The sequence below is a fragment of the Saimiri boliviensis genome, chromosome 13, assembly GCF_048565385.1.
Source record: "Saimiri boliviensis isolate mSaiBol1 chromosome 13, mSaiBol1.pri, whole genome shotgun sequence".
Taxonomy (NCBI): domain Eukaryota; kingdom Metazoa; phylum Chordata; class Mammalia; order Primates; family Cebidae; genus Saimiri; species Saimiri boliviensis.
Window position 1 is genome coordinate 76,550,839 of NC_133461.1, and position 126,766 is coordinate 76,677,604.

The 126,766-nt window shown below is 36.0% G+C and overlaps 2 protein-coding genes and 1 pseudogene across 5 annotated transcripts in view; 2 read left to right on the forward strand and 1 right to left on the reverse strand.

Annotated features, from left to right (window-relative positions):
* Window positions 1–6,211, reverse strand: part of IDO1 (indoleamine 2,3-dioxygenase 1) — a 16,530-nt gene extending 10,319 nt beyond the window's left edge. Inside the window, exons 1-3 of the mRNA XM_039463372.2 lie at window positions 6,056–6,211; window positions 1,123–1,218; window positions 886–1,005 (exon numbers count right to left, since the gene is read on the reverse strand). Coding sequence (XP_039319306.1) covers window positions 886–1,005; window positions 1,123–1,218; window positions 6,056–6,142 — 303 coding nt within the window. The 5' untranslated portion in view covers window positions 6,143–6,211. The remainder of the gene's footprint in view (window positions 1–885; window positions 1,006–1,122; window positions 1,219–6,055) is intronic.
* A 38,852-nt stretch (window positions 6,212–45,063) lies between these two features.
* Window positions 45,064–121,114, forward strand: ADAM2 (ADAM metallopeptidase domain 2). Of its 4 annotated transcripts, XM_039463385.2 has the most exons (20): window positions 45,064–45,118; window positions 45,748–45,824; window positions 48,687–48,742; window positions 63,301–63,379; window positions 71,079–71,155; window positions 71,850–72,018; window positions 79,501–79,557; window positions 90,027–90,098; window positions 90,517–90,683; window positions 91,836–91,917; window positions 97,793–97,929; window positions 102,219–102,402; window positions 104,802–104,900; window positions 105,009–105,204; window positions 106,876–106,981; window positions 112,257–112,440; window positions 115,168–115,245; window positions 115,485–115,617; window positions 118,630–118,789; window positions 121,005–121,114. In XM_039463385.2, exons 1-20 carry the CDS (start codon window positions 45,064–45,066, stop codon window positions 121,036–121,038), a joined length of 2,202 nt encoding a protein of 733 aa, XP_039319319.1. In that variant the 3' UTR covers window positions 121,039–121,114. The 4 variants fall into 4 exon arrangements, with proteins under 4 accessions (XP_039319319.1, XP_074240369.1, XP_074240368.1 ...); XM_074384268.1 differs by lacking the exon at window positions 112,257–112,440 and having other exon boundaries at window positions 106,876–106,976; XM_074384267.1 differs by lacking the exon at window positions 79,501–79,557.
* LOC104649987 (serum response factor-binding protein 1 pseudogene) lies at window positions 66,762–68,687 on the forward strand (annotated as a pseudogene).
* Window positions 121,115–126,766: the final 5,652 nt, after the last annotated feature.

Here is a 126,766-nt window from a genome sequence, read left to right on the forward strand (position 1 = left end):
CTTTATATTTCCATGTGGAGATACATCAGTTGGGATGACACTTGTCAGTGATCTCACTCACCCTTCCTAGGGGACTTATAGAAGCTGATCTGTTTGTTGAGTTTGGTAGAGAAACTACAGCTCTGCCCCTTTTTCTCCTCAGCTCTTCTTTCCCTGACCTGAGCCTGTGACTTGTAGCATTCCACTCTGTTTAGACACACAGTGGAAGGCTCCTACATAAAACACCAACTACTTTTGATTAAAAAAAAAAAAAAAGCTTTCATTAAATGGTAGAAGCTGCCTCTGGAATCTATTTTATCCGTGTGTGTGTGTGTGTGTGTGTGTGTGTGTGTGTGTGTGTGTGGTGTTTAATGGATACAGAGTCTTGCTCTGTTGCCCAGGCTGGAGTGCAGTGGCATGATTCGAGCCCAGCTCACTGTAACCTCTGCCTCCCAGGTTTAAGTCTCCCAAGGAGCTGGGATTACAGGCACACGCTGGCATATCTGGCTAATTTTTGTATTTTTAGTAGAGATAGGGCTTCACCATGTTGGCCAGACTGGTCTTGAACTCCTGCCTCGGTCTCCCAAAGTGTAGGGATTACAGGGGAGAGCCACTGCGCCTGGCCCATTTGTGTTTTAAAGGTTAGATATTGTAGTCCGTATTAGTTTTATGTAATTAGGGTTGACAGTTAAAATACAGGATGAAAAATAAAGTAAAAGACTAAAAATATAATAATAATAACAGTTGACATGTCAAACCAGGGTATATTTTCTTTTTCATTTTGTTGTGTCATCTAAACTTTGCACAATGCAGTTCCAAATGCTTTTAGAAAATTTTTGTAAAGTTAAAGGTAAATTAGATGAAAATCTGTCACACAGCATAAGAAATCTGAGAAAATCTCCATACCTTCCGGACATCTCCACAACCTCGATCCCACACATATGCCATGGTGATGCATCCCAGAACTAGATGTGCAAGGCGCTGTGACTTGTGGTCTCTGAGATGATCAATGCTAAGCATGTCCAACTGAGAAAAAATAAAGCAAATCGCTCAAATCAATCTCAGTAATGTTTCATGCTTCAAAACCAAGTTAACGATGTTAAGACGCTGTATAAGAAGACAAATGTGATACATATTTCAAACCTTCTCAACTCTTTCTCGAAGTTCGCCAGACTCAATGAGATCAGGCAGGTGTTTAGCAATGGACATCCAGTCATTATAAACATCAGGTAGGTTTTCCTTTAAAAAAAGAAAAAAAAATCTTTATTTACGAGTAGCAGTTACTGTAGCTTCGGCTTCCCACTGATGGTCTGCCTTGCCTCCACATCCATTTTGTGCCATGTTGCCCTGGCACATGGCTTACCTGTCTGGAAATACCAGCCTCCGTCTTGTTACCAGCACATGCAAGGCTGAAGACCTTCTCGGGGTTCTACCTCTTCCTCTCTCTTCAAACACTACCATTTGCAGCTTTTCAAAGTTCACCTCAAAGGTTCCATTAAAATCCTCCTAACGAATCTATCTGACACTAATCTCCTCCATTATAAGTTCTACAGATTATGCCTTTTCATGTTGCTAAACAATTATGATCTAATACTTTGATTTATCTTTCTTTCTTTCTTTTTCTTTTTCTTTTCTTTTTTTTTTTTTTTTTTGAGATGCAGTCTTACTCTGCTGCCCAGAGTGGAGTGCAGAAGTGCAGTGGCATGTTCTTGGCTCACTACAACCTCTGCCTCCTGGATTCAAGCAATTCTCCTGCTTCAGCCTCCTGAGTAGCTGGAATTACAGGCATGTGCCACCACGTCCAGCTAATTTTTTATTTTTAGTAAAGATGGGATTTTGCCATGTTGGCCAAGCTGGTCTCGAACTCCTGACCTCAGGTGATTTGCCTGCCTTGGCGTCCCAAAGTGCTGGGATTTGTAATTTGCCTGCCTCGGCATCCCAAAGGGCTGGGATGTGAGCCACCGTGCCTTGCCTACTTTGGTTTTTCTTGGCTAGATTTTAAGTTTTTTGAATGGAAGAAAAATTAGATGGGTTAAATGTCAATAGTGGATTCTGTGCAATAATTTCATATATATATATAATATATATATATATATTTAATTCTTGTAATGACCCAAGAAGGTATCTCTGTATCATAAATAAGGAAAACTAGACTTAGACAGTTTACATAATAAGTTTTGTATATTAAGTTTATTGTCAAGTTTCCAACTTTGAAAATCTATTCCCTTTTTATATTTTACTACATGATGGCAAGGATTGTATTGTACATTTAATTTCTATCTCTTATAAGCCCTGGCGTAGTGCTGGGCATATAGTGGGTGCTGTATGTATACATGTTGATAGCTACTTTGTTTCCACTATAGGCTTGTTTTTGCCCACTAAGTAGAAATCAAACCCAAATAAAAGTTTCTTCCAGGATCTTATCATATTTATAATCTCATCTCAAACGGAAGTATCCAAATAAAAAGACTTAGGAATGTTACTGTAGTATAGATCTCTGTTTCTATGCCTACTCCACCAGCTATTTTCAAGGCACGCCCTTAAGGTAATCAATGCTGAACCATGGGGATTAAGTATAAATGGAAAGATTAACTCAAATCAACATGGGTGAAGTTTTAAGCTTCAAAATAATATTATAAGTAAGCTATAAAGCAAGAAGATAAAGATAATATAAAATCCTAACATGTTCAACATCCGTATGTAATTGTCCAGGCTTAATCAGTTGGGGCAGATTTTTAGCAGTGAAAATCTAGGCAGTGTACTTAACTAGACAGCCGCCTTTCTTCTTCTGAACTTTTCACGCAACTGTGCTGTAGTGATTTCAGAAGTAAATGTAGGCTGGGCGCCATTTCTCAAGTCTGTAATCCTAGCACTTTGGGAGGTGGAGGTAGGTAGATCACCTGAGTTCGGGAGTTCGAGACCAGCCTGACCAACATGGAGAAACCCCTTCTTTACTAAAAATACAAAATTAGCTGGGCGTGGTGTGCACATCTGTAATCCCAGCTACCTGGGAGGCTGAAACAGAAGAATCACTTGAACCCGGGAGGCAGAGGTTGCCATGAGCCAAGATCGTGTCATTGCACTCCAGCCTGGGCAACATGAGCAAAACTCCATCTCAAAAAAAAAAAAAAAAAAAGAAAGGAAAAAAAAGAAGGAAATGTAGTAAATATATTTTTGTTGTTATTATTCTGTGCTTCACTGTGTAGCACATCTTATTTTTTTGGTTACTGTGATTTTCCCCAAATAACAGAAATACTTTTTTGTTCTGTACTATGATTAGCATTGTATTTGATAGCACTTTTGACATGTGTAAAATTTAATCAGTAATATGCTCTGGTTCAGAGAATCTCTAAAAGGTATAATATAAATTAATAAAAATCATACTGAAGTTCATTCAAATTCTGCTACATTAGAGAATGTGCCTTGTATCTACATGGAATCAGAAAACATATGATTTTCCTTTGCAATAAGAAGCAAATAAATTGTGAGAGAGAAAATAGACACTTTTTTGGTTCATAATTTCTAGGAAAGCTCTTCAGTGAAGAAATAAAAGGTACCACTAATTATTTTTTTCATGTTTCAGGGACAGCGAATGCAGCTTCTTCAGCATCTCAGCTAGCCAAATTATTATTATTATATTGAGAAAAGGCTTCACTCTGTCACCCAGGCTGGAGTGCAGTGGCGTGATCTCAGTTCATTGTAACATCTGCATCCTGGGTTCAAACACTTCTCTTACCTTAGCCTCCCGAGTAGTTGGGACTAAAGGTGAATCAACACGCCAGCTAATTTTTGTTGTATTTTTAGTAGAGATGGGGTTTCACCATGTTGGCCAGGCTGGCCTCAAACTCCTGACTTCAAGTGATCCACCCACCTTAGTCTCCCAAAGTGCTGGGATTGCAAGTGTAAGCCACTGTGCCTAGTCAGTATTATTATTTCTGAAACAGAGTCTCACTTCTGTTGCCCAAACTGAAGTGTAGTGGCGTAATCTCAGCTCACTGAAACCTCTGCTTCTTGAGTTCAAGCAATTCTCCTGCCTCAGCATCCTGAGTAGCTAGGATTGCAAGTGTGTGCCACCATACCTGGCTAATTTTTGTATTTTAGTAGAGACAGGGTTTCACCATGTGGGCCAGACTGGTCTCGAACTCCTGACCTCATGATCCCACCTTGACCTCCCAAAACGCTGGGATTACAGGCCTGAGCAACTGCTGCCTGGCCAAGAATCATGTTTTTAAGTAGCCAAAGAAGAGTTTTGTTTATTTTCTTTTGGGGTTTTGCTTTACCCTTTGCAATCTGTTCTACAAGTATTCATAATGATCACAGTTGTTGTATTTTTAAGGAGAACCAAATCTCTGAGAAAAAAACAAACCATGATTAGTAGTTTCTGAAAAAGATGGTTTTATTGTACTATTGGTAAGTACATCCTTGAAACCATCCAGTCCTGGCATTTTTGTGGGCATGCGGACAAGTAGCAAGTTTGAGTATTATTGATTTGTGTGAATAAAGCTAACTTACGCTTTTGGCAATAAAATTAAAGCATATTCTTCATTTTCTTAAATTAACAGTCTGAAGAGGAAAATTAGATTGCAAGGAGGTAGATGCTTTAAATTTGCCAATATCACCAAAGTATTTGCAGTTACTTTATTTATCAGCACGGTTAGGTTGGAATCTCTGACTAAACATTTGCTGCATTTAAAGGTGCTCTCCAGTATATGTGGACTATAACTGTTTGAGCTACAATAAAAAATATACTTGCCTACAGAATTACTATAACACTTCATAGAAATCTTTTCCTGAAATCCCATGTATCTTGTTAAACTGAAGATTGAAAGAAATTAAAAAAAAAAAATCAATGCCTTATTATCTCTTCTTAAGAGAGGCAGTGTGGCATAATGGTTTAAAGATCCTGAACTCCAGAGCCAGACTGCTTAGGCTCATACTGGCCTCTAGTACTTGCTAGCTACATGGTTGGATAATCACTTAAATTCTGCATTCCTTATACTTCTCGTTAGGAGCATGAGAATAATAACACACATACCTGGCTGGGTACAGTGGCTCTCACCTATAATTCCAGCACTTTGGGGGCTGAGGCAGGTGGATCACCTGAGGTCAGGAGTTCGAGACCAGCCTGGACAACATGGTAAAACCCTGCTTCTGCTAAAAATACAAAAAGTAACCAGGTGTGCTGGCAGATGTCTATAATCCCAGCCACTTGTGAGGCTGAGGCAGGAGAATTGCTTGAACCTGGGGGCGGAGATGGCAGTGAGCCGAGATCGTGCCACTGCAATCTAGCCTGGGTGATAGAGTGAGACTCCATCTCAATAAATGAACAAATAAATAAATAACAAACCTTTGGGGATGGCTATGAGAATGGAAAGGGTTAATTTGTAAATTGCTTAGAAAATGCTGTATTTGATGATTAAAATATTGATGATAAATTGATCTGCATAGCATTTATTAGAAGACAGAATAGAAAATGCAGTTTCTAAGGCAAACCTTTTTTCCACATACCTTGCACTTTATAGGTAAAACTTGCCAACAAGAAAAAAGGTAGTTCAGACTCTCACTTGAATCTTATGCTCAGTAAATAACAAGCAATGATAATAGAACGTGGAAAGAATTTGTTGTGCAATCTCATAAACCCCATCAAATTGGAAACACATGTTTTGTAAAATTTAAGGTATATCCCTAAAGAAAGGGATTTCTCTTTGACTCATAGCCAATTTAAAACTTTGGCTATTTCAAAACACTCTTTCAAAATACAACTGTAATAACCTCACATTGGATTTTACTGTGTGATTCTTATGTAAAGCTGATACATTTTCTATAGTTTCCTTATCTCATCACTCTACATACCCATGCTAAATAAGTAGAAAATGCATAGACGACTCCATTTCTAGGGAGAAAATTTAAAACAAATTAAGTGAGATGCAATTATTACAACTCTCTCTCATTTTTACACTGCTTTATGTGTTTGTTTACTAGAAGTTACTGAACCACAGTTGTTTAGTAGAAGTTAACTGGCCAGGTAACTAATGAGAAGAAGGATGCATTTCCCCACGTCAGTGACTTCTCTTACCAATGGATTTGGCAGAGCGAAGCCCACTTCTCCATCAATATGATACTCTTCACTGATAGTGCAGAAATTTTCCATAGCATGTGCCATTCTTCTAGTCTGCTGCTCTGGTGCTCCTTGGAGTCTGAAGAGTTTTCAGGGCATCTGTTTAGTATAGCTGTTGCCATAACCAACAACCACAATTTATAACAGAGGCAGTGAGTAATTACTTCCACTTTTGGAATGCTTTCATTTTCGAGTTTCTTCACTTGGAATATGAGAAACGATCAAACCACAAAAGCATCTTTGTACATCATATGCTGAAACTGAAAGTTCATATTCCATGTCAAAGTTATCATTAAGCATATCATTTTCTTACTGCCATATGAGAAGCCAGAAAGACCTGATGGAAAACAGAACTATGAAAACAGGTGGCTGGAGAAGAACATTTTACTTAACAGAAACTTGTAAATCTTTGAATGAGAAGGCTGCAGTCCTAAACTCTCATTCACTTATTTCTTATTGGCTTTCTTCTAGGTTTCCATGGTTCTTTGAAAATATCATGCCATGTTTCAGCAGCCTGGAAACATAGCCTGTGATACACTGAACTGTTGGTCAGTGGCTCTGAAGTAAGAAAGAAATAGAAGCACATGAAAAATTAGATAGTAGCTCTCCACTTCCCTATTTTTCCTACCTAGACTTTTGTTGGTTTTTCCAATAATAGCTTTTGCTCTTCTCACATTTCTGGTCGGTACCTTTTAGGAAGATTGCCTTGCATCTAACTGTACCCGACTGCCAGGAACTGATAAGGCAACAGTCTGACATATTTGGGTACTTTGTAATATGTCAAAAGTTGGAGAAAAGGATAAAATACCTTGAAAATGTTTCTTTCAAAGTACGAATTAAGACCGCATTTGGTAAAGGTTTACAATTTTCGTGCAAGTATATGGCTACTTTAAAGACATCATCCGATCTTAGTGAGAACACGGAAGCTAAAGCAGAAACACCCGTTCCTCTAGAAGATCATCAAAAGGAGGAAAGAAAAATAGTTCCTGTAGTAAATTAAAAGACAATGCTGTTTCGTCATCAGTTTGTTAGTACTTGAAATAAATTACATTGTGATAGCACATGGCTTTGGTTAAAGTCTAGAAAGCTCTCAGGCTATTCTCTACTACATGACAGCTGTTTCTTTCAACATGTAGCTTTACAGGAAAATGTTCTTTGGATAGGAAATGTGAGGTAAACCAAAACAGAAATTATACAGCAAACGGAACACAGTGACTGTGTTTTTATTAAATACATGACTCATGAGCCTAACAGTTTGAGAATCAGTTCAAGGAAAACCAAAAATAAAAAATCATGCAGACCTATCATATCTACATAGAAGACAAAAATACCAATAAAATACTGAGCATTAGAAAATGTGTGGTTATTCCTAAGACTTTTCATTCTTTGTACTTGAAATTTTTATGGATAAGTCAAAGTGAAGACACAGAACAAAGTTTTAGATGATTCTATCCCAGGATTAAATTTTTAAGAAGCATGGTTTGATAAAGCTTTTTCTAGTTTCTGTATGTCGGATCATATCACTAAATCTAATCCTACCCTTGGGCTGGGTGCGGTGACTCAGGCCTGTAGTTCCAGCACCTTGGGAGGCCGAGGCAGGTGGATCACTTGAGGTCAGGGGCTGAAGAACAGCCTGGGCAACATGGTGAAACCCAGTTTCTACTAAAAATACAAACATTAGCCAGGTGTGGTGACACATGCCTGTAATTCCAGCTACTCAGGAGGCTGAGGCAGGAGAGTTGCTTGAGCCCGGGAGGCGGAGGTTGTAGTGAGCCTAGATCATGCCATTGCACTGCAGCCTGCGCAATAGCAGGGGATTCCACCCTTCCCCCACCAAAAAAAAAAAAATATGCCAAGCGTGGTGGCTCATGCCTGTAATCCCAGGACTTTGAGAGGTTGAGCTGGGTGGATCATGAGATCAGGAGTTCAAGACCAGCCTGGCTAACATAGTAAAACTCTACCAAAAATACAAAACTTAGCCAGGTGTGGTGGCACACACCTGTAATCCTAGCTATTCAGGAGGCTGAGGCAGGAGAATCACTTGAAACAGGGAGGCGGAGTTTGCAGTGAGCCAAGATCGTGCCACCGCACTTCAGCCTGGGTGACAGAGCAAGACTCTGTCTCAAGAAAAAAAAATCTATCCTACCCTCGACTGCAGAACCAATAATACTTTAGTGCCTTAGATTTTTCCCTATCCGCTTAACCTCCTCATAATTTGGCTTCTTTTATATTTCTGAAACTACATTCTCCATTGATCTTATCTTCATTCACCTTGATTTTCTTCAGCCATAACTCACCTCCCTAAAAACCTAATTTCACATATTTTTAGAAGAGCATCTTAATTTTATGATCTCATACTGATTCTTCATCTTTCCTTTTAGCTTTTTACCAGTGATCAGGTCATTATGTTAGAAAAAACTCCTGAAAACCAGAACTCAACCTTTTGCTCTATAACCTCCTACATCTGAGACTTCATGTGACTCTGTCTCCCTTGTATATATCTTTCTTTGATAGCTTACATTATTTCTTTCTCTATAATTATTGTATTGCCTGACTTATCTTCACAGCTATAGACTACATTTCCATCTGCCTGGTGAACATCTCTACCTGAAAATCCTGTTATCCCATGTCATAAGGGACTTCACTGACATGTGGACTATTATGACAGGCTCTGCAGAGGAACTTTTATTCAAGGCCTTGATAAATATAAATTCTTAATAGAGCATCTTTTCTTTTTTTTTAATTTGACTTTAAGTTCTGGGGTACATGTGCAGATCTTGCACGATTGTTACATGGATATATACATGTCATGGTGTTTTGCTGCCTCTGTCCCCACATCACCTACATTAGGTTTCTCCTAATATTATCCCGCCCCAATCTCCCCTAGCCCCCTACCCCCTAACAGACCTCAGTGTGTGATGTTCACCTCCATGTGTCCATGTGTTCTCATTGTTCAACACCCAATTATGAGTGAGAACATGTGGTGTTTGATTTTCTGTTCTTGTGTCAGTTTGCTGAGAGTGATGGTTTCCAGATTCATCCATGTCCCTGCAAAGGACATTAACTCATCCTTTTTTATGGCATAGTATACCATGGTGTATATGTGCCATTTTTTTTTATCCAGTCCATCACTGATGAACATTTGAGTTGGTTCCAAATCTTTGCTATTGTAAACAGTGCCACAATGAACATACATGTGCGTGTGTCTGTGTTATATAACAATTTATAATCCTTTGGGTGTATACCCAGTAATGGGATTGCTGGATCAAATGGTATTTCTATTTCTAGATCTTTGAGGAATCACCACCCTGTCTTCCATAATGGTTAAACTAATTTACACTCCCACCAACAGTGAAAAAGCATTCCTATTTCTCCACATTCCCTCTAGCATCTGTTGCCTCCAGATTTTTTAATGACTGTCATTCTAACTGGCTTGAGATGGTATCTCAATGCGGTTTTCATTTGCAATTCTCCAGTCACCAGTGATGATGAGCATTTTTTCATGTTTGTTGGCAACATAAATGTCTTCTTTTGAAAAGTGTCTGTTTATATCCTTTGCCCACTTTTTGATGGGTTTGCTTTTTTCTTATGTATTTGCTTTAGTTCTTTGTAGAGTCTGCATATTAGCCCTTTGTCAGATGTGTAGATTGCAAAAACTTTTTCCCATTCTGTTGATTGCCAGTTCACTCTAATGATAGTTTCTTTTGCTGTGCAGAAGCTCTTAAGTTTAATTAGATCCCATTTGTCTATTTTGGCTTTTGTTGCCATTGCTTTTGGTGTTTTAGTCATGAAGACCTTAGCCATCCCTGTGTCCTAAATGGTATTACACAGGTTTTCTTCTAGGGTTTTTATAGTCTTAGGTCCTATGTTTAAATCTTTAATCCATCTGGAGTTAATTTTTGTGTAAGGTGTAAGGAAGGGGTCCAGTTTCAGCTTTCTGCACATGGCTAGCCAGTTTTCCCAATACCGTTTATTAAACAGGGGATTCCATCCTCATTGTCAGGTTTGTCAAAGATCAGATGGTTGTAGGTGTGTTGCATTACTTCCAAGGCCTTTGTTCTGTTCCATTGGTGGATATCTGTTTTGGTATAAGTACCGTGCTGCTTTGATTACTGTAGCCTTGTAGTATAGTTTGAACTCAGGTATACTGGCCTCCAGCTTTGTTCTTTTTGCTTAGAATTGTCTTGGCTATGCAGGCTTTTTTTTGGTTCCATAAGGAGTTTAAGGTGGTTTTTCTCCAGTTCTGTGAAGAAGGTCAATGGTAGCTTGATGGGGATAGTATTGAACCCATAAATTACTTTGGGCAGTATGGCCATTTTCATGATATTGATTCTTCCTAACCATGAGCATGGAATGTTTTTCCATCTGTTTGTGTCCTCTCTTATTTTCTTAAGCAGTGGCTTGCAGTTCTCCTTGAAAAGGTCCTTCACATCCCTTGTTAGTTGTATTCCTAGGTATTTTATTCTCTTTGTAGCAATTGTGAATGGGAGTTCACTCATGATTTGGCTCTCTGTTTGTCTGTTATTGATTTATAGAAATGCTTGTTATTTCTGTGCATTGATTTTGTATCCTGAGACTTTGCTGAAGTTGCTTATCAGCTTAAGGAGATTTTGGGCCCGAGATGATGGGGTCTTCTAAATATACAATCATGTTGTCTGCAAATAGAGACAATTTGACTTCCTCTTTTCTTAACTGAATACACTTTATTTCCTTTTCTTGCCTGATTGCTCTGGCTAGAACTTCCAATTGTCTACTGCTAGATTTCAAAGGGAATGCTTCCAGTTTTTGCCCATTCAGTATGATATTGGCTGTAGGCTTGTCATAAACAGCTTTTATTATTTTGAGATACATTCCTTCAATACCTAGTTTATTGAGAGTTTTTACCATAAAGCGCTGTTGAATTTTGTCAAAGGCCTTCTCTGCATCTATTGAGATAATCATGTGGTTTTTGTCTTTGGTTCTGTTTATGTGGTGGATTCCGTTTATAAACTTGCATATGTTGAATCAGCCTTTCATCCTCAGGATGAAGCTTACTTCATCATGATGGATAAGCTTTTTCATGTGCTGTTGCAATGGATTTGCCAGTATTTTATTGAATATTTTTGCATCTATGGTCATCATGAATATTGCCCTGAAGTTTTCTTTTTTTGTTGAGTCTCTGCTGGGTTTTGGTATCAGGATGATGCTGGTCTCATAAAATGATTTGGGAAGGATTCCCTCTTTTTGTATTGTTTGGAATAATTTCAGAAGGAATGGAACCAGCTCCTCCTTGTATGTTTGGTAGAATTAGGCTTTAAACCCGTCTGGGCCTGGACTTTTTTGGGTTGGTAAACTATTAATTGCTGCCTCAACTTCAGCCCTTGTTATTGGTCTGCTCAAGGTTTTAACTTCTTCCTGGTTTAGTCTTGGGAGGGTGCAAGTGTCCAGGAATTTATCCATTTCTTTCAGATTTACTGGTTTATGTGCATAGAGTTGTTTGTAGTAACCTCTGATGGTAGTTTGTATTTCTGTGGAATCAGTGGTGATATCCCCTTTATTATTTTTTATTGCATCTATTCTATTCTTCTCTCTCTTCTTTTTTATTAGTCTGGCTAGCAGTCTATCTATTTAGTTGATCTTATCAAAAAATAAGCTCCTGGATTTATTGATTTTTTGAAGGGTGTGTGTGTATGTGTGTCTATCTCCTTCAGTTCTGCTCTAATCTTAGTTGTTTCTTGTCTTTTGCTAGCTTTTGAGTTTTTTTGGTCTTGCTCCTCTAGCTCTTTCAATTTTGATGATATGGTGTCAATTTTAGTTCTTTCCTAGCTTCTTATGTAGGCATATTTAGTGGTATAAATTTCCCTCTAGACACTGCTTTAAATGTGTCCCAGAGATTCCGGTACATTGTTTTCATTCTCCTTGGTTTCAAAGAACATCTTTATTTCTGTCTTCATTTCATTGTTTATCCAGTTGACATTCAGGAGCCAGTTGTTCAATTTTCATGAAGTTGTGTGGTTTTGAGTTAGTTTTGAATCCTGAGTTCTAATTTGATTGCACTCTGGTTTGAGAGACTGTTCGTTATGATTTCCATTCTTTTGCATTTGCTGAGGAGTGATTTACTTCCAATTATGTGGTCAGTTTTATAGTAGGTGTGATGTGGTCCTGAGAAGAATGTATATTCTGTGGATTTGGGGCAGAGAGTTCTGTAGATGTCTGCTAGGTCCGCTTGGTCCAGATCTGAGTTCAAGTCCTGGATTTCCTTGTTAATTTTCTGTCTCATCCATCTGTCTAATAATGACAGTGGAGTGTTAAAGTCTCCCACTATTATTGTGTGGGAGTCTAAGTCTCCTTGTAGGTCATTAAGAACTTGCTTTATGTATCTGGGTGCTTCTATATTGGTGTGTATATATTTAAGATCGTTAGGTCTTGTTACATTGATCCTTTTACCATTATGTAATGCCCTTCTTTGTCTCTTTTGATCTTTGTTGGTTTAAAGTCCATTTTATTAGAGACTAGGATTGCAACTCCTGCTTTTTTTTTTTTTCCTCTCCATTTGCTTGATAAATCTTCCTCCATCCCTTTATTTTTAGCCTATGTGTGTCCTTGCGTGTGAGATGGGTTTCCTGAATACAGCACACCAATGGGTCTTGACTTTTTATTCAGTTTTCCAGTCTGTGCCTTTTGATTGGAGCATTTAGCCCAGTTACATTGAGGGTTAATATTGTTATGTGTGAATTTGATTCTGCCATTTTGTTGCTAGCTGGATGTTTTGCTCATTAGTTGACACATTTTCTTTGTTGTGTCAATGGTCTTTACCATTTGGTATGTTTTTTTTTTTTTTTTTTTTTTTTTTTTTTTTTTTGAGACGGAGTTTCGCTCTTGTTACCCAGGCTGGAGTGCAATGGCGCGATCTCGGCTCAACGCAACCTCCGTCTCCTGGGTTCAGGCAATTCTCCTGCCTCAGCCTCCTGAGTAGCTGGGATTACAGGCACGAGCCACCATGCCCAGCTAATTTTTTGTATTTTTAGTAGAGACGGGGTTTCACCGTGTTGACCAGGTTGGTCTCGATCTCTCGACCTTGTGATCCACCCGCCTCGGCCTCCCAGAGTGCTGGGATTACAGGCTTGAGCCACCGCGCCCGGCCAGCTGGAACTTTTCATAAGGAATCTCAGATTAGGCTTTTAGAAATCTCTTCAGGTTAGAAGCCAAGCCAAGGACGGGATTTACTCTTAGACTGTGTCACTAATACCTGCACAAATTGGTGAATTTCTCCCTTCTCAAGGTCCCCAAAAGAACTTGAGGTTCCTGGGATGTCAGAAAGTGACATTCTTTACTTACCAAAAGCCCAACATGTGAACCATGTATTTAAGATATTAGAACAGTTTTTTTCAAAAACTTCTATTGGCTTCATAATATCAGCCTCTGTTTCTTAAAGCTGCCTGATCATATCTGAAAATATGGCATTTCCGTCAAAACCTTGGTAAAAAACCACGGTCTCCAATTGTGTTCTGGGGCAAAAGGGAACAGATTCTTATTAAACTTACTCAAATAACTATTTTGCCATAAAATGAAAATACTCACAAATAGTTTCCAAATTCTGGAGAGATCGGGTAGAGAGAAAAACGAATGTTTCAATTTTGTTCAAAAAATATACTTGAAATTTCTGTAAAGCTTAAGAGAACAGTTTCCTTAACTCTGGAAAGCAAAACATAAAAATAATCAGCAATATTTTCTATTTATGTGTTTATTTGAGACAGTTTTGGCCTGTCACCCAAGCTAGAGTGCAGTGGTGCACTCTTGGCTCATTGCAACCTCTGCCTCCCGGGTTCAAGCAATTCTCTTGCCTCAGCCGCTCTAGTAGCTGGGATTACAGGCATCCACCAACCCTCCTGGCTAATTTTTTGTTTCTTCAGTAAAGATGGGGTTTTGCCATGTTGGCCTGGCTGCTCTCGAACTCCTGACCTTGTGATCTACCCGCCTCGGCCTCCTAAAGTGCTGGGATTACAGGTGTGAGCCACCCCATGCCCCACTGTGAATCAGTAGTATTTTAAACTTTTTAAAAAGTTATTAAAATTACATTAGTCCAATATAATTCTTGTTTTGCTTGATGTTGGATTAACAAATTTATGACATTTTTTTATCAGAGTTCTGAAATTGTTTGCTCAGTCCTATAATACAATCTCAAAATTATAAGAAACTTGCATTCAAGAGTATTTTTATGAGATGGAGTTTTGCTCTCATTGTCTAGGCTGAAGTGCAATGGCAGGATCTCGGCTCACAGCAACCTCCACCTCCTGGGTTCAAGTGATACTCCTGCCTCAGCCTCCTGAGTAGCTGAGATTACAAGCACCTGCCACCACGCCCAGCTAATTTTTGTATTTTAATAGAGATAGGGTTTCGCCATGTTGGTCAGGCTGGTCTCAAACTCCTGACCTCAGGTGATCCACCCACCTTGGCCTCCCAAAGTGTTGGGATTACAGGCGTGAGCCACTGCGCCTGGCCAAGAGTACATGTTGCAGTCCTTTCCATGAACTTTCTTGAAGACAACTTTAGGATTCACAAAGAGCTTTCAGAAAAACAGCATCAGCATAAACAAATTAATTGTGAGCAAGACTAAAAATGCCCATGGTTAAAGATGGAAGTAACAAGAAAACTAGGTCATTTTTAATGACCTACAACAATTTAACATACTGCTCATACTTATGACTAATAACATATAACAAGACAAATCCAATTTTTAGGAATATCATATAATTTTGGAGCAAATATTAGTAACACAGAAATACAAATATAATTGTAAAAGTTAAATATTGGCCAGGCGTGGTGGCTCACACCTGTAATCCCAGCACTTTGGGAGGCTGAGGCTGGCAGATCATGAGGTTAGGAGTTTGAGACCAGCTTGGCCAGCATAATGAAACCCTGTCTTTACTAAAAATACAAAAAGTTATCTAGCTATGGTGCTGCACTCCTGTAATCCCAGCCACTCAGGAGGCTGAGGCAGGAGAATAGCTTGAACCCAGGAGGTAGAGGTTGCAGGGAGCCAAGATCACACCACTGCACGTCTTAAAAAAAAAAAAAAAAAAAAAAAAGTTAAATATTATTTCTGATTTGAAAATACTTTTTACATAATTGAACACATCAAATAAGCCTGTTGATTATTTCTTTTGAAAGCTTCAGCAGCTTTTTTCAATATCTCAATGTTAGTTTGTGGTCAAAAATAATTAATTTAGGATTTTAAAATATAATTTTGAGAAGCCTGTCAAATATGTCAAAGGTTTCAAATACTTGATCAAAATAGGAACACAGGTCTACTGAGAAAATAATAGTCATTCATTTATCCAAAGTGATAATTGGAAGATTACAAAAAGCAAAAAACTTTGTTCTTTGATAACTGGAGTCTCCATTTTCCAAATAATCAAAAGACCTTGTGAAGACACTATGACGTGAGGCACGCAAATCTGTTTCTCTCTCTTGCTTCTTTTTTTTTCTGCATTTTACTCAGAACATGTACAAAAATCTTTTATTTTTATTAATCCTATGCAAAATGTTGTTTAAAAGAGAAAATCAACCACTAGCTTTGTCTTTGTGTACTTTAAATACTAAAGCTAATTTTAATGAAAATGTATAAACAAATTTTTCCAATATAGGTCAACTCTGACACAAGCTAAAATGTTCATAAACCTTCTATAACCTATTATAATGTTCTCTTACTTTTCTACTTTTTAAAAACGTTGTGGCCTTGTGCGGTGACTCATGCCTGTAATCCCAGCACTTTGGGAGGCCAAGACGGGCAGATCACAAAGTCAGGAGATCAAGATCATCCTGGCTAACACAGTGAAACCCTATGTCTACTAAAAATACAAAAAATTGGCCGAGCATGGTGGCTCACACCTGTAGTCCCAGCTACTTGGGAGGCTAAGGCAGGAGAATCACTTGAACCTGGGAGGCAGAGGTTGCAGTGAGCTGAGGTCATGCCATTTCACTCCAGCCTGGGCAACACAGCGAAACATTGTCTCAGAAAAAAAAAAAAAATAAAAATAAAAAAAATAAAAAATAAAAACTCTTTATATCAATTTAGTTTTACCTATATCATTTTTTCTCCACTTAGTCTGAAACAACCTTTATTTATTTTTATTTTTTAGAGACAGGGTCTTGTCCCTCAGGCTGGAGTGCAATGGCCTGATCATGGCTCACAGCAGCCTTGTCCTCCCAGGCTTAAGTGATTCTCCCACCTCAGTCCTCATCCTCCACAGCAGCTGAGACCACAGGTGTGCACCACCACACCTAGCTAATTTTTTTAAAAAGAATTTTGTAGAGACAGGGTCTCCCTCTGTTGCCCATGCTGGCCTCAAGAAATTCTCTCTCTTTGGCCTTTTGAAGTGTTAGGATTACAGGTATGAGCCACTGTGCCTGACCTGAAACAATATTTAAGTAACCTCTAAACTACACAAAATTACTTATCCTTTAACAAAATCACATGCTCATATCTTTCTTATAAACTTTCTCACTAAAAACATTTATTGCCTTTTTTTGGTATACACTTTTCATACACAATTGTTTACCTCATTTTTAGTGGTTTTAATTACATTTATTTACTATAATTTTAACTCTTGTATCTTAATTTTTTTTTTCTTTTTTGAGATGGAGTCTCACTCTGTCACCCAGGCTGGAGTGCAGTGGCATGATCTCAGCTCACTGCAACCTTTACCTCCCAAGTTCAAGCGATTCTTCTGCCTCAGCCTTCCGAGTAGCTGGGACTATAGGTGCATGCCACTGTGCCCAGCTTATTTTTGTATTTTTACAAGAGATGGGGTTTCACCATATTGGCCAGGCTGATCTTGAACTCCTCACCTCGTGATCCACCCACGCTGGCCTTTGAAAGCACTGAGATTATAGGCGTGAGCCACCACACCTGGCCAGCATCTTAATTTTTAGTGAAAATGTAGGAAGGAAATCTTTTATATCAGTATTTGTAAATGAAAACTATTTTATAATTCTTAAGAATATTTCCTCAATTTTTCATGTTTATCAAAAGATTCAAATATATTTATCTTTTCTATATCACATGAAAATAAGGTATCAGAGTATTCAAACTTAAACTTAGGCTTAATTACGCTTAATAGTTGATGTGTCAGTATTTTAACTTAGAAATAACACAGATATTTCATGATTAACTATTACTTAATATAACTTGACTTTAAGACTTTAAGAGTATCAATTATTAAAAAGATTTTTGAAACTGTAAGTTTATTTGTAAACATTTACTCCACTTGTATTTACGTAATTTACTCATTTCTAACAATTACGTATGAATTGCTCATGAAAAGCAATAATAGCCATTTAAGCTTTTTGTTTTTTTGGTTGTTTATTTTTTTTACAGCAAAACCAGGCCAATCCTAAATCAGCCAATCTCATCTTAAAGGCCTTTAAGATACTGGGCAGTGGTATCCTCCTCAATACTCTATCCACCAGGTTGTCCTGGATCCAAATACCTATGGGCATCCAGGATAGTCATTAAAAAAAAAAGCGTCCATCTGGGTCCTGGATTTACACACCAAGTGTAAAGCCCAGACAGAGGACAGACTACAAAGATGATGTCTGGAGGATCTGACCTCTCCCAGCATGGCCAAGAGGAAAAGCTGGATCTGGGAGGATAAGGCCCTATTGAGCATGACTCTGCCCTGCAGCTAGTAGCCCAGATGCTGTGGACACACATATATCTTCAGGCTTCATCATGGCAATCTTTGTAGGCCCAAGACCTAGAAACTCAAAACGCAAATCATAGGCTCAAAGTAAGATATGTGCAAGGCTTTGGGGGAACCCATCCTCCAGCTGTAGTAGCTTTAGCTCACAGGCAAATCAAACAAGTATCAAAAATATCATGAAAGAGACAATTTTTTGACCTGACTACATTTGGCAGAGACAGCACAAACCTGCCTGACCAGTAGCCCCAGGCAAAAATGTATAAATTAAATTCTGAAGACATTTTTATTTTATTTTACCAATAATTTTAAAACAGTTTTCTTTAACAAAGATTAAGATCACATGAATTTGAAAAGCATTGAACTTATTTACTTAATTTATATGTGTTTTTATTTTCAAGTCAATTCATTACCATTAGACAATACACAAGCATATGATAGAAATATAAATATATGTAGACATAAAATACAGAACACACAAGTATGTATCCAAAAGCCAGAGATCAGGGGGCTTAACACAGCAGAGAGCAAAACTTTAGACCTGAGAGAAACCTGCCCATACCTCTTGGGGCTCTGTAATGAAGACAGGAAACACACACACACCACCTAGAGGCCAGTGGCACCTTTTTTTATGTGTCTTCAAAGGGTCACAGGGTCCCCTAGGGAGGGCCAAAGTCCCGGTTAGATCCCTTAGTGTAGTATTAAAGGTGGCAAAAGAAAGGTGAAGTCGAAGTAAATGGAAAAGCAACTCATAGAGAAGCCCATTGGGAATATTTTAAACTTTCCCAGAAAGATGAATAAAATTTTACCCTTTTTTTCAGTAAAAATCATTCCAATAAGGAAACAAAATGAAGGACCAAATGTGTAACTTTTTAAAAGAGCTCCAGGTGACAGGAAAAACAGCTAAGAACAAACCCAAAACAAAATAAAACACAACAAAAACCAACCCGGGGTAGAAAGAAGATCCAAAAGGGAAAGGTCTTTGAAAAAAGTAAAACAAAGTACAGCTGGGTAGGGTGGCTCACACTTGTAATACCAGCTTGCCTAGGCGGGTCTTGAACTCCTGACCTCGTGATCCACCCGCCTCGGCCTCCCAAAGTGCTGGAATTACAGGCATGAAGCCACTGTGCCCAGCCTCTTTTGTTTCTTCTTCTTCTTCTTTCTTCTTTCTTTCTTTATTTATTTATTTATTTTTATTTTTTTTTTTATTTATTTATTTTTTAAGTAGAGACAGGGTTTCACCATGTTGGCAGGCTGGTCTCGAACTCCTGACCTCCTGATCTGCCTGCCTCAGGCTCCCAAAGTGCTCGGATTATAGGCATGAGCCACAGTGCCCGGCCTCTCTTTTGTTTCTTATATAAGTACCAATAATATAGCTAATTAAAGCAACAGCCTTCTAAAAAATTTTCATTAAAATATAGCCAGCTTATTTATTGCAAAGTAATTGAAGCCAATCAACTTTTTTCATGGAAAGTCCCAGAGTTAACTTTCCAAGTTTACAATACCATGAATGAAAGAGGCATTTTAAAACTGGGTTCAGACGATGTAGCCCTCATGATTCCTCAAAAATTCACTCTCAGAAATATGCTAAGGTAGCAAAAGACTCTTGTTACCACGGACGGCTCAGGGTGCTACTTCTGTGTGCAGCAGTGCCTCAGTATCCCACAAAGTTGTGGGGTCTGCCAGTCATAGACCCCTAATCTGTTGCACCAACAGGCCCTCCTGGGTTTGGGCTTTTCCAGAAATAACCAGGTAACGTGTGTTGAGACAACATAGACCCCTTATTGGTAGGACAAACTCCACTGAGAATGTGGCATATTCAAACCTAAGAGTGTGTTACCTAATATCTTAGGTGTCTAGGGTTCTAGCCTTTTCTAACTAGCCACGTTATTTCCCGAAAATCATACTCCCCAGATGGTGAAAAACAAGAGTGAGTCCTCCCACTGGTAACAAGTCAAGTTCTCACAAAAACAAAACAAGATGTAAGGGAAACCTCATCCAGCTTTTATTTCAGGGACCCACGGCACGGTTGTACAATTGTACATCAGTCTGATGAAACTGTAAACATCACCAGTGACACACGGACACAGGGAGGGGAACATCACACACCGGGGCCTGTCCGGGGTCGGGGGCTAGGGGAGGGATAGCATTAGGAGAAATATCTAATGTAGATCATGGGGTGACGGATACAGCAAACCCCCATGGCACGTGTATACCTATGTAACAAACCTGCAGGCTCTGCACATGCACCCCAGAACTTAAAGTATCTATTAAAAAACAATCACCAGTTTCTCAGGGGCCAGCTCAGAAGGGGCTTATAGAGACTTTAGACCCATGTTCTATCCTATGACACTCCTCTTTATGACAAAACAACGTGTAAAGACAAAGACATTGCAGAAACAAAATCTATTGCTGGGAGAAAAAAAGGTAAGACGATTATTTTAAGACAATATGAATATTCATACAATAAAATACACCAGAGTTGCTACATCGAAGACCAATCAAAAACTGTTTTCTCCTATTAATATTACATATGGAAAGAGAGACAAACTGATGATTTTACTATCCGTTCACCCAGATTCCAAAGACAGACAGAGACCGAGATTCCGACTGGAAAGAATTTCTTACCCTTCTGCCGGGGGCAGGGTCCCGGGTTCCCTGAGAGCAATTTTCAGAAGAGCAAAGCAGCTTTGGTTGTCCTGCTCACTGTGCCAAAACAGTTGGAGCCAAGGGAAAACTTTCCTTTTGCCCTCTGAAGGTTCACTGAAAATCAAATGACAACAAGCAGATTAATAGAAGAAAAGGCACGCAAATTTTATGTTAATGCGCATAGCATAGGGAAATTGCAGGAGGATTACCCAATGACCGGATGGGGTAGAGGTAAGTATACACTGCTTTTCATAGGGAAGAAGAAATGGGGTAACTGTGACAAGTTGGGGTATAGAAAATGATTTTTTAGGGGGAAATGAATGGACTTGGGAACTTACAAACGCCTGGAACAAGGTCTGTTGAGCCGGCAGAGCAGACAATGACTGCGAAATGCTTTTCTTTGAAATACTGAAATAGAACGCAATGGTCTGTGACAAAAGTCTGTCTAGGTGTGTCTTTCTTCCTTTGATATGAATTAAGGTAATGCGAACACGAGAAAAGGACCAGAAGTCATTGTTTTCTTCTTTGGCAGTTCCAGACTTTAGGCAGATAAAGTAACTCCGGAGGTCTAATAGTGCATGTTGGTTGCCAAGGGCTTTTACATTATTTTAATTTAAAATAATCTTCAGGCCGGGCACGGTGGTTCATGCCTGTAATCCCAGTGCTTTGGGAGGCCAAGATGGGAGGATCACCTGAGGTCAGGGGTTCGAGACCAGCTTGGTCAACATGGTGAAACCCTGTCTCTACTAAAAATACAAAAATTAACTGGGCATGGTGACACATGCCTATAATCCCAACTACTCAGGAGACTGAGGCAGGAGAATTCCTCGAACCTGGGAAGCAGAGGTTGCAGTGAGCCGAGAACGCACCACTGCACTCCAGCCTGAGCAACAAGAGTAAAACTTCATCTCAAATTAAAAAAATAAATAAATAAATAAAATAAAACCATTATCATACCAAGGTGCTATATTTTGTGAAGTTGATTTCTTAGGCCTAACACTTCTGTGAAGATCTTTGTGAGAGACTATTCTAAAATAGAGTAGTTCATATGACTTTTTTTTTGGAGATGGAGTCTTACTCTTGGTTTACTGCAACCTCTGCCTCCCAGGTTCAAGCAATTTTCCTGCATTCGCCTCTTGAGTAGCTAGGATTACAGACACAAATCACCACACCTGGCTAATTTTTTCGTTTTTAGTAGAGATGGGGTTTCACCATGTTGACCAGGCTCATGTTGAACTCCTGATCCGTCCATCTTTGCCTCCCAAAGTGTGATTATAGGTGTGAGCCACCGCACCTGGCCTCGTGTGACTTTTTAAAAGATGGCTTCCACAAGATAGAACAATACATTGTCAATTCTTTGCTTTTCCTTTATTTTTTATTTAATATTTGCATGGTGCAGCAAAGATGGACTGAACTGACTATAGTCTATTTTCCTGTTGATTGCAATTAGACCCTCTGGACAAAATACAAAGTAAACTGCTGGTAAATCTTAAAATAAGCAACATCAGGTGAATTTCAGGACTAAAGTCAAAATTTGACTAGTGATACATAGGGAGTTGAGGTTTGCCTTCTTTTCTGATTATGACCTCAAGCTCGTCTAAATCCTAGAACAGTCTGATAGGTACTAAGTAAAAAGGTCTTCTTTCTAGCTGAAAGACTGGAAAAAGTTATTCTTGCATCTTAGAAATGAGAGGAGATCTCTATCTTCCTTTTTCCTCTCCTCTTCTGGCTCTACTCTGAAGCCACTCATAGCTGTGACACTGCCCTGACACAAAGGTGGTGGCCCAGGTACCTAAGGCGCTGAAAGAATGACTCCTGGCCGGAGGGACTAAGAGACAGAACTAGGACAAATGTTCAAAAAATGTGGGAGGAATGTCCACGATTTCCCTCTGTCTTCTATCAGCACTTCACCCTAAAGCTGACTCCAGTTGTGCATGATCGCACGTCAGTGCAGAAGGCTAAAGCTCTGAATCATCACGTCTTTCTGAACAAATAAACTGGAAGAAAGGCCCCAGGGCATGCAAGCCTGTGGTGGCGTGGGGAAAGCAGAGCACCAAAAAATGGCATCCCCTGATTCTAGTATAAACTAATGTAAGTTTTAGGCTTTGTACTGAACTGTGCATACACAGAATAGATCTATAGAAAAGTAGTTTATATTTCAAGAACTGAACTATGATATAAATGACTGCTTAAGTCTCAGACTAAATCGTTAAGTGCTTCTATGCTATTTGGGCATGACCCAATAGCATAGAAAAAGCATTGAAAGGCTGGGTGCGGTGGCTCTTGCCTGTAATCCTAGCACTGTGGGAGGTCGAGGCTGGTGGATCATGAGGTCAGGAGATCGAGATCATCCTGGCTAACATGGTGAAACCCCATCTTTTCTAAATATACAAAAATTAGCTGGACGTGATGGCACGTGCCTATAACCCCAGCTACTCAGGAAGCTGAGGCAGGAGAATCACTTGAAACAAGGAGGCCAAGGTTTCAGTGAGCTGAGATTGCACCACTGCACTCCAGCCTGGCTACAGAGTGAGACTCCATCTCAAAACTCAAAAAAGAAAAAAAAAAAAAAAAAAAAAAAAAAAAAAAAAAAAAAGGAGAAAGCTTTGAATGAAAGCTGAACTGACTTTGAATTACTGTCCACAGGAGATGAGACAGAACTGTGGTCTGATTGCTTCTCAGGCTATTGGCTAATAACCGTGGTCTGAACTTAAACAGTCTGATTGCCTGCTAAAACAAATTCTAAAAATCAGCATTCACCAGAAAAGTTTAGCAGGACAGTAGTATTAAAAATACTAAAGAGAGGCCAGGCATGGTGACTCGCATATGTAATCCCAGAACTTTTGGAGGCTGAGGAGGGCAGATCACCTGAGGTTGGGAGGTCAAGACCAGCTTGACCAACATGGAGAAACCCCGTCTTTATTGAAAATACAAAATTAGCTGGGTGTGGTGGCACATGTCAGTAATCCTAGCTACTTGGGAGGCTGAAGCATGAGAATCACTTAAACCCGGGAGGCAGAGGTTGAGGTGAGCTGAGATCATGCCATTGCACTCCAGCCTGGGCAACAAAAGCAAAACTCAGTCTCAAAAAAAAAAAAAAATTGCTAAAGATATAATCCAACAGTAACATGGCATTTAGACCATGAAAATCTGACCTAAATTCAAGGAAAAATACAATCAGTAAGCATTAATACTGAAAGTATACACATTATAACCATCTTCAGTTGGGTAAATGTGAATGTCCTTTAAAATTAATTAAAAAGATTATCATCAAAAAACTTAAAAATATAAACCAAATGCAAAATTACAATATAGAGTACAAAAGAAATATAGTACTTGAAATTGAAAATGTACTTTATTGGCTCAGTATCAGAAAGAAGTTGACAGAGGAGAGAGCCAGCATTCTTGAATACAGATCAATAGAAATTATCCAGTCCAACACCAAAGAGAAAAATTAATTTTAAAAGGAAAAAACAAGGCTGGGCATGGTGGCTCATGCCTGTAATCCCAGCACTTTGGGAGGTCAAGGTGGGCAGATCCCTGAGGTCGGAAGTTTGAGACCAGCTTGGCCAACATGCTGACACCCCGTCTGTACTAAAAACACAAAAATTAGTTGGACGTGGCAGTGAGCCCTGTAATCCCAGCTATTCCAGAGGCTGAGGCAAGAGAATCACTTGAACTCGGGAGGTAGAGGTTGCAGTGAGCTGAGATTATGCCACAGCACTCCAGCCTGGGTGACAGAGTGAGACTCTGTCTAAAAACAAAACAAAACAAAATAACAACTACAAAAAAGAAAAACTTCTGCACAACAAAGGAAACAATGAAGTTAAGCAACAACTTACAGAATGGGAGAAAATATTTGCAAACTATACAGCTGACAAGGGGTTAATAACTAGAATGTATTAGAAGCTCACACAAGACAATAGCAAAAAGCAAACAATCATTAAAAATGGGCAAAATATCAGAACAGACACATCTCCAAAGAAGATATACACATGGTCAACAGGAGAAAAAAAAATGTTCAATATTACTAGTCATCAGGAAAATGCAAATCGAAACCACAGTGAGCTATCTCACCCCAGTTAAAATGACTGTTATCAAAAACGCAGAAATTAATACATGCTGGAGAGAACGTGGAGACAGGGGAATGCTCCTGCGCTGTTGGTGGGGATGTAAATTCGTTCAGCAACTGTGGAAAGCAATATGGGGTTCCTCAAAAAACTAAAATTAGAACTACTCCTATATGATCCTGCAATTCCACTACTGGGTATACGTTCAAAAGAAAAGACATCAGCATTGAAGAGGTATGTACACTGTCATATTTACAGCAGTGCTGCTCACAATAGCTAAGATACGGAGTCAGCCTAAGTATCTATCAATAGATGAATGGATAAAGAAAATGTGGTATAAAGAAAAAAAAAAGAAATGTGGTATAGATGCACAATAGACTATTATTCATTCATAAGAAGAATAAAACCTTGTCCTTCGCAACCACATGGATGTAATTGGATGACATTATGTTAAGTGAAATAAGTCAAAAACAAAAAGACAAATGTCATATGTTCTCACTCATATATGCGACTGAGAAAAATTGATATGATGGAGGTAGTGAATAGAATAATGATTCCCAGAGGCTGGGAAGGATAGTGGGGAGCAGGGAGAAAGGGGGATGGTTAATGGGTCCCAAAATGCAATTAGCTATAAGAAACAAGATCTAGAGTTCAAGAACAGCAGGGCCAGTATGGTGAAAACTTGCATCTACTAAAAATACAAAAAAATAGGGGGGCGTGGTGGCGGGCACCTGTAGTCCCAACTACTCGGGAGGCTGAAACAGGAGATGGAGGTTGTAGTGAGCCGAGATTGCACCGCTCTACTCTAGCCTGGATGGCAGAGCGAGACTCCATTTAAAATAATAATAATAATAAGATCTAGTGTTTGATAGCACAGTAGGACAGTTACAGTTAACAATAATTTATTGTATATTTCAAAATAACTGGAAGAGTAGATTTGTGATATTCGAGAAACACAGAAATGATCAATGTTGGAGGTAATGGGTATCCCGATTAACCAGCTGTGATCCTTACACATTGTACACTTGTATCACAGGTGCCCCATAAATATGTACAACTATTATATGTCCATTTTTTTTTAATTAAGAAAGTGTTTACCAGGGTTTCTCCACCAGCAGTGTTTATAAAGTTAAAACTTTTTTTTTTTTTCTGAGACAGAGTTTTGCTCTTGTAGCCCAAGCTGGAGTGTAATGGCATGATCTCAGCTCACTGCAACCTCCACCTCCTGGGTTCAAGTGATTCTTCTGCCTCAGCTTCCTAACCGGGATTACAGGAGCCTGCCACCACGCCCAGCTAATTTTTGGGGGATAATTTTCAGTAGGGTCCCCCACCACACCTGGCTAGTTTTTGTATTCTTAGTAATGATGGCATTTTACCATGTTGGCCAGGCTAATCTTGAACTCCTGACCTCAGGTGATCCACCTGCCTCAGCCTCCCAAAGTGCTGGGATTACAGGCATGAGCCACCTCACCTGGCAAAGTTAAAACTTCTAAATGTTTTTTTTCCCTTATATTTTCCTGGACACCGAGACATTATAATCCTTTTATCTTTACCTGTGAAAGAGGATCTGGTAATAAGGACCTTCTTAAGATAAAACTTAGGTAGGGCCAAATGAGACTGTGTTGCTGGAACAAATAAATCCCATTCTCATCACACAGGTACTGGCAAATTCCCTTCTCTTCTTGACTGTTGCCTTTTTGAAGAACAAGCTGAGCAGGAATCATGGCTGTGGGTTACGATTCCTCAGGACTTTATTCTATATGAGTCTGTACTTGCACTAATTCACATAAATGAGAACAAGTAAATGCCTCCTGGAATGGACCAGTGGCTGGATGGGATGGACATTACTAAACCATCGAAAAGTTGTTTTCTACACAGATGTATGACTAGAACCAAGTTCTGAAACTTTATGGTAATTCTTAATGCTCATGATATTCTGGTACCCATTTAATCAGGACATTTTAATTTTTTGTTTTATTTTATTTTATTTATTTATTGTATATTATTTGAGACAACCTGTAGCCCAGGTTGAAGTGCAGTGGTGCGATCTCGACTCACTGCAATCTCTGCCTCCTGGACTCAAGCTATTCTTCTGCCTCAGCTGGGACTACAGGTGCATGCCACCACACCTGGCTAATTTTTCTATTTCCTGTATAGATGGGGTTTTGCTCTGTTGCTCAGGCTGGTCTCCAACTCCTGGGCTCAAGTGATCTGCCCATTGGCTTCCCCAGGTGCTGAGATTACAGAGGTGAGCCACTGCACCTGGCCACATTTTAATATTCTTTTTCAAATTATGAATAGTTTTAAATTAGCAAAAAGAACAAGATGGAATAGCAAAAATACAATGTCATATGGCTTCAGATATATCTTTAAGACATGAAACATTACATGCTTTCAGAATACTGAAGACCTATTAGAAACAAATCATTACAGCCACAACTGAAGCACCATGCACCTCCCTTGCTCCATAAAAGAAAGCATTATTGTGATTTCAGTGTCTCATTCCTGTGCATAATTTTATTCTCTTGCTACTGCAAATATGAATCTATAAAATCTATATAGTATTGTTTTACAGATTTCAAATATATATTCTCTGGATATATTTTTCATTCAGTATTATGTTTCTCAGAATACTGCAAGTTAATGAATATAACTCCAAAGCATTCATTTTTGTTTTTGAATTTGTTGCATATTATCATTTATATCTATATTCAACCATTTATGTGGTTCTACTTGTTTGTTCTTATTAATAATGCTGCAGTAAATACATACATGTTTACAGCAATGTTTTCCAAACTATGAGTTTTGTTCAAGTAGAGGTGAACCGCCTTTGTAAAATGATGACTAAGGCAGGGAAAGAGATCTAACTTAACCCACTCCATCTGCTTCTAACTTCCAAGCTGTCCTTGTTCATTCCTGGGCATAGGATGAACTAACTTTGGGAGAAACTTAATTTATACTTTATAGCTTAAAACAAAGATGAGGCCGGGTGCAGTTACTCATGCCTGTAATCCCAGCACTTTAGAAGGCTGAAGCGGGTGGATCACTTGAGGTCAGGAGTTCAAGAGCAACCTGGCCAATATGGTAAAACCCCGTCTCTACTAAAAATACAAAGATTAGCCAGGTGTGGTGGCACATGCCTGTAATCCCAGCTACTCAGGAGGCTGAGGCAGGAGAATCACTTGAACCTGGGAGGCAGAGCTTGCAGTGAGCTGAGATTGCACCACTGCACTCCAGCCTGAGCGACAGAGTGAGTCTCAGTCTCAGAAAAAACAAACAAACAAACAAACCATGGCCAGGCGCTGTGGCTCACACCTGTAATCCTAGCACTTTGGGAGGCCAAGGTGGGTGGATCACCTGAGGTCAGGAGTTCAAGACCAGCCTGGCCATCATGGTGAAACCCCATTTTATTAAAAAAAAAAAAAAAAAAGAGAAACAAAAACAAAACAAGGAAACAAAGATGAGAACAGCCCTTTCCCAAAGCAGATCTCCTTCTTGCCTGGAAACTAGATTGCCTTTGTAGGACCAACATTAGCCACAAGATTAGAAATTATGGTTTAGGAGTCAGGTAGCTGGAGGCTACAAGATTCTGACCCTCCCTAAACAGCTCCTAAGATCAGTGCTCGAGATATTTTGCAGACTCTGCACTCGGTGGGTCAGCTGGCACCACCCAGATCATTAGCTCATCTGATCTTGTGGCCCCCCACGCAGGACCTGACTCAGGGCAAGATGACTGCTTCCACTCTTTATGATTTCATCCCTGACTCATTAGCACTTGTGGCTCCTTGGCTTCCCTCCACCTACCAAGTTGTCCTTAAAAACACTGCTCCCGAAATGCTCCAGGAGACTAATTTGAGCAATAACAAAATTCTGGTCTACTGCACAGCCAGCTCTGCGTGAAATACTCTGTGTCTATTGTAATTCCCTTGTCTTGAGAAATTGGCTCTGTGTAGGCAGTGGACAAGGTGAACCCACTGGGCGATTACAGATGGTTGAGACCTGTTAATAAATAATACAATTCCTACAGTATAATGAGACAAGTTGCTTTTTTTTTTTTTTTTTTTTAGAGACGGAGTCTTGCTCTGTCACCCAGGTTGGAGTACAGTGGCACGATTGCAGCTCACTGCAACCTCCACCTCTTGGGTTCAAGCTATTCTCCTGCTTTAGCCTCCTGAGTAGCTGGGATTACAGGTGTGTGCCATCATGCCCAGCTAATTTTTGTGTTTTTAGTAGAGCCGGGATTTCACTATTGGTCAGACTGGTCTCGAACTCCTGATCTTGTGAACCACCCACCTCAACCTCCCAAAGTGCTGGGTTTACAAGTGTGAACCACTGTGTCCAGCTTGACAAACATTTTTTTTTTTTAAAGAACTAAATGAAATAGAATAGAATACAATACAAAATTTCAAAGTATCTCATACATACAAGAGTAAATATAATTTAATAGAGCTTTTGTTTCACTAATGTGTGAATGTAAATGCATGGGCAGGTACTGGGGCCCAAGTAAAAATATTTTTACTTATGGCTGGGGTCGAAATGTATGACTACAACTCCTATGGTTTACTTCTAAAAAAGAAAAAAATCCTGAGTTTTGGTATGACTTCTTAAGCTGTATCAGATGTTGCAGAATCACTTTTCAAAGTGATTATATGCAATTATTCTCCTCCTAGCATTTTAAAAACATTTTCATATCTCCACACTATGTTTTTTCTTAAAGTAAAATATGCATACAGAAAAGTATACCTAGAGTTACGTAGATCTCAATTCGTTTTTATAAACTTAGAGGTGCAAACAGGTACCCGTGCAGATAAGTAACTATGAAAATAATTAGATAATTCCTGTGCAAATAAGTAATTTACCTGTGCAAATAGGTAAGTAAAATTCTCTCTGGGGGCAGATGTTCTGGCTAATGAGAAAGAGGCCTCTAGACCTTAACGACAATTAACAATAGCCACAGTCTTTTGCATACATACGCTTTTCTAAATGAGGGAATAGATGATTGCCAGTATTATCTGGGGAAGAGTCTCCTATTGCTTATCATGTCAAATTATGCAAAATATTTTTATAAATATTAATAACTTTGAGAACTTATGTAAGTTTAACATGCCAGATGGCAAGTAGGGCGTAATAATCATCAGTTTTGCCACATGAGGAATTCAGCACAGTTTTTGAACCATCAGGAAGTCAGAAAGCATGGAAATCTACCCAGTCTCTCATTCCTATTAATTTTAGGAGAGTGAGTTTTAAAGCAAAACTCTATTTATTTTTTGTAGAACGTTTGGTATACCGGTGACATTTGCCACTAACTATTGGAGCACTCAGTAACCTCACCAACATGTCATAATCCCTTACCAGTTATCAATTCAGAGGAGAGAAAAATGAGTTTACCCAGGACTTGTTGGGAAAATAGCTTGATCCTGAGCCTAAAAAATTTTATAAGCCAAAGAAATTTTACATAAGCTTGGACAATCCAAGTCTTGGAAGCTACAGACCAAATAAAACTTGCCCCTTAAATCTTTCCTCTTCAAACACTAAAAATTCTGAGAGCCCAATAAGGCTCCCAAATCCTCTCTGTGGATTTGAGGGAGCATAGAGCATGGAGTGGCTTACAGTCACAAACCTTACCTGGTGAAATGGGTCACAGGAACATAGCTGCCAATGGAAAATGAATCTTATCACACTTGTAAAAGAGCCTTAGTCAGAAGGAAAATTACATGGTTTCAAATTTGAAGTGGATCATATGAATTTATTATTTTATATATAAAGGAGATATATATATATATATATATATATATATATATATATATATATATGTCTATATCCTTGGCCGTATCTATAAATATATGTAAAAATACAGCTTTTAAATTGCAGTTGTGATATCAATTCATAGAAAGCTAATGAAAGACTACAGATTAAAACCAGCAGGGTATTAAAGGATTGAGGTAAAAACATTTAGCTGCTTACAGACTCAAAGTGAGGTCAGACTGTGATATCCTTTATATATGGAAGATAATATTCAACATAATGGTGCCAAGTGAACCTAATAATTAATTAATCCTTCCAGTAATGGTTAATGTAGCCACAATCCTGAATGTTTTTTGAAGATCTAGTGCTACCTGATCACGGTCTCTGACCCCTGAGACCCTGTGAAAGAAACTCATGGCTGCTCCTCTCTTCCTTCCTTGACAAATGTACCACAGAACCACCCTGATCATCCCAGTCTTCCTAATATACAGTGAGTAGTTCTGGTCACTCCGAAGCACGTCTCTAATGGCAAAAATACTTGAAAGCAGTTCTTTGGGTAAGAACTCTGAGAACAGTGAAGGGTCCATTAGGGTTCAGAATGAGCTGATATAAGAGTGGAGGAATAAAAGTACTGATAAGAAGGTGTATCATGAAAGAGTAAGGACTGACGTTAAGCATTTCTGGAATCCCTGATGATGAATATCATGTTTTTTTTTTAAATTTGTTTGCTTTATAAACCTAAATATCCCTCATAAATTTGGTGGAAATCTATCCCAAGATAGATGATGCAAAATATCCAGACTTTTTTTTCTAATTTAATAGAAAGAAATAGAGCTAAATAGTGATGAATTGCTAAAAATGCACGATGCCAGTAGGAAAGATTTTTGGAGGCCTGGTTTCAAGGACACAAGGGCACTAAACCTGTTCTTTAGACTCCTGCGCCATCTTGTGGAGTCTGACTATATTGACGCTAACAAGCTCCTTAGTGGCACCATTTTTTTCTTACAGCAGAATAAAACCCCTTTGTACCTGATGTCTATCTGGATTTGATCCTCACAGGTCATGGGATTTTACCATTCAGAAAAAGATTCAGCAAAGTAGTTTTGTTTGAGGAATACAAGCGTGATATTATTTTATTACAGCCACATCTGATGAGCGTGGAATCAATTTGTAACAGAGCATCAGCGATGAACCCAAATGTTTTCTTGCTTATGCATGAGTATTCTTATTATGAACATTGTATCTGTGTTTATTTTTATTTGTTTTGTTTTGCTTTAAATAAAGATGGAGTCTCACCACATTGAACAGACTGATCTTAAACTCTTGGCCTCAAACTATCCTCCCACCTCGGCCTCCCAAAGTGTTAAGATTATAGTTTACTACACCCTGGCAGGCTGTATTTGTTAATGGTAAGACATTACTTTTGATTTTTTTTTTTGAGACAAAGTTTTGCTCTTGTTGCCCAGGCTGGAGTACAATGGCGTGATCTTGGCTCACTGCAACCTCCTCCTCCTGGGTTCAAGTTATTTTTCTGCCTTAGCCTCCTGAGTATCCAGGATTGCTGGCGCCTGCCCCGCCTACTTTGGATTTAGACACCAAATCTGTGTATCTTTACTATCTCTTAGAGTATGGTAAGAAAAGTGCCCAGTCACTTATACAGTTTAAAAGCATGTTTAAGGCTGGGCACAGTGGCTCATGCCTGTAATCCCAGCATGTTGGGAGGTTGAGGCAGGCAGATCCCTTGAGGTGAGGAGTTTGAGACCAGTCTGGCCAACATGGTGAAACCCCATCTCCACTAAAACTACAAAAATTAACTGGGTGTGATGGAGGGTGCCTATAATCCCACCTACTGGGAAGGCTAAGGCAGGAGAATCACTTGAATTTGTAAGGCGGAGGTTACAGTGAGCCAACAGCATGCCGCTGCACTCCAGCCTGGGCAACCCTGAGACTCTATTTCAAAAAATAAAATAAAATAAAAATAAATAAATGAACAAAACCATGTTTAAGAGCAAACCCTGATAGTGAGAAGTTTACTGAAAAAAAAATGATATATTATGGACAGTGTTTTATTTTCAGCAAATATACAAATGTGAAGGTTTTCCTTATGCAGTCTGTAAGGACTTTTTTTAAGAGATAATGGTCAGTTTTGTTTTGCCATGGAGATTCTGAAACCAAGAAGTATTATACTACGTATGATTTGAATCAACTCAATAATTCAATGAATGTCTCACACTATACTGCCCATATGTTAAAGAGGAAGTTACGGCAAGAATTTTGAAACTATAAATTATTGACAAAATTGATAAAAATTCTTAACTCCTGAAATTCAGGGATTAACATTATTGGTCTGTACTTCAAAATCATATTGAAGAGGGAAAAGAAAAATTAATAAAATAACAATATAAAATTAAAATTAATGCAGGAAAGAGGAGCAGAATTAAATTTTTCTCTATAAGCAAACTTCCCTGAGTCCTTTCCCCTCCAGTGGAATTGTATCCTGTTTGGCAAGTTTTATAAGTTTATAAATTATTGTATTCTTATTCTCTATAGCTGATAACTAAGTTTCTGTAGTACAGAGAAGGTCATAGAAAAATGGCTAAGTAGGCTGCAGTATTCTAGTTGCCATCATGGAGGGCAGCAGAGAAGGCCTGTGTTAGATCCTTGAGCTCTGCAGATAACAAGTGCTGCATAGCAAAAGTCATATGTAAGCCTGAGTTATGTGCTGGCGTTGCTTGATAAACTGTCTTTGCTCTGCATCTGCAAACTTGTTTTTGTGCCATTGTGTACTTCATGTCTAAAATGTGAATCGTGTATTTGTTAGGATCTCAGCCATTTTGGATGCGAATCTGAGCTAGGCTGGTGTACACCTAAAATAAACTCCTTCTGCAACCTTAAGGGTGTCTCCAGTCTCTGAATTCTGCAACATTTCAATGAGTACCTCACAGGTAGATAAATTGAAAATGATTTCAAACTTGTGACCCAGCATGGAAAAGTTGATGTTCACAGACAAAAATGTTTAACATTTGCTTTACCACTGTGGTGATTGTAAACCTTAGTTTAAATACATTATTAAGGTCTTCTATTTTATTCCATTGTACTGATGCTTCAAGCACATCTTTCTGATTTTTGAGTTCTATGGTTGATCTTGAAACATCATTTGATAAATACTGGCTAAATTATGAAATTGCGGAAGAAGCTATTACAAAAAATTTGTTACAAGAAAGTGTTGAAAAGTGCAAATAATGTATTATCGTAAGTTTCAGAGAACATGGTAGTGCTACATCTGTTAGAGCTTCCTGTACAGACTTTACAGCTCTGTTACAGTTTTACAAATCTACAACTGTACAACACTGTTAGAACTTTGTACAGAGTCTCAGACAGAATCTGTGAAAAGCCTCACTGCAACATCGAATAAAAATAACCTTGTTTCTATCAATAGTCTGAACATGAAATTTGCAAAAAGTCCATTGAACAAATCATCCATTTTACATTGCTTTCGGCTGGGTGTGGTTGCTCATGCCTGTAATTCCAGCACTTCAGAAGGCCTAGGTGGGTGGACCACTTGAGTTCAAGAGTTTGAGATCAGCCAGGCTAACATGATGAAACCCTACTAGAAATACAAAAAAATTAGCCAGGCATGGTGGCTGGCACGTGTAATCCCAGCTACTCAATAGGCTGAGGCAGGATAATCGCTGGAATCGGGAGGTGGAGGTTGCAGTGAGCCAAGCACGCCATTGCACTCTGGGTGACAGAGGGAGAGTTCGTTTCAAAAAAAAAAAGTTTTCTCCAAGGCTGTTTATGCTGAAGCCATATATAGTTGTTCTTTGCAGTGGGTGCCTTTTCCCATTCTCACTTTCACGTGGGCCAGAAGTAGTCATACCTTAACCTCGACATCATTTACATTATTTAAAATTCATTAGTCAAAGAGAACAAAAAACATATCATTATTTTCCATTTAGCATACTTTTCTGGCAGGATTTTTGTAGAGTTGGTATTATCTCATCCATAAATGTTGGAATTCATCCATAAAGCCATCTGTTCTGAAGTTTCCTGTCTGGCATTTTGACGGGATTTTAATTTATTTATTTATTAAGTAAGTGGCTATTCAAATCATTTTTTCTTCTGAATTGGCTTTGTTAATTTGCGGCTTTTGGTGTCACAGTTGTCACATTTATTAGCATAACATTTTATAATATTTATTATCTTTTTTTACTATCTGTAAAATGTGAAATAATGTCACTTCTCCATTTTCTGATATTAGCAAGCTGCATCTTCTTGCTTGTTTTTCCCCTAATGAATTTGGCTAAATGTTTATATCAAGTCCATGATGAAGAACCACCTTTTGGTTTCACTAATTTATTTTTCTATTGAGCACATTCTAGCTTACTAATTTTTATTTGCCACTATTTTCTTTCTTCTGCTCACTTCAATTTTTTTTTTTGCTTTTCTTTTTCTATATTTTTAAGATTGCATCTCGATCATTTATTTGCAGTGTTTTTTTCTAACATAAGTATTTAAAACTAAATTTCATTCAATAAGTATTTTACCTACATGCATCAAATTTTGCTATCTTGTGTATTCAGTTTTATTCACTTAAAATATTTGCCAGATTTCCTGGTGATTTCTATTTTGAGCTGTAGTTTATTTAGAATTGTGTAATTTTCTTTAAAAGATTTTGAGGTGTTTTTTTTTCATGTATTACAATCAGAAAACATACTTAGTATGATTTGAATCATTTTAAACATATTGAATCTTTGTTTATGGCTCATAATATGGTCTTTCATAATGTACGTTCAGTTATTCGCTGAGAAAGTTTATTTTTAAATTCATGCAGTGTCTTATTGTTAATTCACTCTATGCTGCTTAGTTTAAGTTGGTTGGTAATGTTTTCCTTTGCCTTTTTTTTTTTTTTTTTTTTTTTTTTTTAGACAGTCTTGCTCTGTCACCCAGGCAGGAGTAGTGAGTGGCGTGATCTTGGCTCACTGTAACCTCCCCCTACCAGGTTCAAGTGATTCTCCTGTCTCAGCCTCCCAAGTAGGACAGGAGCCGGGCCACTATACCTGGCTAATTTTTGCATTTTTAGTAGAGATGGGGTTTCACCATGTTGGCCAGATTGGTCTTGAACTCCTGATTTCAAGTGATTCACCCACTTTCGCTTCCCAAGTGCTGGGCTTACAGGCATTAGCCACTCCACCAGCCAATAATGTTTCTCAAGTGTTCTACATATTTGGTTATTTTTTTTTTCTATTAATTACTGGGAGAGAATGTGGGAATGAATCTCTAAGAATAATTGTGAATTTGTCTATTTCTCTTTTCAGTTCTGTCAGTTTTTATTTCATGTCTGTTGGAGCTTTGTCACTAGTTGCATGCACATCTTGCATTATTATGGCTGCTTGATAAATGTATCCCTTTATTATTATGGAATCACCTCTTGAAATATTCTTGTCATTAAGTCCACTTTGTGTGATGTGAACATAGCCACCTCTGCTTTCTCATTATTCTTTTTTGCATGGTGTATATTTTTTCATCTTTTTACTTGTATTCTTTCTCTGTCTTTATATTTAAAATAGGGTCTTTTTGTGTAGACAACATGCAAGTTTGTTTTGCTTTTCTTAATTCAATTTGATAATATCTGTTTTGTAATTGGAAAATTTGGGAACTGCATCTCACAGACCACATCTTGGTTGCTATTTGTATATTTTTTACCCAGCCAGACACATTTATTCCTGTGTTGTCTGTGGCTTTTTAAATATTATGACAGAGTTGAATAGTTGAAGCAGAGATTATATGGTCCACAGCCTAAAAGTAAATGTTTTAGTGCACTCTTTAAAAAAGATACCTTTGGGCCGGGAGAGATGGCTCACACCTGTAATCCCAGCACTTTGGGAGGCCGAGGCAGGTGGATCATGAGATCAAGAGATCGAGACCATCCTGGCCAACATGGTAAAACCCTGTCTCTACTAAAAATACAAAAATTAGCTGGGCATGGTGGCGCACACCTGTAGTCTCAGCTACTCAAGAAGCTGAGGCAAGAGAATTGCTTGAACCTGAGAGGTGGAGCTTGCAGTGAGCCAAGATCCTGCCACTGCACTCCAGCCTGGTGACAGAGCAAGAATCCAACAAAAAAAAAAAAAAGAAAGAAAGAAAGAAAGAAAGAAAGAAAGAAAGAAAGAAAGAAAGAAAGAAAGAAAGAAAGAAAGAAAGAAAGAAAAAAGAAAAAAAAGAGGAATACCTTTGGCTGCAACATAAAATTTCAGATCAACAGTTATTTTCCTTTTAGTCATTAAGTCTTTATATTGTTGTTTTTTTTTTTTCTCATCTCTGACATTCATGGTTTCTGAACAGAAATTTGCTGTCATTCTTACATTGACAGTTTTGGAAGCAATGTGAATTTTCATTTTCGGCTTATTTTAACATTTTCCTATCACTTGTTTTCAGCAATTGGATCATAATAGGCTGTGGTGAAAACTTTTTTCTATGGTCATTCTTCTTGGAATTCACTGAGGTTCTTGAATATGGAGTTTATTGTTCAAATACAGGGAAATTTTCAGCCAGTATTGCACCAAATATGTTTCCTGCTCCCCCTCCTCTGCCTCAAGGACTCCAATTAAGTTTGATAACTTGATGTTATCCTAACGGTTAATGACTGTAATCCTTTGAACTTGGTCCCTGAAGTTCACATGTTGAAAACTTAGGCAGCAGTGTTGACAGGTAAGACTTAATAGGTGATTAGGTCATGAGGGATCTGCCCTCGTGAACAGATTAATGTCATCGTCTCCTGTGAGTGGGCTTGTTATTGTCAGAGTGATTTTGTAATAAAATTAAGTCTGTCTCTCTCTTGCTCTTTCTCTTGCCCTGAGGTGCATTCCACCATGTTCTGACAGCATGAAGGCCCTAACAAGATGCAGGCCCCACCATCGTGGGCTTCCCAGCTGAAACTGTGAAAAATACTTTTTTTCCTTTATAAATTACCCGGGGCTTGGTGTTCTGTTATAGCACAAAACGGACTAAGACATACATTAGGTCATTCTTTTACTGTTTCTTTTTCTCTCTGTGTTTGTCATTTTGAGTCACTTTTATGGCCATGTCTTCAATTTCCCACATATTTTTTCCTACAGTTTTTAATCTGTCATACTGTTTTACTTCTCTGTGGGACAGATAACATTTCATTGAGTGCTGGATACTGAAAATTTATGTTGTTGACTGCTGGATATGAGTGCCTTCCCTTGAAAAGTGTTAGGCCGTTTTTCTAGCATTAAGCTCCTAACGGTCTACTTTGATCTTTCCTCAAGGTTTACTTTTAAGCTCATTAGGGTGGTTTCAGATTCTGTTATTGCTCTAGTAAGACTCTTCCAAGGACCCTACAGAATACCTCCTAGTTAATGGTATTTAATGATATCTCCCTACTTCAGTAGATGGGAACAAAGACCAGTCTTGTGTGAGTTATAGAAATTGCTTGGTCTTCTCCTAATTCCTTAACTTTGCAGAACTTCACTCCATGCCTGCACAGAGCAGAATTCGGGAAAATACTCAAGAGATCTCCTTTGCCTATTTCTCAAGCTTCATCTCTGTTCAGTTTTCCTGTCTTTGGTATAATTTGTTTATAAATAGCTGCCAACTCACTCTTTCTACATTTTGGTGTTGTCTCCTCAACTCAGTTAGAATTACAGACTATTTTGATTTACCCTTAATACATTGAGAGTTACCTCGTATTATGAAAAGAGAGATACCTCCTACTATTAAGAGAGAGCTACCTCCTGCAATTAAGCTGGGACAATCACAGAGTTCTCTTTGTTTCTTTCTTTCTTTTTTTTTTTTTTTTTAATTTATTTTACTTTTGGTGCATACTGTATCTGGCATTTCTCCCCATGTTATCTCTTCCACCCTCCCCTCCCTCCCCACCCGCTATTGTCTCTCCCCTACCCCCTCAACTGTCCCCTGTGTGTGATGCTCCTCTCCCTGAGTCCACGTGTCCTCTTTGTTAAACACCCACCTATGAGTGAGGCTTGGGTGGAGCCTCCCTGCTGGAGCCTTTTTTCCTTTCCCTTTTCTTTGCTTGGCCACATGGCTCTGGCCTGTAAGGCCTTTTTCGTATCCCTTTATAAACATACAACTGATTGCCTTGCTGATCATCAATTACTGGGCAGGCTAAGAGTTCCTTCTGTAATGCTGCTTGCTTAAGACCTTTGTCCCTTTTCCTTTTCATTGGATACCTCTGTGCATTTCTCCCCATTGGTTCCCAGAGCTTTATGTCTGGTGTGCTCTTTGCTGAGAACCATGGGCTTTGGGAAGAGGCAGTTTGCATTACGTTCTATACTTGTATCTGTTGAGCTGATAACTGCTGTCCCATGATTAATCCATAGCCTGAAACAATTTCTCGGCAAGCATGGCAATCCCCAGTGTGTACCAATGACTTACTGACTACTTGACCTGACTACAAGGTCTCCTTTACTTTCTGGTTCTTGGGAGGTCTGTTATTCCTTCTTCACAGTGATGATCACATTGGTTTGCTCCACTTCCAGGCACCTGCTGTGATGGGTATCATGCTGGGTCTCTTCACACCAGCCCATCATACTGGGGCACCTGCTATGGTTTCGGTCACGTCGGTGTCCCTCATTGGGCGCCAGCTGTGGTGAATGTTACATTGGGGTCACCACTTGAGACATCAGTCACCACCTGCAGAGGTCTGTCCTGCAGAACCAGACTCAATGACAGATGAATGAATACACTCTCTCACCCAGTACAGTGATTTCCAGTGGGCTAGGAATGGTCGTCAGCTGCTTTCAGAGGGTGATTGCAACTAACACCCCTACTCCCTGTCCTTCCTCACATTTATTCAGTATAGATTTAATAAAAGAAGTTCTAAGACAACGTACTTGTGGATAATTACCATGGTTAAAGCAGTGGTTTCAGGAATGATAAAAGCTTTAGGTTCCGGGGCCCAGAGTAAACACCGTTAACAGGTAATTCCCCTCTGACTTACTCCTGAGAGAGTCATCCCACACAAAGATTACATGAGTAAACAGACAAAGGAATGTGGGGTAAACTGACTTAACTGGGGAAGCTTTTATTGTCCCTATTCTTTTACCCTATGACCTACAGCCTTCAGCCCATTCCATTAAAACCTTTTGGCCTTCCAAAAGGTTTGAGAGTATAATCTATAACTTTTCCTAATATTTCCCTAATGTTTTTTCAGCCACCTGAATGAATCCCAATAGCTGACCTTGTGATCTGCCCACCTTGGCCTTCCAAAGTGCTGGATTGCAGCTTGAGCCACTGTGCCTGACCCTGAAGTTTGAGTTTGTACAATGCTATTTCAATACCTTCTAAGGTGATGTTGTTTGTTTTTTAAACCACCTTAAATCTATTAAAGGGTAGACTACCTTCATTCATTTTTTAATAATAAACTGATCTTGCATTCTTGGATTGAATAAAATTTGTTTGTACATTTATATTGAGAATCTTAATTGAGTTTTCTAATACTTTGTTTAGGGTGCTTATATCCATATTCATCCATGACATTTCGCTCCAATTTGTCTTTATTAATGGTGCTCTGATTTTTTGTAAGCTTCCAAAACAGTGGATTTTCCACCTTTCATTTTCTCTTCCTTAGAAGTGTTTTTAGGAGGTTGAAATTATTTGCTTCACAATTTCTTTTTTGTGGGAGTTACCAGAAAAGCCATGGGACTGAAGCTACATTTGGGAAGATTTTGACATAATCATTCAAATAATTTAATTAATATGAAAAAACTCAGTTGTTTCTTTATGTTTGAATCAATTGAGTGAGTTATGTTTTTCTGAGAACTTTTTTGTTTCATCTAAATTTGCCAATTTATTGTCTCATTGTTTATTGTGATCTGTTTTAATCTTTCATTTACGACATGGCTTATTTGTGCCTTTCCATTATTTTATTGATTAATCTTATCAGTATTTGGTTTTGAGATAACAATCCTCGGGTCAAGGATAAAAAGTGTGGTACCAGTCTAAGGTTGGAGAGGCAGATGCTGAGCATATGTCCTCACAGAAGTATTGTGTTGCATAAGATGGATTTTATTCAAGGTTGTGGTTTTTATAGAGTATTTTGTGGTCTTTTTTTGTTTGTTTTGTTTTGTTTTATATGGAGTCTCTGTCACCTAGAAAAAGAAGACTATATGTCTAAAAAGGGAAAGGCAAAAAATACAAGTTCATATTTCTTCACATTGAATTGTGTATGAAACACAACTTTTAATAATGGTGAAAATAATGAACAGCTTTCTTATGTGCTCTGATATATACAGAGTTTAAAAAATAGTTAGTTCTTCATGACTATAGGGCATCATTAGAAATGGCAGTATATTGCACTCCAGCCTGGGTAACAGGAGCGAAACTCTGTCTCAAAAAAAAAAAAAAAGAAAAAAGAAATGGCAGTATATTAATCTTAGAAAATTCTCTTCTCCATAAGCAATAAGCAAATGTCAAAATTTCTCAGGATCAAACTTTTTGTAAGTCAGGAAGTTCAAAGACTTGCAGCTACCCAGAGAACATTTATTCAAGACAAACAGTTAAATTCAGTAAGAATAGTAAACTTTGTGATATTTTAATTTGTCCTAGTCCTATCTATCACACTCCAGATCTACAATGTCCTTGAAAAAGAACAGCCTGCATTTCTAGTGCAGCCTGGTAGGCACTGGAGCAAGCACAACAAACATGGAGCTCTTTGAAAGCCTCACCCTAAAATAACTGACATTATTTAATCTGTCTGGTCATTCTCCAGAAGACCCCACTTGCAAGAATGCTTGTATTAGATTGACTCAGAACTTTTGAAATGGAGTCTTGTTCTATCACCTAGGCTGGAGTGCTGGCGTGATCTCTGCTTACTGCAATCTCTGCCTCCTGGGTTCAAGCAATTCTCCTGCCTTAACCTCCCAAGTAGCTGAGATTACAGGCACCCACCACCACACCAGATTAATTTTTGTGTTTTTAGTAGATGTGGTTTTGCCACGTTGGCCAGGCTGGTCTCAAACTTCTGACCTCAGGGTGATCCACCCACCTTGGCCTCCCATAGTGCTAGAATTACAGGTGTGAGCCACTGCACCTGGCCAGAAACCTTAAATTTCTAAGTGAAAGGAGCCAAAATGAAAAGGCTACATTACTGATGATTCCATTATTACATTCTGGAAGAGGCAACATTATTGGAACAGTAAAAAAATTAGTGGTTGCCAGGGTGTTAGAGAGAAACGAGGGATGCATAAGTGGAGGACAGAGCAAGGAAATGATTTTGATTGGCACTATAATGATAGACGCACATCATTACACCTTTGTCAAAACCCACAGAATGTACAACACAAAGAGCCAACCCTAATGTAAGCTATGGATTTGGTTGTTAGGGATGTGTCCTGTGTACACTGTTCATGGATTGTAACAAATATACCATACTGATGATGCTGTGTTGAGGGGTTTAAGGGTATGTGACAACTCTGTTTTCCACTGGGTATTTTTCTGAATCTAGAACAGCTGTAAAAATGCCTATTAATTATATGTATATGTATATATGTAAAACATGTGACTATAAAAATTAAATTAAATTGAATTATTGCAATATTCTTACTTTGTTTATTATGGGCATGTGGAATACAATACGTTGAAGATATATAATATAATCTCTGAACACTAAAAAAACCCAAAATAACAAATAGCATATTTAAAAATTAAAGAGACTAGGCGAAATTAAATTTAAAGAAGCTTTCATTATCCAAAAGAAGAATGTAAAAATAAAAGACCGGACAACGCTTAGAAAAATAATAGAAAACTACTAACAGGTGAGAGACAGACTTAACATGTCTGTGATTACTGTAAGGAAATGGACCTAATATTTCAATTAAAGTCAAGATTATCAGACTAAATTTCAAAATCAATATGTTATTTATAGACAAACACATGCACACACACACACTTTAGGAACATGGCTTTAAAGTGAAATATTTTTGTAAAATATTCCAGGCAAATTCTAATCATTAAAAAAAATCTAATTTATCTAACACTACGGAAGTGTTAGATAAAATAAATGTAATGGCAAAAAGTTAGTACGAGCAAAGAGTGACATAATGACAGAAGTTCACTTCATCAGGAAGACAAAACATCCCTAAATAAGTTTGTACAAAATAACATATCTTCAAAATGCAATAATTAAAAATTGATAAAACACAAAGGAAAAATAAAAAAGTATTCTTAGTTGGACATAATAAAAGAACAAGCAGACAAAAGAATTAATAAGGATATAAAATATTTGAAAATGTATTATCCAATTTGATCTAGTTGACGTTTAAAGAATAATATTATCCACAACTAAATAGTCTGCATTCTTTTAACATTTGCATTCTTTTAAAGTTTGGAACATTCAATGTAAGGAGCCATCTAATGGCTAATGAATCTTTTCTTAGTGAATTGCAGTGGCTTGAAATCATTCAGAATACAGTCTATGATCACAATGGAATTAAGTTAGACATTAATAAAAAAGTAATTAAGACATGCTCAAATATGTGGAATTTAACACCACTAAACATGTGGGCAAAAAGAAATCATGATGGAAATTAGAAAACATTTAGAATTGAATATTACTGAAAATAAAGTATATCAAAATCAAGCATAAGAATACATTGGTGAAGTTAAAGTAGTGAACAGATAGAAAATTGGAAATAGGTGGAAATTTATCCTTTTAAAAGCAGAGGTTACAAAGAAGAAACACTTAAAGTAAATAATATAAACTTCCAATCCCAGAAACTAGAAAAAGAACATTATGCCCAAAGAACAAAAAAGGAAAAGAACACAAGAATAAGAATCAACAAAGCAGAAAGCATAAAACAGAAAAAAGTAAAGGAATCCAAAACTGAGTTCTGTAAAACTTAATGAAAATCATAAATTCCAAGGACTGTTTACCCCACATAAAGAGAAATGTCACAAATTATCAATAGTGAGAATGAAAGAAGGGATATGTCTGCAGCTGCTATACACCTTAAAAGGTTGATAGAAGAGAGGAAGGTATTATAACTTTTGTCAATAACTTAGTAAGTCTGAAGAAACAGACAGATTCCATAAGAAACATAACTTTCTTAAACCAACACAAAAATAAAAATAATCTGAAAGTTTTAAAGAAATTAGATAAACAAGTAAACAAATCTCACAAAGAAAACTCCAGGTCATAATCACTCCATTTCCAAATGCTAAGAAACATTAAAAGAATAAATATTCACAGCATTACACTATTTCAAAGAGTAAGGAAAGAGGCAACGTTTCTTAATTTCTTTTATGAGAGCAACATGTCTCTGATACAAAAATTGGCAAGTTCATTACATTGAAAGAACATTACAGAGAAATATCTTTACTAATATGAATACAAAAATGCAAAACAAAATACTAGAAAATCAAACCAGCAAAATATACAAGAGTGATACATGATGGCCAAATATGCTATATGCCAGAAATGCAAGTTTGTTTTAACACTGAAAAATCAGTACTTTTATTATATTAACAAAAAATGGAGAAAACTATATGATCACACCATTTATGCAGAAAAATGCATTTGATAAAATTCAACATCTGTGATAAAATACGTACTATTGAAAAACCTCATTACATTTGAAATAAAATAAAATTTCTGAATAAGACATTTGTATCTACAAAAATCTATTAAAAGTGAAAAAACAAGCCCCGGTATACAAGTTATTTGCAATCATTATATCCAACATAAAAATCGTATCTTTAATGAATCAACATACATACAATAAGAAAGAGACAAGGCAACCCAATTAGAAAATGGACCGAAGTCTCAAAAAGGTATTTACCAAAGAAGCTATATGAAATGGCAATAAACAGATAAAATTGTGCTAAAGTTCATTAACCACCATGAAAATGCAAATTGAAACCGAAAAGACTAAAATGAAGGACAGAGAGGGGAGGAAAACAGGTGCAGGCACTGATATGGAGGACGTGGAATTTTCATACACTTCTGGTGGGAAGTGTATAAATCAGTACAGTCTTGGAAAACTTGTTGGAAGCATCTACCAACACGTACACTGTGATCCAGCAACTTCACTCTAGAAATATACCCAGTAAAAATCCTTAGTTATTACACCAAAAGCCATGTAGAAGAACGTTTATAGCTAAATATTATTTTTAATAGCTGGAACAATAAACAAATCAAATATTCACTAATAGTAAAATGGAAAAACAAATTGTGTTATATTTATTGAATTTGTAATATACACCAACGAGGATAAAACAGAACTACTGCTTTGCATGAACCTTGCAATCATCCTACTAAAAGAACCCAAACATGAGAGAGTACATGGTAATTGCTTCTATTTACGAAAAGTTCAAAAACAGATAAAACTAATCTTCGGTTGTTAGAAGTCACGGTCGTGACGTGGGCATCTGGGGATTTGGGTGATTCTTTTTCATTTCTTCGTCGTGGTACTAATTACACTTTTTTTCACTTTAATATTAATTAATCTGCGACCCTATGACTGACTATAAACATGTTTATACGTGTTCGATTAAAATTTTACTCAAGAAATGTTTATGAAGCTTCCTGTTCCTCGGCTGTTGGAAGTGATTTTGTTGTTGTTGCCTTAATTAGGTGTCACGTCCAGTGGCGTCCTTGTCCTGCAGGAGAGGGCCCGGGGCCTCGCAGGTTCCACGGCTCAGCGCGCCCAGCCTTGCCCACCTGGGCTCTCCCAGACGCCTGCTTCTTGCAGGCTGCGTGGCTGGGGCGTCATCTCGCGCTCCCAACTGCCCTGTAACCACCAACTGCCATTATTCCGGCGGGGACCCAGGACTTCCAGCCATGTGGCGAGTCTTGTTGCTGCTCAGCGGGCTCGGCGGGCTGCGGATGGAAGGTAGTAAGCAGAAAAAAAGTCCCTCCTCTGACATGTTGGGACCCTCAGCGGTACTCTCCCTTCGCCTCCGGGTTGCACTGGACATCCTTGGGAGGTTGCTTTCCTGTGGGGTTTCCAACTCTGCAGCTCTGAGCTCACCCCGACATTGCCGCCTTCCCCAACCAAAATTCACATGGGATAAGGGCTTTCTCACATGTCTGGAAACCTAGGAAAGATGGGAGGTGCCAGGCCTTAAGTGAATGCTGCAGAATTGTAGTTTCAGATCATGCTTTGCATTTTTCACGAGAGTAAAGGTTGAGACCCAACTTTTGTACTCTCTAGTCGAAGGATCCAGAGTGAGTTTATTTATCCTGAAGGGTTTGAACCTATTGACCCAAGATTACCAGATCCCACCTACAGGGTAATAATCCTAAAGAAGTATACCTACTTCTTTTTTAAAAAATAAACAATCAAACAAGCATAAACAAAATCTCCTTGTAATTTTAGAAGGAATGGGAACTGAGGTTATTTCAAAAGGTAATAAAAATGAGAGGCAGCATATAAAATAGAGACTAAAGATTTAGATGAAAAGCTCATAAAACAAGCTCTGAGATGATGGGTAGTGCTCTAATAAAACATTTTGCACCCTGCAGATTTTGGTAATCTACCTGTGCAAATTACAGTTCCAGAAAAAATACGGTCAATAAAAAAGGAAGGAATCGAATCACAGGTAATGAATCACTAACATTATTTACTAATTAAAAGTCATGGCCGGACGCCGTGGCTCACACCTGTAACCCAAGCATGTTGGGAGGCTGAGGCAGGCAGATCACGAGATCAGGAGTTCGAGACTAGCCTGGCCAATATAGTGAAATCCCATCTCTACTAAAAATACCGGGCATGGTGGTGCACGCCTGTAATCCCAGCTACTCCAGAGGCTGAGGCAGAAGAATCACTTGAACCCAGGAGGTGGAGGTTGATGTGATCCGAGATCACAATACTGCACTCCAGTCTGGCTGACAGAGGGAGACTCCTTCTCAAAATAATAATAAAAATAATGATGTAAATATTTTGTTTCTAAGAAGTTAATCTGCCATTTTTTATTCATGCACACCCGGTGAATTTTATATTTATGCTCAATTTTCCCTGGATGGAAAAGCCCTTTTGAAAACGAACCAGGAACAACAATATTTCACAGAAATAATGGTGCAGTGATGCTGGATAGAAAAACCCCAAGTTCATTTTCTGAACCTGTCTCCCTCTCCGATGTCTTTGAATAATCGTTGGCTTGATCATCCTAGAGATTCTGTTCTCACTCACCATTCTATCTGTATTTGGAGGAATTTTTTTTGTCATTGGTGTTAAGTAAGCCTTGGGTGGCTTATATGGGATGGGATGATCACTTAGATTAATGATATGTTATATTAATGATTTTTTAGCCCTGATTGCAACTATGTTAATAATTAGGACTGTTCCTTTCAAGCTGTTTTAGATTATTTTAGTTCAGAATTATTATCTTTTTTAAATTCTAATATAAAAGCTTCTTGTCATTTTCACTAAGTTCTAGAATCCATTTCTGAAGTGGAATGTGTTTCTTGAGGCATCAATCTTTTTTTTTTTTTCTTTTTTTTGGTTTAGTGGCAGATGTTCTAGTAATTTAAATGCAAACATTTCCTTAGCAAATCTCCGTTTGTCATCCTAATACAGCCATTATAGTTTTAGAGGTTATATAAATTATTTTTAAAGTAATACCTATCTATTAATAAATCATTTAAATAGAAAGAAAGCAGTGAGGGTATTTATTTATTTATTTATTTATTTATTTATTTATTTATTTATTTTAGACAGAGTTTCACTCTTGTTACCCAGGCTGGAGTGCAATGGCACCATCTCAGCTCACCGCAACCTCCACCTCCTGGGTTCAAGCAATTCTCCTGCCTCAGCCTCCCGAGTAGCTGGGACTACAGGCGCATGCCACCATGCCCAGCTAATTTTTTGTATTTTTAGTGGAGACAAGGTTTCACCAAGTTGACCAGGATGGTCTCGATTTCTTGACCTCAGGATCCACCCACCTCGGCCTCCCAAAGTGCTGGGATTATAGGCGTGAGCCACCGCGCCCAGCCAACAGTGAGGTTTTTAACAATATTTTATGAAAGCTTTTTAATGTAAAAGTATTATGGAGATGTTAATTATATTAGAAAATAAGCAGAGAATCTCTGGAGAGAAATATCTTCAAACAAGAATAACTTGATTGTTACAGTGATTTGCAATAAGTAAAGTAAAAAATAAATGCCCATTTTCAACTGTCAAGTTCATGAGGGAAAAAAATGGTCTGTTTTGTTAATGTCTGTATTATTCTTGCCTGGAATAGTGCCAGTTCCAAAGTAATGCATTAATAGTATTTTTTAACTCAATGAGGCTGCTATGCTTATTAATTCAACAAATACTACAAACATAATATGAAACAACGTACGTTTTAAATTATTACAACTAGTAAAGACTAAAAATCAAAAGAATATTCAACCTAAAAATACTAGATTTTTCAAAATAACTGAATATAATTTCCAAAAGTGGAAAATGTAAAAGTCAGGAATTAAGAGTAGAACAGAGAGAACTGCAGAGACAAAATGCAACATATGAAAGACTAAGAGAAAAGGTAAGAATTAGAAGCTTAAGCATAGAGAAATTGGCATTCCTGAAATTGCGGGATGAGAAGAAGAGGTAATAGTAGAAACATTTTAACAGAGAAATGACTTTAAAAAGTTGAGTCTTCAGAACAGGTGTGCCAAATCCAAAGCAGAGTTTATTTGTTGAAGTTCTAACCCCTGGTACCTCAGAATATAAGTATATTTGGAGGCAGAGTCTATAAAGAGGTAATAAAATTAAAATGAGCTTACTAGAATAGAATGGGTTCTAATACTGATGTCCTTGTAAGAACAAGGAATCTGAGCATAGATGCATGTGGATATGAAAACACCAGGAGATCCCAAAAGATAATTCCATAAAGACTTAACATCCTTTCTTGGTTAAAAACTTTTAACAGTTTAAAAGGAAGGTACCTGAATATAATTAAGGCCAGTTATGAAAAACTCATAGTTAACATCATAGCTAGTGGAAAGGAACTAAAAGCTTTTTCTTTAAGATGTGGTGCAAGACGAGAATTCCCACTCTCAACATAGTACTGATAGTACTAATTATTGAGGGCAGAGAAAAAGATATAAATGGTATCCAAAATCAGTAGGAAATAAAATTATCTTTGTTAGCACATGACATGATCCTATATATAGAAAACCCCAGACTCCACCAAAAAACTGTGAGATCAAAAAGATGAATTAAATGAAGCTGCAGGATGTAAAATCAACATACACATTTCAAAATGAACAAATAAGGAGGTATATAAATTATTTTATTCATTATTTTGATTATGAAATTTAGAGTTATAATGTCAAATGCCATTAAGATAAATCAGCATTCTTTTTTTTTTATTTTATGAATGTGTTTTAGAATGTAATTATCATTACTGCAAAATGATATATATCCTTTCTAACATTTTTCTTATTTTCTTTGCATTTTCAATGTATTCTCCTGCCAGATATTCTACAAAATTGTAATTGAAGGGAAACCATATACTGTGAATTTAATGCAAAAGTAGGTAATCATCATTATTTTATCAATTTTCTTTGTATCCGTTTTAGAATTCATAGCTGCAATATTTTTATACATCATAAATTTCAGAAAATGTTTTCTATTTATAAGATGGATGGTCCTAGTTTGAAGAAATAACATGAAAATAAAACTCAGAATTACTTTTTTCTGAAGAAAAAGAAGTGCTGCCTTCTGGAAGAAGTACATAGAGCAAACTCAGATGATCTCACCAATAGGTGTGACTTTAGAATACCAAGTGGTGAGACTGAGAGCAAATTAGGGATCAGTAGGAAAGCATCCTGTGAAATTACTTTCTGCATCACAGATACAGTATTTATAAATGTTTAATATAGATCAAAATTATGTAAAGTGTAATTAGATATATAAGAATACCTGAATTAAAATATAACTGTAACAGTAGATTTCTCAAACTCTTTTTTCCATTAGAAAAAAAGTATAAAACATACAGTACAATTTATGGTGATGTAATGGATGAATCACATACCATACAAATAATGTGGTTATTTTCTTGCACGCAAGTGATGAAAAGGTACTTAAGGAAAAAAATCACATACTAAAATATCTTTCGAACAGTAACCACATTCTAAGTGACTAGCACAATAAAATTAGAATGTAATTACAAAGCCTTAATCACAGAATCACGATATTTGTAAATTCAGGAGCAATTGCAGAAAAACTCTTGGCTCAAAAACATCCAAAACATTATTGTAAAATATCAACAAAGTAGCAATAAATAGAATGTTACAACTCATTTTAGAAATGAATGACCAAATCTATAACAAAAGTAAAATTCAAAGTTTTCACTGTTTTTACATTTTATCTGCATCAGATGAGAATAAAGGGTATAATATTATGGGATGGGACAACATAAAGCCTTGTTGGGTAGCCCCCCGGTGGAGTACTGTAGCCTTTGGTGACCATTGCTAGCGGTCTCCCTCAAGCCCTGCCAGTTCCTACCCAGGGTATCTTGGTAACTAGTTAGTTTCAGATACGGCCAGCAGTTTATAGATATTCAGGGTGATATGACATTTACTTTCAAAAGACAAGGCGGCCTGGACTGTGTGCAGAGCTAGCTCCAAACTGTACCTTTTCCTGGCAACATGTCCATCTCCAAGAGCTTTCAAATATGCAAAATAAGAACACCAGTAATCAGTTTTGTCACATTGCACACTGTGTTCTTGAGAAACTTGAGGAGAGATCTAGGTTAATAGGATATTTAGAGTAACACCAAGACCGATGAGTACTTCTGGTTTCTTTTAAGGTGCTGTGGTTTGTCTATGACATGTTAGTCATTGATTTCTTTTTCTTTATATCTCAAAGGACTTTGAATTTTCAATTTGAGAGTTAACATCCTTGCTTCGATCCTGGAGACTCTTGTCAATTTTTAAGTTTAACTCTTCTTTTTTCTCACTCTGCTAACTTTTCCTGGAATGCTGTTGGATATACATTGGGGCCCCTTAACATAAATTTTAGTGAATCATTATTTTGTTCTCCAAAGTCAGCAATTTTTGACTCACTTAGCTATCACATATTTCTATGTACTCATTCACATTTCTTGTTATTACTGATTGTGTGCTTTATTCTGGGCAATTTCCACTTCTCTACGTATGTCTGGTCTCTTCAAGAATTTTTTCAATGACTATATTTTTAGGATTTCTACACAAATTGACACATTTATGTTTTGTAAATCTTTTATGGATTTTATCTCTGTTTTTTATCTGTTTTAACATTACAACCTTTATTCTTAAGTTTTGTAGTTTACCTGATTATTGGTATTTTTCTACAGGATTTCTCCAAATTTGCAAGTTTTGGACTTTTCCATATGTTTGAAATCATCATTGATGAACTTTTTTGAATGAACCTTATCTTCCATCATCCTCTAATCGTTTTTGTGTTGTGGAGACATCTCTTTGAGGGTGGTTTTGTGGATGCTTCTGCGTGTTTCCTGCTATGACAATTAACTGGGTCAAAAATTTACATGCTTTATCAGCTCAGGGTTTCAGTAATAACAGGGCTGTTTGGAATCCATTTCACATCTGCCTGAGACACAGTTTAGGATTTTCATTTTTGCATGTGATGCTATTTTTGCCTTGGTCAGTATTGAGTAATATCCTTTTGTCCAGGGTCTGTGTACAGCAGGTGTCTTAGTCTGTTTGGGCTGCTATAACGAAATATTAATACCGTAGACTAGGTAGCTTATAAACAACAAAGATTTATTTCTTACAGTTCTAGAGGCTGGAAAGCCCAAGATCAAGGCACTGGCAGATTCAGTGTTCTGTGAAAGATCATTTCCTGGCTCATAAATGGTTCCTTCAATGCTGTGCCCTCACATGGTGGAAGGAGCAGGTCAACTCTTTGAGGCCTTTTTTTTATAAGGAGAGCAATCCCATTCAGAATGGCTCCAGCCTTGTGACCTGATCATCTCCCTAAAGTTCCACCTCCTAAAACCACCACATTGGTGATTAGGTTTCAAAATATAAATTTTGGGATGAAACAAACACTAAGATGACAGAAACAAGTTTTGATTTTTTATGTGTGTTTGTTAGCAACTTGCAGAGGAAATTTCTAGCTCTATTCCTTTTATTTAAGGCTTGCATCAGTGTATTCTGAGGCTGGGGACTATTGGCTCAAATAATGTGTTTTCATGCTAATGACCAGAGGACATTAAACCATCTATTCTTAAGACATGATTCTGATCCAGATTCTGTCTTGCTTTTCACAGCTTCACCTGCTCACTCTTTCAGCTGTGGTACCAGTCTTTGTTTCTATTGCTTTGATCATTCCCATTAACCCTAGAATATAATGGAATCAGGAAACTTTTTTGGCAAAGAGGAGATAGTAAATATTTTCGACTTTGAGCTCTATATAGTCTCTCGCAATTAATCCACTTTTCTGTTGTAAAAGCGCCATAAACAATATGCAAATGATGGGTGTGGCTATTTTGTAATACCACTTTATTTTCAAAAACAATCTATCAGCTGGATTTAACCTGTGGGCCAGTTTATTATAGTGGAGCCCTGTATTTGAAAATGATTGTTTATTATTATGTCAATATCAAGAGTAGTGATGGAAACAGGAAAATAGGTTCCTCTGTCATAAGAATCACTTTGAATTCTCTTTAATTTTTTAATGTTCATTGTATAATAAAATTGGCATAAATTAAAAACAAAACATGTTTATACAGTTAGATAAGTGTCATGAAGTGAGCATTTATGTAACCTTCTGACTTTAAATATACATTGAATGCACTCAAGATGTTGTATATTTGTTATTTCCTATAACAGCCCCTCAGTCCTTCTTACTGCTTTTCTGGATTGTTGTGATACCCTCTTCCTTGATTTTATTTAGAATTTATTTATCTTTTTTTTCCTTGGCCATTTTAGTTGTTTTATGTATCCTTTTCTTAAAAAAAATTTTTTTCCAATAGTTTTTTGGGAACAGGTGGTGTTTGGTTACATGAATAAGTTCTTTAGCTGTGATTTCCAAGAAAGTAGACCTATCATTTGATCCAGTAATTCCACGCCTGGGTGTGTACCCAGAGGAAAATACGTCATTACAGAATTTATTATCCTAGTTAATGTGGCTTCTTTTTGTCTGTTTTCTAACTCTAAATAAATGAATTATGATTATTTTTCTAGTTTTAGTCACTTAAAATAATGTTTGTGAGATTTTTCAATGTTTTTGCAATTAATTCCAATGTATTCATTTTTATTACTGTATAACATCCAATTTCATGATTATACAACAATTTTTTCATCGTATTTTGAACATTTTGTTTCTGTCTAGTTTGGTAATGTTAAAATATATATTCTTTTGGAAATATGCATAAGATTTTATAGGCGATATGACTAATAGCATACTGATGGATTACATTACATGCATTTTCATAATTACCATACATTTTCTCCAAAGCATTAATTATATATTCTATTAATAGTGGTAGATGTTTTAAGTTTTTTTTTTTTTGTTTGTTTGTTTTGTTTTTTTATTGCATTTTAGGTTTTGGGGTACATGTGATGAACATGCAAGATTGTTGCATAGGTACACACATGGCAGTGTGTTTTGCTGCCTTCCGTCCCCTCACCTGTATCTGTCATTTCTCCCCATGCTATCTCTTCCCACCTCCCCACCCCCCGCCCCTCCCCCATTTCCCCCCAACAGACCCCAGTGTGTAGTGCTCCCCTCCCTGTGTCCATGTGTTCTCATTGTTCAACACCCGCCTATGAGCGAGAATATACGGTGTTTGATTTTCTGCTCTTGTGTCAGTTTGCTGAGAATGATGGTTTCCAGGTTCATCCATGTCCCTATAAAGGATGTGAACTCATCGTTTTTGATGGCTGCATAATATTCCATGGTGTATATGTACCACATTTTCCCTATCCAGTCTATCATCGTTGGGCATTTGGGTTGGTTCCAGGTCTTTGCTATTGTAAACAGTGCTGCAATGAACATTCGTGTGCACATGTCCTTGTAGTAGAATGATTTATAATCCTTTGGATATATACCCAGTAATGGGATTGCTGGGTCAAATGGGATTTCTATTTTTAGGTCCTTGAGGAATCGCCACACTGTCTTCCACAATGGTTGAATTAATTTACATTCCCACCAACAGTGTAAAAGTGTTCCTATTTCTCCACATCCTCTCCAGCATCTGTTGTTTCCCGATTTTTTAATGATCGCCATTCTAACTGGTGTGAGATGGTATCTCAGTGTGGTTTTGATTTGCATTTCTCTGATGACCATTGATGATGAGCATTTTTTCATATGTTTGTTGGCCTCCTGTATGTCTTCTTTTGTAAAGTATCTGTTCATATCCTTTGCCCATTTTTGAATGGGCTTGTTTGTTTTTTTCTTGTAGATCTGCTTTAGTTCTTTGTAAATTCTGGATATCAGCCCCTTGTCAGATGGGTAGACTGCAAAAATTTTTTCCCATTCTGTTGGTTGCCGATTCACTCTACTGACTGTTTCTTTTGCCGTGCAGAAGCTGTGGAGTTTGATTAGGTCCCATTTGTCTATTTTGGCTTTTGTTGCCATTGCTTTTGGCGTTTTGGTCATGAAGTCCTTGCCTACGCCTATGTCCTGAATGGTTTTGCCTAGATTTTCTTCTAAGGTTTTTATGGTATTAGGTCTGATGTTTAAGTCTTTAATCCATCTGGAGTTAATTTTGGTGTAAGGTGTCAGGAAGGGGTCCTGTTTCTGCTTTCTGCACATGGCTAGCCAGTTTTCCCAACACCATTTATTAAACAGGGAGTCCTTTCCCCATTGCTTGTTTTTGTCAGGTTTGTCGAAGATCAGATGGTTGTGGGTATGTTGTATTTCCTGTGAGGCCTCTGTTCTGTTCCATTGGTCTATATCTCTGTTTTGGTACCAGTACCATGCTGTTTTGATTACTGTAGCCTTGTAGTATAGTTTGAAGTCCGGTAGTGTGATGCCTCCCGCTTTGTTCTTTTTGCTTAGAATTGACTTGGCTATGCGGGCTCTCTTTTGGTTCCATATGAAGTTTAAGGTGTTTTTTTCCAGTTCTGTGAAGAAGGTCATTGGTAGCTTGATGGGAATAGCGTTGAATCTGTAAATTACTTTGGGCAGTATGGCCATTTTCACGATGTTGATTCTTCCTAACCATGAACATGGAATGTTTCTCCATCTGTTTGTATCCTCTCTTATTTTGTTGAGCAATGGCTTGTAGTTCTCCTTGAAGAGGTCCTTTACGTTCCTTGTTAGTTGTATTCCTAGGTACTTTATTCTCTTTGTAGCAATTGTGAATGGCAGTTCGTTCTTGATTTGGCTCTCTTGAAGTCTATTACTGGTGTATAGGAATGCTTGTGATTTTTGCACGTTGATTTTGTATCCTGAGACTTTGCTGAAGTTGTTTATCAGTTTCAGGAGATTTTGGGCTGAGATGATGGGGTCTTCCAGATATACAATCATGTCATCTGCAAATAGAGACAATTTGATTTCCTCCTTTCCAATTTGGATACCCTTTATTTCTTTTTCTTGCCTGATTGCTCTGGCTAGAACTTCCAGTACTATATTGAATAGGAGTGGTGAGAGAGGGCATCCTTGTCTAGTGCCAGATTTCAAAGGGAATGCTTCCAGTTTTTGCCCATTCAGTATGATATTGGCTGTTGGTTTGTCGTAAATAGCTTTTATTGTTTTGAGATACGTTCCGTCAATACCTAGTTTATTGAGGGTTTTTAGCATAAAGGGTTGTTGAATTTTGTCAAAAGCCTTCTCTGCATCAATCGAGATAATCATGTGGTTTTTGTCTTTGGTTCTGTTTATGTGGTGAATTACGTTTATGGACTTGCGTATGTTGAACCAGCCTTGCATCCCCGGGATGAATCCTACTTGATCATGGTGGATGAGCTTTTTGATATGCTGTTGCAATCGGTTTGCCAGTATTTTATTGAAGATTTTTGCATCTATGTTCATCATGGATATTGGCCTGAAATTTTCTTTTCTTGTTGAGTCTCTGCCGGGTTTTGGTATCAGGATGATGTTTGTCTCATAAAATGATTTGGGAAGGATTCCCTCTTTTTGGATTGTCTGGAATAGTTTCAGAAGGAATGGTATCAGCTCCTCCTTGTATGTCTGGTAGAATTCAGCTGTGAACCCATCTGGACCTGGGCTTTTTTTGGGTGGTAGGCTCTTTATTGCTGCCTCGACTTCAGACCATGTTATTGGTCTATTCAGGGTTTCGGCTTCTTCCAGGTTTAGGCTTGGGAGGTTGCAGGTGTCCAGGAATTTATCCATTTCTTCCAGGTTTACTAGTTTATGTGCATAGAGTTGTTTGTAATAATCTCTGATGATGGTTTGGATTTCTGTGGAATCTGTGGTGATATCCCCTTTATCGTTTTTTATTGCATCAATTTGGTTATTCTCTCTTTTCTTTTTTATTAATCTGGCTAGTGGTCTGTCTATTTTGTTGATCTTTTCAAAAAACCAGCTCCTGGATTTATTGATTCTTTGAAGAGTTTTTTGTGTCTCTATTTCCTTCAGTTCTGCTCTGATCTTAGTTATTTCCTGTCTTCTGCTAGGTTTTGAGTTTTTTTGATCTTGCTCCTCTAGCTCTTTCAATTTTGATGATAGGGTGTCAATTTTAGATCTCTCCTTTCTTCTCATGTGGGCACTCATTGCTATATATTTTCCTCTAGAGACTGCTTTAAATGTGTCCCAGAGATTCTGGTATGTTGTGTCTTCGTTCTCATTGGTTTCGAAGAACATCTTTATTTCTGCCTTCATTTCATTGTTTATCCAGTCAACATTCAAGAGCAAGTTGTTCAGTTTCCATGAAGCTGTGCGGTTCTGAGTTAGTTTCTGCATTCTGAGTTCTAACTCGATTGCACTGTGGTCTGAGAGACTGTTTGTTATGATTTCTGTTCTTTTGCATTTGCTGAGGAGTGATTTATTGCCAATTATGTGGTCAATTTTAGAGTAGGTGTGATGTGGTGCTGAGAAGAATGTATATTCTGTGGATTTGGGGTGGAGAGTTCTGTAAATGTCTATTAGGTTTGCTCGTTCCAGGTCTGTGTTCAGGTCCTGGATATCCTTGTTGATTTTCTGTCTGGTTGATCTGTCTAATATTGACAATGGGGTGTTAAAGTCTCCCACTATTATTGTGTGGGAGTCTAAGTCTCTTTGTAAGTCATTAAGAACTTGCCTTATGTATCTGGGTGCTCCTGTATTGGGTGCATATATATTTAGGATCGTTAGCTCTTCTTGTTGCAGTGATCCTTTTACCATTATGTAATGTCCTTCTTTGTCTCTTTTGATCTTTGTTGCTTTAAAGTCTATTTTATCAGAGATGAGAATTGCAACTCCTGCCTTTTTTTGCTCTCCATTTGCTTGGTAGATCTTCCTCCATCCCTTTATTTTGAGCCTTTGTGTATCCTTGCATGTAAGATGGGTTTCCTGGATACAGCACACTGATGGGTTTTGGCTTTTTATCCAATTTGCCAGTCTGTGTCTTTTGATTGGGGCATTTAGTCCATTGACATTTAGGGATAGTATTGTTATGTGTGAATTTGATGCTGTCATTTTGATGCTACCTGGCTGTTTTGTTGGTTAGTTGATGCAGATTCTTGATTGTGTTGCTGCTTTTTTACCATTTGGTGTGTTTTTGGAGTGGCTGGTACTGGTTGTTCCTTTATATGTGTAGAGCCTCTTTCAGGAGTTCTTGTAGAGCAGGTTTGGTGGTGATGAAATCTCTGAGTGCTTGCTTGTTCACAAAGGATTTTATTTTTCCTTCACTTATGAAGCTTAGTTTGGCTGGATAGGAGATTCTGGGTTGAAAGTTCTTTTCTTTAAGGATGTTGAATATTGGCCCCCAGTCTCTTCTGGCTTGTAGGGTTTCTGCTGAGAGATCTGCTGTGAGTCTAATGGGCTTCCCTTTGTGGGTAACCCGACCTTTCTCTCTGGCTGCCCTTAGCATTTTCTCTTTCATTTCAACCCTGGTGAATCTGACGATTATGTGCCTTGGAGTTGCTCTTCTTGAGGAATATCTCTGTGGTGTTCTCTGTATTTCCTGGATTTGAATATTGGTCTGCCCTGCTAGGTTGGGGAAGTTTTCCTGGATAATATCCTGAAGAGTATTTTCCAGCTTGGATTCATTCTCTTCATCACATTCAGGTACACCTATCAGACGTAGATTAGGTCTTTTCACATAGTCCCACATTTCTTGAAGATTTTGTTCATTCCTTTTTGCGCTTTTTTCTCTGTTCTTGCCTTCTCTTTTTATTTCATTGAGTTGGTCTTCGACCTCTGATATCCTTTCTTCTGCTTGGTCAATTCGGCTGTTGAAGCTTGTGCATGCTTCACAAAGTTCTCGTGTTGCGTTTTTCAGCTCCATCAATTCACTTATTCTCCTCTCTATGCTGTCCATTCTCGTCAGCAGTTCGTCCAATCTTTTTTCAAGGTTCCTATTTTCTTTGCGATGGGTTAGAACATGTTCTTTTAGCTCATTGTAGTTTCTTACTACCCATCTTCTGAAGTCTGATTCTGTCATTTCATCACCCTCCTTCTCCATCCGGTCTGGTTCCCTTGCTGGTGAGGAGTTGTGATCACTTTTAGGAGGAGAGGTGTTCTGGTTTCGGGAGTTTTCATCCTTTTTACGCTGGTTTCTACCCATTTTTGTGGGTTTATCCACCTGTTGTCTGTCTCTGTCCCAGGGAGTTGGAGCTTTATGAGTTTCCGTTGCACTACTGCCTTTTTTGATTTTTTTTTTTCAGGTCGGACCCGCCCAGCTAGCAGCACGCCTAGCCTCTGCCTGCCCGCAGGGGCTTTGCTGAGCTGCTGTGGGCTCCGCCCAGCTGCCCTGAGCTCTTCCCTGTAGTCCTTTTTATATGGGCGTAGTTAGAACTGTCTGGGCAATGGTGGCCCCGCCTCTGTTATGGCGGACTCTCTCTGTTGTGGCAGGTTGCCTCGGCAACGGCGGGTTGCCTCGGCAACGGCAGGCTGCCTCCGTAGCGGTGGAGAGTCTCAGCAATGGCGGAAGCCCCTCCCCCACGGAGCCGGACCGTCCGGGTTCAGCTGTGCTTGGTTTGAAGGGCTCAACCCAGAGGGTTTCCAATTACTGTTTTTGTTTTCGTTGTTGTTGGGGGTGGAGGGGTGGGACCAACCGAGCCTGATCACCTGGCTCCCTGACTCCGAGTCTTTTCTTTTAAATTGAACGACCCCGCGTTCCGGTCGCTTGTTGAAAAGGCGCCGGGATCTCCCGTGCTGTGACTCACGGAGTCGGCTCGAACCGCGGCGCCGGCTCCTGGCGGATTTTTTGCCTAGGAATCTCCTGGCCTGGCTCGCTATTTCAGATGAATGGGCTATTCTGCCGTCTCAAGGCTCTGCTCGCCAGCTAAGAGGGCTCCCAGACCAGTGGCTTTTGTACGGAGAACGGCAGCAACAGGGAGTGGTCACAGCAGCCGCGCGGGCGGAATCAGCCCCGCGGGGGCCAAAACAGCTGCACCGGCTGGGACTGCGACGCTGGCGACCCCTCTGCCTGGGTATCTCCTGGTCTGTGGGCAATAAGAGTTCGTCTGGAAATGCGGCGTCCACTCACCCTCTGCACTTTCACTGGGAGCTGAAGTCCTGAGCTGTTCTTAGGCGGCCATCTTGAAAGTCGGATCTACCGTTTTAAGTTTTAAATGCTGATGATTATATACTTATGTACTACTGTAATTTCATATGTATTTCTCTAACTTTAAATAATTTAATGTGTATTTCTCTAACTGTAAATAATTTAATGTGTATTTCTCTAACTGTAAATACTTTCTCTAACTTTTTAAATATGGCAGTCAGCCATATGGAATTTCTCCCCTGTAAAGTGCCTGTTTAAGACATCTGTTCTTTGTCAAAAGATATTTCTAATCTGACCTTTTCTTTCCCTGTGTTTACACACTTACGGTATTTGGTAAAGATAATTCTTCCATTATGGTAAGTTATATTTGTATCTTGTATAAGAAATCCTTTCTTACTCCAAGGCCGTGACTAAATCTTATATAATCCTCTAAAATATTTTTAGTTTTGCCTTTCACATTCGGGTCTTTGTTGAAACAGAAATTGGCTTTTGAATATGCTGTAAGGTAGACAACCAATTTAGTTTTTCTATATATGATTTTTCATATGTTTCAAGAGCTGTATGAATCTTCTTTCTGTAAATGTCTTCTGTGTCAGGATGGTTATATATTATACATTTATATATGGTTTTATTTGTTTCCAGACTCTTGGTTAAACCTTTTGGTCTAGTTGTCTATTTATAATAAATCTTGATAGCTTTATCAAGAAAAGGTGACAATCTTTTCACCTTTTTCCTCATCATAGATGCTTTGGCAATTATTTGTGCCGTGCTGGACTCAGCCCAATAAAAAAAGTGATTTTTTTTCACTGCACTGTAATGTAATCTTTGTTATAAATTAAATGATTGTATATAAAGAAGTCTCTGGATTCTTTGTTCTCTTCTCTTTCTTTGTATGGTCATTCTTAGACCCTGTCTGTCTGTCCAAATGTCATGTTTTAATTGCTATGACTTTGTAATAGGTGTTTGTAACTAGAGTTGTCCTTCAGTTTTAAGGTGTGCTTACTCTTCTTGATTGTTTGAATTTTCACGTGATTTTAGAATGATTATATTTTTTCTGTTTTATATTTTGTTTTATATTCCTCTTTTTTCTTAATTGCCTGTATTTGATTGAATCTATTAATTTATATTATATATTATCCCTCAATTAAATTCTTTGTCATACATTCTTTTACTCTTCTAGTAGTTTCTCTGTGCTAACATATCAACTCTTGAGTAATTGAGTCTATTACAAATTATTCCTCCTACCAATTACCATGTATTTTTAGATCCTTAAATCTCTAACTCCCTTTACCCTCTGCTTCCCCTTCATTATTTTTTTCATACATCACAAGCATGTATACTTTTAAATCCCCATGAAGTATTACTATTTTTTTTATAAAGTCAGTATTCATTTTAATTTAACCAAAATTTACCAATTCTGGTGCTCTTTAGTTCTCCCTACATTTCGGTGCTTCCATCGGGAGCTAATTTTGATATAGCTCAGAAATTATTAATATATTTCTATTATAAGACTACTTGTTTAAATTGCATGTGTTTTTATTTGTCATTAAATCTTTATTTAATTATATTCTTCCCCCTCCAGCTATATAAAGGTCTAATCGACAGAAAATAGTTATATATATTAACAGTTTACAACATATTTTTAGATAAGCATTCATTGTGAAAGGATGAAGCCAATTAACATATCAATCACTTCAAATACTTACCTTTATTTGTGGTTAAGAATACTTGAGATCTAATCCCTTAGCAATTTTCAAGTATAAAACATTATTAACTACAGTTAACTTGTACAAAAGCTCTCTAGAACTTATTCATTCTAACTGAAACTTTCTTCCTTTTAACCATCATCTCCCATTTTCCCACTGTCAGCTCCTAAAAACCACCATTCTACTCTCTGCTTCTATGAGTTTGAATTTCTTAGACTTTCCATATAAATGAGATCAGGTAATATTTTTCTTTCTGAATTTGGCATATTTTGCTGAATCATACAGTAGTTCTATTTTTAACATTTTGAGAGACCTCATTATTAATTGTTGTACTAATTTACACTTCCACTAACTTTGTGTAAGTGTTCCCTTTTCTCCACATCCTTGCCAACACTTATCTTCTGTCTTTTTGATAATAGCCAATTAAACAGGAGTAAGGTGTTATCTCATTGTGGCTTTAATATGCCCTTTTCTGATGATTAGTGATAATGAGCAGTTTTTCATAAACCTCTTGGCCATTTATATGTCTTCTTTTGAGAAAGTCTGTTTAGGTATTTTGCTCATTTTCAATTTTTGTTTTTTTGCTATTCAGTTGTTTGTGTTCCTTATACATTTTGGATTTTGACCCTTTATTAGATGTATAGTTTGCAAATCTTTCCTCCCATTCTGTAGGTTGTCTCTTCATGGCGTTGATTTTTTCCTTTGCTGCACAGAAGCTTTTAAATTTTCTGCATTCCCATTTGTCTAGCTTTTGTCTAGTTTTGTTTTTGTAGTCATAGCCAAAATACCATCACGTAGGCCAATGTCAAGAATTTCCTCTATGCTTTGTTCTAGTAATTTTAGCATAGCAGCTACTATGGTTAAATTTTAATCCATTTTGAGGTTTTATTTATTTCTTAAAATGTGGTATGTGATAGGATCCAATTTTGTTTTTCTGCATGTCGGTGTCCAGTTTTCTACATGTGATTTCATTGAAGAGCCTGTCCTTTCCCTATTGCGCCTTCTTGACAATTTTGTCAAACACCAACTGACTGTAAATGTGTGTGGTTTTTGTTTGTTTGTTTGTTTTGTTTTGGGTTTTGTTTGTTTGTTTGTTTTGAGACAGAGTTTTACCTTACTGCTCAGGCTGGAGTGCAATGGGGCAATCTTGGCTCACTGCAACCTCTGCCTCCCTGATTCAAGTGATTCCCCTGCCTCAGCCTTCTGAGTAGCTGGGATTATAGGCAGGTGCCACCACACCCAGCTAATTTTGTATTTTTAGTAGGGACAGGGTCTCTCCATGTTGGTCAGGTTGGTCTCAAACTCCTGGCCACAGATGATTTTCCTGCCTCTCCTCCTAAAGTACTAGGATTATAGGCATGAGCCACTGCCCCTAGTCTGTTGTTTCATTTTGCTTATATCTATATTGTTCCATTCATTTTTTACACCAGTACCATGCTGTTTTGGTTACTATGGCTATATAACATAGTTTTATAGTTTAAATCAGGTAGTATGATGCCTCCAGCTGTGTTCATTTTGATCAAGATTGTTTTGGCTAGTTAGACAAATTTAACTCAGGGGGTAAAAGATCTGTACACTGAAAACTATAAAACATTGTTAAAAGAAACGAAGGAAAATAACAAATAAATAGATAAGCCATGTTCATGAACTGGAAAAATTAATATTGCTAAAGTGTCCATAATACCCAAAGCAATCTACAGATTCAGGGTAAACCCTCTCAAAATTCTAATGATAGTTTTCACAGAAATGGAAATAAAAAACAATTCTAAAATTCATATGAAACAACTTAACTCTATTGTTATAAAATTTTTGCTGGAATAAATTATAAGATATCTTTGAAAAAGATGTCCTTTGCCTTTTAAATCACCATTCTATTGTTTTCTGGCTTCTTTTTTTTCTTTTCTATTGCTGAAGTGCCTGTATTATTTGTTAATTTGTTTATTAAGTATTATTTGTTTCTTCAAAGGTAACATTCTTTTTTCTTGATATTTTAAAGATCTTTAAAGTTTCTCTGGGTTTTTATTAGTCTTTTTTTTTTCTTTTGATGATATATTTACATTTGACTTTTATTTCCCTTTATCCTACTTGACTTACATACAGCTTTTTGACATTGTATCATCAATTTTGAAAAAAAAAATACTCTGATCTTCAGAGATTAGCTTAACTTTTTATGTAACTTTGGCAAACATTACTAATACTTGGGGTGCATTAGTATTAGTAACAACATAGATACAAATCTCTGAGTTTATATTAACATCAAATGAGACTAACAATTATATAATAAATAAATAGAGTGGGAAGAATGTGAGAAAGTAATATATGCTTGAGCAAAAACTATAGTGCAAACATAGAGTGTGTTTTAAAAATTCTAGGCTTTGGTGATTATACAAGTTGACATTTTAAATAAAATTTTCAAAGTAAGCCTCAATGGGAAATTGATGTATAGGCAAAGACTTGAAGTAGATGAAGAACAACGAACTATGTTGCAGAACTTTCCAGGAAGGGCCAACAAAATAGTTCAAATATCCTGAGATCCAAGCTTGCCTGTTGTGTTTGGAAAACAGCTAGGAAAACAGTGCAACAAAAGAGAGAGTGAAGTCTAAGATGTTTAAGTAAAATTTAGAACAAAATTCATACATTCAGGAAATATCTCTCTGTTTCTATTTTATCTTTCGATGTCGACCTACCTATCTATAATAATAAAATCAACTTTTCAAAATGAAACTTTCAGAAACAAATTTTTCCATTTTATCTTTATTTTACAGAAATTTTTTACCCAATAATTTTAGAGTTTACGGTTATAGTCACACAGGAATTATGAAACCGCTTGACCAAGATTTGCAGGTATGTTTTTTATGATCTCTTTCATTTTTGTCATGTGAGTTTCTATGATCACCTTATTAGTGTCCACATGTTACTGGAGTCCAAAGGGTTGGGTCATGGCTTTTTTGGCATGAGTTTAATGTTTTCCTGTTGATGATGTATACTGATATACTGAGTTAGCCCTGTTAAACAGATGATTAACCAAAAATGGAAATAAAGGGTATTCAAATAGGAAAGGAGAAGGTCAAATTGTTACTATTTGCAGATGACATGATTGTATATCTAGAAGACCCCATTGTCTCAGTCCAAAATCTCCTGAAACTGATAAGCAACTTCAGCAAAGTCTCAGGATATAAAATCAATGTGGAAAAATCACAAGCATTCCTATACACCAATAACAGACTTAAAGAGAGCCGAATCAAGAACGAACTGCCATTCACAATTGCTGCAAAGAGAATAAAATACCTAGGAACACAACTAATAAGGAATGTAAAGGACCTCTTCAAGGAGAACTACAAGCCACTGCTCAACGAAATAAAAGAGGACACAAACAGATGGAGAAACATTCTATGTTTATGGTTAGGAAGAATCAATATCGTGAAAATGGCCATACTGCCCAAAGTAATTTACAGATTCAACGCTATCCCCATCAAGCTACCAATGACCTTCTTCACAGAACTGGAAAAAACCACCTTAAACTTCATATGGAACCAAAAGAGAGCCCACATAGCCAAGTCAATTCTAAGCAAAAAGAACAAAGCAGGAGGCATCACAATACCTGACTTCAAACTATACTGCAAGCCTACAGTAATTGAAACAGCATGGTACTGGTACCAAAACAGAGATATAAACCAATGGAACAGAACAGAGGCCTTGAAGGAAGCACAACACATCTACAACTATCTGATCTTCGACAAATCTGACAAAAACAAGAAATGGGAAAAGGAGTCCCTGTTTAATAAATGGTGTTGGGAAAACTGGCTAGCCATGTGCAGAAAGCAGAAACTGGGCCCCTTCCTGACACCTTACACTAAAATTAACTCCAGATGGATTAAAGACTTGAACATAAGACCTAACACCATAAAAACCCTAGAAGAAAATCTAGGCAAAACCATTCAGGACATAGGCGTAGGCAAAGACTTCATGATCAAAACACCAAAAGCATTGGCAACAAAAGCCAAAATAGACAAATGGGACCTAATCAAACTCCACAGCTTAGGCACAGCAAAAGAACCAGTCATTAGAGTGAATCGGCAACCAACAGAATGGGAAAATAATTTTGCAGTCTACCCATCTGACAAAGGGCTGATATCCAGAATCTACAAAGAACTAAAACAGATTTACAAGAAAAAAACAAATGAGCCCATTCAAAAGTGGGCAAAGGATATGAACAGACACTTTACAAAAGAAGACATACTTGAGGCCAATAAATGTATGAGAAAATGCTCATCATCACTGGTCATCAGAGAAATGCAAATCAAAACTACATTGAGATACCATCTCACGCCAGTTAGAATGGTGATCATTAAAAAATCTGGAGACAACAGATGCTGGAGAGGATGTGGAGAAATAGGAATATTTTTACACTGTTGGTGGGAGTGTAAATTAGTTCAACCATTGTGGAAGACAGTGTGGCAATTCCTCAAGGACCTAGAAATAGAAATTCCATTTGACCCAGCAATCCCATTACTGGATATATATCCAAAGGATTATAAATCATTCTACTATAAGGACACATGCACTCGTATATTCATTGCAGCACTGTTCACAATAGCAAAGACCTGGAACCAACCCAAATGCCATCAATGATAGACTGGACAGGGAAAATGTGGCACTTATACACCATGGAATATTATGCAGCCATCAAAAATGATGAGTTCATGTCCTTTGTAGAGACATGGATGAACTTGGAAACCATCAGTCTCAGCAAACTGACACAAGAACAGAAAATCAAACACCACATGTTCTCACTCATAGGTGGATGTTGAACAATGAGAACACATGGACAGAGGAAGCGGTGGAGCATCACACACTGGGGTCTGTTGGGGGGAAATAGGGGAGGGACAGCTGGGGGTGGGGAGTTGGGGAGAGATAGCATGGGGAGAAATGCCAGATGTAGGTGAAGGGGAGGAAGGCAGCAAACCACACTGCCATGTGTGTACCTATGCAACAATCTTGCATGTTCTTCACATGTACCCCAAAACCTAAAATGCAATTAAAAAAACAATAAATAATAAACTTAAGTAAATTAAAAAACAAAAATAAAAAAATAACCAAAAAGACATGATTGTAATGTTTCCAAACTATTCAGAAGCATGCTAAGGGATTATATACCTGAGGTGATAGGGACTAAATATGTTGTGAAATATGTTAAGTGAAAAAGTATAATTTGAATTAGGAAAGCTAAATTGAAGAAGAAAATACAAATCCAACCTACTTTGAAGTAAGTTCAAGGACTAAGTAAGTACACATGAAATTTTGCACAAGTTTAGGAGTATGTTAAATTTTCATCTATTTGGAACATGTAGAGCTTAATTTAATATTGTCTATATTTGTTTTAAAAATAATAAAGAAGAGTGAATAAAATTACTGGGATTGCTCATGCCTAAAGTGGCTTTTTTTTTTTAACCTCTGCCCTGATCTACTAATTGCTGTTGTGTTTTCCATTTTCATTCTTGATTTTTATGTAGTGACTCAGTCAAGTGCTTTGAAAGTAAAGCATGTTTAGAGATTCTAGAATTTAACAGAAGAAATAATAGATATAGTCAGTTGCTTTAAGTTTTGCCCAAGAGAGTACACAATCTATGAGTCAGTTATAGAGTGGACTATACAAACCTATTGTAGCAGGAGTGGCCACAGGAAACGGATCTCTCAGACAGGGAATACAGGAGGAAGGAGGGTTTACATGACCGGGAGCCTTGGATGGTAATCTGTCCAAAACCCAGCTCCCCTAGCAACGAAAGGTTCTGCCTTAATATAGGCTTATACTTTAGATGTTACACGTGGAAGAATCTTAGGTTTTATAGTTTTACATACGAAACGGGTCTTGTTTTACAGTCTCCGCAATTACATATGAAAAGGTTTCGGTTTACAGTTTTAGGAATCACAAATGAAAAGGGGAAGTTGATCTGAGATGCCTGGGTCAACTAGGATAATGTTATGTGTGTATGTGTGTTATGTGTGTTTGCGTTTGTATGTATGAAAGAGAGGAGAGAGAGAAGACAGGAAAATCCCACATCTGAATTTTGTGTCATTCTTCCATACATAACTCTGCTTCCTACTTCCCAAGCAGTAATAATGAAAGATAAATGTATAGTTAAAAAAAAAAAAAAAAAAAAAAAAAAAAAAAAAAAAAAAGCGAGTTTACACGCAAGCAGCAGCAGATTATATTCCTCCATCTACCATGGCTCAGCTAGGAACTCTGAACCTCAATAACGATGTCGTGAAGATGAGAAAAGAAGTGAAGAGAATTCGAGTTTTGATTATCCGAAAACGTGTCGGGAGTGTTGGCAGACTGAAGTCAAAAAAGGATACTGAGGATCCACTGTGGAAAAGACGGGCACAACAATTGCTTGAAGAAATCCATGCCATGAAGAAATTGAAACCTGATATGGTAATTAAATCTGCTCTTGGTGATGATATCAACTTTGAAAAAATCAGCAAAAAGCCAGATTCTACTGCAACTGAATGCGCAATTGCCAGAGTAGCAGTACATCCTCTTCGGAAGAAAGAGACAGACGTGCTACAAGCTGCTGTCCAAACCTTTAAAGAGGCAAGACAAAATGTTGCTGAAGTTGAGACATCAAGGAATGCTTCAAAGGACAATTATTCTAAGAACACTTGGGATTTAAAAGATAATGGAAGTAATTTACAGCATGAAGGAACTATTATCAGTGAGCAAAAAGTGAAAGAAACCAAAATGCTGGAAAAAAAAAAAAAAACAATACTTACTTCAAAGGAAAAAATAGCAAGATAGAACATGGACCTAAAGCAGTGACTATTCCAAATTCTCCATCAAAGCCTTCAGGAAAGGATTCTGTAGTTTCCTTTGAGTCCCAGAAGACACCTGCTGACCCCAAACTGAAAACACTAAGTCAAACCAAAAAAGGAAAGTATCTGATAGCTCACTCTGTGGTAGCAGTGATGGTAGAGAAGAATTACGTGAAGAGGAGGAGTATTTTGATGATAGCACAGAAGAAAGGTTTTACAAACAGTCTTCCATGTCTGAAGATGGCGATAGCGGTGATGACTTCCTCACTGGGAAAGTCAGATGGACATGAAGGTAGGAAAGTAGTTGTCATCAGGCGCGGTGGCTCACACCTGTAATCCCAGCACTTTGGGAGGCCCAGGCGGGCAGATCACAAGGTTAAGAGATCGAGACCATCCTGCCCAACACGAACCCCGTCTCTCCTAAAATACAAAAACTAGCTGGGCATGGTGATGAGTGCCTGTAGTCCCAGATACTCGGGAGGCTGAGGCAGGAGAATTGATTGAACCCGGGAGGCGGAGGTTGCAGTGAGCTGATATCATGCCACTGCACTCCAGCCTGGCGCCTAGAGACAGAGTGAGACAGAGAGTCTCTGTCTCAAAAAAAAAAAAAAAAAAAAAAAAAAAAAAAAAAAAAAAGAAAGAAAGAAAGAAAGAAAGAAAAAAGAAACAAAAACCACTCAAAAAAGTGTTACTTAAAGAAGATACGGCCGGGTGCAGTGGCTCAAGCCTGTAATCCCAGCACTTTGGGAGGCCGAGGTGGGTGGATCACGAGGTCAAGAGATCGAGACCATCCTGGTCAACATGGTGAAACCCCGTCTCTACTAAAAATACAAAAAATTAGCTGGGCATGATGGCGCGTGCCTGTGATCCCAGCTACTCAGGAGGCTGAGGCAGGAGAATTGCTTGAACCCAGGAGACGGAGGGTGAGCCGAGATCGTGCCATTGCACTCCAGCCTGGGTAGCAAGAGCGAAACTCTGTCTCAAAAAAAAAAAAAAAAAAAAAGATACAGGTGAAACTCGTGGAGATAGAAGAAATGACAAAACCAAGCCAAGCACAGAAACCAGAAAGTTAAAATCAGTGTTTTCCCACTCTTTATCTGGATCTAAAATCTCTAGAAGAAATTACAAAGAACAGGCTCCAAAAACCAGATCCCTAGATATTCCACAGAATGAACCTCAGATCAAGAATCAGTTTAACAAGAAGCTACAAAGAAAACTTGAAAACACAAAACAGCAATTGCAGCTGCCTCTTCATCCTTCATGGGAAGCAAGGAGGAAGTGAAAAGAACAGCAATGTAACATTGCTGTGGTTCAGGGGAAAACAAATGACATTTGGTGATTGACTAGTGCCTCTTTCTGTGAACTTTTCCATCTAAAAAAATTTTCTTTAAAGACAGGGTCTCACTTGGTTGCCCAGGCCAGAGCACAATAGTGCAATCACAGCTCACTGCAGCCTCCAACTCCTGGGCTTAAATGATCCACCTCTGCCTCCCAAACGGCTGGGACTACAGGTGCATGCACCTCCATGCCTGGCTTATACACCCCAACCCTGCAGCTATTACTTAAACTCGTATTTGAATAAGTCTCTTGGAGGGAATTATAGAATATTTGTTTTTGTATTTCTTTTTTCTTCAGTAAATTCAAGTTACGTTTACATAAGTCTTTCACAATCCAATATGTACTTACATTTATTTTAAATACTATTCTTCAGACTGTTTTCCTTATGAAGTAATTGGGGATTACAGTGGTCTCATATTTTCTTTTCAGTGCTTATCATGAAGTGTGCTTCAGTCGTTCAGCTCTGTGGTTTCATTTAAAAATAAATGTCAATATGTATTTAAAATAATAATGGAAACGTAGAAAACTATAGCTATTTAAACCAGATCACTCTTGCTAAAAATCATTCTTGCTAGCAAACTAGTAACTTTTATTATGGATGTACAGATAATTAAATAAATATCAGTTTTATTATAGTTTTAAGTACTTGTGATCATGTACTTTTTAATTTGAAAATAGCTGTCTAGGACAAAATTGGGATTCTTAATTATAGTTTAGTTACTTAAGCATATTGTTTAAATGTAGCAATACAACCAATAATTCATTTTATGTTTTACTGCATATAAATATTTCCGTTAAATCAACAATGTATATTTAAAAAAAAAAAAAAACAAGAATGCTACAGAACATTCAAAGCGTCAGTAATCTGAATGTGGTGAGTAGTTGCATTTTGATCTCAAATGTAGTAAAAATATGCTACCATGAAAATAAATTATGTTTCCCAAAGTTGTAGGCCTATCTAGGAAAAGCTCATTAAATTAGTTTGGGAACAGGTGTATTTACTGGATTATTTATTTTTCTTAAGTCCCCACATGATTCCCATTCCAAAAGTCATATTATCTTGGTAAATAAAGACTTATCTACAAAAGAAAAAAAAAATCAGCCAGCTAGACCAGGAAAGAATGTTTTCCCTGGATCCAGAGTGTAAGCCATTCATCATTGTCCTGGATTTTGTGATCTCTTCAGGACAAACAGATAGTCATCATGATTAAAAGGTAACATTATCGGGTTGATGAAACAATCTAAAATGTGTGTACACATAAAAACAGACCTCAAATTACAGAAGAAGGCAACTGACAGAAGTGAAAGAAATAATTATTATATTTAAAAATTTCAACATTTCTCTTCCAAGAATTTATAAAGTAGAAATTTTCTAAACTTCTAAATGAAGTAGAAAGAAATTCAGCAAGTATATCAAGTGTATACAGATACTTTTCAAGTACAAATAGAATATTGAACAAGAAGATAATATAGTGAAGGCACATGATGCAAAAACTGACAGTGATAAAATAAAAAATAAAAATAAACTGGAAAAGGATATTAGATAATAAGTGAAGCTTTTTGAATCTTCCATGAAAATTTTATCCTATGTGACTTAAAAATGACTTATTCTTTGATTTCTAAGTTTCTCAATGTCATCCTATGTTTAAAGTGGATGCAACTTCCTAATTTTCCACAGAATTAGAAATGTAATCAATCTGGATATTACAAACCACGTTTGAAAGGAAGGAGACAAAAGCTGTGGAATGTTCAAGATACTTTTACCTTCATTATATAAAGTATGAAGTACACCCCAATTAATAATAAAAATAAAAGCATAGATATTTTTACATACATTTTCAAATAACATCAGAAATAGAAATACAGTATATTAGGTCAATGAAGTATGGTATTTGGAAAGTGGTGCAAATTAAGATTTTGGGTGTCACAGTAGAAAGATGAACTATAAAACGAAGATCAATATAAATTCCAGGTGAAATTTGCAAATTAAAACATTTTGATGGAATTGACATTTTGATGAAATTAAAAATTAATTTTGCTTCGAACAGTATGAAAAAAATAAGTTTTGATGATGTTCACCTTACTCTAACAACTGAGAATGTAATGTTTAATTTAAAATATATACAAATATGAAAATATATTCATTTTTATGCATCTGTGGGAGCACTTTGGAAAGCTGAGCCATATTAGATGAGCAGCTAATAACCTTATAAATCCATTTTGGAAACAATGAGTGTTTGATGCACACATACAAAATATATATATGTTTTCCATATTTGAAAATTATATCTTTTTTGTTTCTTTTTAAAATTTATTTGATTATTTTGAAAATTGTATCTTTAACACAAACCATTCTAATGGAGGTTATGTGCATTTTATCTTTATTTTTCAGAACTTCTGCCACTACCAAGGGTATATCGAAGGTTATCCAAAATCTGTGGTGATGGTTAGCACATGTACCGGACTCAGGTTGTAATTTACAGTTTTATAAATTACAAAGGAAAATATTGACTTCAAAATTATTTTAAACATTTTAAAATAATATTCAGTGATTTTAAGTGAGGCATGGCTTTCATGGGAAAATTGGCACTGAAAAAGCCAATTTTTCTTCGTGTGTCTTGGTATGGAAATACTTATAATGACTCCTACCTTTTTGCAGAATTCTGATTTTTTAAATATATTTGGAAGCCATGAAATATTAACAGCTAGGCAAATGCTAATAGCATTACCATGGGGTGTCTCTCAGTAAGTATGTGAATGCCCAGTAACATTCTCCTATTTTATTATTTTAGACTCAAGCTAAAAATAATCTGCATACCATGAAAAAAATAATGCTAAGTGGCATTTTATTGGCTTTCCACAAAACATTTTACTTACTATTTTTTTTTTTTTTTTTTTGAAATTTGTAGGGGCTTACTACAGTTTGAAAATGTTAGTTATGGCATTGAACCCCTGGAGTCTTCAGTTGGTTTTGAACATGTAATTTACCAAGTAAAACATAAGAAAGCAGATGTTTCCTTATATACTGAGAAAGATATTGAATCAAGAGATCTACCTTATAAAATACATCTGTATACCATGAAAAAAATAATGCTAAGTGGCATTTTATTGGCTTTCCACAAAACATTATTTTACTTATTAATTTTTTTTTTGAAATTTGTAGGGGCTTACTACAGTTTGAAAATGTTAGTTATGGCATTGAACCCCTGGAGTCTTCAGTTGGTTTTGAACATGTAATTTACCAAGTAAAACAAAAGAAAGCAGATGTTTCCTTATATACTGAGAAAGATATTGAATCAAGAGATCTACCCTATAAAATACAAAGCATAGAGGTAGGTGATGAACATGGTTATTATTATACAGCAATATAAGCACTGATGTTTATAATTGATAAAGTATGTATTTACACTTCCATAAACACCAAAACATATATACCCACATGTATGGATGTATCAGAAACTTCGTAACTTGTATCATTATGCCTTAAAACTAGTTTTGTAATTTTCCAGAACTCCAATCACGATGTTTTGAACTGTTAGTGGCATCTTTTTCTATAATCTAGATCTTTATTGTCAGCAGAGGCCCTCCTTTATTCATAGTCATTGTGTTAAAATCCTGGTGTAACAAACACAAATGTCACCCACATAAATATTGAAGATACATATGTAGGGTCCTGAGGAGAATCGCCCCTATCTTGAAAGGGAACTGCCTCAGGGGAGATCATTATATTTTCCTTAGAGGATTCAAGGCTAATTAATTTCCTCAGAAAGTGAAAGAGGCTTCTCTGCTAGCAAACACAACTCACCAGCATTTAGGAGTTTTATAGCCCAGCTTCATCAGAGTCCTTCTCTAGGTTCCCATTACAGTTTTGAGGATCCCACTGCTTCCCACTCAGTGCTCTCTCTTTGACAGTAGTACCATGGGAGTTTGGGAAATCTGTTTCCACTGTAATTCGTCCAATGACAGGACGAGATTCTGGGTTTGGTTTTTTGGTTTTTAGTAATCTCAGCTCTGTAGCTATAGGATATGAAAATTTATTCCAAGACACACGAAGAAGCTTTTGGGTAATTTATGCATCACTTGAGATGATAATTCAAATACTTAAGCTTATTTTCTTCTTTCCCCACTTTGTCCAGCAACATTAGGAGCAACCAATCTCATTGTACTTGCTAGTTTGACAAAAATGTTCAAAAGTATCATATACATGGTCACCAAGACCCTTGCCTTCATTAGGTGTTTGATCAGTGCCTGTCTGTATTGCTACATCAAGCCATGACCTATCTGCTATCTATAGAAGTGTCTTTAAATCTAACCAGAGTAGAAAGCAAATTCCCAAAACCCCAGAACCAATTCAGAAGATTTCCCCTTAATATTCTGTTTTCTTGATACCTCATTCCTGGTGCCGACATCTATATCAGGGTTCTCCGGTGAAATAAAACCAACATGAGATATATATGTGTGTGTTTGTGTACATACAGAAAGAGGGAGAGAGAGAAAAGGAGAGAGATTTTATGGAATGGTCTCAGATGACTGTGAAGGCTTGGTAAATCCAAAATCTGTAGGGTAAGCTGGCAGGCTGGTGATCCAAGGAAGATTTGCATTTTAAGACCAACATAGTCTGCCGGCAGACTTTCTTTTTGTTTAGGAAATATCGGTTCCTAAAAAAGGTTTCAACTGATTGGATGATGTTCACCCACATAATGAAGAGTAATCTGCTTTACTAGAGGATTGCCAACTTAAATGTTAATTTCACCTAAAAGGTACCTTTATAGAGACATCCAGGGTAATGTCTGACCTAATATCTGTTCACAGTGGTTCAGCCAAGTTTATGGTAAAATTAATTATCACAACCAATATCACATCATTTATGCTTATGTTTATTCTACATGTTTTATTGTTTAATCTCATTTTGATATATGATACACTTTAACATTTTGTATTGGATGAGGTAGGGCTTCAAATTTTTTTTTCATATCGATATCCAGCTGTTCTCACACTATTTGTTGAAGAGATTATTTGTTTCCCACTGAATGTTCTTGATTTTTTTCAAAGATCAGTTGACCATAAATGTTAAGGATTATTACCAGACTTAAAATTCTAGTCCATTAATCTTTATATCTATCCTAATGCCACTACCACATTTTCTTTACTACTGTATTTTTGTAGTAAGATTTGGAATTGGTAAGTGTACAGCCTTCAATATTCTTATTTTCCAAGATTATTTTGGTTATTCTGGCTACTGTGCATTTCCAAACGTATTTAAATATTTATTTATTTTTAATTTCCGTAAAAAGACACCCAGGATTGTGCCGAATCTGTAGATAAATCTGAGGAATGTTGCTATATTAGCAATACTAACTCTTTCTATCAATAAACGTTAGGTAGTTTTTATTTTTTAGATCTTCTTTAATTTATTTCCACAATGTTTTATGTATTTTTGTATGAGTCTTCAGTAAAGCTTCTTTTGTTATTTATAGAAGTTTTATTATTTTAGATATTGTAAGGGTTATTGCCGAGTTTAAAATGAGGAAACTGAGGCCAGTATAAGAAAATTAAATACCAATTTATTCAGCTCCCAGGCGAGATTCTCTGGTCCCAGGGAAAGGGGCCAGCGAAGTTGCACTGACTTCCCGGGGCGGTGGGGTGGATGGTGGTTATAGCTAGGAGGAGCGAGGAACAGCTGGTTGGGTCCAGGGGATCGGAATTGAGACGGGGCGGACCGCTATTGGTTGGCAGGTTGTTGGGCGGGTTTTCCAGTGAGAGAGCCGGCCAGGGTTGCATTAACCAGAGCCTTCCAGGGGAGCCATGTGGCAGAGCTAGGGGTGGAGTGCAGAGCCTGGTGCCAGGTGCAGAGTCAGGTGCTGGGTGCAGAGTCAGGTGCTGAGTGCAGAGGTGGGTGTGTTTGGCCCCCCAGCGAGGCAACTGGCCTTACAGATTTTATTTAAATTTTATACCAGTTTGGATTTCTCATTATTAATATTCGGTAATTAGTGAATTTTCCATATTGGTTTTGTATTCTGCAAACTTAAAAAACTTATTAGTTTTTGATTGAACTCTGTGACTTTATATGTACATTTTCACGCCATCTTGAATAAAGATAGTTTATCTTGTTTCTTTCCAATTAGAATAACCTGAATATCCTTTTCCTTTCCTTTCTTTTCTTTCTTTTTCTTTTTTTTTTTTTTTTTTTTTTTTTTTTTTTTTTTTTTTTTGAGACAGTTTTGCTTTTGTTGTCCAAGCTGGAGTGCAACGTCCATCTCCTGGGTTTAAGCAATTCTCCTGCCTCAGCCTCCTGAGTAGCTGGGATTACAGGCATGTGCCACCATGCCTAGCTAATTTTGTATTTTTAGTAGAGACCGGAGTTTCTCCACATTGATTAGGCTGGTCTAGAACTCCTCATCTCAGGTGATCTGCCCCCTCCCAAAGTGCTGGGATTGAAGATGTGAGCCACTGCCCCAGACTGAATGTCCTTTTTCTTACTTAATTGCCCTCATTACCACTTCCATTATAATGTTGAATAGCATAGGTGAGAAGAGGTATTCTCATCTTTTCCCAGTTATAGGGAGAAAAGATTCCGTCCCTCAACCTTAAGCATAATGTTATTTGTAATATTTTCACAAATGCCCTTTATCAGATTTTCATCCAATGTTAGTTTGTTAACGATTTCTGTTTCATCATTAAGGGTTGTTGAATTTTTTCAGTTATTTTTTTCTGCAATATGTGCTGAGATGTAAATTTCATTTTTATCCTCTATTTTGTTAATATAGTATATTGCATTAATTGATTTTTAATTGTTAAACTGACCTTGTATCCAGTCTCTGTTATAGTGCATAACTCTTCTTATACATTGCTGGGTTCAGTTTGCTGGCATAATTTTGAAGATTTTTTTCATTTATTTTTATAAAGAATATTGCCGTGTAGATTTGTTTTCATATGATATTTTTCTTCGGCTTTGGTATCATGGTGATATAAACTTCATAAAATGAGTTGGGATGTGTTGTCTCCTCTATTTAAACATTTGTAAAATCCATCTGGGATTGGACATTTTTAGGGAAGGATTTTTATTAGTAATTAATTTTTTCTCATAAGTATTTTATAATTTTCTAATTTTCTGGAATCAGTGTAGGTAATTTGTGTGTCTCTAGAGGTTTTTCGGTTTCATCTATTTATTTCTTGGTCTATTGTTGTTTGCAGTATTCCTTTATAGGTCTTAGGTCTTTAAATATCTGTAAAATTTTTAGTAATCTTTTTTGTTTTGGATTTTATTAATTTAAATATTTTCTTTCTTGAGTGGTCACAGTAGCTAATGATATTTTAATTAAAGTGTACCTCTTTTAAAGCACATATAATTAAGTGGGTTTTTTTTTGTTTTGTTTTTTGAGAGGGAGTCTCACTCTATCAGCCAGGCTGGATTGCAATAGCTGGATCTCGACTCACTGCAACCTCTACCATCCAGGTTCAAGTGATTCTCCTGCCTCAGCCTCCCAAGTAGCTGGGATTACAAGTGCCTGTGACCACACCAGCTAATTTTTGTATTTTCAGTAGAGATGGGGTTTCACCATTTTGGCCAGCCTGGTATTGAACTCCTGGCCTCATGATCCACCCACCTGGGCCTCCCAAAGTGCTGGAATTACAGACATGAGCCACTGTACCTGGCTACTAAGTTTTTAAACATTTTAAATCAGACCTGACAATTTTATTTTTAACTGACAGATAATAATCATACTTATGGGATACAGAATGATATTTTGATACATGAATAAAATGTGTAATAATCAAATTAGGGTAATTAGCATATTTATTACCTTAAACATTTAGCATTTATTTATGTTATTTATGTTGGGAACACTCAAAATTCCATCTTTAAGCTACTTGAAAATATATAATAAATTACTGTTAACTATAGTCACCCTGTGGTGCTGTAGAACACTAGAACTTAATCCTTCTATCTAACTGTACTTGCATAACCAAGAGCCAACCTTTCCCCATCCTCTCCTCACCTGACACTTCCTATCCTCTTATGACCACAACGTGACTCTCTACTTCTGTGAGCTCAACTATTTTAGTAGCCAAGGTTATTTATTGCATTTACTTGTAATGCACACACTTCTATAACTTAGATTTAATCTACCACCTTGTCATTTCTTATTTGTCTTATATGTTCCTTATTCCTTTATTCTTTCTTCTTTTATACCTTATTTATTTTTTTCAAGGCATTAACCTACCAGGGAGTACTTAACAAGTTGATCATTAAGTTTATTTACAAAAATGAGCAAATAAGCATATTGAAAAAAACACCTGAAAATGTAGAGTGAAGGGGAAATCATGGTCCTCAACCATCTGTATTCCTACCTCTCCTAGACCTTCTATTTCATTTTATTTGCTAGCCTCATTTGGTCCTCCTCCTACTTCCAGCATTAAAACATTTAATTCCTAAATCCGAATATCTATTATTTGCTCTCACTTGAGTTCCATCCTCATAATTCTGAACAAAAAGATTCTAGAACCTAGTGGCGTTTTGGATTTTATTTTATTTTTATTTTTATTTTTTGAGACAGAGTCTTACTCTGTCACCCAGGCTGGAATGCAGTGGTGTGATCTTGGCTCACTGCAACCTCTGCCTCCCAGGTTCAAATGATTTTCCTGCCTCAGCCTTCTGAGTAGCTGGGATTACAGGCACAAGCCACAACGCCCAGCTAATTTTTTATATTTTAGTAGAGACGGGGTTTTGCCATGTTGGCCAGCCTGTTCTTGCACTCCTGGCCTCAAGTGATTCATCTACCTCGGTCTCCCAAAGTACTGGGATTACAGGTGTGAGCCACTGCGCCTGGCCTGTGGATTTTTAAAATTGGCATCTGCTCACCTTTTCAATACAAACATTTCCTGGCATTCTGTCATGCATCTGTGTATTTTTCTTCTTTCCCTCCCCCCCACACCATTTCAACACACGCATTTCCTGCCATTGTCTTATGCATCTGTATTCTTTTCCCTTCTCTTCTTTCCCTCCCCTCCCCTCCCTTCCCTTTCCCCCTCCCTCTTCTTCCTTCCCCTTCCCTTCCCTTCACTTCTTTTTCTTGTTCCTGTTACCCAGCCTGGAGTGCAGGGGCATAATCGTAGCTCACTGCAGCCTCAACCTCCTGGGCTCAAGTGATTCTCCAGCCTCAGCCTCCCAAGTACTGGGAACACAGACCCAGTTATTATTATTATTTTTTAGTAGAGAGTAGTCTTGCTATGTTGCCTGGGCTGCTATGGAACTCCTGGGCTCAGGCAGTTATCCTGCCTTGACCTCTCAAAGTGCTGGAGTTACAGGCATGAGCCACCACACCTGACCTCATATATTCCATTTTATATATTTGCTTAAAATGGACTACATATTTTTTCTCTGAACAAGATTATTTTTTAATAAATAAATGAATGCATTATTCAATTAAGTATCACCAATCCCAATCTCAAAGATAAAAAAAGAGCAAAGATTATTTCAGGGACTGTTTGACAGCTAACATTTAGTGTTGGTTAGAACAAAGATTTTTAAATCCTCCAATCCATTAATACAGTGTTTTCTCTCAATATTTAAATAAAGTAAAGCAATCTTGCTTAGGGACTTTAACGAAATGATGGAGCCTAACTACTAAAAGATTTTAAGTTCCCATTAAAACCGTGAAACAATCAATGCTTAAGGCTGATGAAAATGGTGAGAAACCAGTTGGACCAGATTTCATCTGCCTTTTAAAAATAAAATCTTTAAATCTTCAAGATTTGGGCCAGGAGAGAGAAGTTTAAATGGGTAAAATTGTGAGGAATAAGCTCTAAATTTGTCTTACTGATATTTCTCAACTTTTTTAAAAAACCTTTTAGTTACTGTCACCATCACTTTTCTGATTGCTACTCAAATCCCGAATTTGTTTATTCTTCTTTATTGGTTTTCTTAAGGAAAACATTTTTAACTAAAATGAAATTGTTCTGAACTTCCAAAAAGTTATTAATACCTATGTAAAAAAATAAAAACTGCAGATAAACTAAACATAATACAAGTTTCCTCAGTTTCTGATGTTTGATCCACTTACTCTATGTCAAGATATTTGTCTAGTGCACTTAGGTGGCATGGGTCTTTTCGCAACAAAATACTGCATTTTCTACATTATGGTATCAAAGGGCTTGGAAAGTCTATCTTACAATTTTTTTTCTAGTGTATTTCTTCTAAAAGTTTCTTTTGTGTAACAATAGAGATGAAAACAGATAACATTTTTCATAACAATCATTACAACAATAACTATCCTCATTTTTAAGCAAAACCTAAGTCACAGAAAAGTTAAACCAGAGTTCAAACTCTGTAAGCCATGGCATTTGTGTCTGATACAAGGATTAGCTGTATCCTTTAGATGAAATCTCATTCTCTAAACACAGAGATATGTCCTTACTTTTTGGGGATCATATCTAAGACCATACCACACAGAAATGTAATAATAGCATCACTAAGGTGATAGAACCACATGCATTTGCAATGGTGAACTGATAGATTTATTTAAAAAGAGAGAATAATATGAATAGCTTCGTACCAAAGAAAATACGGAGAATGAAAGACATAGAAAAGTTGTTTCCCAAGTAAATTAAGTAATTGATTAGGTGCAGAGAAATGACAAAGAAAATAGATTTTAAAAAAGATTTTGTTATATCTAGTTTGCTTATATTATCTGGTTTTATTTCTCTATGTAAAATTGTGTTTTTCAATATTTAGTTCATTAATAGTAGTGATATGCACTAAAAATACTTAAGTAATTCTATAATTTTGATGCAACATTTGTGGATTTTTTCAGCCACAACCAGATTTTGCAAAGTATATAGAAATGCATGTTGTAGTTGAAAAACAATTGGTAAGTATATTCTAATTTATTTATGTCACTTGATATTTGCAATGAGGGATTGTAATAATAATTCAGAATACCTTTTTAGCAGAAGAGAATTAATGATAATTTTGCCTTAGCTCTGCCTTAATGGACTTTAAATTGTTAGTATCAGCAGTAAATGGAGAATCAAATTGTATATAGTGTTCAGTTTTATAAATAACGATGTAAAGAAAATAATTGCTACCTCCATAACAGTTTACAAATAGTTTTGGAATTATTATAGCAACTTGTGTGTGTTCTAGAACTATATTGATTTTTAAAAGTAATGCTTGACAGTTTGGATATTATTCAAAAAGAAATAAGGTAGACAGGAAAATAATGATTTATATTGGGGATAAAATGTGCTGATAAACTATTTTAGTGATAAATATTTTAAACTTGGGTAAAATAAGTGATCAATACGTTTATTTTTAATTATTCAAAATGTTATGTCTTTCAAGATTTCCTCACAAATTAAATTAAAACTATCTGAAATTTAGAACTCCTAAAATAACTCTATTTTTTTTTTCATTTTTTTCCCTTTATTTTATAGGCAAGTTTCCAACTTTAAAAAAATATATGAAGTTTTCTTAATGTGTTTTGGAGTTTTGCATTGTGTTTTTCTATATTCATTCCAGAGCTTTCTATTCTCGTTTCATGCATTCAAAAATCTTCTTTGCCTCCCTGAAGACAGTATTAAAACTTTATTTCAGTACTTCATTTCTCAACATAGATACTTTCGGTATTATATCCTTGTTTTTGGCACCTACATTTAATGTTAAACATTTTATTCAAATGTCTAGTCATTTCATATTGAAAAGAAGGGCTGTATTGTCTTACAGGTCCTTTGCTGTGGTGGGACTTACAAGGTGAACAAAATACTTTGCAAGTGGCTATACCATATTTTGTTACCAACAGCAATATATGAGAGTTTTAATCACTTAACATCTTTGCTAATACTTGTTTTTGTCCTTTCGTTTATAATCATTCTATTTACAACGAACCTACAGCCAATATCATACTGAATGGGCAAAAGTTGAAAGCATTCCCTTTGAAATCTGGCACTAGACAAGGATGCCCTCTCTCACTATGCCTATTCAATACAGTATTGGAAGTTCTAGCCAGAGCAATTAGGCAAGAAAAAGAAATAAAGTACATTGAATTAGGAAAGGAGGAAGTCAAACTGTCTCTATTTGCAGATAACATGATTGTATATCTAGAAGACCCTGTCGTCTCAGCCCAAAATCTTCTCAAACTGATAAGCAACTTCAGCAAAGTCTCAGGATGCAAAATCAATGTCCAGAAATCACAAGCATTCCTATATACCAATAATAGACAAACAGAGAGCCAAATCAGGAGTGAACTCCCATTCACAATTGCTACAAAGAGAATAAAATACCTAGGAATACAACTAACAAAAAAATGTAAAGGACCTCTTCAAAGAGAACTACAAACCACTGCTGACCGAAATTAGAGAGGACAAAAACAGATGGAGAAACATTGCATGCTCATGGTTAGGAAGAATCAATATTATGAAAATGGTCATACTGCCTAAAGTAATCCATAGATTCAACGCTATCCCCATCAAGCTACCAATGACCTTCTTCACAGAACTGGAAAAAAACCACTTTAAACTTCATATGGAATCGCAAGAGAGCCCACATATCCCAGACAATCCTAAGCAAAAAAACAAAGCTGAGGCATCACACTGCTGGACTTCAAACTATATTACAAGGCTGCAGGAATCAAAACAGCATGATAGTGGTACCAAAATAGAGACATAGACCAATGGAACAGAACAGAGGCCCCAGAAGCAACACCACACATCTACAACCATCTGATCTTTGACAACTCTGACAAAAACAAGCAATGGGGAAAGGATTCCATGTTTAATAAATGGTGTTGGGAAAACTGACTAGCAATGTGCAGAAAGCAGAAACTGGACCCCTACCTGTCACCTTACACTAAAATTAACTCCAGATGGATCAAAGATTTAAACATAAAACCTAATACCATAAAAACACTAGAAGAAAACGTAGGTAAAACCATCCAGGACATAGGCATAGGCAAGGACCTCATGACTAAAACACCAAAAGCAATGGCAATAAAAGCCAAGATAGACAAGTGGGATCTAATTAAACTTCAGAGCTTCTGTACAGCAAAGGAAACCATCATTAGAGTGAACCAGCAATCAATGGAATGGGGAAAAAATTTTGCAATCTACCCTTCTGATAAAAGGCTAATATACAGAATCTACAAAGAAATAAAACAGATTTATAAGAAAAAAAAAACATTCAAAAGTGGGTGAAGGATATGAACAGACACTTCAAAAGAAGACGTATATGAGGCCAACAAACATGAAAAAATGCTCATCATCACTGGTCATTAGAGAAATGCAAATCAAAACTACCATCTCACGCCAGTTAGAATGACAATCATTAAAATACCATCTCACGCCAGTTAGAATGGCAATCATTAAAAATCTGGAGACAACAGATGCTGGAGAGGATGTGGAGAAATAGGAACACTCTTACACAGTTAGTGGAAGTGTAAATTAGTTCAACCATTGTGGAAGACAGGGTGGTGATTTCTCAAGGATCTAGAAATAGAAATTCCATTTGACACAGCAATCCCATAATTGGATATATACCCAAAGAACTATAAATCGTTCAACTATAAAGACACATGCACACGTATGTTCATTGCAGCCCTGTACAATAGCAAAGATCTGAAATAGCAAAGATCTGAAACCAACCCAGATGCCCCTCAATAATAGACTGGACAAAGAAAATGTGGTACATATACACCACAGAATACTACACAGTCAAAAAAAACGATGAGTTGGAAACCATCATTCTCAGCAAACTGACACAAGAACAGAAAGCCAAATACTGCGTGTTCTCACTTATAGGTTGGTGTTGAGCAATAAGAACACATGGACTCAGGGAGAGGAGCATCACACACTGGGGGCAGTTGGGAGGGGTAGGGGAGAGACAGTGGGGGGTGGGGAGTGTGGGGAGGGATAACATGGGAAGAAATGCCAGATATAGTAGGCACCTAAAGTAAAATAAAATAAAATAAAATATTTTGTGTATATAACATACAAACATACATATGTACTACAAGGCATATGTACATATGTACATCAACATACACAGAAGCAGATCTTGCAGTTTGTAGTCTATGATTTTAGCCATGTGCCCGATACAGTAAGACACAAAACTTACTCATTCATAAAAACATGCATATCTGGATCCAAATTATATTTCTAGCCAGTGGAACAAGATTATTCACTCAGATGGCTAAAACAGACCTTTAAGATTTTTTTGTTTGCCAGTTTGCAAATTGTTCCCCACTCTTCCTTTTCAGACTACAAATCTTCCAACTTTCCTTTTCTCTACCAAAGTATTTCTCTGACTTGGCTATTTCTGCCCATTGTTGGACATTATAGACTGTACAGACTTTCCTTAGTCTGAGGAAATGTGACTTGGCAGCTTTAATGTCCCTCAAATAGAAATTCTCTAGTCTGAAACCTCTCAATCCTTGCATTTTTATGTTCTCTCAATCAAATTGTAGCCCAAGTCAGGGCTTTAACAATAGATATTGGCACCATAGCACATGGGGCTCCCATATCAAGGAGTCTGGAAACTTCTTTCACCCTGACCATTTTACCTACTCTTATGCAAAAGACTTTGAGTCCCTAACAGTGAGTTGAGCCAAAGGACCCTTGTTCTTTTGTCAGTCTTTATCTTGATTAAACTACCTGACCATTGCCTCAAGTGGTTGTAAGTCAGGTTTCATTGTAATCTCTGCCATCCAGCTTAAAAAATTCTCCCAATGGATAAGTAGGGGAGACTTGCTTAACATCCTTTAATGTTAGGGAACCAGCTGACATGTCCCTTTGGTCCATCCATCCCTTGGTAATGTCGTATTAAAACTTTTGTTTTAACCCAATTAATGTCCATTTTATTCCTTCCATTTCTAAATAACCATCTACAGATGGCTACTCTCATTTTGCATTTCTAAAGGGATGGCATTTAGGCATGATAAGGTAGAGAACTGACATTTAAAAAGCACAGAACATTTCAGATCTAAATTCTATCATTTCCTGAAATAAGTAAAGGTGTGGGTAAAAGTCCATTAAGACAACATGATCTTGAAAAGCACCTTAAACATAAACACAAGGCTCGCTATGCAGATTTAAGCCAATGCTTTTTCTCCACTGTAAGAGTTTCTCTGACTTTAGTCCAGGCTCAAGGAGGGAGGATCCCCTATGCATGGAGATTCGATGCAACTTTTTCTTATAAAAAGTTCTCAGAATAATGAACTAGAGTTAGCCATTATGCTATAAAGGCATATTTTGGCTACATCAGTGTCTTCCCAACCTAGTTTGTGTGTGTGTGTGTGTGTGTGTGTGTGTGTGTGTGTGTGTGTGTGTGTGTTTGAGACAGAGTTTCGCTCTTGTTACCCAGGCTGGAGTGCAATGGCACGATCTCGGCTCACCGCAACCTCCGCCTCCTGGGTTCAGGCAACTCTCCTGCCTCAGCCTCCTAAGTAGCTGGGATTACAGGCACGCGCCACCATGCCCAGCTACTTTTTTTTTTTATTTTTATTTTTAGTAGAGACGGGGTTTCACCATGTTGACCAGGATGGTCTCCATCTCTTGACCTCGTGATCCACCCCCCTCGGCCTCCCAAAGTGCTGGGATTACAGGCTTGAGCCACCGCGCCCGGCCTAGTTTGTGTTTTTTAACTAGATTACTGAATTCAGAGTTAAACCTATTAAGACAGAGGGCAGAAAAAGCATTTTCTATGTCTGGGCTCAACAAGCATAAACCAGAATGTATTACAAACAGTGCTTTTAATCTTACCTTATAGTCAGAGACTGGTTCATTCTTTTTCTATTTATAAAATTAATTTGCAGTCCTTTCACAGTTTTATTTTGAGAAAAGACTTTCTTGGAGTTTTTAGTTGAACAGTGATGTCTTTAACCATTGCTCTTAGCTCAGGATCCTGACCAAAATACACAGGTGGCTAAAGAAGCATATCTGATTGATATGAGGGCCTATTGACAAGGCATTTATCTACCTTTATTTTGTTCTTTGAGGAAGGAAGGTAACTAAGTAAACAGGTTAGTAAGCAGAGGAGAAAAGACAGGGACAATAGGGGTTTAATCAGTCTTACAGTTTTTCATAATGAATATTTTAGTGAAGCTATTTAAGAATCCTAAGGTCTTATAGAGACTACTTCACATCAATGAAGGTAGATGTATCATTCCCTATGCCTATGCTGGGAGCACTTATTTTCCTGTGCACCTCTTAGAAGGATGATTTTGTGCAATTGTAACATTTCTCTAATAAAAGCCATTGCAATTCTAAAGTGTCTTTAGTAAGATTTTGCCATTTTTTGTAGATATTTACAGCTTCCAGGAACATAAATTTTGATCATAAGAGAAGCAGGCATACTAGAAGATGGATTACTGGATACTTTAGAATGTAAAGATCCCATCCTTATATTGGGTCTTGGGTTTCTTGGAGCCGAGAAAAAAAAAAAAAAAGCCTAAGATGACAGTGCTACCCTGTTGTGTTGTGGGAGATTTTATAGTGTTTTTCATATGGAAATTGTTCTTGAAACTGGCAAGTGTCAAATGCACTACTGTCAAGGTAACCTATTCTGTCACCAATTTATCCTAACACAGGAATCTTAGTTTTAGGTGGCAAACACTTTAACAACTTCTAAGTGTCTGATCAGTGCCCATCAGTCAAGTTGTGGCCCAGCTCTGAGATTCCTTTGACCAATCTATCTGTGATTTTTTTCTTAACTTTGCATATAAGACAAGAAACAGAGGAGAGAAACCAAATTCCCGTGAATGTGCCAACAGCTCTTCTTTACCTCTAAAGCTGCAGCCCTTTTCTGTCTTGTGGATCCTCACAAACACTCAAAGTCTTATGAATTTTGTGCTTTGCTACAGCACAAAAAGACCTTGAACTGGAAAGCCAAAAGTATCAGGGAGCTCAAATAAGAGAGTAGAGCTGAAATTCAAGAGGAACTTACTGACAAACTCTGGTTTTGGTGAGAAAGACAGAGAAGCATAAAGAAGCCAACAGTCACCTCACATGCATACCTCATGAGTTACAGGGATAGCCACAAGCCTCCTTCAGATACCATATTCGAAGACTGCCAAAGAGCAGAATTCTAAAAAGCTAAGTTTTAAAGATCTGACTGGTTTTCAATAGCAATTCATGAACACGGCAGCATCAAATAGACATAAGCTGTGTCAGGCAGATTTATCAGTGTTAGAGACAGAATGCTTGTTCTTAGGTACTACAAGGAAATACTAGCATTCAGACAAAACATTTTCTCAGAAAGTCAATTTTGCTTTCTGCAGAAAGGGTGCTGCTCATCAGCCATCTTGCCATGAGAATACACTGAACAAAAGAAAAGCAGGAATATTTATTTCTTATGCATTGGGTTCTTACTGCTGTGTCTGATCTCCATTGGTTGGAGCTGGACCTCACAGTCTAAGCTAAACTTGCTGGCTGATAACTTAAAACCTTTATGAATTGGTAAGGCAATGGAGAACAAAAGGAAAATAGGAAGTTGCTTGCAAAAGGACTTGGAAAAGTAATAATTTCAAATAAGGAAGGGGCATAGGCTGCAAGTTAGAACATGCCTGTGAGCGTGTCCAGCACAAATATCTTGTTTAAAGTATAGAGACATAGCATGTGCTTATTCTCTTATTTCTAACAGCCTCATAAGATGAGGCTTAACAAAGAGTTACTACCAAAAAGCAAGAAGGCTTTGAAGAAAGTTATTCTTTAAAGGAGACTATTATTTCTAACATTTATTATTATTATTCTTTAATAAGAAGGGAAACTTTGAAGATGAACTTTTACTTTCTACAATCAGGAATAAGAAACAGCAATAATAAAAAAATAGATTTGTTAGCATTATGTTACATTGTTTATATGGGTTAAAGCAGAGAGGACATCCTTATCATGTTAAGTTAACTGTGCCCCTTTTGATTGGTTACTGAAAACATTCTGTTTTATTAAAACTGGCCTGTTTGGCTATTATCTCTCCCCTGATTCTTGAAAGCTCTGATCTTTGAAGTAAACAACTTAGGTTTTAGTTTATTGACATGAAACTTTAGCATAAGTCACCCCATTTGGGCCCTGACATTGCTTTAAAAAAATTATCACTGTTGTAATTATATTTTGATGTTTAGTTGTTAAAATCAAAGTTGCAAACTGTTTAGATGCATGGGATTTCCAAGTTGGGAGAGCTCTGCTTTTTCTTTGGATAAGCTCTGTATCTTCATTTTTTTGTTGTTGGGAAAAAGTAATTAATTAAATACATGGTTGGAGTGTTAATTGGGAAAATTAAAATATTACATTTAATCTCTCTCTTTTCAGGAGTTGTTCCCTGTTTAAAGACCCTTTATTATAACCTGCTTATAGTGGAGAGATGTACTCACTGAGGATTTGGAAATTCTGCCATTTTTTTTTTTTTTTTTTTTGCTGTTGTTTTTAAACAGCTTTATTAAAATGTAATTTACATTTTATGATGTTAAACTACTTGAAATGTAAAATTCCATGGTTTTTATTGTTTGCACAAATTCCAGATTTGTGCAAACAATAATAACAATAATGTAATTTTAGAATATTTATCACCTTACAAAAAGAATGTATATCTATTAGCAATTAGTTCCAGTCCCTCTGTCCCTGCTTTCCCGTACCACAGGCCAAGCAATCACTAATTTATTTTCTGACTATAGAGATTTTTCTGTTTTGCACATTTCATTTAAATGGCATCTACAATATGTAATGATTTATAATTTTGCTTTTTCATTTACTGTAATATTTTCCAGGTTTATGCATGTTATGGCATGTATTAGTATTGCATTTCTTCTTACTGTAAAATATTATCCTATTGTATCACAATTTGATTACCTCTTCATTAGTTGATGGATATTTCACTTTTTCTGCTTTTAAGCTATTATGAATAATGTTGCTATCAACATTTGTGTTTAAGTTTTTGTGTGGCCATGTGCTTTAATTTGTATTGGGTAGATGTGAAAATGAGAACTGCAAATTGTTGGATTATAAGATATCTCCATTTCACGTTTGACAAACTGTCTTCAAAAATGTTTGCTCCAATTTATATTTCCATCAGCATGCTTAAGAGTTACAATTTCTTCACATCCTCACCAACAGTTGTTAGTTATTGTGTGTCTTTTGAATTACAGTGTTTTGGTCATGAAGTCCTTGCCTAAGCCTGTGTCCTGAATGGTTTCATCTAGGTTTTCTTTAGGGTTTTTATGGTGTTAGGTCTTATGTTTAAGTCTTTAATCCATCCGGAGTTAATTTTAGTGTAAGATGTCAGGAAAGGGTCCAGTTTCTGCTTTCTTCACATGGCTAGCCAGTTGCCCCAACATCATTTATTAAACAGAGAATCCTTTCCCCATTGCTTGTTTTTGACAGATTTGTCAAAGATCAAATGGTTGTAGATGTGTGGTGTTGCCTCCGAGGCCTCTGTTCTGTTCCATTGGTCTATATCTCTGTTTTGGTGACAGTACCATGCTGTTTTGATTACTGTAGCCTTGTAGTACAGTTTGAAGTCTGGTAATGTGATGTCTCCCGCTTTGTTTTTTTGCTTAGAATTGACTTACAGTGATTCTAATGAATGCGAATTAGTTTTTTATTGTGGTTTTGATTTATATTTCCCTAATATGTAATGATATGGAGAATATTTACATTTTTTATTAGTCATTTGCATATCTTATTTTGAGAAATGTCTATTCACATTCTTTGCACATGTTTTATTTTATTTTATTTTATATTATATTATTTTATTCTTTTTCCTTTTTATTGCATTTTAAGTTTTGGGGTACATGTGAAGAAGATGCAAGATTGTTGCATAGGTACACACATGGCAGTGTGATTTGCTGCCTTCCTCCCCATCACCTGTATCTGGCATTTATCCTTATGCTATGTCTCCCCAGCTCCCCACCCCTCAGTGTCCCTCCCCTATTTCCCCATGACAGACCCCAGTGTGAGATGCTCCCCTCCCTGTGTCCATGTGTTCTCATTGTTCAACACCCACCTATGAGTGAGAACATGCAGTGTTTGATTTTCTGTTCTTGTGTCAGTTTGCTAAGAATGATAGTTTCCAGGTTCATCCATGTCCCTACAAAGGACATGAACTCATCATTTTTGATGGCTGCATAGTATTTCATGGTGTATATGTGCCACATTTTCCCTGTCCAGTCTATCATCGATGGGCATTTGGGTTGGTTCCAGGTCTTTGCTATTGTAAACAATGCTCTTTGCACATGTTTTCATTAGGTTGTCTTTTTGTTGTTTAGTTGTAAATATTCTTTATATATTCTATATGCTAGATCTTTATCAGATATATATTTGGCAAATATTTTTACCATCTCTGAAGGTTTTCTTTCTGTTTTCTTGATAGAGTCATTTGAAGGATAAAGTTTTTAATTTTGAAAGCTTAATCTTTATTTAATTTTCTTGGATTCTTCTTCAAATATTAATTGACCATTATGTGTTAGAATATATTTCTGGAAACTGATTTTAATTTCAGTGATCGGTAAATCTAATAAAATGCCAGTAACAAATTGTCTTGGTTACTGTAGTTTACAGTTAGTTTTAAAATTGAGATATGTGGGTTCTACAACTTTGTTCTTATTTAAAATTGTTTTGGACATCCTGAATCATTTTCATTTTTATATGCTCTATTTCTGGATCATGTTACATGGACACTTAAAAAGAATGCATATTTTGCTGTTTTATAGTGAAATGTTCTATAGATATCTATTGCTTTGTAGTTTTGTTATAGTCTTCAATATCTCTGTTGATTTTTTGCCCAAGTATTCTATTATTGAAAGTTGTTTACATAAGTCTTTAAATATAATTTTGAATTTTCTGTTTCTCTCTTCATTTCTGTTATTTTTTGCTTTGTGTAATTATCTGCCTGTCTTTTTGGATGCATACATGTTTATAATTTTTATATCTTCCTGAAAGACATCCTAGCTCTCTTATTATTGCTATTTGCATGACATACCTTTTAAGTTTCTTTACCATTAGGTTATTTGTATGTTTGAAAATGTACTATGTCTCATATAAACACATTTAAATATTAGAGTTTAGAGCTAATCTTTTCTTTTGATAATTATTATAATATTTTATTGATAGTTGAATTATATTTTTATAATGTTTTAAAATTTTTTGATTTCTATAGAAAAAATAAAATTTCAATTATATTTTTCATTTTTTATGCTGAACATATATAATTTGTATAAAAATAATGTCTGAAAACTAATAATATGTTGGTAGTTTAAACAATTTTTTACTTCACTAAACTGAATTTTCATGAAACAATAACAATTTTTATATGTTAAGCAATATATATTTATATCTAAAAGATAATTATATTTTGCAGTATAATCATATGGGGTCTGATACAACTATTGTCACTCAAAAAATTTTCCAGTTGATTGGATTGACGAATGCTGTAAGTGTTTGCTTCTTAGCACTTTTGCACTTCTTATGTTACTGAAACGATTTGTACACCTCCTCATGACACTACATGAATGCACATGTTGTGTGGTATAGGGGAAATTAAGTTTTATTTTAAATTTTACTTATCTGAAGTAGGAATAATAATAATTATATGCACTTAATTTGGTTACTACAAAACTTTAATTATATAAAGCATGGGATATGGGGCTTCCTTAAATGCAAGCATTATAAAATCTCAAGTATTACTTTTATTATTGGTAACATTTTAAACTTAATATACTTTAAAAATATCGAATGCAGACTTACAGTATAGTTGTTTAATGTTTGCCATAAACTTGTTTTCAAACATAAATATCCAATTTTTAAAAACTGTGGCATTTGAACATATTTTTGTATGTTTTCTATTTTAGATTTTTGTTTCATTTAATCTTACAATTATTCTGTCTTCACTGGAGCTTTGGATAGATGAAAATAAAATTGCAACCACTGGAGATGCTAATGACTTATTACGCACATTTTTAAAATGGAAAAGATCTTATCTTGTTTTACGTCCCCATGATGTGGCATTTTTACTTGTGTAAGCATATCTTGACATTATATACAGCTTATCTGAAAAAAAAAAAGAATCCAATTTGACCCAATATCTGACAGTTGATAAGCATGTAGAAAAAAAATTCTTTTTTTTTTCTGACATACACCATGTAATATTTTTCACAACATGGTATTTGTATCAGAATGACTGATATCAGCTTATTTATTGGTTTAAGTTAAAACTCACTCCTCAATCATGTTTCCCATATTACTTCTTTCCTAGAGCGTATACCACATTATTAAATGTCTCACACATTGAATAAACTTTTCACAATATCTATTTGGAGAAACATCTGAATTCTATAAATGTAGTAATCAGCTTTCTTCTTATGATTAGTTGTTATAAAATTAAAAAGCAAGAAAAGAAAGCGAAACACTGTGTTTTAATATCTCTAAAATATCTGCATTGTGCTTAAGGTTTTAGTACATAAGCCTTCCTTTCTATTTAGTAGCCTCTCTTTTTCTTTCATCAATATTCTGAAGAGGTATATATATATATGTGTGTGTGTGTGTGTGTGTGTGTGTGTGTGTGTGTGTGTGTGTGTATAGACAGAGAGAGAGAATTGTAAAGATTATACTGGGAGTTTAAAACATTTTACTTTTTATCTTCTGTCCTATAAATATGACATGACTTTTTCATGTCTTTGAAAAGCTAATTTGTCTGAATAATGAGAGATTTTAGTCCATAGAGTGTTTCTGCTCATTAACCAGTTGCATTGCCTTAACTTTTTACTTTTAAGGAATTTTATTTATTTATGTATTTATTTTTATTTTTTGTTGTGCAGTTTATTCAAGTGAGTTATTGAATACAACTAGTTTGTACACATAGGAATGGTGTTTATTTTTATCATTTTTTGTTTTATCTTTAGTTTTTCTGTTTCCGTTTTTGTAAAATCTACATAAAAATCACTGTGTTACAGAAATTCATATGAAAAACACTTTTTGTTATTTGTTTTTAAAATCTATTTTCTTGTTTTCAAAAGAAGCAGAAAGATTTAGTCACTCTTATGCTCTGCTACACTAATGTTAGATGGAAATTTTAATAATTATAAATGTAACATTTGTCTTATAAAAATTTAGTATTAATTGTGCTTCATTTCACAAAATTATGTGATTATGATCCCTTTTTAAACTTAAGTTACAGAGAAAAGTCAAATTATGTTGGTGCAACACTTCAAGGGAAGATGTGTGATGCTAACTACGCAGGAGGTGTTCTTCTGGTATGTATGGTTATGTAGAGAAAGTATGCTATATAGATTCGTATACAGTTAAACATATTCATATTTTATTTGTATGTATATTAAAATTTGCATTGTTCTAAGCATCTTTGTCACTGTTGCTGATAGAAATGTTTAAACTATAAGAAGTGCTCATTGAATTCACTATATATAAAAATTTTTCAGTTTCCTATTATGAGTTCAAAATATTCTTTCTAGAAAATTAAGGTAGTGATCTGGTTTAGTCTTACTGTAAAGTGCTCTTTGAGTTTTCATAATCTTAATATTTAATAATTAATTTTAGCTGAAACTTAAATTTTGTATATTTTCTTATTTATGTAGTTAACATAATTATGAACTAGAATAAAATAAAACATTTGAAAATATCAGTCACCTGAAAAGGCTTCATAGGGCTTAAGAATAATAGAACCAAATGTCCTAATTAACATTAATTATCTTAGTGGAAAACATTAATGTATTCGAAACTTATGTTTTTTGCTGTTATTTCATAATATCATCACTATTCTGAAAAACAGAACTTGCCTTTTTGTTGTGTGAGTGTTTGTACAACATCTGAAGTTTCAGAGAGGCAATGAACACATGAAGTAAAGCTAAGTGAAGCTGTAAAGACACAAATCAATCAAATGGAGATCAAAATAATCTTATTTATTTTAAAAAATAATTTAACTTTTATTTTACATTTAGGACATACACATGCAAGTTGTTACCTGGGTATATTGTGAGATGCTAAGGTTTGGGATATGATTGATTATATCACCCAGGTACTCAGCATTGTACCCACTGGTTGGATTTCAACCCTTCCTTCAACCCCCAGTAGTTTCTAGTTTCTATGGTTACCATCTTTATGTCTAAGTGGACCCAATGTTTAGCTCCCACTTATAAGTGAGAACATGCAGTATTTGATTTTCTGTTCCTGAGTTAATTCACTTAGCATAGTAGCCTCTAGCTTCTCCATGTTACTGCAAAGGTGGTTTTTTTGTGGCTGCATAGTATTCCATGGTTTATATGTATCATGTTTTCTTTATCTGGTCCACCATTTATAGGCACTTAGATTGATTCCATGTCTTTGCTATTGTAAATAATGCTGTGATAATCATGTAAGTGTCTGTGTCTCTTTGGTAGGATGATTTCCTTCCTTCCTTCCTTCCTTCCTGCCTGCCTGCCTGACTGCCTGCCTTTTCTTTCTTTCTCTCTCTCTCTTTCTTTCTTTCTACCTTTCCTCCTTTCTTCCTCTCTTCTTCCCTTCCTCCCTTTCTCTCTTTCTTGCTTGACAGAGTCTTGCTCTGTTGTCCAAGCTGGAGTGCAATGGCAGCCTCAGCCTCCCAAGTAGCTGGGATTACAGGTACTCACCACCACATGTGGATAAGTTTTGTATTTTTAGTAGAGACAGGTTTTGCTATGTTAGCCAGGCTGATCTAGAACTCCTGACCTCAGGTGATCCACCCACCTCAGCCTCCCAGTGTGCTGGGATTGATTTATTTTCTTTTAAGTATATACCCAGTAATAGAATTGCTGGGTCGAATGGTAGTTCTTTTTTAAATTATTTGAGAAATTTCCAAACTGCTTTCCACAGTTGCTGACCTAATTACAGTTCCCCTAACAATGTATAATCATTCCATTTTCCTTATGGCCTCATGAGCATCTGTTTTTTTAAAAAAAAAAATTTTGTAATAAGAGCTATTCTGACTAGTATGAGATAGTGTCTTATTGTGATTTTGATTTGCATTTCTCTAATAATTAGCTGGTTAGCTATACACAGAAGAATAAAACTGGATGCTTACCTTTCACCATATATAAAAATTAATTCAAGATGGATTCAAGATTTAAATGTAACACCTCCGACTATAAGGATTCTAGAAGAAGACCTAGGAACCACCATTCTGGACTTTGGCCTTGCCAAATAATATGCAACTAAGACCTCAAAAACAATTGCAACAAAAACAAAAATTTACAAGTGAGATTTGACTAAAAAGAAGAGCTTCTGCACAGCAAAAAACATCAACAGAGTGAACAGGCAACCTACAGAAAGGGAGAAGATATTCACAAACTATGCGTCTGCACAAGGAGGGGCTAATTCTCACCTTGTTTTACGATTTGAGATTTATGTTAATCATATGTTAACAAAAAGAATGCTGTAATATATCAAATGAGTATGGCATGGTGAACACATAGAAATTATTCTAGGAATACAAGATGAGTTTTATATTTAAAAATTAACTATTATAATCTTTACTAAAAATAGATGCAGGAAGATACATTTGATAAAATTTAGAACCTACTCATGACAAAAAAAGAAAGATCAAAGACTCTCAGAAAACTTGATATAAAAAGAGACACCTTCAAGAAATATTTGCCCATTCTAAGATCATGAAGCTATTCTATAACACAAGCATGATGGTTTTCCCTTTCAATATATAATCCACATTGATTCATTTGATGCAAAATAGGGAACAGAATCAGTTAGTTCACATTAGATAGGTAATTGCTCCATAATAACTTATTTACAGGTTAGTTTTCTGCCACAGAAATAGAGTTCTGGTTTTGTTACAGAGATCAAGTCACCATATTGCTAGCCTCTTTCAGGAATCTTTTATGGCCATTTGTGTTTTCATATGTCCTTCCACCAATATCACATTGTCATAATAACCCCAGCTTGATAGTGAAACATCAAAAATGGTAGTGTAAACCCTACTAGTCCGTTATTCAAGACTCTTAAATATTCCAGGTCCTCTGTATTTCCTTTTTAAAATCAGTTTGTCAATTTCAACAAAATTGTTTGATTTTTATTTTTTTTTTTTAATGGAAACTTTAGATGAATTTCAGGGAGATTAGTATCTTAACAATATTGAGTCATTTTATCCATCAAATGCATAAATATATTGTGGAATATCCATATACTGTAGTGCACCCCACAGAAATTAAAAGTACAGTTACACTCAAAATTAATGAATTAATAAACCTCTTTTTCTTCGTAAATTACTCCATCTTAGGTATGTCTTTATTAGCAGCATGAGAAGAGGTTAATATACTCTTTGAATTGGTGTGAACATCTTACCAGTTCCTTGGGTAAATAATGAGTTGAATAAAACATAACATGTTCATTAAAGAAAAAAAAGGAATAAATAAAACGTGGATACCTAAAATTAGAGACAAGAGTGTTCTTTTCCAAAACTTATATGTCAGGCACATTTTTAGGGAATATTCACATGTTATGCAACAAAAGAAGTCTCAACAAATCCATACCTGTTTACAAATTTCTCAGTCTGGTGATTGGCATGTAAGAAGCCTAATAAATGCTTGTAGCTGTTACCATTTGAAAATCATGGTTCTAATCAGGTATATTCACCAAAAAAAAAAAAAAAAATTCTGCTTTGTTGAATATTTTTGTCCCAAAGTATATTTTTTCAATTCAGTGTTAAATATAGTTTTGCTTTATTGTCACTTGGTTTTCAAATCAGAGATAAAAATAACAATGACCTGTAGGAAATTCTTCCACTGCCTTCCACATCTTTTAAAATTTTTTTATACTAGTCTAGATTGAACTGTGTTCCCCCGAATTCATATGTTGAAATTTTAACCTCTGTTGTGACTGTATTCCTAGATGAGACCTGAAAAGAGGTAATCAAGGTTAAATAGGTCATAAGGCAGGGGGCTGTTATTCAATAGGACTGCTGTCCATATAGGAGGAGGAAAAGACAACAGAGATGAGGCTCTCCATGTGCACACAGAGGAAAGGACAGCAAGAAGACAGCCAAGAAGGTCCCAGCATATGCCAACCAACCCTGCCAGCACCCTGATCTTGGACTTTTAGAACTGCGAAATTCCATAGAACTGCAAGAAAATAAATTTCTCTGGATTAAACCACCAAGTCTTCTCTGGTATTTTGTTATGGCAGGCCAGACTGATTAAGAGAAATCCAAAGTGAGATGATGACAAAGAAAATGTAAAGAAATGTCATCTCAAATGCAAAACCATGTCTTTGATCCTATAATGATCAAAGACATTTGAAAATGTCTTTGAAAGAAAATACAATGAAAGGAAAGATCAAATTATATGCAATAATACGAAGATAGGGAATGCAAGAGCGACTGCACATGAAGGAAGAAAATACCCTGCTTTTATACAAATGCCTAAAGTGAAATCATTAGATGTTGTTGTTTTCATCCTAGTGAACTGTAAGACATAACAGGAAACATGAGAAAAAGAGGAAAGTGTAAAGATGCATTTATTGTCTGATTAATAAGCCCTTTCTACAATATCTTGAAAACAAGATGGTTTAAAATAAGTGCACCAGTATTAATACAGTATTTAACCACTTTAAATTTGGCTGAATCCTTCATTTCATTCCCAGAAGAATCATTCTTTCACCTTCTTTTTCCCTGTCTTCTCCTTCTTCTCCTTTTCATTCTTTTCCTTTTTTTCCTCCTCCTTGCCCTCCTCCTTCTTTCTAACACTGTCTCTCTGAAAGCAGATGGTACATTCAAGTGTGGAAATTTGATAAATGGAGTTTTGATCCATGTGCATGCAAAATGTAGAGCCTTTGCTTTGCAGTACCTTCACGAAAGTATTAAGAACTTTAATTGGTACCAAGTTTTGAAGGAGGGGAGTCATTTTATCAGAGTCACAGAGAGAAGGTAGAGCTCCCTTCAAAGATTCAAAGAGACGTAAGCACCCTTGCAATGATGTACTAAATACTTCGCTTTCATTCACATCTCATTCTCTTCTCTCCGTTAGAATAAATCAAGGTAAAAGTCAAGGACAAAGCATCCCACTGACATAATCCATTTGTGCCATCTTCCTGGGCTAGATAGCATGGTAGAAAATGATGGGAAATTGACTTAGAGAAGCAAACAAAAGAAACTAAAATGTATACCTAGAAGCCTATCATGAAGTATATCAAAATGCTATTAGATATATTTAAAGGATTTGTGGATTTTTCTCAAAATTCATGTCATAGTATGATCAAAATGCTCTATAGTAAGCATCTGACTCTTACAAAGAAAGAAATTACAAAGATATTTTAGTTTTCCTGTAAAATTTAAACAACTGAAAAGTCAGAATTCTTATTATCAGTCATGATTACCATAATATTAATCAATTCAATGAGTTAACTTATGAGTTACATGAATGAAATGGCTATATAAAATATTATCTTTGAGGAATCAATTTTTAAAAATTTTTAATTATGAGTATACAATAGTTACATATATTTATTGGAGAGATGTAATGTTTTGGTACAGGCATACAAAGTGTAATGATTAAATTAGGATAATTGGAATATCCATCACCTCAAGCCTTTATCATTTCTTTGTGTTAAGAACATTCTAATTCTACTCTTAGTTATTTTAGCATATACTGCAAGTGTTGTTAACTAATGTAACACTATTTTTCTAGAAATCCTAGGCCTTATTCTATTTAATTGTACCCATTAAACCGTCTCCCCTTTATCCACCACCTTCTACCACCCTTCCCAACCTTGGGTAGTGACCAAATTACAAATTAAAATAATTTCTTCATAATTTAATACTATGTTTTTTCCTGTGTGTTTTTCTTTAAATATTATCTTTTGTGAATACAAATAAGATGCAATGGTTTTTATATGTAGTTAACAAATTTCTGGAGCAATTTTTTTTTCTTCGTCTGAGGCCATCAAATGCATCATCCATTTCACATATTGGTAAAACTTTAGATTTTACTTTTCATAATTTTCTTGTATTTATAATGAGGTATGCCAACATGGATGGCACTTCTGGGGATAGCTTATTAGCAGCGCCTATTATATTTTATCATGTGACTCTTTAATAATTGCATTGTTCTCCCAGTAAACAAAATAATGTACATCTATTTTTTTTCTCAGCATCCCAGAACCATAAGTCTAGAATCACTTGCAGTTATTTTAGCACAGTTACTGAGCCTCAGTATGGGGATCACTTATGATGACATTCACAAATGCCACTGCTCAGGAGCTGTCTGTGTTATGAATCCAGAAGCAATGTAAGATTTTTAACTTTTATACTTTATACATATGCAGTTTAATGTAATTTTAATATACTTAGTTTAAGAAAGTTTAAGTTGTTAAATAATAATGGTTGACTATCAGATGTGGCCGGGGACTCCATGATCAAAATGTATATTCCAATGCTCATGATGCGTATTTATTTCAATATCACTTGTAATCAACTGTTACACTTGCTTTCTCTCATGTAATCTAACACTACATTTATCAATGTTTACTTGTATAATTTTATAATTTGATGCATGATTTGATAAGCCAAATGTAAGCATGAGATCAGTACACAAAAAGTGTTTATTAGTATGAACTTCTCTGCATGGCTCTCCTTCACCCTGCCTTGGCTCAGCCTGAAGTCTCAGCATCTGTTGATTTCAGAAATGTTGCCATTGAGCTTTGTCTTTGTCATGAGAGAAAGTCTTTTGCAGTATTCTAATCAGGCCTCAATGATCTAGTGATTTTATTTTTTTGCTGATATCAACATTATTCTTTATATGTGTATATATATATATATATATATATATACAATTGCAGTTTAGGTTTGGGGGTACATGTGAAGAACATGCAAGATTGTTGCATAGGTACACACATGGCAGTGTGATGTGCTGCCTTCCTCCTCATCACCTATATCTGACATTTCTCCCCATGTTATCCCTCCCCAAATTCCCACCCCCCACTGCCCCTCCCCAGTTCCCCCCAACAGATCTCAGTGTGTGAGGCTCCCCTCCCTGTGTCCATGTGTTCTCATTGTTCAACACCCACCTATGAGTGAGAACATGCAGTGTTTGGTTTTCTGTTCTTGTGTCAGTTTGCTGAGAATGATGGTTTCCAGGTTCATCCATGTCCCTGTAAATTACAGGAACTCATCATTTTTATGGCTGCATAGTATTCCATGGTGTATATGTGCCACATTTTCCCTGTCCAGTCTATCATCTATGGGCATTTGGGTTGGTTCCAGGTCTTTGCTATTGTAAACAATGCTGCAATGAACATTCATGTGCATGTGTCCTTATACCAGAATGATTTATAATCCTTTGGATATATACCCAGTAATGGGATTGCTGGGTCAAATGGAATTTCTATGTCTAGGTCCTTGAGGAATCACCACACTGTCTTCCACAATGGTTGAACTAATTTACACTCCCATCAACAGTGTAAAAGTGTTCCTATTTCTCCACATTCTCAAATGATCGCCATTCTAACTGGCACTAATAACCAGTGATGACGAACATTTTTTTTCATATGTTTGTTGGCATCATATATATCTTATTTTGTAAAGTGTCTGTTCATATCCTTCGCCCAATTTTGAATTGGCTTTTTTGTTTTTTGTTTTCTTGTATATCTGTTTTAGTTCTTTGTAGATTCTGGATGTTAGCCCTTTGTCAGATGGATAGATTGCAAAAATTTTTTCCCATTCTGTTGGTTGCCGGTTTACTCTAATGATTGCTTCTTTTGCTGTGCAGAAAATCTGGAGTTTAATTAGATCCAACTTGTCTATTTTGGCTTTTGTTGCCAAAGCTTTTGGTGTTTTAGTCATGAAGTCCTTGCCTATGCCTATGTCTTGGATGGTTTTGTCTAGGTTTTCTTCTAGGGTTTTTATGGTATTAGGTCTTATGTTTAAGTCTTTAATCCATCTGGAGTTAATTTTAGTGTAAGGTTTCAGGAAGGGGTCCAGTTTCTGCTTTCTGCACATTATTAGTCAGTTTTCCCAACACCATTTATTAAACAGGAATCCTTTCCCCATTGCTTGTTTTTGTCAGGTTTGTCAAATATCAGATGGTTGTAGATGTGTGGTGTTGCCTCCAAGGCCTCTGCTGTGTTCCTTTGGTCTATATCTCCGTTTTGGTACCTGTACCATGCTGTTTTGGTACCCGAACCATGCTGTTTTTGTACCTGTAACATGCTGTTTTGATTACTGTAGCCTTGTAGTATAGTTTGACGTCAGGTACTGTGATGCCTCCAACTTTGTTCTTATTGCTTAGAATTGACTTAGCTATGTGGGCTCTTTTTTGGTTCCATATGGAGTTTAAGGTGGTATTTCCAGTTCTGTGAAGAGGGTCATTGGTAGCTTGATGGGGATAGCATTGAATCTGTAAATTACTTTGGGCAGTATGGCCATTTTCATGATATTGATTCTTCTTAACCATGGGCATGTAATATTTCTCCATCTGTTTGTGTCCTCTCTTATTTCCTAGGTCACTAAGAACTTGCTTTATGTATCTGGGTACTCCTGTATTGGGTGCGTGTATATTTAGGATCTTTAGTTCTTCTTGTTGCATTGATCCTTTTACCATTATGTAACGCCCTTCTTTGTCTCTTTTGATTTTTGTTGGTTTAAAGTCTATTTTATCAGAGGATTGCAACTCCTGCTTTTTTTCTTTCTCTCTTCATTTGCTTGGTAAATCTTCCTCCATCCCTTTATTTTGAGCCTATGTGTATCCTTGCATGTGAGATGGGTTTCCTGTATACAGCACATTGAGGGGTTTTGTCTTTTTATCCAATTTGCCAGTCTGTGTCTTTTGATTGGGGCATTTAGCCCTTTTATATTTAGGGTTAATATTGTTATGTGTGAATTTGGTCCTGCCATTTTGACGCTAGCTGGTTATTTTGCCTGTTAGTTGATGAAGTTTCTTCATTGTGCCAATGCTCTTTATTATTTGGTGTGTTTTTGGAGTGGCTGGTACTAGTTGTTCCTTTCTACCTTTAGTGCTTCTTTCATGAGTTCTTGTAAAGCAGGCCTGGTGGTGATGAAATCTCTGAGTAGTTGCTTGTTCATAAAGGATTTTATTTCTCCTTCGCTTATGAAACTTAGTTTGACTGGATATGAAATCCTAGGTTGAAAGTTCTTTTCTTTAAGGATGTTGAATATTGGCCCCCACTCTCTTCTGGCTTGTAGGATTTCTGCTGAGAGATCTGCTGAGTCTGATGGGCTTCTCTTTGCAGGTAACCCAACCTTTTGCTGTGGCTGCCCTTAGCATTTTCTCCTTCATTTCAACCCTGGTGAATCTGATGATTATGTGCCTAGGGGTTGCTGTTCTTGAGGGATATCTTGTGGTGTTCTCTGTATTTCCTGCACTTGAATATTGGCCTGCCTTGCTAGGTTGGGGAAGTTTTCCTGGATAATATCCTGAAGAGTGTTTTCCAGCTTGGATTCATTCTCTCCATCACATTCAGGTACACCTATCAAACATAGATTAGGTCTTTTCACATAATCTCGTATTTCTTGGAGGCTCTGTTCATTTCTTTTTACTCTTTTTTCTCTAATCTTGCCTTCTCGTTTTATTTCATGAGTTGATCTGTTAACTCTGAAATCTTTTCTTCTGCTTGGTCAGTTCGGCTATTGAAACATATGTATGCTTCGTGAAGTTCTCATGTTGTTTTTCAGCTCCATCAATTCAATTATGTTCCTCTCTAAGCTGTTTATTCTCAGTAGCATTTCATCAAACCTTTTTTCAACATTCTTGGTTTCTTTGCATTGGGTTAAAACAAGTTCTTTTAGTTCAGAAAAGTTTGTTATTACCCACTTTCTGAAGCCTGTTTCTGTCATTTCATCAGATTTGTTCTCCATCCAGCCTTGTTTCCTAGCAAGGCAGGCCAACATTGAAGTCTAGGAAATACAGAGAAAGCCACAATGATATACCTCAAGAAGAGCAACCCCAAGGCACAGAATCATCAGATTCACTAGGGTTGAAATGAAGGAAAAAAATGCTAAGGGCAGCCAGAGTGAAAGGTCAGGTTACCCACAAAGGGAAGCCCATCAGACTCACAGCAGATCTCTCAGCAGAAACCCTACAAGCCAGAAGAGAGTGGGGGCCAATATTCAACATCCTTAAGGAAAAGAACTTTCAACCTAGGATTTCATATGCAGCGAAACTAAGTTTCATAAGCGAAGGAGAAATTTTAAAAAGATAAATAAATTTTTTAAAAAAGAAGAAAAGAAAAGCCTGTACAGGGGTGTCCCAGTACTTAAAAGCTATGAGGAAGAAAGACAGCAAATGAAAAAGAAATGGGGTACTTTGGAGAATAGAAGCTTAAATAAGAGAGAGCACTGTCATAGGAGAGCCAATAAAATGTTATGGATTAGTAATTTACTTCTACTAAAATATTTACATTCTTACACAGTTGAATTCCCATGATTAAAGATTGAAAGCTTTGACACTCACAGAGTTGGGAATTTGGTCTGTTGTGGAATGCTGTTTTATAGGTTTATTCTAAGGGTAGATAGTTTATGGAAACTCTTAACATTAAAATTTGAAGTTTGATGTGTCTTTAGTCATTTCAGTGGTGTGAAGATCTTTAGTAACTGCAGCATCGAAGACTTTGCACATTTTATTTCAAAGCAGAAGTCCCAGTGTCTTCACAACCAGCCTCGCTTAGATCTTTTTTTCAAACAGCAACCTGTGTGTGGTAACGCAATTCTGGAAGCAGGAGAGGAGTGTGACTGTGGGACCGAAGAGGTTGGTACTAATTTGGAAGGTTATGCACTAAAATTGCAGCAAAAATTACTTATTAATTAAAGTGTGAAACTGCCATTTTTCTTAATTTATCAAGCTAAATTTTCTGCAAATGATTCAGGAGGACATGTAGGTATTATAACAACTAATGAGTGGATTTACATATATTGGTATAGTGGTCCTTTGCTTTGTAGAGCTACGTGGATTTGTATGAATATACAGGTAATTTTCCTTTATTTATTCCAGCTGTTTTAAGGCATAGATGACAGTTTTAAACTGTATATATTTAAATTTACAACTTAATTGAGTATATGCGTACATTTTGAAATGTCCACTAAAATTTAGATAACTGACATATTTGTAATCTCACCTAGCATTTTATTTCTTCCTTTTCCTTTTTAAAAATTTTCTTTTCTGGTGAGAACACTCAGAATCTACTTTCTTAGCAAAGTTCAAGTATATGATACGATACTGTGAACTGTAGTCATATTTGATCTCCAGAATGTATTCATCTTGCAGAAGTGAAACTTTACATCCCTTGACCATCATCTCCCTGTTTTCCCCTCCTTGAGGTCCCTGGCAAGCACCATTCTATTCTCTCAAATAGTAATTTTCAAGGCCACTAGTTTCATAACTGAGTTGATGTAGGTTCAATCTCTTCCTCTTGAATATTTAAACCTAAAATTTAAACCTAGTATTTAACCTAAATTCCTTTGCTGTTCATAAAGAGAGATATAAAGCTTTCACTAAGGAGCAAGAAAACCTGGACAGCACATTCGTGGTCTTTGAAAATTTTAATCCAGGTCAATATTTAAGTCAAAACAATTTGTAACATACATAATTAAGAAGAGCTAATTTTCCCAAACAATAGAAATCTTAGATAAAGCACCTGGGTTGAAGGGAGGCGAAGAGAGCAGAGATAATGGGAATTAAATGAGGAAGATATTGAGACTCACAGTGAATCGTACAGACTCAAGAGAATCAAGAAAACTAAGTAGACTTCATTGTGCCCTACATTGGTCACTCACGTTGCGCCCCAAAACATAAAAGTATGTTTATAGATCCTAAGATGTTTGATATATATCAGACGGAGTTTCACTCTTGTTGCCCAGACTGGAGTGCAATGATGTGATCTTGGCTCACTAGAACCTTCGCCTCCTGGGTTCAAGCTATTCTCCTGCCTCAGCCTCCCAAGTAGCTGGGATTACAGGCATGTGCCACTACACCCAGCTAATCTTTTTATTTTTAGTAGAGATGGCATTTCTCCATGTTGGTCAGGCTGGTCTCGAACTTCCCAACCTCGGGTGATCCAACTGCCTCAGGCTCCCAGAGTGCTGGGATTATAGGAGTGAGCCACCACACCCCGCCATATGTGTGATATGTTTTTAAAAAATTATTCCTCATAACCCACTTGTTTCTGCTTGGCTGAGTTGGAATAGAAACATTCTTGAAAATTTCTTCTTCAGTTTGACAGTAGTGTATCTAAGCTCTCTAAATGTTATATAATTGAGGCTTAAACCATTGAGATATAACTTTCCCCTCTATAATTACAGTAGATAGCAGTAACAGTGACAATTCTTAGAAAAGCTGCAAAAAATACTGACTACTCTGTGTGTCCAATTAAGTATCTTGCTATAACTCATATGAAAACTACTAAATCCACGATTTATTTTTGTGTGATTTATCACATTTCTTTTTCCAATTTACCCTATTTTAAATTTCTGCATATTTTAAAAATAAGTGTGTGTGTGTGTGTGTGTGTGTGTGTATGAATGCAGTTTTTTAGCCTTCTTCTTACCTATTGCTTTTATTAACCCTAGTAATAGAAGTTTGAACTAAAGCATAAAACAAGGCGTAATAAGATATGAGTGAATGACATAAAGGTGAAAACTTCAGTATTCTCACAAGTAACATCATTTCCCAGACTTTAATTAGAGAATTAAAAATGACATAAATCAACAATATATGCCATAAAATGGAGAAACTTGTTAAAATAAAATTGATTCAGAAGGCTCTAGTAAGACGTAGTCACTACAATAGAATTTTTAAATTATAATTTCTGTTTATTTTATGTCTTGTATTTAACTATCTCTTTGCCTAGAAGAGGCAGAGCTCTTCTCAATGACTTGACTATGGTGGACCCCAGGGCTTCAGAGAATCCTTTTATCAGTGTAACCAAACCTATTCTAGCAATATGAACAACACATGCTCTGGCAATTAGTAGGTAATTAATAAATGTCTGTCAAGAAATGAATAAGAGGGTTTATTTATTTTTCTCTTTGCCAACATGTAAATTAAGCATCATCATGTGTATGTTACATATTAGGTTGTCATCATGAAAATGTCTGTCCAACGTGAATAAAAGTTGGAAAATAGTTTAGAGCATTTTATTTGCCTTACAGAATTGTACCTTTTTCGGAGCAACATGCTGTGATAGTGCCACATGTAGATTTAAAGCCGGTTTCAAATGTGCTGAAGGACCATGCTGTGAAAATTGTCTAGTAAGAGCTTTTCGAAAAATTTCAATATTATCTACATAAGTAATTATCATTATTATGCTTATGTATTCACATTCTGCTAATTCAATATCATTGACTTCATCCCAACAGTTTTCGTCAAAACAAAGAGAATGTAGGTCTGCCTTTGACGAATGTGACCTCCCTGAATATTGCAATGGATCATCTGCGTCATGTCCAGAAAACCACTATATTCAGACTGGGCATCCCTGTGGAATGAATCAATGGCTCTGTATAGATGGAGTGTGTATGACTGGGGATAAACAATGTAAGGACATGTTTGGCCAAGGTATTTATTATCATTTTATTTCTTATATATGTGTTTTTTTTGGAAACTTAACAGAAATAGATGCTGATACATGCCTAACAATGATTGTGACTTTTAAAATGTCACATTTAGCTTAAATATTCTAAATAATTATTGAAAGAGAAGAATATGGCCAGGCATGGTGGTTCACGCGTGTAATCCTGCACTTCGTGAGGCCGAGGCAGGCCGATCACCTGAGGTCAGGAGTTCAAGATCAGCCTGGCCAACATGGCAAAACCCTGTCGATACTAAAAATACAGAAAATTATCCGGGTGTGGTGGTGCATCCCTGTAATCCCAGCTACTTAGGAGGCTGAGGTTGCAGTGAGCTGAGATCACATCACTGCACTCCAGCCTGGGAGACAGAGTGAGACTCCACCTCAAGGAAGAAATATATATCTATGCAAATAATTGGCAAATAAGATTGTGGGGCTGGCTAGGCAAGTCTGAAATCTATAGGGCAAGACAATTAAAAGGGCAAAATAGCAATTTTGGGCATAAATTGAAGCTGAAGTCCACAGGCAGAATTTTTTTTTCTTTTTCAAGGAAGCCAGCTTTAAAGGTCTTTCAACTATTAATAATTGAATCCAGTCCATCCACATTATCTAAGATCATCTTTCTTAAAATAAACTTATTATAGACTTCATCACACCTACGAAATACCTATAGGGCAATGCCTAGATTAGTGTTTAATTGAATAACTTGGTACTATAGCCTAAGCAAGTTGATGCATAAAATGTATCATCACACGGTCTTTCAGCAGTTTCTCCCGGATAACCAGAATTCACTTGGAGCTGTAGATTTTGGCTTTAGTTCTTTGCTTCAGCCTATTTTTTTGTCTACCAGCAATGACTTGCTACCCTAGCCAAGGTTAAAATTTTGACTGCTCACCCATAACGAGCTTTGCAGATGACCACTGTTACTTTTCGGTTCACTTCTGCATCGGTGGGTTGCAGCCGAGCTCTAAGTCTGTCCACTCGGGTCGCGAGCCTTTAAGGTGCTGCGGTAATGTCATGTAGTGGTTAAGTCTCCCTGTCAAAGATTTTTGGCTGAGTCCGTCAAGTAGAGCAGGTGGAGGTTATGAGGAATAAACTGCTTTTTAACTAGGTTGGATCTGATGAGAATTAAAATTATGCAGATTAGATTATGCATGGGGATTGAATGATGGGAGGGTGAATGAATCAGTTGTGACTCTAATATATTTCTGGTCTGGGGAAATTATCATGTAAAACATAAGATAATTGGTGAGTGGTTTGACTCGAAAAGACCTTCATGCTAAAACTGTTTATGAACAAAGAAGTCAATTATATGTAAAAAGTTTCCTACATATTAACAGATACCGACTTATTATAAAAACTTACTTAAATTAAAATACTTAAATTACTTAACTACAGGTTAAGCTAAACACAATGGTTAGCTCTGGAGTATGTCTAGGATATGTCTGTGGATAGCAGACAAGAGTTCTTTCAATTGTTAAACATTTCATTGAAGTGGTTTTGTATGATCTTAAATCTAGTTTTTATTTTGAATGTTATCTTATGAACTTATTTTGTACAATGAGTATCTTAATCCATTTCAGAATTTTAAGTGTATTTGTTATTTATTTTTAATTAATATATGTTTAATATGACTAACCACACCTTTTTATTTTCAGAAGCAGAGTTCGGTCCTGCAGAGTGTTATTCTCACCTTAATTCAAAGACTGATATATCTGGAAACTGTGGTAAAGTTGATTCGGGATACACGCCGTGTGGAGCTGAGTATGTTTTCAGAAATTAATCTTAGAACCTCTATTTATCAACTTATATTTGAAAATAACATCAAATAATTAAGATTATATGTAAGCAAAACATACCTTGAACATAAAGGCCATGTTTATTCAAATTATAAATATCATAGACAAAGAAGTCTGTATTTATTCTCTCCTGTACCCAAAGTATCATTTGTACTTTTCCACAAAGTGTTTAATTTTCATACAGGTACCTTAATTACCCATCAGTCATCATTTTTATTACACATGTTGTTACTTTATTACTTTATTTTTTACAAAGGATGACAACCCTCGTAGTAATAAAGTGAAAATACATGAATTTTTACTATTTAAGAAGTAAAACGTGATATTTAAGAACGTGTGCTCTACAGCCAGACATGTTGGCTTTAAATCCTAACCGCACTCTTGTGACCTCGGGCATGTATTTCAGTTTTTTTATACGTAAAATATGCACATTAATAACACTAACATCACTGGTTTGGTGCCAGTGGGAAACATAGACGCTCTATGAAAAACACTTAGACTGGTGACTGATACATAGTATGTACTATAAAGTGTTAACTATTAGCTGTTACTATTATTAAATAAATTAGAACTAAAAGGCCAGCGGGGGTGGCTCGGGCCTGTAATTTCAGCACTTGGGGAGGCTGGATCACCTGATCGTTAGGAGTTAAGAGACAGGCTAGCAACATGGTGAAATCCCATCTCTACTAAAAATACAAAGATTAGCCAGACATGATAACGCAGGCGTGATGGCCGGTGCCTGTAATGCCAGCTACTCCGGAGGTTGAGGTGGGAAAATCGCTTGAACCCAGGAGCCGGAGGTTGCAGTTAGCTGAGATCGGATCACTTGAACTCCAACCTGGGCGGCAGAGCAAGACTCCATCTCAAAACTGAATAAATAAATAAATTAGAACTAGAATGTTACGGAGATCCATTTCTTTTTGGTAAAATTTTATGTTGATTTATTTCAAACGCAAAGTAAAACTTCCGTAACAAACGTTCTAGTTTTCATGAATAGTGCAAGGAATTCCCTTACACCCTTTGCTTAGGTGTACAGATGGTTTACATTTTCCCCATTGCTTTACCCTTCTGTTACTCTAACTCTTCTCTCCTCTCTTCATAATTTTTTTCTGAACTGTTTGAGTGTAAATTGAAGACTGTGCTTGTTTATTCCTCAATAAATCAGTGTGTTTATCTTGAAAATGAAGATGTTTTCTTACATAAGTCATTATAGCTATCAAACATGACTCATATTAACATTTCATTCATTGTTTCAATAGAGTCATTTTAGGCTGTTTTTCTTGTTCAGGAACAAGCCCAGTGTCAGATATTTGCGTTTACTCATTTTGTGTGTGTGTTGTGTGTGTGTGTGTGTGTGTGTGAGAGAGAGAGAGAGAGAGAGAGAGAGAGAGAGAGAGAGAGAGAGAGAGAGAAAGCAGCTTCGCTCCCGTTCACCCAGGCTGGAGTGCAGTGGAGCGATTTCAGCTCACGGGAACCTCAACCTCCTGGGCTCAATCCATTCTCCTGCCTCAGTCTCCCGAGTAGCTGGGATTACAGGCGCACGCCACCACGACCGGCTAATTTTTTGTATTTTTAGTAGAGACATGGTTTTGCCATGTCGGCCAGGCTGATCTTAATCTCCCACCTTGGGTTCCCAAAATACTGGGATTACAGGCGTGAGCCACTGGGCCTGGCCTCTCATAATGTATTTTTTAGAGGTGTTTAGTTTGAATTTTTTTTCTTTTTAGTTGTGTTACTTTTTATTAACTTTTTTTTTTTTATAATACTGGTTAAGTAATTTGCAGAATTTTCCCACAATTTAGGTTTCTTTGATATTTTTCATAATTATATATAAGTTATACATTTTGGCATGTTTGTCACTGAAGTGATATTGTTGTGCCCTTGATTTTTTTAAAGGTACATGCCATTTTCTTTTCAGTATTAGACATTTTAGGTTAAATGTTTTGATAAAGTCATTATTCTTTAAGTCTTTCAACTGTGAAATTATTATTTTTCCTTTTGTGTTTAATGTGTAATTTTGAAGGAGTTATACTGAGGCTCTGGACATATTCTGTTTCTCCTCAAACTTTCACTAACTAGTTTTAAAATCCTTCAGTGATTTTCTAATTACATAATTGACTTTGCCTTTATTAGTCAGAAATGTAGCAAGAAGAATTCACTTCTCTATTTTTATTTACTTATCTATGTATTTATGTGTATCAGTTCAGACACAGTAATTATTATTTTATTCAATAGGATAGAATACATTATTTATTTCAATACTTTCTCAAATTTTGAGAAAGTATCAAATTAGTCTTAATTTTGACTACTGGGAATCCCTTTGAGTTTGTTAATGTGTCCTTTTCAAAAGTCTGTATGACTTTTTAATAACTTCCAAATTTTTCTAGCACAAGGGAATATGTTATAGGCTGCATTGTACTTCTTCTACTTCTGCTCTGGATTCAGCTATTTATCCAAGGAGCCTCGGTTCCTTTTCTTAGAAGATGGTATTTGAAAATAAATACCTAAGCACAAGCTGTGTGCACGTCTACTGTTTCTCGTTACCTCTCAGGCCTATTAGTCAACAGTGCTAGGACATGCATTTCATTTATACACATACGTGAATCACATATTCATTTATATATTCATTAATTTAAATCTCTGCATTTAAAACATTAACTTAGTGATCATTCTAATTCCAATTAAGTGCCATAAAGTATATCTTAGAAATACAAGTTCCTTCCTCATATACTCAAGTTCCACATGCACAGACATTCGCTTTATAATTGCTAAAGCATATACTGACTAAAGGAAAATTTCTAGCTAGTATAACTATATTTTCCTTTCGTCCTTGATTCTTTTTATGTTACCTAGGTTAAAGGGCTTCTCTGCTGAATGCAATGTCTGGGTAGTAGTGGTGTTGGTATCCAGTGATTTATTTACCCTCTCTGTTATATTTTACTTTTTCTTTGTATGTTTAGCATATTTTTAAACTTTATATATCATATAATATGACTAATACATAATAGAAATTGCATTCACTTTTGCTTTTCTGAAGGCTAGAATTTTGAAATGGAAGAGATTTAACATAGCTGGACTCAAACTGCAAACCAACCCTGTCTGTGAGCAGCAGCTGAAAACATTGTTCATTTCTTTATGCATCTGGGAGATACTTTCCATATGCTCCCTGGATTCTTCATCACACATACTTAATTAGTTCAGTAGTCATCCAGGTTTTAGGCTGAGTATAAATCTGAAATTTATATTCAGATTTTAGTTCTCAGTCTAAATTTCCAGTCATCTAATAGATATTAGGTTCATATTTTAATTCTGTCCTTGGATTATTCCAGCTAAGAATCTTCAATCTTGGATGTGCTTTCATAAATTATTAAACAAAGCCCATCTACAGAATATCTTGTGCTGCAGTTCCCATTCTTAAAGCTCAGTTATATAGTCATTCCCTTTCTAGTTACATTCCAGTGCCTTCCAAGTATAAGCATGTGTGTTTCAGATTACAGTTCTACCTTACTACAATGCCTTCCAGTCACAGACCACCAAGAAGGCAGCTGTAGTCGAACAAGTGGGGTTTTTCTACATGTTGAGTGGTAAGAATGCACATTATAAGAAATTGTGGAGCATGCCAGTTTAGAGATTTGGACTTGTGTTAAGCGATTTTTCAAAAGCTTTCAGGAATTGGATCTTTGCTCTAAATTAGATGTTTTTAAGTAGAGATATATTGTAGTAAGATATAGTAAGAGATATATTGTAGTAAGATACACATGATTGTGTATCTTAATAAATCTTATATATGAAGAGGGAAGACTAAAGTGAAGCTAAAGCTGTAATTGCTAACGAAGGAATAGTCACACTATTAGTTGAATCATGAGAATGTACAGTAAATTTGTGGTTTGGACAATGTTTGTGTTTCTCCTCTGTGTTTGGACATGATCTATGAAGTGAACTTGCTTTTTCTCTTAATCTTTCATGATCACAGAATGGCTTTGCCTGAGGTTGATGTTCTATGAAATTACTTATCTTTAGGCCAGGCACAGTGGCTCACCCCTGTAATCCCAGCATGTTGGGAGGCCGAGATGGATGGATCACTTGAGGTCAGGAGTTCAGGACCAGATGGGGTGAAATCCCATCTCTACTAAAAACTACAAATATTAGCCAGGTGTGGTCATGGGCACCTGTAGTCCCAGCTACTCTGAAGGCTGAGACAGGAGAATCGCTTGAACCCAGGAGGTGGAGGTTGCAGTGAGTCAAGATCATGCCATTGCACTCCAGCCTGGGCAACAAGAGTGAAACTCCCTCTCAAAAAAAAAAAAAAAGAAAAAAAAAAAAAAAAAAAAAGAAAGAAAAAAAAGAAAAGAAAAGAAAGAAAGAAACTACTTAACGTTTAACAGGTTTGCACTATGAGTGCAGAACAGCTTTTATCAACTCCAAGCCCTTGCCCGAGACACCTGGCCACTTCAGGGGCTGGTTTGCCCATTTTCATTTTCTTCTTTTGGCCAAAAGGAGAAAAGTTCAGGCCATAGAAAATTGCTCCAAGACATCTAGATTTTCATCACTGCTGAGATTTTGATAATTAGGGGGCTATTTAGACAATATCCGTTGTCTATCTCAACATATGTAGTTGTCCTCGGGTTAGTCTCTCTGCCTGCATGGTTTCCTGAATCTTCTGATGTAGCAATGGTCATGTGGTAGCATTTAAGATTCCAAACAAGATGCATGAGCCAAATAAAAATCTTACGGTTTGTAGCATGTACTATAGGCAAATGCTCACATTAATCTATAGGACATACTACCTTATGTGATATACATAGCTATAACCCTACAGTATTAATTAGTGATTACTTTTGTTAATTAATGTGTGCGACCTTGAAATTTTCATTTTAAAGTCACTCACTAGGTGAACAAATGTTAAATTCATGTTTAGCTTGGGTTTGATTTTGTTTCAGATTCAAAGAAAAGTGAAGGAATAACAAAAAAGTTGTCAGGCTAACTAGGAAATATTAGGTCGGTGCAAAAGTAATTGTGGTTTTTGCCATTAAAAGAGAGGCAAAACCCACTATTATTTTTGCATCAGTTGTCATTGGCCATTTAGGCAAGGCCCTTATTTATTTTAGTGTTTTAAATTGAATTGCATATATCCTTTTGCAAAGCTTGAATACTTTATTTAAATCTATCTATTTTAGAAATAATATTCTTGTATTTCTCTAAATTAAAATTAACGGTTTTTATTTATGAATAAATTATAGAAATCTGCAGTGTGGAAAATTAATATGTAAATATGTAGGGGCATTTTTATTAAAAATTCCAAGAGCCACTACTATTTATGCCAACATAAGTGGACATCTCTGCGTTGCTGTGGAATTTCCCAGTGATCATGCAGACAGCCAAAAGACGTGGATAAAAGATGGAACTTCTTGTGGTTCAAATAAGGTAGGTAGTTTTTTATTCCTAAATAATTTCCCAATATTTTAGACTCTGCTCTTTTTTGAGATGGAGTCTCACTCTGCTGCCCCAGTGGGAGTGCAGTGGTATGATCTCTTCTCACAGAAACCTCTGCCTTCCAGGTTCAAGTGATTCTCTTGCCTCAGTCTGTTGAGTAGCCAGCATAACAGGCAGTTCCACCATGTCCAGCTAATTTATGTATTTTTAGTAGAGACTGGTTTCACCATGTTGGACAGGCTGGTCTCAAACTCCTAGCCTTAGGTTATCTGCCCACCTCAGCCTCCCAAAGTGTTGGGATTACATGTGTGAGCCATCACACCTGGTATAGACTCTGTTCTTAAGTGATACATAATTAGTGTTTTCTCTCAGAATTTAAGTAGATCCAATACAGAAAATCAGAAATAAACTTTAAAAATAATACTTGTAATCACACATATATGACATTTCTATGACTATTTCATTGGTTATTTAGTACTTTTTTCATTGAAATTATGTATATTTACTGAATTGAAAACCACATTGTTCATTCACTGTATTTTATTAAATTATCTCATATTACACAGAGAATACATCTCATAAACTATATTTTGATGTCATTATTTTAAAATAGTCATTAAAATAATATATGCCTATTGTAAAATAATATATGCCTGATGAAAATAATAATCAAATTCACAGAATAAAGCAAAAATCAATCCAATTTGCATATCTGAGATAGAATTACTTTTCGTTTTTACAACTCTCCCATCAATTTTTCATAGACACACACACAAACACACACACATACACGCACGCGCGCAGAGTTGTAGAGCATTTATCTATCTACATATCTATCTTTCCTATTTTGCATTCAATATGGTACCTATGCATATATATCAACAGTTTTTGCCTTTCTAGATTTTTAATTTTATAAAATATGAAATACTTACATATAAATACATATATACACAAGGAGGTGCAAGCTCAAATTAATCTCATGTTTAATTTATAAAGCCTCTCTGGCTTAATAAGTAACAGAATACAATAAATCTAAGACCGGAAACCATACAGATTTTCTGAGATCATATCAGCAAAACCCTTCTAGACATTGGCTTAGGCAAAGACTTCCTGACCAAGAACTCATTAGCAAATGCAACAAAACAAAGAAAAACAGATGGGGCTTAATTAAACTACAAACTTCTGCACGGCAAAAGAAATAATTAGCAGAGTAAACAGACAACCCACAGAATGGGAGAAACCCTTTGCAAACTATGCATCCAAAAATGGACTAATATCTAGAATCCACAAGGAACTCAAACAAATCAGCAAGAAAAAAAACAACCTTATCAAAAGGAGGGCTAAGGGCATGAATAGACAATTCTCAAAAGAAGATATACAAATGGATAATAAACATATGTTAAAAATGATCAACATTACTACTTAACAGGGAAATGCAAATCAAAACCAACAATGTAATACCACCTTACTTCTAAATTATAGGAGGAAAAAATTCCAAAATATTGCCAATATTCCTTAGCAAACATTTAAAATAAAAAATATTTCCAATTATATGTTCTTGGGCTTACCATTAGTTGCTTTGAGTGTTTGTGTGCGTGCATTAAACATTTTTTGTTCTTTCGAAACATAGTATTATTTGATATAGACTGAAAGAGATCTCTGAAAATAATTACTAAATCTTTGTCTTTATGCTTAACTTTCCCATTCTCAGTTGATTTAACCACCAGCAAGAGAATTAAACAAGTCAGAATCCTTGGTATCATTCACTCATCTCTTTTTACTATGTATATTGCTCCAACTCAGCTGGTTTAAATGAATAGAATACATCTACTGGTTTCCATCCCCACTACCACTCAGTTTCACTGTATGGTTATCATTTTTGTGGACCACAGCAATGGCCTTCTAACTTTGTATCTCTCAGCTATTGCCATTTCCATTCTCTTTTCCAAAACCTACTTTTATCAGCTTTCCTTCTTCCAACATGTAAATACAGCAAATTGCTGTATTTGGCCAACTTGTTCATGAAGAATGTAAGATTCCACACAACCTTGCCAATAATATCTTCTTTCACATAATATCTAGTTTTTTGTTTGTTTCTCTCTCTCTTTTTTATGGTACATACAAGATGACATTTGTGTTCACTGATGATTCCCTTGGAACCAGGTACATCTGTAGGACTCAAATATTTATTTAATGAATGACTGAATGGTCACACTACCCTTTATGTTTCTCAAAGGTTCAATACAGTATTCCATGGTAGAATCATTTTCAATATTATTTATTTTTCTTTTATAATACTCTGTCTTCTATTTCTGTACCAAGTAAATCCCATCTATCATTGGGGCTCAGTGAGAAGGTTTTACTATTCTCAAATATTAGACACATTTCCTGGATTTTATACTTTTGTAAATCAATTTTTTCATTACAGCATTCATTACATACTATTTATGTTTTACTCACTTCATATCTGTACCTGCTACCCCAGTTTAAGCAGGGAAGAAGCTGTTATTGTTTTGCTTACTCTGTTTACACCTAGATAATCAGAGTCTCATCTAGTGCTGGAAACACAGTAGCTCAATACATTAATTATTCATTGTTAGTATAGCAATACTTGCTGCTAAGCAATACCCTTTTTATTAGTACGGCATGGAATGCTTTTAATTAAATGGCAAATCTAGATGGCATGTCAAATAACTTATTTTTGTTCATCCTTTTTAGGCTTGCAGGAATCAAAGATGTGTGAGTTCTTCATACTTGGGTTATGATTGTACTCAACAAAAATGCAACAGTAAAGGTGTAAGTAGTGGTACTGTGAGGCAAAAATAGAAATCATTGAGCCTAATTTTAGGAAACTCAGTGCATTGCTACACACACACACACATATGCACACACATACACACACACACACACACACATGCACACCCTGCACGTAGGAAAATTGGCCTTATCTGACATACACATTATTTTATAATTCTACTTGAACACACATACATCTAGTGGCTTATCTTATAAGGCGATATTTTTCTTGCTTTTAGGTATGCAATAACAAAAAGCACTGTCACTGTAGTCCTTCATATTTACCTCCAAATTGCGCAGTTCAATCAGATTCATGGCCTGGTGGCAGTATTGACAGTGGCAATTTTCCACCCACAGCAAACAACCTCCCTCGTAAGTATTAATAATAAATTGGAAATATAATTAAAACATAATTTGAATTTATTTAATTTAATAACACAAATAATATTTTGTCTACCAATTTATATCTAGACTATGTTTGGACATTAAACTGCATATGAATGTGTATGTTTTACTTCTGTCTCCAGAGAGTAATATATTACAACATATGTAACATATGTTATATCAGTCAGAGCCCAGGCATAAAGACAGACATCACTTTAGTCTTTCAAACAGAAAGAATGAGGGGTGTAAGACATCTGGCAACCCTTAATTGTGTTGATGAAAAGCTAATCAGAGAAAGGTGAGGAAACCCAGAAAATGATTATCAATTTTGGGGATTGGAGACACAATAAAAAGAGGTGGTATTACTAGATCCAGAATCTGGGTATTTAGTATGTTGTATAACGATAGTCAGGGATGTTTAGCAGGATTGAAACCACAACGAGAGTTACTGTTCAGCATGAGCTGGAGGTATAGAGAATAAACAGTCACTGTTGGCAATGCTGGAGAGGAAGGGGGAGTAATATCAGAGCTATTTTTACTCTCTGAATCCTCCAAATTTTACTCAGTGATTTTCAGTGATCAAACCTCACTGGAAGACAGCAGGCCAAGGAGTTTGGGCAGTGTGGTTCCCTGTAATATTGATCAAAGCAGAGGAAAAGCCCAGATGAATTTTAGAGAATGCCGGAAGTTAACCGGCATATCCAATAATGCTTGGGGCCAGGAGATTTCTTTGGTATAAAAACCTAAATTCACATACAATCAGAGCTATTTTTCTGATTTTGAGTCATAGGTACTTTCTACATTAATTCCAGTATCTGGAAATATTATATTTAATGTTATACAGTAGTAGATTAATAAGTTTAAAACTTTGTAATTAATGTATTTTCAAGCTATTTCCATTTTACTAGCAACAATTAGCTTATCTTCCCATTGGCTGCAATTAATTGCTCCTATTTATGCACACACACATGCCAGTGAGCAATGGAGACCACTCCTTTCCAGATTGGTTTTAGTGGTATGATTGACCAATAAAATATGCAGGACTAACATTCTAGGACTCTCGTGATCTTCCTACAGACTCTAACTAGGTATTTTGGAATACTTACCTTGTAATTCTCATTACTGGAAAACTCATTCTCTCATTCACTTCTTGAAAATTATCAGCAATATCTGAATTTTGATTGCACTCAGAAACAAAATACAACCATCTAACAAGCCCTCCTGAAATCATGACCAATAAAGTTGTGAGCAAAATTGAATGTTTTAAGTTACTAAGCTTTGAGGTAATCTCTTATACAGCAATAAATAATAAAAAACATTTAGCTACCAATATGTTGTGTATTTATGTAACAGAAATCTAAAATGTGGCCTTAGCTTTGAAATTGGATAGTGTATGGAAGGTAGAAAGGCAGGAAACTATTGAAGTCTTAGTACGTGTTGAAGTTGGTGAGCAATCCAAGGACAGTTTACAAACATATTAACATGTTGCAGAAAGGGAAACCATTATTATGAAGTGGTAAATAGTTTGGCATCACTGCTGCCTTTGCTAATGTGGAGAATTGAAATCCTGCCTACTGTGAAACTACTAGAGCACTCTAGGACATTGGTTCAAGCAAGAATTTTATTGGTGAAAGTAAAACTAATTTTTATTCTCAGCGAGTTTCTTAAAGAGATTAAAACAAACAAATTTTATCTGAGATCAAAATTAAGCAAGGTTTTTGATGATAAATCCCTTTGTTAAAGTCTCAGAAAAACTGAAGTTGACATCTCTTAGATTTTTTTTTTTTTTTTTTTTTTTTGAGATGGAGTCCTGCTCTGTCACCCAGGCTGGAGTGCAATGACTTGATCTCTGCTCACCACAACCTTCACCTCCTGGGTCCAAGTGAATCTCCAGCTCCCAGGTAGCTGGGATTACAGGTGCACCCCACCATGCCAGGCTGATTTTTTGTGTTCTTCGTAGAAATGGGGTTTCACCATGTTGGCCAGGTTGGTCTTGAACTTCTGACCTAGTGATGATCCACTTGCCTAGGCTTCCCAAACTGTTGAGATTATAGGTGCGAGCTACCGTGTCCGTCCGAGACTTTTTCATCTATACAAAGGCCTTCTAGGTATTTTATGTAAATGCATCATAAAAAACTTTCAAAGAATAAGGCTACTAAGAATTTTAACCTGGTCATTTCATAACAGCCTCACAAGATCAAATACAGAGAAAGGCTTATGACAAAGAAATTTATTAGTGTGGCCTTTGTTTAATGTATTGTGTTTTTATTTGATACATCAGAAATTCAAAAGAATTATATTAGCTCAGGTTGAAAGTGATCAAGATAGCATATATGTTAATTGGTTCCCAAATAAACTAACACAATCCATTAAACAAAGGCCACACTAATAAATCTCTTTGTCATATAGGCAAGAAACAGGCTGATAAAGGCACTTAGATGTAAAAAAGACTATTCAGATTATAAGCCAAAGGGCACAACCAAAAAGTCAGAAACCACACTTCTTCTTAACCTGTGGGTTTATGATTTTTTAAAAATCACCACCAACAAAAATAAGCAAACAAACAAAAAACTACAGGCACAGGTGGTTTCACAGGTGAATTGAACCAAATTCTTGAAAGAAAGCAATACTCTTTTCAGTAAACAGTGATGGGGAAGTTCCTGTCAACTCATTGTAGTAGGAAACATAATTCTGATGTCAAGTTCAAACAAGAAACTCAACAAAGAAGAAAATCACAAAACAATATTCTTCATGAATATAGATATAAAAATCCTCAACAAAATATTAGCCTATGATATATAGCTATCTATTTTAAAAAGCATTAGGAGAGTCACTTTGGGCACTTATGTTTTCAAGTTATCTATTTCATGTAAAATATGTTAATTATAAAACTATTAAATTGTTCAAAGGTTTTATTCTGGTAGACTTAGTAAAATACAGAAATATCTTTACCATATTTCCGGTGCTTGCTTTCAAATCTTTAATTTTGTTTCCTCCTAGAAAGGCGCTTCATTGAGAACATTTACCATTCCAAACCAATGAGATGGCCATTATTCTTATTCATTCCTTTCTTTATAATTTTCTGTGTACTGATTGCTATAATGGTGAAAGTTTATTTCCAAAGGAAAAAATGGAGAACTGAGGACTATTCAAGTGATGAGTACGTTGATTTCATATTTAAGATTTGCTATTTGTATAATTTATAAACATAGTCAATAAATAGCATTGTGGTAGATGTAATAAGTAATAGTTGAAATTCAATTATTGTTTTTGTATGGGAATTCAATAACTCCTATGTTAATAACTAATGGTGGGAGTGGCGGCTCACACTGAGGCCCCACCAGTTTCTGAGGCCAAAGCAAGTGGATCACTTAAAGCCAGGAGTTCAAGATCAGGGCAACATGGTGAAACCCCACCTCTACAAAAAAATATTAAAATTAGCCAGGCATGGTGGCATGCACCTATAATCCCAGCTACTCAAGAGGCTAAGGTGGGAGGATCACTTGAGCCTGGGAGGTGGAGGCTGCAGTGAGCTGAGATTGTGCCACTGCACTCCAGCCTAGGCAACAGAGTGAGACTGAGACTCAAAAAAGAAAAAAAAAATACATATATATATATATATATATATATATATATATATACACACACACACACACACATACACATACATATGTACACATATAATTGCTGACCTTCAAAAAAATCTGTTCGTATATGTGTGTATTTATATATATACAATGTGTGTGTATATGTATGTATGTATGTATATATATATATATATATATATATATATGATGTATGATGTATATTTTTAAAAAGCTAAATTTTTATGCTGGGTTTTCCTATTAGATTAAAATAGCATAAAAATTCCTTAAGATACAGAAATATTACAAAGTTAAGTTATTTAAGTATTAAGTTAGAAATCCATATTTAACAATTAAGATCAAATAATGAAAGAAGGTAGATAAACTTTAAAGATAACTTTAATGAATAGCTAAACTTTATCTAATTTTGCCCCTAAAAAAGTCCAGATTCTTATAAGATTAAAATTGCCAACCTTCAAAAAATCTGCTGGTGTACACAATTGTGCATATATACACACACATCGTGTAGATTGTATATATAGATACGATGTATGTATATAATAGATACAATGTATCTATATATATATAGGTACCTATATATAAGATGTATCTATATATATACACGGTGTATCTATATATATACATGATTTATATGTATACACTATACATGATGTATCTATATAATAGACATAATAGAAATATCAATATATAATATATATCACTATATATGCACACACATATATGAACAGAGTTTTTTGAAGGCTGGCAATTTTAAACTGATAAGAATCTTGACTTTTTTAGGGGCAAAAGTAGATAAAGTTTAGCGATCCATTAAAGTTTAAAGTTTACCTTCTTTCATTTTTTGATCTTAATTGTTAAATATGGATTTTTAACTTAATACTTAAATAACTTTGTTATATTTCTATATCTTAAGGAATTTTTATGCTATTTTAATGAAAGATAATTTTTAAAAACCCAGGAAAGTAATTTAGCTTTTTTTTTTTGTAGTAACATAAATTGAAACACAAGCAGTTAGAAGTAGAAAAAGACTAAAAATTAATACATAATAAAACTTTAAATATCTAGATGATAGCCACATCTAGTCTACAGAAAACATAAAAAATTTTTATTAAAAATAAAACTATCTGCTATAAAAATACAAGTAAATATTAAAACTTGTTTAATTTTTTCAAGGAAATTGCTATAAAATGATTTTCGCCTAAGAGTTATATAACTGTCCTTCATTTTACTTGAAATGAATTGAATTTCATTAAAATACTTAATAAGACAATGTAAATGAAAAGAGAATATATTTCAAAAGTTGATGTGAAATTGCTGAAATAATGTACAATACCTAAACTAATCAGTAAATTCTTAAATTTACTAAAGTGGTTTTCTCATACTGGATAACTATTGTGGAAAAACTGATATCAAATATCTTTAGGGAAAAAACATAGCTAGTAATACGAATAGGAAGTAATAGGTTGAAAATGAATGGCATAAACGTTTAAAGATATTTAACCAATAATATTATGAATACAAAATGATCTAAGTTTATTTTCAGATAGACATATATCACTGCATTTTTTTTCATATTTAGTGATGCAAAGACATGCATTATTAGTCTTGATTACCAGGGCAGAGATATTCTCAGTGATACAGTATTCTCAAATAAGGGGTGAACCCAGATCTCAGGTAAAAATTCAGAGCTGTTTCAAGACTAATAAATAATACAGAGGTTTAAAACCATCTTGAAGAAAATTTAACATCATTTTAATTTTTAATATGCAGGCAACTTGAAAGTGAGAGTGAACCTAAAGGGTAGTCTGGACAACAGAGATGCCATGATACCACTGTGAGTTTCTTTCTGTTTTTATTATACTTTAAGTGCTGGGATACAAGTGCAGAATGTGCACTTTTGTTACATAGGTATACATGTTCCATGGTAGTTTGCTGCACCTATCAACCCATCATCTAGGTTTTAAGCCCTGCATGCATAAGGTATTGATCCTAATGCTCTTCCTCACCTTGCTCCTCATCCCCCGACAGGTTCCAGTGTGTGATGTTCCCCTCTCTGTGCCCATGTGTTCTCACTGTTCAACTCCCATTTATGAGTGAGAACATGTGGTGTTTGGTTTTCTGTTCCTGTGTTAGTTGGCTGAAAATGATGGCTTCCAGCTTCATCCATGTCCCTGCGAAGGACATGAGTGAGTTTCAAATATTTTAAGGATGAGTGAGAGAGAGAGACAATGCAATATATTAGATAAATATGACTAAAATAAATACATATTAAGTAGTGACATTCATATACCTGTATATAATAAAAATAACAGATAATATTTTTAAGAATTGTAATATTTTCAGGATTTATAATAGACATGATCAAGTTATAAATGATATTGAAATTTTCCATTTAAAAATTTCTTGCAGTGTTATATTTTACATTATTTTCTCTAGTTAATTTTACTTCTTTAGCATTTGTGTATTTAAAATGTTGGTTAAAAATAAATTGCATCATATAGGTCTACTTTGCAATAAGTTTACTTGCATGCTATTTGTTGAAGTAGCTATCATTTTAACTTACTTGTTGATAAAAGTGACTTTTTTTCATTTATTCAGTCTTCAAGAGTAATTATCTGCAATGGATAAACACACATAAAAAAAAAGATGGAAGAAAAGAGAATGTACATTACCTGATTTCCTGGGACTCAAACCTGCATATTGTGATTTTAATTTGACCAAAAAATATGGTGTACATATATATATATATATATATATATATATATATATATATACACACACACATACATGTATAATTTTACAGATAATTTACTAATCAGAAATGCATGATAATGAGTTTTACATTACAATTTTTTTTTAAGTTCTCTCACTATTTCTGTGGGTCAGTAGACACTAATTCTGTCAGTAGGGGCATGGTATAAGGAAATATTGTAATGTAATGAGGTGGTACGATAATTAAAAGCCGCTGTTATATTTTAAAATGCAGTGATATGTTGTTATATTATATTGTGATGGTCTGCAATCAATCAAAGACAATGATCCTAAAATTTGGAGACATTTTCCCCATATGCTGCTGAAAAAAGATACATTTTCAGGCATACAAACATTCAAAGTAAAGATGAACAAATATATACCACAGGAACTTTCTACAAAATAAAGCAAATAGATTTTAAGTATAACAGTATTAGTAGGATAAAAGAAGAGTGTATTATAATGCAAAAGGTCAAGCTATTAAGAAGTTATAATAATTGTAATTAAAATATTTTATGACTTTTAATATAACTTCAACCTGTAAGAAGCAAATATTGATAGAACAAAAAGAAAAGTAGAAAAATCATCAAAATGGGCAGGGCGCGGTGGCTCAAGCGTGTAATCCCAGCACTTTGGGAGGCCGAGGGGGGTGGATCACGAGGTCAAGAGATCGAGACCATCCTGGTCAACATGGTGAAACCCCGTCTCTACTAAAAATCAAAAAATTAGCTGGGCATGGTGGCGCGTGCCTGTAATCCCAGCTACTCAGGAGGCTGAGGCAGGAGAATTGCCTGAACCCAGGAGGCGGAGGTTGCGGTGAGCCGAGATCGCGCCATTGCATTCCAGCCTGGGTAACAAGAGCGAAACTCCGTCTCAAAAAAAAAAAGAAAAGAAAAAGAAAAATCATCAAATATACTGAAGGATTTGAGCAATGTGATTGGCAAAAATGATCTATTTGATACACACAACAACTTCAAAATATACATGTTAAGTCCATGTGAAAGATTTACTGATATATTCTATATGCTTGGGCACATAACGGGTCTAACTAGTTTCTCATAACTGAAATATTTCAGATTATGTTGTCTAACTAAAGCAAATTTAAGATAAAGTTATTATAAAAATGTAAATTCCCCAAGTATTTGAAATAAGCAATACATTTCTAAACAATTTACTGATCAAAGAAGAACATTCAGTGGAAATTTGAATATACTTTGAATTGTAAACTATAAAAGTATTATAGAAAAAAAATGACTGATGTAGCTAGGCCTTGCTCAGTGGGAATCTGAGACCACTTGAAGATGTTAAAGAAAAATTGAAAATGAACCTGTAAGTATTGTTAAATTAATTGAATGAAAGAAATAATATAGGAAACAGAAAAATTTAATGAAAATTAAAGAAAACGCTAATATTAAGAATAAACAGAGCTGAAGTTATTTCTTTAAGGAAACCAATAAACCTTTTAGAATATACTAATACTAGAAAACAATTTTGAAGACACACATTAACAATATTGGAAGTGAAAAGGCACACATTCATAGTCACTAGTAAGAAATTTAAACATCTAAATGAAATAGAGGTATTTCTATAAAAAAGACACTTTCCAAAACTGACCTAAGAATAATTTAAATACCTACATGTAACTGCAGTTTTAAGCAACTGTAATCAAAATTAAAAAGTGTTTTATAAAGAATATTTAAGTTTTAATGGCTTCCTCTTTGCAAACAAGTAAACACTTTGGAAGATACAACCTTCAGTCCTACACATGCTGATTCCTTTCATGAGGTCAGCAAAAATTAGTAACAAAACGTGGCTAGGATTATTCAGCCTGAAAAAAGAAGGAAATCTTGTCATATGCAGTAAAATGTATGAAATTTAAGGACATTATGCTAAATGAAATAAGCCTGTCACAAAAAGGCAACTATTGCATGATTCCGCTTATATAAGATATCTAAAATACTCAAACTATTTGATTAAATTTGACTGGATTCCGTAATTTGTAAGCATATGCACACATAAGACACATGCATTTTTAGGTACTAGAAATAGATTTGAGGTTTTTTAATTTGATGAAAGGGATCAACAAAACATGAATAATGAAAATAATTAATATTGAATTATTTAGTCTTTCCTCCTAATATTGTGAAGAAGTTAAGAGAATTCACTATTAACATTTTTGTATATCTTTGTGGAAATTCTAGTCAGTAAATATGGCTACAAAAAAAATAATATACAAACTTTAAAAAGGAATCTTTAACCAAAGAAAACCTTATTATAATATAAACACAGAAAATCCAAAATAATCTATAGATAAAATACTTGAATTACCAAGTGAATCTGAAAAATCCATTGGGTATAAATTGAATACACAAGTATCTCATTTGTATATAAAATGAAAAAATATAAAAACTAGAATATTTAAAAGAATATTATTTATATTAGCACTAAACATATTACATTCTTGGAAATAACCATTCTAGAAAAACTATGACACCTGTACATACAAAATGACTAATTACTATTAAAAGAGATTAAAAAATAGTGTTAGGCCATTCTTGCTTTGCTATAAAGAAGAACCCCAGGCTGGGTAATTTATAAGTAAATCACACTACCTAACTTCAAAATGGGCAAACATCATGGTGCTGGCATACAAGCAGACACATCGACCAATGAAACAGAATAGAGAGCCAAGAAATAAATCTATGCATTTACAGCCAACTGATTTTTGACAAAGGCACCAAGAATACATATGAGGAAAAGGTTTCTTCAACAAATGATGTTGACAAAACTTGTTACCTATATGCAGAAGAATGAAATTAGATCCTTATATCTTACCATATACATACATTATCTTAAAATGAATTAAAGACTTAAATATAAGACCTGATATTGTAAAAGTGTAGATAAAACATATGGGAAAAGCTTCATACATTAATCTGGGTAATGATTTTTTGAAAAATGACCTCAAAAATACAGACAACAAATGCAAAAACAGGCAAATAGAATTATACCATCCTAAAAAGCTCCTGTACAGCAAATGAGACTCAGAGTAAAGTAACAGCTCACAGAAAAAGATTTGCAAACCATACATCTGATAAGGGATTAATATTCAAAATATTAACAAACCCAAACAGCAAGAAAACAAATAGCCTGATTAAAAAATGGACATAATCAAGGAATAGACTTTCTCAAAAGAATGCATACAAATTGCCAGCAGGTAAATTAAAAAATGCTCAGTATCACTAATCACCAGAAAACATAAATCAAAACCACAATGAGATATAATGTTAGATTGGCTGTCATCAAAAAGATAAAAGATAGCAAGCACAGATGAAGATGCAGAAAAAAGAGAACACTTACACACTGTTGTTGGGGATATAAATTAATACAATCATTATAGGAAACAGTATCGAGGGTCCTCAAAAAATTAAAAATCAGAACTGTGTGACTCAGCAATTCCACTACTGGTTATGTATTCAAAGTAAATAAAATCAGTATGCCCTCCTCAGTATCAAACATTAGGCAATAAAGAATTCCACAAGGTCAATAAGAGAACATTAATTAAGGAAATGGTTGTCAGCTATCATCTAATCTATCTATATCTACCACCATACCTATTTATTTGATACTAAGCAATCTTTCACAGTCTTAAGAACTTAGTTATAATAAAGGCCTTTATGCTAAACATCACTAGACCATGGAATGATTTAATATGATTAATAACCATCTCAGCAAGGAAAACTATAAATGTACAATACATTTGAAATTAAAATCTTTATCAGAATCTCTCTCAGGTTCATATGTTTCAAGATAAGGACATAGTTTACAGATTCTGACCATGTAAAGATATTTAAGATTGGGTATTTGATGAGACTCAAAGTCTCAGTAGAGCATACTCATATTAAATCTTCTATTCAAAGATGAAGGATTTGGTGTAGCAAGAGAGAGTGCTGGTGAGCCCCAGGGATCCAATAGACATCCACGTACAAGGTCCCCAGAGTTCTTATTAATTTTTATATGTAGAGGCTTAGACTGCATGGACTGACAAAAGTTTGTGGAATAAATTCTGTCTCTAGGAAAGCTCATGGCTGAAGTTCAAAGTGGAGTCTTTATGCATTTATATATAGAAGGAAAATCCAGGTGTGTAATCAGGTTTTCCAGGAAAATCAATCGGTCCTGGAGGTTTTCACGGAAAGGAAGTATACCTTCAACAGCAAATTATTTCTTTTCTTACCTAAGCCAAGAGTCAAAACCAAACATTCAGGCATCTACAGATATAAGAATAGAGGTCTCCCAGTTTATTTGTACAATAAGTCTACTCTCCCTGTATAATCCACAACTTTCTCACCACTGGTTAGGTAGTTTTAATTATAAATTACATGTGAACATTGTTCTTCTGAAACTTTTTACTGTGCAGTTAAAGCAACAACAACAACAACAAAAAAATCCAAAATAGTAATCATTTATTTTATGGTCCAAAATATGATCTGTCTTGGTTAATGATCCATGTGCACTTGAGGAGACGGTGTATCCGGATGTTGGGTGCCTGAATGCCAATTAGGTCAAGTTGCTTGATGGTTTTCTTCACATCATCTATATCTTTACTGATTTTCTTCCTAGTATTTCTTACAGATATTGAAGTAGGAATAATGAAATCTACAACTATAATTGAGGACATGTCTTGTTTCTCTGTTCAGATCTGTCAGTTTTCTGGTTTATTATCAGGCATACACATTTAGTATTGTTATGTCTTCTTGGAGAATTTTCCCCTTATAATTGGT

Coding starts and splice junctions, on each gene's coding strand:
- ADAM2 (XM_039463385.2), top strand. CDS start 45,064: ATGTGGCGAGTCTTGTTGCTGCTCAGCGGGCTCGGCGGGCTGCGGATG. Junction 97,930..102,218: donor GTTATGAATCCAGAAGCAAT/GTAAGATTTTTA, acceptor ATGTGTCTTTAG/TCATTTCAGTGGTGTGAAGA. Junction 112,441..115,167: donor CTTCTTGTGGTTCAAATAAG/GTAGGTAGTTTT, acceptor CATCCTTTTTAG/GCTTGCAGGAATCAAAGATG.